At 42.8% G+C, this 144,179-nt stretch overlaps 3 protein-coding genes across 16 annotated transcripts in view; 2 read left to right on the forward strand and 1 right to left on the reverse strand.

Annotated features, from left to right (window-relative positions):
• Positions 1 to 31,058: 31,058 nt before the first annotated feature.
• TTC14 (tetratricopeptide repeat domain 14) lies at positions 31,059 to 47,383 on the forward strand. Of its 5 annotated transcripts, XM_083739432.1 has the most exons (12): positions 31,068 to 31,326; positions 34,667 to 34,791; positions 35,879 to 36,078; positions 37,034 to 37,118; positions 37,231 to 37,360; positions 38,291 to 38,443; positions 40,545 to 40,616; positions 41,244 to 41,363; positions 41,478 to 41,600; positions 42,444 to 42,561; positions 44,129 to 44,238; positions 46,091 to 47,383. In XM_083739432.1, the coding sequence occupies exons 1-12, from the start codon at positions 31,181 to 31,183 to the stop codon at positions 46,992 to 46,994; spliced, it is 2,286 nt and encodes a 761-aa protein (XP_083595558.1). In that variant the 5' UTR covers positions 31,068 to 31,180; the 3' UTR covers positions 46,995 to 47,383. The 5 variants fall into 5 exon arrangements, 4 of the variants coding, with proteins under 4 accessions (XP_083595559.1, XP_083595560.1, XP_083595558.1 ...); XM_083739433.1 differs by lacking the exon at positions 46,091 to 47,383 and having other exon boundaries at positions 31,059 to 31,326; positions 44,129 to 45,009; XR_014564336.1 differs by lacking the exon at positions 44,129 to 44,238 and having other exon boundaries at positions 31,061 to 31,326; positions 42,444 to 43,675; positions 46,091 to 46,187.
• Positions 47,384 to 47,539: 156 nt separating this feature from the next.
• On the reverse strand, positions 47,540 to 74,442 carry CCDC39 (coiled-coil domain 39 molecular ruler complex subunit). The gene is made up of 20 exons (XM_083739318.1): positions 74,113 to 74,442; positions 70,532 to 70,651; positions 69,224 to 69,370; positions 66,137 to 66,295; positions 65,587 to 65,679; positions 65,356 to 65,484; positions 64,574 to 64,765; positions 63,397 to 63,500; positions 62,576 to 62,708; positions 60,204 to 60,398; positions 58,978 to 59,142; positions 58,324 to 58,461; positions 57,918 to 58,126; positions 56,242 to 56,365; positions 54,235 to 54,394; positions 52,326 to 52,432; positions 50,602 to 50,742; positions 50,239 to 50,418; positions 49,989 to 50,062; positions 47,540 to 48,069 (listed from the first exon to the last, which is right to left on the reverse strand). The coding sequence occupies exons 1-20, from the start codon at positions 74,239 to 74,241 to the stop codon at positions 47,931 to 47,933; spliced, it is 2,838 nt and encodes a 945-aa protein (XP_083595444.1). The 5' UTR covers positions 74,242 to 74,442; the 3' UTR covers positions 47,540 to 47,930.
• Positions 74,443 to 135,028: 60,586 nt separating this feature from the next.
• Positions 135,029 to 144,179, forward strand: part of FXR1 (FMR1 autosomal homolog 1) — a 33,168-nt gene continuing 24,017 nt past the window's right edge. For 2 of the 10 annotated variants that reach the window (XR_014564356.1, XM_083739512.1), the window contains exon 1: positions 135,480 to 135,909. Coding sequence is in view for 7 of the 10 variants with exons in the window: in XM_083739512.1 (XP_083595638.1) it covers positions 135,859 to 135,909 (51 nt within the window). In the remaining 3 variants the exon portion in view is untranslated. Of the gene's footprint in view, positions 135,429 to 135,467; positions 135,910 to 142,712 lie in introns of those variants that run through there. The other 8 variants (XM_083739510.1, XM_083739514.1, XM_083739509.1 and 5 more) reach the window with 7 other exon arrangements.

A 144,179-nucleotide genomic window follows, 5' to 3' on the forward strand; every position in this document is an offset into this window, starting at 1 on the left:
CCTAAATAAATTCACACATGACTCAAATTTTTAGTTTAGGTTTTGGGCAGAATTTAGGCCACAACTTTACTCATTACAGAAAGTGACTGGTTACATCGGCTCTGGTTTGACTAGCTCCCTGCCATGCAGGTAGCGCTGACCCAGGGTTCCAGCATAGGCCAGCCAAGGGTGAACACCTGGATAAGTGGAAGGCTGGGAATGGGCTAACTCCGCCACCCAAATGTCCCCCTGGACTCAGGCATGGACACAACCCCCTCTCAGGGGTTGACCAAACCATTGAGTCTCTGGATTCCTTTAACAGAATACCCTTCACATAGGGATGGCGAGAGCGTTCTCCCATCCCTATCACCTGAACCAGAGCCTATCCACAACCTTACAAATTGTGATGATTTGCTATGCTGCAGGCGAAACCCAAATGGCAACAGCCAGTCGTCCAAGTGGGGGAAATTCCTGCCATGCCCCTGTCCCAACGACAGACACATGATGGCATAGCAAGGTCAAGCGCAAAGCCCTAAAAGTAGGGAAAGGTGGGCAGGTGTTCCGAATACATGCACCGAAAAAGGAAGCTCTGGGTCACGTGCATGGGCATAAATAGGTCCCATTGGCCAGATTGCACTCAGCTTCGAGGGACCTACCAATCGGGTGTTGTGGCTGTCCAAACATACCCACCCACAACACAGGGTGTTGGTTGTCCAGGTTTCACTGCAATACGTGCCCTCTTTAAGGGAGGACCCGATGTAGTAGAGCAAGATGCTTGGCAATGTAGAAGATGCCTAGTTAAATTCCTGGCATTCTCAAATGAAACAAGGAGAAATGTCTTTCTCTGCCCTGTGAGTTCCTGTGAGTAAGAGTAGCTGAGCAGTCAGTAAGAATGCTGGGTTAGATGGAGCAACAAACTTTGTCCTGCTTTAAGGTGGCTTTCTGCGTTTTAGCCTAGCATTGGGGTGAAAGCTGGTAGGTCCAACATTTGTCTGCAAGTGAAAGAAGAGGAACTTGCAATACAGTATACAGATTTCATCCCTATTATAAAGTTGGGCACTTACTAATAAAAACTTTTTTTTTTAGCCTTGGCAAAAGCAAAATGAAAGCAGACTAACTAATCAAAATAAGATTTTAGTGGCAACCTTTGTTTTATGCTGAGACCTTTGCTATGGATAAAGAATAAATCATACATAGCAAGAGTGCATCTCTGGAGAGCTGATCCACATAATATATTGATTCACACAATCCTGAATATTTCCTCTCTTCCTCTCTTTTCCAACACATGAAAGAAACAGGACACGAAATTAATTTTGCAGATTCCAAATTGCTCTTTAACACGGAACATCACCACAAGAGAATAATCATGGAAGCCATCGAGATAGAGAAACACCCTCACAACATGAACAAGCGTGACGACACATCCCGCTTGCCAGACATCTGGAAATTAGCCCTCCCCACAAAAACTGACACCAGATCCAGAGGCACACAGAACGCCAACACCAATCAACCACACCAGACCCAAACCCAGACCCTCTCCACAGATGAATTACTGACACCATCCAGTAGCCAATCCATGGTGGCACCTCCGGATGCTGCACCCCCCTGCAATCCCTACACAGATCTGGCTGACACAAGCCACAAAACCACAGCTCGCCCCTATACACGAAGCCAAGCCAAAGCACAACTAAGTGCAATACAGCCATCTTCTCAGGAAAACTCTTCACAAAGTTCAAGAGGTCAAGACACAAAGACTTTAGCAACTAATCCACACCTAATGACCCACCTAAGTGGTACTCAGGATATCACTCAAGAAATCACTCAAGGTATCTCTCAAGTAATTAAGGAACAAAAGAAGAAAAGGCACACTAGCCTGGGAACTTCCTCTCTGCCCAGAACATTGGAGGCTAGACACCACACCCCCTCTACAGTATTTATAGGAACTCAAACATTGAGATCCCGCTCTGTTCCAGTAACAAGAAGCCGAAAGCACCAGCCTGAAGATGACGAGTGAGACCTCGTCGAAACGTCGCCTAGACACCCCAACTTTTACACGGGAAGACACCCGAGGACACCAAAACCTGCATATATATATATATATATATATATATTTGCTTTCGTAGATATATATATATATATATATGAAATGTTTGTCTGCATCAACTGTGTCCAGAGCTTTTTCTTCCACTAAAGTTCCACTACCACTCATTCGGCATTAATTTCTTTTCCTTGGCTCCGGTTCCAAGGAGTGCAGTGAGACATTCTGTTGAAAAGCACTTTAATTAAATATTCCTTTGCATGGATGGTTACTGTAAAAGATTTGTAAGAGAAATCATCTCCTCGACCTGTGAGCTCATCCCATTTAATATTTTGACCAGTTATTATTCTTATATCTCATCCCTTTTCCAAGCAGGGTGACTTAAGACAATTCTGCAAAATCGTAGCTAGTTCCAGGGCAGCAACACACACATTTATAAGCATCATCATTGGCAGGAACAAATCCTAGGTTTGAAGGCGGCAGGATATGCTTTTGTATAAATCCATTCTAAGCTTCTTTGTTGCTTCTTTATAGGAATACTGGAGTGAATCCAAAGTCACTTTTTGGTACTGTGTTGTTGATCATAGGATGTAATGGATGTGTTGAGAATATGGGCTCATCTGATCTACTACAGTGGTATCTCGGGTTAAGTACTTAATTCGTTCCAGAGGTCCGTTCTTAACCTGAAACTGTGCTTAACCTGAGGTACCACTTTAGCTAATGGGGCCTCCCGCTGCCGCCGCCGCGCAATTTCTGTTCTCATCCTGAAGCAAAGTTCTTAACCCGAGGTAATATTTCTGTGTTAGCAGGGTCCGTAACCTGAAGCATATGTAACCTGAAACGTATGTAATCTGAGGTACCAGTGTAATGCCATTGTTACGTGGCACCCCAATCACTGAGTGGTGAAAGATTATTGCTTTACTGGTTTTATGTTGGTTTTTTTTTTATTATACTGTTTATTGTTTTTCAGTTTTTCACCACTTAGAGGTTTTTAAATACGAAGCCTTTTATAACTGATTTTCAATAAAATAAATAATATCATATGAAGCAGGGTCTCTGGTGGGAATTGTGGTGAGCAGACGGTCTCAGGCTTAAAGCTTTATGTGTAATAACCAGCATTTCAAATTCTGCCCAAAAATGAACTGGTAAGCAATGTGGGCCGAGCAATATCACAGTTATATGCTGCTGACATTTTCTGACACTTCATTATCACAGAAGCAAAAGGGATGGGAATGGAACCTGTAATTGAAGAAAAGAATCAGTGATGTGTGTAATTTCTACATTTCTCTTCCATACATTTTCAATTGCGCAAAGCTTTCAGATGAATACACAGTCGAGTAACAGAACCCCAACATTTTTCATCCATATTTTGTGCCAGCCTTTTTTGTTATAGTTGCTTTGCATAATGTTGAATATCAGATGTGTTGCTGTAGATAACTTCAGACAACCAGGGCACAATCTGTTTCCAAGCAGGCTTTGTTGTTGTTGTTGTTGTTTAGTCATTTAGTCATGTCCGACTCTTTGTGACCCCATGGACCAGAGCACGCCAGGCACTCCTGTCTTCCACTGCCACCCACAGTTTGGTCAAACTCATGCTGTTAGCTTCGAGAAGACTATCCAACCATCTTGTCCTCTGTCGTCCCCTTCTCCTTGTGCCCTCCATCTTTCCCAACATCAGGGTATTTTCCAGGGAGTCTTCTCTTCTCATGAGGTGGCCAAAGTATTGGAGTCTCAGCTTCAGGATCTGACCTTCCAGTGAGCACTCAGGGCTGATTTCCTTCGGAATGGATAGGTTTGATCTTCTTGCAGTCCATGGGACTCTCAAGAGTCTCCTCCAGCACCATAATTCAAAAGCATCAATTCTTCGGCGATCAGCCTTCTTTATGGTCCAGCTCTCACTTCCATACATCACTACTGGGAAAACCATAGCTTTAACTATACGGACCTTTGTTGGCAAGGTGATGTCTCTGCTTTTTAAGATGCTGTCTAGGTTTGTCATAGCTTTTCTCCCAAGAAGCAGGCGTCTTTTAATTTCATGGCTGCTGTCACCATCTGCAGTGATCATGGAGCCCAAGAAAGTAAAATCTCTCACTGCCTCCATTTCTTCCCCTTCTATTTCCCAGGAGGTGATGGGACCAGTGGCCATGATCTTCGTTTCCAAGCAGGCTTATGCAGCCCAAAACAAAGGTTGCATTCAACTAAGTTATACTCCAAGCAGACCCACTAAAATTACTGAACCTAAGTTAGAAAACAATCCTATGCACAAGAAAGTGGTGTAAAGTTACACCAGATCCAAACTCTGTTCATCTGCCCAAGCCTGGCAGAGGGAAAACAAGTATTTAAAATAGTGTTCTGTGTGAGGTTGCCAGCTCACGTAACCAAGTCCAATGGGTTTAGGATCCAGTCCCTGCTCTGGTTTTGCCCCTGCCACACCCCGGGAGCGCTCCTTTTTAGGATTTACACTGGCCTCCTCAGCTGAGACAACATATGTTTAGATGTGCCAAAGTTAGGGACTCACACAAGATGGGGATCAGCCAGCTGAGCCAAAGATCTACTGCATCTTAAGCTGTTCATTCCAGTAGATCTTGCCATAGCATTGCCCGTTTAGTTCTTTCCATTATTTTCAATGAGTCTACTCTGAGTAAGATTAACATTGGATAGAGCCCAAAGAGGGGTGTGAGTACAAAATTCTTCATTACAAAAGTAATTATCATACATACAAGCACTCCAATAATAAAACCTTGGTAAGTCAAATTTTATATAGTGCATTTCAGCGTAAGCCATTTGAAATAATTTGTTGTTGTACAATATAGCCATCAATACAAATGTTTCCAGGACAATTAACAAAACTTCCTCCATACACAGTTATTCATTTTCCTCCTCCAGCTTCAAAGCTTCTGGTGCATAGATATTTATGTTTTTGTGTGTGAAAAAGGGCTGTTTACAGTGGAGATTTGAAAAAGGATTGTTTTTCCTTTATAAAGTTTATATGCAAGAGTCAAATCCGATTGATTTTCGTGTTTGGCTTGTCTGATGTTTTATTAGACCACTGATGTAACTAAAGACATTTGGCTTACTTTCAAATGCTTTGAATAAGGCCCACAAAGGTTTTATTGGATTTTTGTATATATGGTAACTATAATTTTCTCCTCTCACCTGACATTTCTTCTTACGGTTACAGCCACCTACCTACTTGATGAAGCCCTTTCTGCTCACTTTGGAAAAGTTTATGGGGAGATTATTTATTAAATGGCAGCTATATTTTTGGCTCAGGTGTGATTTTGCTGTGTATCTGTAAACTCTGAGCTTTCGCGTTCATCACCACAAGACTTGTAGGGTTGCCATATTTTGGAGAGCAAAAAAGAGGACTCATTTGCTGACTTCTACTTTTAACTATGGATCGCTGTGATGATTCTCCTTTTACATGCCCATGAAGAAGAGGACATGTCCTGGAAAAAGAAGATATATGGCAACTCCACAAGGAGGTCAGAGTTCGGTAACGGTCTTAACATACGTGTACAACAAAGGGCACCCAAACAGAAGTTGCTTTCATGTTGAAGATTACCAATTTACTTAAGTACATTGAATGTGCAAATCACTTGGGGAATTTTCTATCCCAGCCCAAAATTATCCTGCAAAGATGGTCTATGTCTCTATCTTTGCACGTGCATCTCATTCAGATTTTGTTGTTGTTTAGTCGTTTAGTCGTGTCCAACTCTTCATGACCCCATGGACTAGAGCACGCCAGGCACTCCTGTCTTCCACTGCCTCCCGCAGTTTGGTCAAACTCATGCTGGTAACTTCGAGAACACTGTCCAACCATCTCGTCCTCTGTCGTCCCCTTCTCCTTGTGCCCTCCATCTTTCCCAACATCAGGGTCTTTTCCAGGGAGTCTTCTCTTCTCATGAGGTGGCCAAAGTATTGGAGTCTCAGCTTCAGGATCTGACCTTCCAGTGAGCACTCAGGGCTGATTTCCTTAAGAATGGAAAGGTTTGATCTTCTTGCAGTCCATGGGACTCTCAAGAGTCTCCTCCAGCACCAAAATTCAGAAGCATCAATTCTTCGGTGATCAGCCTTCTTTATGGTCCAGCTCTCACTTCCATACATCACTACTGGGAAAACCATAGCTTCAACTAAGGTGACGTCTCTGCTTTTTAAGATGCTGTCTAGGTTTGTCATTGCTTTTCTCCCAAGAAGTAGGCGTCTTTTAATTTCGTGGCTGCTGTAACCATCTGCAGTGATCATGGAGCCCAAGAAAGTAAAATCTCTCACTGCCTCCTTTTCTTCCCCTTCTATTTGCCAGGAGGTGATAAGATAACCATTCATTCAGATAAGCGAGCTTAATGTGTGGCAACCACCGGCATTCTTGTAACCTGCATCTCATTCCTCTTCAAAGCTACCCTGTGAGGTACATGCATGTTGCACTAGGAAGCAATTCCTGCCCTCAGGAGTTTATTTTGTAAGATCACAGGGAATTGCTGCTGGGAAACAAGACCTGCATATCACTTGATCCACCAGCTCTTCCCGGCATGGAGTTGAATTTTAATTAGTTGGAATGCCACACAGAGTGCTGGGCCTTGAGCTCCTGCATATAAATATTATTTATTTTTAAAAAGCTTGATTTTTCTTGAATGCAGATTGTAGCCGAATAGCTGCACATATAAAATTTGAATATAGATCTGTCACTGGCACAGTCATATTCTGTCTTGTATCACCATCTAGTCACACAGCACCTAGTTTTTACAAAGCAAAGATGCTGGCTCTGCCCTAAGGCTAACACTCAGATTCAGGCTATACCAGTGGTTCTCAAACTTTTTTTTATCTGGGCCACACTTTTAGAATATAAATTTTCTTGTGCTACACTGAATTTTTCACTGATAAGAAATACATTGGAAAACACAACTAGGGTGGTCCTCAGGATTGTCCCTGATGCTCTCATTCTGAAAATCCACGCTCTGCAAATAAAAAAAAATATTTAGATACTATACCATATGGCACTGAAATGTTTTGATGTTCCTTTGATTGTCCTTAAATCTTTCCGCCACTCTTGCCATCCTCTCTTGCCACAGTAGTGTGCTGTGTTGCACCCTTGGAGAACCACTGAGCTATATCGTTTCCTGGTATACAGTTGTTGTAAGTTGAACGGAATCCGTTCCGGAAGTCCATTCCACTTCCAAAACATTCTGAAACCAAGGTGCAGCTTCCAATTGGCTGCAGGAAGTTCCTGCAGCCAATTGGAAGCTGCAGAAGCCGCGTCAGACGTTCGGGTTCCAAAGAACATTCGCAAACCATAACGTTCACTTCTGGGTTTGTGGCATTTGGGAGCCAAAGCGTTCGAGTCGCAAGGCGTTTGTCAACCAAGGTACAACTGTACTGGAATCCATTACAGAAGGGATCGTGAACTTGTTGCCTTTGGATGTGGCCATTCATCATTCTATGTTGTCTGGCGTTGATGGGCGTTGGAGTCGAACAACATCTGGAAGGCCACCACAGGTTCCCCTTCTCTGAGTTACAGCTATCCATGACTCCACTTGCCCAATTTTAAAGCTGTGTTGGTTTTAATATTTTCCTTTCATATATAAGCGAATAATAAATTACTGTTTTCTTACAAAAATGACACCTCTACATACAAAATAGAAAATGTCACACAATAAGCACTGTCAAGTTATCGCGCAAGGAATCTTGGGAGTATCTTTGAAGCATTTAGAGAGTTTCTCCTACACATTCTGCCTCGTTTTCCCAGCCTCCTGATCTCTTGTATTTTCTCTTAATGGTCTCCTATAAATACAAATCATCTGATATAAGGCCTTGAGATCGCATCAGATCGCATTGTGCTTGTTCTGACAGCTTGCAATAAATGAAAGATTTTTTTTTAATGACTTTCTTCAGAGCGAGAACATGTGTTTTTTCCAGAAAAGGCCCCAAGGTCAATGTGCTAGTAAAATACAGGACAGCCCCTTGTCTAACATACGCCATTCATTTAAACCACATTTATACCATATTTATCCATTTATAGTGCCTGAGACCCTGAAGAACCACTGCCAGTCAGAGTAGACAATGCTGGCTGGCTGGGCAAAAACTTGGCCTGATATAAGGCAGCTTCCTCTAACACAGGGGGAAAGAACCACATAGAGTCAGAGGAGATGGAGTCCCCATTCAACACTAACCCCATTGCCACCTTTTGAGCCACTTAGAATTAATGTGCAGCTCATGCAACTTAAATACTAAAGAGCAGATGAGTTAGCAGAGAATATTTCAGCCGGTGTCAGTCGGAACCTTAAGAGCAGTGAAGGGCTCAGCTACAGGGCTGTATCAATTTAATTACCATTCATCTAAGGCTTTTATCACCCCATGCTTTTCAGACTAATTTTCATTCACATCGGCAACCAAGCCGAGAGGAAGAACGATTGAAAACCCAAAGCTGAACATTCACATATCGTCGTATCTTTGTTGAATGTGTGCTTCTTCTTTTCTTTTTTTTTAAGATACCAACTGACAGAATAGTTGTGATCTTTGTGGCACCAAAGCTTAAAAATAGGTTTAGGATGTATAAAGCATTCATGGCAGGGATGTAAATTAGAGGATTTATCCCTGCAATATAACTACTTGTATATTGTAGGGAAGGCGCTTTGGAGGAATATAATGGACTGTGGCGCCATCAACAAAATTTCGTGATCGGTTGGGCCTGGCATACACAACAGACTTCTACCTCTGCTATCTCTGTAGCACAGCTGGGCAACCTCTGGCCTAGAGACTGTGACCTCACTTTTTTTCAGCCCTTGCTGATGCCTTCTGAAGCCACCCCATTGTTCCACACTATCACGATTCTTTCCTTCCTAATCGCTTCCTTTTTATTTCCCCTTAGAGCTAAAAAGTGTTTTCTCCCCCCCTTTCCTTCCAAGCAGTATCAGAATAATTGGAAGAGATTTTGTGTGTGTGCCACCGGCCAGAGGGATGTGGGTGGCGCTGTGGGTTAAACCACAGAGCCTAGGACTTGCCGATCAGAAGGTCAGCGGTTCGAATCCCCGCAACGGGGTGAGCTCCCGTTGCTCGGTCCCTGCTCCTGCCAACCTAGCAGTTCGAAAGCACGTCAAAGTGCAAGTAGATAAATATGTACCACTCCGGCAGGAAGGTAAACGGCATTTCCATGCGCTGCTCTGGTTCGCCAGAAGCAGCTTAGTCATGCTGGCCACATGACCCGGAAGCTGTACGCCGGCTCCCTTGGCCAATAAAGCGAGATGAGCGCCGCAATCCCAGAGTTGGTCATGACTGGACCTAATGGTCAGGGGTCCCTTTACCTTTTAATGTGCTTTAAACATGAATTCAGTGTGCTTTAAATGTACGTTGGGTGTGGATATGGTCTGAAGGAACAGTTGGTTGCTGCTTCATGTATGGGAGAGAGAAGGGCATTCTATAGTACAGGGGCAACAGAAAAAATTGCCCATTTTGGGAGTCAACGCCCAATGATAATCTGTAGGGCATGAGGCATGTCAAAATTCTACAGGTATTCTAAATGATTTTATAGGTCTGTGTAGGAGTAGACAGTCTTTCAGGTTACTATGTCCTGATCTCCTTTTGCCATTAGAGATCCCTAATGGCGTCTCCATCCCTATCTTTCAGCTCCAAGGGCCTTCTGGCAGCTCCCTCCCTGCGAGAAGTGAGGTTACAGGGAACCAGGCAGAGGGCCTTCTCGGTAGTGGTGCCTTCCCTGTGGAATGTCCTCCCATCAGATGCCAAGGAAGCAAACAACTATCTGACTTTTAGAAGACATCTGAAGGCATCTGTTTAGGGAAGTTTTTAAGGTTTGATGTTTTGTTGGGAGCCGCCCAGAGTGGCTGGGGAGGCCCAGCCAGATGGGAAAGGTATAAGTAATAAATTATTATTATTATTATTATTATTATTATTATTATTATTATTACTATGGCAGCCCAACAATAAATGTGATAATGTGAACCCCTATAAATCCTTGGGTGTGCTTCTAATAGAGAAGTTAGGATAACCTGTAGCTTTATGAAACTGATGGTTTTGCAACTTGCCGCCCCCCATTGGGGCAGAAGTACAGCTAATATGTGAATCACAAAGCTACAGCTCATAAGCTAGAACATAAGTTGATACATGGTCAAATGGCTACGCGTAACACAGGTTCCCAACATGCCCACTAACACAATGTAACAGAAATTAGCATTTTAACAGAGCGGTGGGAATCAGAGCTGAATCAGCAGAAATTGCTAACGCTTATTGCGCATGTGTATTAAACATGAAATGAGGTAATGATGTACATGATGTACATGATTAGTGAAAATTGAAATCCTTTGTTTGAAATGTTATAAATGCCACCGCCCAGACCCTTGGGCGGGGTTGTGGTTTTGCAAAGCAATTTGAATGTAAACTATTGCCTTGCAATAAACAACAATGGACTCCTAACTCCTCTTGTCTCTTGAGTTTTATTGGCGTAAACTCAGAAGATAAGCCATTTTAGGCTTGTTGTTGTTGTTGTTTAGTCGTTTAGTCATGTCCGACTCTTTGTGACCCCATGGACCAGAGCATGCCAGGCACTCCTGTCTTCCACTGCCTCCCGCAGTTTGGTCACACGGTGTATGAGCACACAGGGCTGATTTCCTTAAGAATGGATGCATTTGATCTTCTTGCAGTCCATGGGACTCTCAAGAGCCTCCTCCAGCACCATAATTCAAAAGCATCAATTCTTTGGCAATCAGCCTTCTTTATGGTCCAGCTCTCACTTCCATACATCACTACTGGGGAAACCATAGCTTTAACTATATGGACCTTTGTTTTGGGCTTACATCATTATTATTGGCTGGGCCTTTTCACTTGCGACACCCAGGGTTGACAGTCAGTTCAGCATGCTGCCAGAATATTTTTTAAATGCTGCAAAGATAACAATAATAATAATAATAATAATAATAATAATAATAATAATAATTTATTATTTCATCAGATATAAATGTGCTTTTATACAGGAAGCCACACCACACCCCCACCCTTCCTCTTAGCTTTCTTTCTGGTGGACGATGCTGCCCTGTGTTTCTTTCCCATGATAAGGCAACCTGGCAGCTCAGAACTCTGTGATCTTTCCGGAGCAAGGTGGGGGGGGGCTCCCAAGCCAAGACCCAAGGTTAGTGGCGGGTTGCAGTGGCCCTGCTCCCAGACTCACAATCTAAACAAGACACAAGAGGAGAAAAGCATGGCCACTCTGGCTCACCATTGCAGAAAAATATATGGAAATGCTGTGGACACCCTCAAAGACAAACCTGCAAATGTACCAGCTGTTCTATTTAAAGACTCGGGGGCTGAGGAGGGGCACAACCTGATAAGGTAAGTTTGGTCATCCATTTTGCATTACTAAAATAATTGCTTGAACTTCCAACATAAGGTGACTAAAACGAGGACAAAAATTGACTTAGATGAAGCAGCGCTACTCCGGTTTGGTGGAATGAATCTGGAACACCTCTAATTGCTATAAATAGCCTATATGTCTGACGCATTTCAACATTTTATGGCCAAAAGATCACCACAGCATTAGGCAAAAAATCCCCTTCATGGATCACTGCCTTGCCGTGGCGAAGGGGCTTGAAGAACTCAGAGAAGCTATGAACTATGCCGAGCAGGGCACCCAAGATGAACAGGTCATAGTGGAGAGTTTTGACCAAATGTGATCCACCTGGAGGAGGAACCGGCAAGCCACTCCAGTATCCCTGCCAAGAAAACTCCATGGACAAAGACAACAGGCATATAAAAGATATGACGCTGGAAGATGAGCCCCTCAGGTCGGAAGGCGTCCAACATGCTACTGGGGAAGAGCGGAGGGCAAGTACAAGTAGATCCAGAGCTGATGAAGCGGCTGGGCCAAAGCCGAAAGGACGCTCAGTTGCGGATATGCCTGGAAGCGAAAGGAAAGTCCAATGCTGTAAAGAAAAATATTGCATAGGAACCTGGAATGTAAGAACCATGAACCTGGGTAAGTTGGAGGTGGTCAAAAATGAGATGGCAAGAATAAATATTGACATCCTGGGCATCAGTGAACTAAAATGGACGGGAATGGGTGAATTCAGTTCGGATGACCATCATATCTACTACTGTGGGCAAGAAACCCATAAAAGAAATGGAGTGGCCCTCATAGTCAACAAAAGAGTGGTGAAAGCTGTACTGGGATGCAATCTCAAAAATGATAGAATGATCTTGATACGAATCCAAGGCAGACCTTTTAACATCACAGTAATCCAAGTTTATGCACCAACTACTTGTGCTGAAGAAACTGAAATTGACCAATTCTATGAAGACTTACAAGACCTTATAGAAGTGACACCAAAGAAGGATGTTCTTCTCATTATAGGGGATTGGAATGCTAAAGTAGGGAGTCAAGAGATAAAAGGAACAACTGGCAAGTTTGGCCTTGGAGATCAAAACGAAGCAGGGCAAAGGCTAATAGAGTTCTGTCAAGAGAACAAGCTGGTCATCACAAACACGCTTTTCCAGCAACACAAGAGACGACTCTACACATGGACATCACCAGATGGGCAGCATCGAAATCAGATTGATTATATTCTCTGCAGCCAAAGATGGAGAAGCTCTATACAGTCAGCAAAAACAAGACCTGGAGCTGACTGTGGCTCAGATCATCAGCTTCTTATAGCAAAATTCAAGCTTAAACTGAAGAAAGTAGGAAAAACCACTGGGCCGGTAAGATACAATCTAAGTCAAATCCCTTATGAATACACAGTGGAAGTGAGGAACAGGTTTAAGGATTTAGATTTGGTGGACAGAATGCCTGAAGAACTATGGATGGAGGCTCGTAACATTATACAGGAGGCAGCAACGAAAACCATCCCAATGAAAAGGAAATGCAAGAAAGCAAAGTGGCTGTCCAATGAGGCCTTACAAATAGTGGGGGAGAGAAGGCAAGCAAAATGCGAGGGAGATGGTGAAAGATACAGGAAATTGAATGCAGATTTCCAAAGAATAGCAAGGAGAGACAAGAAGACCTTCTTAAACGAGCAATGCAAAGAAATAGAGGAAAGCAATAGAATGGGAAGAACCAGAGATCTGTTCAAGAAAATTGGAGATATGAAAGGAACATTTCGTACAAAGATTTCCACAATAAAGGACAAAAGTGGAAAGGACCTAACAGAAGCAGAAGACATCAAGAAGAGGTGGCAAGAATACACAGAGGAATTATACCAGAAAGAAATGGATGTCTCGTATACCCCAGGTAGTGTGGTTGCTGACCTTGAGCCAGACATCCTGGAAAGTGAAGTCAAATGGGCCTTAGAAAGCACTGCAAATAACAAGGCCAGTGGAAGTGATGGCATTCCAGCTGAACTATTTAAAATTTTAAAAGATGATGCTGTTAAGGTGCTACACTCAATATGCCAGCAAGTTTGGAAAACTCAGCAGTGGCCAGAGGATTGGAGAAGATCAGTCTACATCCCAATCCCAAAGAAGGGCAGTGCCAAAGAATGCTCCAACTACCGCACAATTGCACTCATTTCACACGCTAGCAAGGTTATGCTTAAAATTCTACAAGGAAGGCTCAAGCAGTATGTGGACCGAGAACTCCCAGAAGTGCAAGCTGGATTTAGAAGAGGCAGAGGAACCAGAGACCAAATTGCAAACATGCGCTGAATTATGGAGAAAGCTAGAGTGTTCCAGAAAGACATCTACTTCTGCTTCATTGACTATGCAAAAGCTTTTGACTGTGTCGACCACGGCAAACTATGGCAAGTTCTTAAAGAAATGGGAGTGCCAGATCACCTCATCTGTCTCCTGAGAAATCTCTATGTGGGACAAGAAGCTACAGTTAGAACTGGATATGGAACAACTGATTGGTTCAAAATTGGGAAAGGAGTACGACAAGGCTGTATTTTGTCTCCCTGCTTATTTAACTTATATGCAGAATTCATCATGCGAAAGGCTGGGCTGGATGAATCCCTAGCCGGAATTAAGATTGCCGGAAGAAATATCAACAACCTCAGATATGCAGATGACACAACCTTGATGGCAGAAAGTGAGGAGGAATTAAAGAACCTTTTAATGAGGGTGAAAGAGGAGAGCGCAAAATATGGCCTGAAGCTCAACATCAAAAAAACGAAGATCATGGCCACTGGTCCCATCACCTCCTGGCAAATAGAAGGGGAAGAAATGGAGGTAGTGAGAGATTTTACTTTCTTGGGCTCAATGATCACTGCAGATGGTGACAGCAGCCACGAAATTAAAAGACGCCTGCTTCTTGGGAGAAGGGCAATGACAGGCCTAGACAGCATCTTGAGAAGTAGAGACATCACCTTGCCAACAAAGGTTCGTATAGTTAAAGCTATGGTTTTCCCAGTAGTGATGTATGGAAGTGAGAGCTGGACCATAAAGAAGGCTGATCGCCGAAGAATTGATGCTTTTGAATTATGGTGCTGGAGGAGACTCTTGAGAGTCCCATGGACTGCAAGAAGATCAAACCTCTCCATACTGAAGGAAATCAACCCTGAGTGCTCACTGGAAGGACAGATTGTGAAGCTGAGGCTCCAGTACTTTGGCCACCTCATGAGAAGAGAAGACTCCCTGGAGAAGACCCTGATGTTGGGAAAGATGGAGGGCACAAGGAGAAGTGGACGGCAGAGGACGAGATGGTTGGATAGTGTTTTCGAGGTTACCAGCATGAGTTTGAGCAAACTGCGGGAGGCAGTGGAGGACAGAGGTGCCTGGCGTTCTCTGGTCCATGGGGTCACGAAGAGTCGGACACGACTAAACGACTAAACAACAACAACAACAAGGCAAAAAATCCCTGTTGCTGGAAATTGCAAATAATTAGGCTTATTTTTCCTAGAAACCACTAGCAGGATAAGAGATTTGTGAGCCACGCTAGCAGATCTTGCTTTGGTAGTTCCTATTGGCTAGATCTGCAGAGACCAAAAGGAAGTATAGGAGCCTTTTTGCTGCCACCTGCTGGAAGGAATACATAGTACAGTGGTGCCCCGCAAGATGAACGCCTCGCAAGGCGAAAAACCCGCTAGACGAAAGGGTTTTCCGTTTTGGAGGCGCTTCGCAAAACGAATTTCCCTATGGGCTTCCTTCGCAAGACGAAAGCCCATAGGGAAATCTCTGGGACAGCGGGGAAGCGCAGCGTGTCTTCCCCACTGTCCTCGGACCTCCTCCGAAGGCTGGCGGTGGGGCGGAGAGACCTTCTCCCCGTGCCAGCTTTGGGATGGCTGCTCCGAAGGCTGGCGGTGGGGCGGAGAGACCTCCTCCCGCCGCCAGCCTTGGGATGGCTGCTCCGAAGGCTGGCGGTGGGGCGGAGAGAACTTCTCCCTGCGCCAGCCTTCGGATGGCTGTCCTGAAGACTTCCCCTCTGTTCCCGTACCTGTCCTGAAGGCTTGCGGTGGGGAGAAAAGCCCTTCTCCGCACCGCCAGCCTGGCAAGCGGTCTCCATAGGAACGCATTAATTGATTTTCAATGCATTCCTATGGGAAACCGTGCTTCGCAAGACGAAAAACTCACTAGACGAAAAAACTCGTGGAACGAATTAATTTCGTCTTGCGAGGCACCACTGTATTTGCTACTTTCACCTGTTGGCTGAAATGTTTGCAATGCACCCAATTTGGTGCTACCGCCTACTGGAACAGTCTGTGTTGCAATGCTCTCAAATTTTGCCTCTTTGTGGAAAATGCAAGCAATCCCACCTCACTGGCTTGCATTCTTGAATTAGTTGTGAGTAATTCACAGCTGTGAGTTAAGCAAAAGAGCATAGACTTCCACACGCACATATAGACCTAGGAAGGAGGCAGGTAGCTTTGAACTAGGGTCAGTTTGTGGCTTTGTCTATGATGCTAGGTGATGTTGCTGTCATTTCATAAATAGTATTTATCGTATTTTGGGAAGGGAAGGGAGAAGATTGGGATCCCAGCTTTTCCAGGGTGGGAACTTGATCCAGTACTGAATATAAAAACGGTAAAGGACCCCTGACAGTTAAGTCCAGTCGCAGACGACTCTGGGGTTGTGGCGCTCATCTCACTTTACAGGCCGAGGGAGCTGGCGTTTGTCCATAGACAGTTTTTCCAGGTTATGTGGCCAGCATGACTAAGCCGCTTCTGGCGCAATGGAACACCGAAACCAGAGCAGTGCATGGAAACGTCATTTACCTTCCCACCGGAGTGGTACCTATTTATCGATTTGCACTTTTTTGGCGTGCTTTTGAACTGCTAGGTTGGGAGGAACTGGGACTGAGCAAAGGGAGCTCACCCCGTTGCAAGGATTTGAACCGCTAACCTTCTGATCGGCAAACACAAGAGGCTCAGTGGTTTAGACCACAGTGCCACCTGCGTCCCTAGTACAGTCATACCTCGAGTTACAGATGCTTCAGGTTGTGCATTTTGGGGCTGCGCATTGCACCGAACCCGGAAGCACCGGAACGGGTTACTTCCAGGTTTCAGCGCTCGTGCATGCGCAGAAATGCTAAATCGCGCTATGCGCATGCGCAGAAGCATTGACTCGCAACCCGCGCGTGCACAGACACGGCGCTGCGGGTTGCGAACATTGTGGGTTGTGAACGTGCCTCCCGCCTGGATCACGTTCGCAACCCGAGCATCCACTGTACTGAATATAAATGTTGCTTAATTAAATAAAAGAGGAAAGGCCAGAGGAGCTTACAATCTAAACTTCAGCATGAGGGAGACCTTACTTGGGTTGTATTCAGCATCGTGCTAGGGAGATTGTTCCATCAGTGCTACAATTTCTGCTTGCCCAGTGGAGTGATCTCTTCTCTCCTTCCCCCATGCTCTGTTCTGAGGCATCCCCGACCCTCCAAAGGAGATGAGAGGTATGGGGTGGGAGGAGAGGAAGCAAAGACCCATTGCACTAGTGCAGGCTTCCTCAAACTCGGCCCTCCAACTCCCATGATCCCTAGCTAGCAGGACCAGTGGTCAGGGATGGTGGGAATTGTAGTCTCAAAACATCTGGAAGGCTGAGTTTGAGGAAGCCTGCACTAGTGGGAATGCACAAGTATTTCCTTGAATATGGTGCCTTGTCTCAGAGTCAAAAATTAATCATTCACTGTAGCTAAATGCTTGGGATTTCAGACATTTGAGTTTAGGCTGTAAAAAAACCCCCAAAGCCTTGTTTTTTAGGATGCTTCCAGTTGGGTGTTTATTGTAGTTCAGTGGTCCTCATGCTTTTAAAAATTGTGGCTTTCCCCCCACAGCATCTGCATTTCATTGACATAGAAATGCCAACCTTTATCCCCTTTCCTACCGTATAATCTGGATTTCCTCTTTCTGGGAGAAATCTGATAAAGAAACACACATACACCATGTGATCTCTCATCGACCTGTTTGCAGATGAAGCCTCTGTCTGGAAGCAGCCTTAAACACATTTGGGAGCTACTAAAATGTTTATGAGTGCTCTTAACACAGAATAAGACAACTGAATGTTGGTTCCATTGTGCATGAAAATAACTTCAAAAGTAGACTGGCCATAGGTCAGGAAAATTCTTGACATGTCGTGGTGTTTGGGTGTAAAAATGGCCGAATTGGCAAAACGTCAGGGAAACCAAGCTGTCAACGTTTCCCTTTTTTAAAAGGAAATTCCCTTATTCTGAACAGGATTCCTCACAAGAAAAGGGAAAAGTTGACAGCTATGCAGGAAAACCTGGATGTATAGCAACATGATGGAAAAAGCAGCAGAAATATGGCAATCCTATTCAAAAGACACAATTTGGAAGGCAGGGAGAGGCCAATGAATATGCATGGAATTTGCTTGTTCTATTGGTTTGCTGTCAGATATTAGCTATCAAAGGGAATCTGTTTCAAAAGTTCTTGTGGGCAATTCTGGAAACGATTGAAGCAATCTGCTGATTTGAAAAGCTCTGGTTAAAAATGCAGCCAAAAATCAAATTCAGAAAGATCTAGATTGGATTAATATGGTGCACTAGGAGAAATCGGCACAAGGACTTCCACTAGAGCAAAGGGGCTTTCCCAGCCTCTCCTCCCCCCAGCACACCCCCACGCCTCCCCTCAAATCCAATCTGGATAGCCAGGAGAACCTGCAAAACATAACTGGGGAGGAAGAGAGCATGGATCATTCTGTCTGGCAAGGATTGTGGTGACAGAACAATCCAAATAATGCAGCGTTGAATTCCTCCCATAATTTTATTTATGCCATTTTTGCATTCAGCAAAATTCTCTTGGGGTAGCATGTGCCCTAGCTAGAGATTCTATGTTATTAGAAATTCAGTGGGCCCTAGAGTCACAGCCCCTTAATCGATTCTTTTGTGTGCCTTATGCACACAAATATGACATATATGACAATAAATCTTCCTCCTGTGAAGGGATGGGCAAATCTATCAGTGTTGGTTTCTCCCAGTTTCTTATTTTTCCAAATTTAAGTTCTCCACATTTCCACATCAGTATGCATTTTTTTAAAAAATAATCCTCATAAAAATTGTCAACAGCATTTTAGTGTGATTTTCTCCTTAGGTGTACATTTTTGTAGGCATCGCTTTTTGCATGTTATGTTCACAAATATGTGGTTTTCTTTTCACACTTTGCCAGAATATATGCATTTTTGTACACATTACTTGGCAGGAGACCTGCGCTGCAAAATTTGCAGAAGGGCACATTTCCAAGGATGGATGATGAAGAAGAAAAGTTTGGATTTGATATCCTGCCTTTCACTCCCCTTCAGGAGTCTCAAAGCAGCTAACATTCTCCTTTCCCTTCCTGCCCCACAACAAACACTCTGTGAGCTGAGTGGGGCTGAGAGACTTCAGAGAAGTGTGACTGGCCCAAGGTCACCCAGCAGCTGCATGTGGAGGAGCAGAGATGCGAACCCGGTTCCCCAGATTACGAGACTACCGCTCTTAACCACTACACCACACTGGCTCTCCAGTGTGTTTGTGTTTTATTTCAGAAAGTGTAGATTAGGAAGATTTGCCTTAAAATGTAAACTGGACTGAATTTTGTTTCGGCAAATAGATTCATGTTATACCAGAGATTATTCTGCACTCCTGAACTCTGGATCTTCCGAGATGCTCTGTTTTGTACCCCTACCTAGGACCCTCGTACCTACGGGGCCGTCTCTCCCGGTATGCCCCACGGAGAGCCTCAAGGTCCATAAATAGCAACACCCTAGTGGTCCCGGGCCTTAAGGAAGTTAGATTAGCTTCAACCAGAGCCAGGGCCTTCTCAACACTGGCTCCGGCCTGGTGGAACGCTCTGCCTCATGAGACCAGGGCCCTGCAGGATCTGATTTCTTTCCGCAGGGCCTGTAAGTCAGAGTTGTTCCACCTGGCCTTTGGCTTGGAGCCAATTTGATTCCCACCCTTCCCCCTCTTTCTTTTTCCTTTTTCCTTTCTCCTCCTGTGATGAGGCTGCATTTTAATATTTTAATGTTTCAATATTTTAATGTTGTATTTTAATCTTGTTTTTAAGTTGTATTCATTCAACTTGTTTTTATTATTGCTTGTTAGCCGCCCTGAGCCCGGCCTTGGCTGTGGAGGGTGGGGTATAAATAAAAATTATTATTATTATTATTACCTACAGCCCTGAAAGCTAAAGCTTTATGAGCCTATATTTTCTCCTACCAACATGGCACTGAATCGTGAAAATGGCTCAGAATGAAGCCCAGCACTGAAAAACCCAAGACTAATCCTCCCTTGAGTGTAGTATTCTACAGAATTGCACACTAATTTATTTATTTAGATTTTTTATTTTTAAAGAACTTGCCATTTGCTTTTCTGATGTTTCAGGAGAACATTTCTTTTCTCCCAGGGCTTGGCATGAAGTAATTAAGAAATAATGATCATACTGTGAAAAGTCTATCTACACATACAAAAATTGATTGCTGCTTGGGGGAGGGTTACCCTCTAATGTCAACAAGAAACTGAGTTAAAAACAGAACCAGGCATCAGTATAAATGTATGAGCAAAGGGTAACCCAGATACAGTAGATCCACATGTGTGCTTAAAAAAGAAAGAAAGCAGTAGCTGCTACTGATACAGTTTTTTTTTATAAAAAAAAAACCATCCCTTTAACTTTCCCTGATTCATCCAAATACAGTGATAAAGGTAAAGGTAAAGGGGACCCCTGACCATTAGGTCCAGTCATGACCGACTCTGGGGTTGCAGTGCTCATCTCGCTTTATTGGCCGAGGGAGCCGGAGTACAGCTTCAGGGTCATGTGGCCAGCATGACTAAGCCGCTTCTGGAGAACCAGAGCAGTGCACGGAAACGCCGTTTACCTTCCCGCCGGAGCGGTACCTATTTATCTACTTGCACTTTGATGCGCTTTCGAACTGCTAGGTTGGCAGGAGCAGGGACTGAGGAACAGGAGCTCACCCCGTCATGGGGATTCGAACTGCCGACCTTCTGATCGGCAAGTCCTAGGCTCTGTGATTTAACCCACAGCACCAGCTGCATAAGTAAACCCCCAACTACCTGCTTCTTCACTTTTTTCCTGCACTTTTTAGTGAAATTTCATTTCCCTTTCCCTACTATCGGCATTAGATCCATTTCAGTCCGGTTTCCGTCCTGGTTTTGGGACGGAGACGGCTCTGGTTGCCTTAACAGACGATCTCCGTAGACAACTGGATCGAGGCTGGTCAGGACTGCTGATCCTTTTAGATTTGTCAGCAGCCTTTGACATGGTCGATCATGATCTTCTGGACCACCGCCTCGCAGATGTGGGGATACAGGGCATAGCCCGTAACTGGTTGTGCTCTTTTATCTCTGGTCGGGGACAGAGGGTAGCACTAGGGAGGGAAATGTCGTCGCGCCACTCCTTGGTGTGTGGAGTGCCGCAGGGCGCAATTCTCTCCCCGATGCTTTTTAACAACTTTATGCGCCCCCTTGCCCAGATTATCCGGAGCTTTGGGCTGGGCTGTCACCAATACGCTGATGACACTCAGCTCTATCTGCTGATGGATGGCCACACCGACTCGGCCCCAAACACATTGACCAGATGCTTGGAAGCTGTGGCTGGATGGTTTCGTGGGAGCCGATTGAAACTAAATCCTTCGAAGACAGAGGTCCTATGGCTAGGTCGGGATGGCATGGGGATGAGGGACCAACTCCCTTCTCTTGCGGGGGCCCAATTAGTGCCATTGCCTTCCGTTAAGAGTTTGGGTGTAATCCTTGACGCCTCCCTTTCCATGGAGGCGCAGGTTACAGCAACAGCCAAGGTGACATTTTTCCACCTTCGCCGCATCAAGCAGTTGGTCCCTTACCTTTCCCGCCCTGACTTGGCCACAGTGATCCATGCGACGGTCATCTCCAGGCTTGACTACTGTAATTCGCTCTACGCGGGGCTGCCCTTGAAGCTGTCCCAGAAACTCCAGCGGGTACAGAATGCTGCAGCGAGGCTCCTCACGGGGTCTCTGCCATGGGAGCATATTCACCCAGTGCTTTTCAAGCTGCACTGGCTCCCAGTGGAGTACAGGGTCAGATTTAAGGTGCTGCTTTTGACCTTTAAAGCCCTTCACGGCCTAGGACCCTCGTACCTCCGGGACCGCCTCTCCTGGTATGCCCCACAGAGAGCCTCAAGGTCCATAAATAACAACACCCTAGTGGTCCCAGGCCCTAAGGAAGTTAGATTGGCTTCGACCAGAGCCAGGGCCTTTTCAACTCTGGCTCCGGCCTGGTGGAATGCTCTGCCTCATGAGACCAGGGCCCTGCAGGATCTGATTTCTTTCCGCAGGGCCTGTAAGACAGAGTTGTTCCGCCTGGCCTTTGGCTTGGAGCCAGTTTGATTCCCTCCCTCCCCCCCCCCTCTCTCTCTCTTTTCCCCTTCTTTTCCTTCTCCTCCTGCGATGAGGCTACATTTTAATATTTTAATGTTCCATTATTTTAATTGTTGTGTTTTATTTTTGTTTTTAAGTTTGTAATCATTCATCTTGTTTTTATTATTGCTTGTAAGCCGCTCTGAGCCCGGCCTTGGCTGGGGAGGGCGGGGTATAAATAAAAAATTATTATTATTATTATTATTATTATTATTATTATTATTATTACTATAAAAAAGTATTATTTGTTTTGAAAGCAGATTAGTTGCCCAGAAGCGCCAAATCGGCTCTAATTGCACAACCTGAATTGGGGGCCATCTGTTTGAATCCCTCCCACAAAACAGCAACAGTTCGCACACCAGAGATGAGGCACCTCCAGGCCTCCAGGTGTTGGGCTCCAATTCCCATCACCTCCATCCAGCATGACCAGCGGCCGTTCATGATGGGATTTGTAGTCTAGCAACATCTGCTGCTCCACAGATTCCCTATCTCTGCTGTGCACGAGCCATACAAGTTAAGAATGAATTTTGTGCAGTCCATACCATTGCCATGTTGCATGTTGAGTACTGCTCTTTTGCGACATTCCCTGCATGGGTGCTATACAATGCCCATACAATATGACAGAGCTCTGTTATTTCCTCTGCACACACATGTACATGAAGGAGAATAGGAAGTCTGTGCATATGTATATTACCCTTCACAATTTCTCCCTCCCTTCAGTCAGAGCTAAGAGCCTGTGCATGCTGCAGGGTGGGGACAGGAAAAATTGTCCCGATATGCCCCACTGGGGTTTTTCTTATGGGGTCCTACCCTGAGTGGCTGCCGTTACGGTTTCCCGAGAAAACACGATTGAGGTACACATGAGTCTCCCTATATATTTCACTTTTTATTCAAATTGATTCCAACAATCCTAAAAAAAAAATTACACACTCAACATCCTGCCCCCAAGAATATTTTTTTTTAATTAAAAAAAACTGCAAAAGCAAAAAAGAAGTGAAAGAGAAGCTAAAGAGTTTATCATTAAAAGCTTCCTCCATCTGCCCATTCAACCATCAGCCTCCTCAGTTCCTTTTTTGGCACACAAGCTGAGAGGCCTGGTGGGCAGAAGTGCTGCAGGGATTAATTAGCTGGTGTTTTCATTAATAATTAGTTCAAAAGTACACTGCAAAGGAGTGTAATTATTCCTTAGTGGATAGAGGGTTTTTTAAAAGGTAATGTTAAGAAAAATCAGGAGGGGAAACGTTCAGATGCTGTTGGGTTTCTTCTTCCCTCTCTCCCTTTTCTTCTTAGGAACATAAAAAGCTGTGCTATAACACTGGACTATCTAGCACACCGTTATCTAATCCTGTGGTGCCCTTCAGAGGTACATCGTACAACAACCTCCATCAGCTTCTAGGTAGCATAGCCAATCGTCAGGGATGAGGGGAGCAACATCTGGTGGAGACCACTACGTTGGCTTCTTCTTCTTTGGCGATCATTCGTAGCCGAGTAAGATTGTCTTCCATAAACACGGTTTTCACAATGAGTCCGTAAGTGACTGTGGAGGCCAATTCTGGACCCACATGTCTTTCCACAGTGGGGACATTGGTTCCCCGGCGGAAGTTGATCGCGGTGTGGATTTGCCAAGCGCGCCTTCCTCTTAGCATGTTTCTCCCTTGCGTTCTGAGTTCGAGTGTCTTCAAAGCCTATGACGCCTTTGGTAAAGGCTTTTCTCCAACTGGAGCGCTCGCAGGCCAGTGTTTCCCAGTTGTCGGTGTTTATACTACATTTTTTTAGATTTGCCTTGAGATAGTCTTTAAACCTCTTTTGTTGACCACCAGCATTACGCTTTCCATTTTTAAGTTCAGAATAGAGTAGTTGCTTTGGAAGACGATCATCAGGCTTCCGCACAACATGACCAGTCCAATGAAGTTGATGTTGAAGAATCATTGAATCAGTGGGGAAATTCCCCACTGGGGTAGAAATCATATATCAAACAGATGGAAAGCTCTTCAATCTGAGCAGGCTGAAAGCAAAGAGTAAGGTTGATCTCAACGTAGTGAGAGGATGACCTCCAAACCATCCTAAATATCTTCGCAGAAGCTTATGAAAAGCTTGGCTTGTCGCTCGCTCAACATCCAAAAAACCAAAGTGCTGCACCAACAAGTACAAAATAACCCCTCTGCAACACCACAAATCCAACTCAGTGGTGTAACGTTGGAAAATGTCAATCACTTCTCCTACCTAGGCAGTTATCTTTACCACGTTGGCTACCCTGGGACTGGCAGCAGCTGCTCTGAAATCACAGGTGGGGAGTATGCTGTTGCAATCTGGAGCTACTTGCAGGCTTCCCATAGGCATCTTGTTGGCCACTGTGAGAACAGGATGCCACACCTGATGGGAAGCTGGCTTAATCCAGCAGGTTCTTCTTCCATTCTTAGCCCCTGAATGGACGAAGCCATAAATTATGAGCGACTGACAACCCTACAGTGCTAAAGCAGCAGCGAGAGGAGCAAGGAAGATGTTGTAACACAAAACAATTCCAGCTGCTGGAGACTGATTCCTACAAATCCCAAAGGATGTGATTGTTGTCAATTTCTCCGTCGAAAATGTGCAATTTGTGTTTATCCTGGAGGTCTGCCATGCAGTTGGCATTAATCACTATGATGTGTCATGTGGATAAACTGTGCGACAGCACAGTGCACCGAGGGGGAAATTTTTGAACTGCTTATGCTGTATATTTTCCTCATCATAGAAAGCCACAATTGATTCCATAATGGTTTCCCTTTCTCCCGCTGAAACTGCCTGCAGAATTAAGTGGCTGAAAACTCCTGTCTCGAGGAAATACGGATCAAGGATTCTAGGAAAGAAGGTATGTTTCTCCGCCCAATGGATTGTCCGTTCCTTGCCTCCACTGTGCATTCTTTAGGAGTTAACTGTGTGGAGGGGAGGATGCAATCATATTTAGCTTTTCAAGAATAAGACTGCTGTGTCATTCTGTTGATGCCTCTATTTTCCCTTGCTCTAAGTAGCAGCATGTGTTCTGGAGCAGCTGCTAAACAGGAAACATGACAGTCAAGCCTAGCAGCTGTACTCTCTCCCCCACGACTTCTGGAATAGGAGAGTTATAGCAGACGTCAGGCCACAACAGGAAATCAACTGATGCCAGGGAAGTGTGCTTACAGCAAACTTTCCCTTGCTTCGTTAAAATTGCCCCTGCTTAAAGGTTTTGAAGAAAAGTAATGACAAACCTAGACAGCATCTTAAAAAGTAGAGACATCACCTTGCCAACAAAGGTCCATATAGTAAAAGCTATGGTTTTCCCAGTAGTGATGTATGGAAGTGAGAGCTGGACCATCAAGAAGGCTGATTGCCGAAGAATTGATGCTTTTGAATTATGGTGCTAGAGGAGACTCTTGAGAGTCCCATGGACTGCAAGAAGATCAAACCTCTCCATTCTTAAGGAAATCAGCCCTGAGTGCTCACTGGAAGGACAGATCCTGAAGCTGAGGCTCCAATACTTTGGCTACCTCATGAGAAGAGAAGACTCCCTGGAAAAGACCCTGATGTTGGGAAAGATGGAGGGCACAAGGAGAAGGGGACAACAGAGGACAAGATGGTTGGACGGTGTTCTCGAGGCTACCAGCATGAGTTTGACTAAACTGCGGGAGGCAGTGGAAGACAGAAGTGCCTAGCGTGCTCTGGTCCATGGGGTCACGAAGAGTCGGACACGACTAAACGACTAAACAACAACAAAAGGTTTTGATGGTATTGTTTTGTGTTTGTTTTTTGCTTTATCTAAAACACCTTTTCTTTCTGCTTGTGTTGCAGATCTCTCTGAAACCTTAGCTTTGATATGTGTCTTTTCCAAGCAGTGCCCCAGCTTCCATGGCCAATGGTTAGGGATGGCGGAAATTGTAGTCTAGCAAAATCTGGCAGACCACAGGTTCCCCATTCCTGGTGTAGACAACAATGAATGAGGTGGACCATCTCACTCAGTATAAGGCATGTTCCTATACTAATGCAATAAAACTGCATCATTGCCATTATAAGAGAACAAGGTGGTGTTCATGGTGAGTTCTGGCACCTCTTTTTCTAGAAAAATAGCACTGGGTTGAACCACATTTGGAATACTGACTACAGTTCTAGTCACCTAACCGCAAAAGGGATATAGTAGAGTTGGGAAAAGGTTCAGAAAAGGGCAACCAAAATGAACCCATTTGAAGAAAGGTTGCAGCATGTGGGATTTTTTGGTTTAGAGAAAAGGTAAGAGGCAACATCATTAGGGCTGCCATATTTCAAAAAGTTGAAATGAGGAGCTTTTTTTTTTTTAAGAAGACCTCAACAAACACCAAAAGGTTTCCCGCAGGTCTGATCCAGCAGGAAATTTTGGTTTACAAAGTTTTTCAACATCCACTATTGATTGCAGCACTAATAGAGAATCGTCCAGTGCCATGTGGACGCAACTTGACCCATTGAATTTAATTAGAACTGAACTCATCCATGAAAGATGATTATAATGGTACCAATAATATAATATCTAATGAAAGCAATGTTCAATTATTTTACAGATGTTTGAACTTTAGTATCACAGTCCGTAATTTTGGCAATTCATTTCTCTCTTACCTCATTAGTAACTTTTTTATATACTACACACTTGTGTTTATGTTTCTGGCATCTTAGCATAGCACTTTGTGCATGTTATGCTATAAAATTGTTAACTTTTAAGCACTGACAGAGGAAGAGGCGTGCGGGGGGAGCGCACTGCCCCCGGCAGCCCAATCCTGGTGGGGTGCCATCGTGGCTGCCCCCCGCCTGCGTTGGGCACCATGCCCCCAAGACGTGCACCACGTCCCTACAGGCGGCACACCACACCCCCAGGACGCACACCAGCCCCATCCCTGCCTGCTCTCCGCCCCCCGGTGCCAGAGCATGAAGCTCCGCCACTGCTTTTAAGGCTGTTTTTGCAGCAACATGAATTATTACCAGTCTGGAATTTGAAATATCAGTTAATTTGTGCCTCCTTCATTTCCTCCACAACTTAAATACTGCCTCTTGTTGATAGTTATTCAGACTAATCGTGTTCTCTAGATTTTTATTTTTATTTTTTTTGCTTTTGGATAATTTAAACCGCAATACCATTTAAAGCAAACAAGAATGGGGGCTGCTAATGACTTTGGGGCAAGATAGGAGCTTCTGCTTCATTAAATGTTCAATGGGCACTTGGATTTAATTGCTCTTTAGAGGCTACTGGTTATGCATGCTGTGAAAGTGGGGGTGTGAGTTAAACCAACACAGAGGCAGGGAGAAAAAATGCTAATTGCTCAAGGGTGAATGAACCCATAAACTACTTGGGGCTCTGAAATACTTAAAAACCTCTGCAGAAGGTTGCAGAGCTATCCTCAAGTGAATTAAGACCAGGATGGGCAAGGCATACTCAAAGGAGCAAGTCCCACTGTGTTCAATGGAGCTCACGTTCAGAAAAAGAGCCCTGCTAGATCAGATCAATGGTTCATTAATCCAGCATCCTATTCCCCACAGTGGCCAACCAGATGTCTCTGAAAGTTCACGAGCAGGACACAATAGCCCTTTACTGAGAACTTGGGTGATGCAGTGATTAAATGTTGAATCAGGGCTGGGGAGACCCAGGTTCCAACCCTGCTCAACCATGAAGCATACCAAGTGACCTTGACCCCAATCACTATCTCTACATTACAGTTATGAGGATAATGGGGGGGGGGGTGATGGAGGGAACCATGCATGCTACATTGAGCTCCTTGGAGGAATGGTAGGATATAAAAATTATTATTGACTGTGTATAGGATCTAAGGATCTCCAGAAGGCTATGAAGATCTGTTTCAGATGGCAATCTTTTTCAACTGTTTTTATAACTATTGATGTTATAGCAGTCACTGTTTTCATTGATAAATGGAACAGCATTAATTATGGGTGGATTGTAGTAGTTTTATCTTTATCTTTGTATTGTTGGTATCTTTATAGTATTATGTAAACCGTCTTGGAAGAGTTGCACTCAGAAAGGTGTCCTGTCTATATTTGTATTGATATTTAAGTCTGAGTCAGCCGTGTGAAAACATGACTAGAGAAGCAGGATTGCAACAATAACATACAGATTTGGCATCCATATTACAAACATTTGGTAGAAATCTATCTATCCAGTAGATAGAAACATATATGTACTGTATCTATCTGCACATACGAAGATACTGAACATACTTACAGACTATACATAGGTGCACACAAAAATAAGGGTATTTTTTTTATAAAAAATTAAGTCAGTTGGTTAGACTCACATGATCTTGTTTCACCCTCTAGTGGAATATCTGCACATTGCAGATTTTTCAAGAACCCTGAATGTCATTGTGTTTTAGGCTTCAATCCTATTCTGAAACCAAACCTTGCAGGAAGATAAAGTTTCCATTCTGGTTGTAAAGTTTGGTAAAATCCATTTAAGATCAAGTTTTATAAAATCAATTTTTCCTACCCATGGATTAAAAAGGCTACATATTTCTGGTGCATCGGGAGGAGGAGCACTGAGGAGCACTGGTGCACTGAGGAGGTCCGCAAGGTAAATGCCTGTCCCAGGCAACAGCTCAAGGCAGCAAATAATACTGACGCTGCGATTGCTTTTTCCTGTAAGACCTATTGCAGTCGTTAAGAGTCGTCAACAGGCTCATCACAGCTATCTGCCAATCACCCATTCCCACCACCCTTCTGAGTAATACCCCTCCCCACCTTCTCACTATATAGAAGGGTCTGGAAACTTCTGTTTCAGTGTATCTGAAGAAGTGTGCATGCACACGAAAGCTCATACCAAGAACTAACTTAGTTGGTCTTTAAGGTGCTACTGGAAGAATTTTTTTTTGTTTTGACTATGGCAGACCAACACGGCTACCTATCTGTAGCTTCGATTGAGGTCTCTTACCCCAGGACCATGCCTCCTTGGGATTACAATACTACAGAAGGGAGAGCAGCCTTAGAGACTTATCACTAAAATGTTTTAGAAGGCATGAGACGGGCAGCGAAAAGGCCTACAAATATGGCGAAGTTATCTGAGGTTTTAGAAATACGTAGCCATGGGTAGGAAAAATTGTTGCACCCGAGCAGAGACAAAAGGAGCCAAACGACACCAAGGGGTTAATCCAGAGAAAGAGCGTTTTATTCTGCCATGGGGGGGGGGGCAGAGGCACCTGTGTGATTCACAAAAGACAGGCCGCAGCAAAAAGCATCATTTTACATCAGGTTTTTATCCTGTTCTCCAAACCCCTTCTTCCCTCTCCCCCTTCACAGATTTCACATAGAAATGTTGCTTTTCGTTCTCTGGCTCTGTTCCCGGAAGTACAGTGGTGCCCCACAAGACGAATGCCTCGCAAGACGGAAAACTCGCTAGACGAAAGGGTTTTCCGTTTTTTGAGCTGCTTCGCAAGACGAATTTCCCTATGGGCTTGCTTCGCAAGACGAAAACGTCTTGCAAGTTTGTTTCCTTTTTCTTAACACCATTAATACAGTTGCGACTTGACTTTGAGGAGCAACTCATAGAACGCAGTGTACATAGTAGCCTTTTTTGAGGTTTTTAAAGACTTTGGTGATTTTTGAAGCTTTTCCAAAACTTCTTTTGCAGCCATTTGGTAAGTTAAGCTTTTAAAACTTTTTTTTTTGGGGGGGTTGGATTTTGGGTTGGAGTGTTTGGAATTCAAGGACTTGGTGTTGGGGAGGGGTTTGCAAAAATCTGGAAACGTGTGGTTTTTTTCCTGCATTTTTATGATTTTCTGTGACCATTGGGCCACTCTGCTGGTTTTTTAAAAAAAATTCTGGATTTGAATTTCTGTGTGCTGGGTGGCTGGGGGAACAGTTGGGGAGGGGTTTGCAAGAATCTGGAAGCTTGTGATTTTTTTCCTGCATTTTTATGATTTTCTGTGACCATTGGGCCACTCTGCTGTTTTTTTAAAAAAATTCTGGGTTTGAATTTTGAAATGCTCTTTACAGTATGTGTGACTTTAAAGAGCACTTAATAAACTCTTGTTGTACCAAATTTGGCTTTGTTTGGACTTTTTTTGACCATAGGAACGCATTAATTGATTTTCAATGCATTCCTATGGGATTTCGTGCTTCGCAAGACGAAAAATTCGCTAGACGAAAAAATTCGTGGAACGAATTAATTTCGTCTTGCGAGGCACCACTGTATGTTGCAAATCAATGTACCAGGACAAGGTTATCTTGGATCTGGGAAGCGAAAAGCTTTACTTTTCTCAGCTCTGGGTTTGTTACAGCGTTTTTGTTACAGAGAGGACTGCTTAGCTAACGCTTTTTGTCTTAGAGGAAAATGCAGTTTTTAAAATGCTTAAGGGGAGGCCTGGCTGGGGGGGGGGGAATTCACAACAGTTTTTTAGGGCTTTCTGGGGTAACCCTAACTGTACCCCTTCAATGGCAAAGACCCATTTAGGATACAACCTTAAGGCTAGAATAGATCCACCAGGATGAGCAGTTGGGATCCAGCAGATCTCCAGCTGAGCCTGGAGGTTTCTAATTTAGCATCTGCCCTGCCAAATCTTAAAACTGTCTTAAGTCCTGGAAAGGAGGGCATCCTCAAATTTGTGGCTAGATAGGAAGGGGCTTTAGGCTGAAATCACCCTGAACCAATTCAGCATTGTCTGACCTGTCTCAACTGAAGCCACCAAAAAGGATGTTATGAAACGAAACTCTATTTTAAAGACTCGTTTTCATGCTCCCGTTTAGGCCCCCTCCTCAATGGGAGTTTAGATCAGGAATTTCCACCTACCCCCCCCCCCAAAAAAAAATCTTATTCTATTGTGGTTTATCATCCTTAGGATTGCTCCCATGCCCAGCAGGGAAAGCCTATGGGGACTAAAAATGTCTTCAATTGTTTCTGGAAAGTGCAGAGTGCGCGCGCCTGTCGTATTTCATGCGTCTCTGAATGACATTAGGCTACTGCACGAAAGAAAGAAAGAAAGAAAGAAAGAAAGAAAGAAAGAAAGAAAGAAAGAAAGAAAGAAAGAAAGAAAGAAAGAAGCTTCACAAGGAAAAGAAAAATTCATTTTATTATATTTAAGGCCAACTCCGTTCTCCCCTCGCGAAGCCACAGAGAAACGCACTTCGCCTTTTACTGAGGCGCGATCACTTCGTGAGGTAAATAGAGCGAAGCAACGGCCTTTCCCGCCCTTTCCTGGCGAAGCTCCGCCTCCCCGCCCCCCTTCCTCGCGACTGGAGTTTAATGCTGACGAGCGGGGTTCCCCTCTGCGCCTGCGCCGAATTCGCCGCTTCAGCGCGGGGAGAAGGGCGTGAGGAAAAGTCTACGGAAAGGTTTCCCTTCCGGGTCGCGTAGATCGTTCTGCGTGAGGGGGAGGAGCAGGCGGGCCGACTGCGCGGGGGATGGAGCGGGACCTGCTCCGCCAGGCGCTCGGCTTTCACGGGCCGGCGCTGCTCCCCTTGCTCCGCACAGAGCAGCACGACAACCCCGACTTCCGAGGCCTCCTGCCGCCTGGCGGGCCTGGCCTGGAGGCGCTGCCGCCAGCCAGGTGAGCGGGCCCTGCCTTGGCTGGGGGGGGGAGAGGGGAAAGGGGCGGGGCTTCTCGTGGAGGGGGCTGGGGCCTCTGGTTGGGCGCGTGTTGCGTCATCTAGTCCAACCTCATTTCAGTGCAGGAATTCTTTTTGCCCCGCGTGCGATTCGAACCCGCGACCCTGAGATGAAGAATCTCGCCGACTGAACTCTTATTAGCTCTTACTATTATACTATATACTTACTATAATAGCTCTTACTATAATTATTATTATTATTATTTATTTATTTATGAAGAGTCTTGCCGACTGAACTCTCCTAGGGTTTGTTTTTATTTTGCAGCCCGCCCCTGAGGCTCTGTATTATCCCATGAAAGAGCACCTCTGAACATGTGCAGGTGCTTTCATAATAATAATAATAATTTATTTATACCCCGCCACTCTGGGCGGCTTCCAACAAAACACTAAAATACAATAACCTATTAAACATTAAATATATACCCCATATATACATAGATATATATAGATACACACACACACACATATATATATACCCTAAATATATCATAGCAGGTTTTGCTGGATAAGGTTTGAAAGCAGGCTGTAGCTGTAGGAAGTTGCCCTATTCTCTGGCAAGCTTGTTAGTGCATCTAGTTCAAAATGGGTGGCTCTCGACTGGCAGCGACCGAAGGGTTTCGGACAAGATTCTTTTCCAGACCTACCTGGGGATTTGAACTCTGTGATCAACGCACCTGCTCCATTGCTCAGCTTCTTTCTAGAAATTTGCCACTGGAGCACCCTCCCACTTTCCACAGCATAAACATGTCCCCCCCCCCCCACATGGCATTTTGTGTTGTATGATGTAAAGCCCCAATCCTCCTCCAGCACAGCAGTTATATGTTAGTACTTCGGTGCCATCCAGTTGTGCCCTCATATCCCAGCTTGATCACTTAAGATCATTGCAGGAATGGCACTGGTTTTATTCTGAGTTGGTGACAGTCATTTGACATTAACATGAAACAAAGCCTCTGGTGTCATTGGCCCAGACCTGTGGAATATTGGTGTCAATAGATTCAGCCGCCTTAAGCATGGTTTTAACTATGGAAAGGTGGCATACAAGTAAAATGTTGCTGGTAGTAATGATGAGAACTTGAGCAGGGACATCTATTTAAACTTTTAAATGACTGCTGAAAAACCTCTATTCTGCCAAGCTTATGCAGGCAATTAAGAACACATCTTTCCATAACACTTAACTGATGGTCTCTGGTTTAAATTTTTATGTGCTTTTATTATATAAAGATCCTATTGTAAGCTGTATTGATATTCTTATGATAAAGTGGCATAGGAATATTTTTATAAACAAATAACACACACGAGCATATATATATACGTGTGTGTGTGTGTGTGTGTGTGTACATATATAGCATTGGCAGTCACCAACCAGCTATGTCAGACTCCAGAACGTACTAGGGAAGCAGCGTCTTTAAATTTGATAGGACTTCTAAATAAACATACTGAGGACTGTACAGATCTCAGTTTAATGGCATCAAGAAAGAAACATATGTTTAATGATATGCTAAAGGCTGAAAGGGTAGCTGATTAAGAGCTAATGTGTTTTGAATGCAGAAGTGGCTCAAGGCAGAATTAGACAATCATGTTCCTAACCATATAATTACAAAGCATCAGCTGGAAGAGCAAAGTTGTGCACTTTACAGCAGACTTACTAGAATGAGATGGTGTGTTTTCTATCTACAATGCTGTTAGAGTAATCAAGTTGCCAAGTTCTCATTTGAAACAGTGTTCCTTTAGGGCAGGGGTAGGGAACCTTTTGAAATTTTGAGGAAATGCAAGCCTGCTACATCTCAAAGAGCAGGAAAAATATATAGGACCACAAAAGAGTGTGGATAGGCCCCTGTCATCACCTGCCTCGTCTGTGGGGAAAGCACTTGCATCAGCCACCTTGCAGTCAGAGAGAGAAACTCCTTGCACCTCTCCTCCATTCACAGCGGGGCAGGGGGGGTCTGACTTTCCAAACCTGCACGTTTTGAAGGGTGCATGCTGCATGTAGGAAAGGCTGAGTCAGTGCAGACAGGAATTGAGCAGTAAAAGCAGAGAGTTTGATTTGTTTTATTACATTTCTATGCTGCTTTTCATCCAAATGAATCCCAAAGCCGCTTATAAGCAGTAAATAATAACAACATGATAGAACATAATAGAACATCACCAATTTGCGTGGGGGTTGCATGCCTTGGCACTGCACGCTTACGTGAAATTGTGTATAATCGGAACACCCATTGCAAACCCTAACCCGACAAACACGCCATTCCTTCCCCACCCCCTTTTGTGACATTTTCAGGTCACTTCTGGGTTTGCTGTGATGTGCTTCGCGGTTGCACACATATCAGACGCACCGCAAAGTCACTGCCTGTATAGCATAAATCATACAGAACAATTAACAATCTTCAGTGAAACAATTACAATCTATAAAACACTGTTACCAAAACAATGACTAAAAAATAAGTTAAACATCACAGTTAAAGCAAAAGTCACATTGTATGCTTAACAAATCAATACAGCATTTATAACCTGTAAAACAATATTGACAACATTAATAAAATAGCAGCCATAAAATAAACTAAGCACTGTTAAGTTCATACAACACTCCCTCCACACACCCACGACTCATAATCTTTTACTCTATTCAGCTCATTAAAATACACATAATGCCGGTGGCAGCAACTCCCTTCTGAGGGTTCCTTGGCCTGGAGTGGGGCAGCACAGGTGAAACCCACCACCCCCTCTGTCCAACACAGGGTCTCTCTCCCCTCAGTTCTTTCTCTGCAATTGGCTCCCTTATGAAGGCTCCTGGGGCTGGAGAGTGGCTTTTTGAGGGAACATTTACTCAAGCCTATGTAAAGAAGGGACGAGGGTGGCGCTGTGGTCTAAAACTCAGAGCCTAGGGCTTGCCGATCGGAAGGTCAGTGGTTCGGATCCCCGCAACGGAGTGAGCTCCTGTTGTTTGGTCCCAGCTCCTGCCCACCTAGCAGTTCAGAAGCACGTCAATGTGCAAGTAGATAAATAGGTACCGCTCCAGCGGGAAGGTAAATGGCATTAGTTTGCTCTGGCTTAGTCATGCTGGCCACATGACCCGGAAGCTGTCTGTGGACAAACACCGGCTCCCTCGGCCTATAGAGCGAGATGAGTGCCGCAACCCCAGAGTCTTCCGCGACTGGACCTGTGAGAGGTACCTTTACCTTTATTGATGTAAAAAGACCTTTCTGTGGGTATCATGGGAGGTGTCACCCCAGGTTGGTGGGCCCTGATTTAGGAGGTGCTAATCTCTTTTCTTTGCTGTTTCAGGAAAGAGAGAGGACTTGAAAATATTGAGATACAGCATTTCATTGCAAAAAAAGCTGATCTACTTTTTTCTCATGCTTGGAAAACAAATGTGCCAACAACAACAGAAGCAAATGAAGAGAATGAAGGTAAGATTTCTACTAAGACAAGGCAAAAGTTGTAAGTCATATTGTGATTAGTGGTATGTGCTGATAAGTGCATCTCCTTAATGTTTTTTTCTTCTCTCACCCCATGGTCTAGAAAAGTTGAGGAAAACCTTCATATGAAATATTTTGCTCTTTTAAGTATTAGAAGTGAAATATTTATTAAAGCAGTTTTTGAAAACAGTAGTTATAATCCGTTCACATTACTTCTTGATTTAGAGTTCAAGCATTGTTAGTATTCCAGTCAACAGTAATATGCTAAGCAACATTTTTCAGATGTAGTTGGAATATTATTTGCAAATGTGGTTGAATACAGAATAGCTTCATAGTGCCAAAGCCTTTGCACAACACATCATTTGATGTCTGTTTCTTCTCACTTGCCTAGGATTCCTATATCAAGTAAAACAAATCAATAAATGTTTAAATATATGCATATATCATCAAAGAAACATACTAACAGGTGGACTTGGTTTTCAATGTGTGTAGATCTACTTTCTGAAGTTTGTGAAGCTTGAAAGTGGATGTTTTGAATTAAAAACTACAGAACCTTTTCAGACACCAATTTTCATTGGGGAAATAGTTGTATTAGTATTTTCTCTGTTATTCTGTGCTCTGTCCCACTATATAATAAATGTGATTTTAATATATGCACCAGAGCTGGGATCTCTTCTCTTTGGGGTCAAGTACCAGCTCTGGTGCAAGTAGACAAGTTCTTTAAATACTAATTTGGGCCAGGCGAGGAGTGTGCTAAGTGGCTTGTGTGCCAAAATTGTGAATAGCTGTAAGAAGCTATCGCTGCAATCCTAACCCCAATTGCCTGGGAGTGAGCCCCTCTGAATTCATTAGAACTTCCTTCTAAGTAGGCATTTTTAGGATTGTTCTGTAAGAGTGAAATCTTAAACCCACTTACCTGTGAGTTTTAGTCCCATTGAAGTAGGCATATGAAAGGTTACACTGTAAGGTGGCTGTTTTTTATTTTAAATGTTTTTATGTGATACAGTGGATAATATATTTTTAAAAACTGTTTATATAATATTTTATTTCAACATGACTCTTTTTATCCCAATTGAAGATTATTATGCTACTATGCCACCTTTGGAGCAGTTCATGGATGTTCCCAATGCAGAGAGGAGAGAGCTGTTTTTCCGTGATATTGAGCGTGGGGACATAGTGATCGGAAGGATTAGTTCCATTCGTGAATTTGGTTTTTTCATGGTGCTGTTCTGCCTTCGAAGTGGCGTCACTCGAGAGATAGCAGATCTAGAGATCGCTGTAAGTCTGATGATAACTATTCACATGTGAATTCTTGCGCTGGAGACACTTTCTGATAGATCATTTCATTTTGTGTTAGCTTTTTGTACAACAAATTGGGAGCTGCTTGCTCAGGAAAAGTAAATGTGTGCTGTGGGACAGTCAATAGTTTAAAGCTTTTACTGTAGTGCGGCCTTGAAAAGTGGTGAGCTAGAGGATGTTTCGCTACCTCAGCAAAACATTTCTCATTCTTTTTCTGTTTAAAGGTTATTTTGAGGACATAAAAGCCTTCAAGTGAACTCTGTTGCAGTTTTGATAGCATTTGTGTGGCTCTTTAAAATGGGAGACATCTCAAAATGACATTCTTGCAAGCATTTATGCATTTTGCTTTGCAAAAGCTGATTAGAATTTGTTTTCAAATGAATTCTGCTTCCTTTTTCTGTGCTCAAGGGTGTTATGCAAAAGTGTAAGTTGTATGTATCTTACTGGAAAATGTGCAAGAAGCATTTATGCTTGGAGAAGCACCTCTTCGTCTGGAGGAGAGGCCAAAGATTTTCATGAGGCCCTGTAAACATAAAAAGAAGGATCTGCAAGTGACTTCATGTTCACTGCCTTACCATAAGGCTCTCTGTCAGATCACGTTCTCATCTTACTGGGAGCTTCTCAGCTTTACAGCAATTCCTAACCTATGTGGGACACTGGGAGAATTACGGGGCTGGACCAGCAACAGCCGTGCTGGTGACCACTGCAAAAATAGGAAGAAAACACAAATCCACCTCTCTTACCATGTTTTCCCTTGCACATATTGTTCCCTCCTCTTGTGATTTGGAGCTAAAATGAACCCCTCCCTGCAATGAATATAGCTGGCCTGAGAATTCACTTATATAAGTTATATGTGTTCCCCTTGCCCCAGCAAGAACATTTACTGGTCTGGTAAAGGATGCTAAAGCTTTTGGTCATTTGGTTTCTATTTCAGGCTCTTTGTCCATTGAGGGATGTGCCTTCCCAGAGCAGCCATGGTGACCCTTTATCATACTATCAAACAGGTGACCTTATCCAAGGCAAGTTAATTTGACTTAGCCTCACAACTAGATTCCCCCTTCATATTTATTTTCAGGATATGTTGACAGGATATTCTGCTGCTTAAATCAAGCCTTTTTTGTGTTTTAATAGCTGCAATCAAGGATATTGATCGCTACCATGAAAAGCTCACAGTCTCACTGCACAGCTCTGCTCTATCACCCAGTCTAGCAAGTACCAAATTAGGAGTAATCAGCTCAGAAGATCTGCCTCTGCACTACAGGTACGAAACAGTAATATACTGCATCTGCTTTCTTTAGTGGCTCAATAAACTCTTTGGCACATACTGGGCTTTCTTTAATAGAATAAAATATTTAGCCACATTTGAACATAATGCTCAACCATAGTTTCACACTACATAAGTCATCCTAGTCTTCTGGGCTTGAACACTTTGTCCCTTTCCCTCTGCTCCTCCTGTGAGTTTAGAGGGAGGATTTCTGAAGCTTTCATTTCCTTTTAGTTAATGACACTTTGCCCTTTTGTCTAATCTAGATACTATAGTCATCACTATCATTAATTTAAACAAGCCAACTTCATAACCAGTGGCTTGAAGCTTGTGTAACTGGCCATTATTACCAGTCAGACAACAGGAACCCATGGTTATCTAAAAGCAAAGGTTTCTAAGGTTTTCCTTGACCTTGCAATAGGATTTGGGGATGGGGTACACACAAGTTCAGAAGCAGCTGGCAAAATATTTAATGTGGCACATTCTCATGCTTCATGCAGTGACTTCTTAGATACATCAGAGTGTTTCTAGCCCATTAATGAGTTTTATGTTCACATCATTGTGAAGAGGAGAAACATTTTGCATTCAGTCTCTAAATGCTAGATTGAGGCAGGCTGCCCTATCCAGTCAATGGAGACAGAGAAGTTGTGTTTGTTCCTCTCAGAAAACAAATGCAGGCATAGAGCGGGAAGTGCTACAAACATTTTATGACTAGCAACTCCTCACAAAGTAACTATTTTGTGGTTGTGCCAGTAGCCCTTGAGGAAGTGAGTGAGTTGGGCATATCCCATTGGCAACCTTTCCTTGTATCTTTAGGCTTGTCCCTCATCAGTTCTGTATTAGAAATAGAATGGGAAAGATGTCCCTGTCAAGGTTGAACCAAAGACAGAATGCTCATAATTGCTACCTCTCTTTTTCTTTCCCCAGGAAAAGTGTTGAAATAGCCAGCAGTTTGGAAACATATGATAAAGTTTTGCATCATTCCTTGGGCTTTGCCAATCCAGCTGTAGTTGAGTTTCTGGTAGGAAAACTAGGATTGAATGAATCCAGCCCACCATCCTTAATGAGAGGACTACAAAGGTATATAAGGCACCTCTTCACAGAAAGTGTTACAGTTCTTTTAAACCTTGGGCAGCTTCCAGGTTTACTTTATTTTGAGATTGCTCACTAAAGTGAAACTTCCATTACTTTAAAAAAAAACAACAAATAAAGAGTGCAGGAAAAGCTCTTTTTCCATTTGCAACTAAATTATTATTAAACTTCTTAAACAAACAAAGCAAATATTTTATATTGGGCAACAGGTTAATGTTCTGATCCATAACCAGATTTAAACTAATTCAGCCACCTAGTGTGGGATAGTGACTAAAGTGTTAGACTAGACAGGGGTCAGCAAACCTTTTCAGCAGGGGGGAGGTTCACTGTCCCTCAGACCTTGTGGGGGGCTGGACTATATTTGGGGGGTGAATGAATTCCTGTGCCCCACAAATAACCCAGAGATGCATTTTAAATAAAAGGACACATTCTACTCATGTAAAAATATGCTGATTCCCGGACCATCTGCAGTCTGGATTTAGAAGGTGATTGGGCCGGATTCGGTCCCTGGGCCTTAGTTTGCCTATCCATGGTCTAGGACTTGGGAGACCAGGGTTTAAATTCCCCCTCAGCCATAAAGCCTAACCTACCTCATAGGGTTATTGCAGGAATTAAATGAAGAGGTGGAAAACCATGTACATCACCTCCCCCCACCACACATTATCATCATCATTATTATTATACCCCACCCATCTGGCTAGTTTTCCCAGCCACTCTGGGCAGCTTACAGCATAAAATTAAAATAATTTTTTTATTTTCCAAAATAACAAAACTAATAAGAATTGGGTACAAGTCTAGTTACGTAATACTATATCCACTTAAAATTACGTTAATTGTATAGTATCATCTCAAACATATTCTTAATACATTAATGGTTAATATAGCCTCTCCATGGACAAATCTAGGTAGTTGGTGGGATGTCTTCTGCCCTTACATACAAAAAGAAAGGAGACAAAGGTTTCAATAAAGGTATCTCTTGGCAGTACATTTTGCTACCTTTCTGTGCCTGAGTAGTTGCTCTGAGACGGCCATCTCCCATATGTTGCTGAACCTTAGATTTCCAAAAGCGTACTATCACCAAGTGTGCGGCTGTCAATAAAAAGAACCCTAAATCTTTGTATCAGATAGTGAGGTCAGAATCCATTTTAGTGAAAGCCGAGCTAAAGCCAGATTTGGAAATAAAATTAGAAATAATATCAGAAACTGTGGTTCAGAACATGTGAGCAATTTTGCATTCCCACAGAACATGGAAATAGGATCCAAAACTACTACAGCCCCTCCAGCAGAGAGAGAATAAGGATTTATTGATTTTTGCTAAGTGAATCTTAGTCAAATGCCACCTGAGGACGACCTTCAGAGAAACTTATTGAAGGCAAGATAAAGAGGTTTTTAGGGGCAAGGTCCTCCTTTGCCTATTTTGGCCTCACATACTAAATGTTAACATTTTTGCATTTCCCATATAATATTCCACAAGCATACACTAACTCAATGAAGCAGTGAGACTTGGTACATATCAATTAAAATACCATCAGTCCTTTTGCTTTTCATTCTAAATGTTTTGCGGACAAACAAGACTGCAGCAGCTGGAGCCAGTTAGAGTGCCGGTTTTTTTAGATTTTCCTTTAGCCCTCCTTTAGTGATCAGTTTACTTTTGAGCAGTAGGTCCCATATCCTGTAAAGACCTCTGTTTCACCTACCACGCTTTATATTTCTGATACTTAACCTTTCTGCCTAAAGGCAGGGTGATCTAAAGAAGGAATTAATGGGGACAGCTCAGGGGCCAAAACTTAGCTTTGAGTCTTCCATGTAAAGATTACTGATTTTAAGAAGGGTGTTGTCGATTCAGGTTGCAAGAAAGGAAGAACTTTCTGACAGTCAGAGCTGTTGGACAGTGAGCCAGATTCCCACAAGAGGTAGTGGACTCTCCTTCCTTGGAGGTTTTGTAGCAAAAGTTGGATGGCCCCTGTCATGTATGATCTAGTTGGGATTCCTGCATTGCAGAGGGTTGGACTAGATGACCCTGGGAGGTACCTTCCAGCTCTTATGTGTCTATGATTTAAATGTTCCTTGATTTATTTTTCTCCCCTAGCAAAAATTTCAACGAAGAAGATTTTGCCATTGCTTTGAGGAAAAAACAATCAGCCTCCTGGGCCTTAAAATGGTATGCATGTCTTCATATTGATAGGCAAATGTTTTATGTAAGATTGGAAAGAACTATCATTTTCCTCCCAGGATCGTGATATTTGCTTGAAATGGACATTAGCTATTTGTCAAGTTCCTCTGGTTTATGATTGGGAACCATGCTGAGGTGCTTGTAAAGTGAGAACGTAGATATTTAAGGAAATACTTAAAAAAAAAATAAGTGTGATGATACTTAACTAGTTTTCCCATTTAGCCATATTTCTGGATCATGTACTTCTGGCTCACAAGACTGGAGTGAGCTTTCCTATCATTGCATTTGCTGTTTGTCTACATGTGGATAAAAGTGCTAAATGTTACTTTGTTCCCCATGGAGGATCAATGAGAGATAAGGTTAGTCCCCAAAGAATTCTGTCCTTCATGTAACTTGAGGAAACTCCACTGCATTTTAAAACTGATTTTTAAGGAATTTGGAGAAAATCTGCAATGATAATGAGAAAAAGTGCATTAGGCAGATTTAGGAGCTAAAGAAAATTAGGAATGTCACTAACCTTCACAGCTTATCAAGTTTGAACTACTGCAGCAAATTACCCAATTATTGATTTGCATATAGAAACCATAATATTCATAATGCTGCTTTTTTTTTTAGTGTCAAGATTGGTGTGGATTATTTCAAAGAAGGCCGCCATGTGGATGCTATGAATGAATACAACAAGGCGCTGGAAATAGATGTGCAAAATGTTGAAGCCTTAGTAGCCCGTGGAGCTCTGTAAGTGTCTGTTTGATTTGTAGCTGGAATGCAGAATTTTAAATAATTTAATGAGCAAATTTAAAACATTTGTACTTAACAAGGTTTCCCCCGGTTTCCCCCCTCCCCTTCTAGGTATGCAACAAAAGGAAGCTTAAATAAAGCAATTGATGATTTTCAGGTTGCTCTAGAAAACTGTCCAACACACAGAAATGCCAGGAAATACCTTTGCCAAACGCTTGTTGAACGGGGAGGACAGTAAGTGTTGCCTTGTGACTGGGCCAAACATATAAGCGTCTTTCATTTACCCCTACAGTACTGTACTTACAGGATCCTTAGCCAAAGCTGTCATGCTCAGGGAAGTCAGTGCTTTTTCCGACTCTCACACACATTATTATCTCAAAGACAAAGGAGAGGTGGGAAAAGTTATCGGTGTCAACAAAACTTGCTGTTTTAGAGGGCTGGGATTGAGGCATAGGCTCCTTTTGCTAATGTCACTATGTGGTTTGACAGGAAAACCTAGCTCCAATCATACCCATCCCACCATACCTTGGCATCTACTTTTTTGTTGCTGTCCTTCCTACTATATTGTAATACTATATACTATATTCCTACTAATATACTATATTCCTACTACTTTCTTGTTGTTAGCCCGGCTGAGCCCGGCTTCGGCTGGGGAGGGCGGGATATAAATAAAAATTATTATTGTTGTTGTTGTATGGGCATCTGCTGCATCTTGCATCCTAACCTTTGTTTTAAATGCAAGTTCTTTTTATCATGCAAAATGCTGAATTCAATTAGCAGAACTGTCATTTCACTGCCATCTCTTCCTAAGGATTTCTGAACTAAACCATACCTAGGAGATGCTTGATTATTTAGTGCAGTAACATGACGCACAATCACCTCTGCTATGAAATTTGTTATGCCTCGCTGTGCTCAGGTTCAACCCAATGGCATTTGCATGGCGTGTTCCTAGATTGTTATAATGCTGATGGATTGATCACAAAGCGTTTCTTAAGCATAAAGTGATCTCACTCTAAAAATGTAGCTGACGCTAATTGTGGTAGAATACTTCACATGTTGTATAAAATCATCTGCCAGGTTAGAAGAGGAAGATAAGCTGTTGAATGCTGAGAGTTACTACAAGAAGGCTTTAAACATAGATGAGACCTTTCAAGAAGCTGAGGATGCCTTGGTGAAACTTCGTAAGCAGATGCAGGTGATTCTTTACTTTCTCTTAGTTGACTGAGGTAAATGCATCAAGAGGCATGCATTATTTTTTGTTCTTGCAAGCTTCCATGGGTCATTTACTGGGAGCGTGGTTGCAGCTATCAAACTGGATGTGTGTGGAGTTTCTAAACTGCTGATAAGTCAGGGATGGGGGGTGATTTGAGAGAAGAGGTAGAATATAGCACTGAAGCTAGATTCAAGATGCCTCAATCAGATTAGCTCTGCCAACAGGACCTGCCTGTATTTAGTAGTTAAGTGAACTTTCAGAGCAGTTATTCAGAAATAAGTGTTGTCGGAATTAAGCTTGTTTCTGAAGCACGTGTATGCTTGGGATCAGATTGCAAGGTTGGCACAGGGAGGCTTACAAGAACTTTATTCCAGCGGAACCAAAATAAATCCTGCAAAAGAAAAGATTGCCTTTTCTTTTGGCACGGGTGCCAATAATTTGGGATACTGATCCAGCAACTAGATTCAGCTATCTTGATGTGCCATGAGCTTGCTGATTACCTACAACTGAATATAATTTTCAGAGATCCTTAACCTACAGGATTAGTTAGCATGCCCTCAAAGTTTGGTAATAAAAGTTTTCCAGATGAGATTTATTTATAGCGTGCATGTTTGAAACACATTGAGGGTCACTTTGTACGTGCCAGTATTGGGCTTTTCCCCTCTACATGCTGCCTCTCCTCCGTCACGCAGAGAAGAATACATGCAAAGCGGGATGCCATGTCTATTTTTACTGAGACATTTCCACATAACATGCCAGCAAAAACCAGCCTGTAAATGGAAGCTTGGTAAAAATAGACTCTGTGTCCCCCTTCGTATATGCACCTCTCTCCCTTTGGTGGGGAGCATCAGACAGTGAGGGGGGAAATCTAAACAAGCACATGCAAAGTTGACCTGAGTTACTGCTGAGACTTACTGCTGAGTTGCCCTCCTGTAATACTGATGATATGTTTTTCTTCAATGCATTTTCCTCTGAACTGGAACTGGAACTGGTGCTGCTGTGTCTGACCTCTGGTGCTGCTCATCAACAACCCATTGGAATATGATTACGTGTGTAAACCATGCATCAAACTGGGCTGTGATACGGTTGCCGTATGGTTTGTATTCATACATGGCCTCTTCCAATTATGTTTTAATTTGGATCACGTTTTACACAAAAATCCAAATATTATTTCCTTGATGCCTCTGTATTTGGTTAATTCTGTATGGCCGACCACTTTGCTATTTTTTCCATTTATGCCTTCTGAATTACTAATGTCATTGTATTGGGCAATGGATGCTAATTCCTATCTTGGTCCTTTTATTATTATTCTCTTTTAATGTATGGGTTTTAAACTGCAAATATGGTCCTTAATGCCTTACCTATTCATCTCAATGCTTAACATCCCATTTGAACACAATTATTTTGCCTTGAATACCTTTCTTTTTGGATCTGGTACCTTGGGGTTGGTGTAAACTTTGTGAATATTGGGTGGAATTTGGGGGGGGGGAAACCTTGGGTCAACACTGGCTTGTTAATGGAATATTTTCAATGTTGGGATTCAAAAAAGAAATCTCTGGAAATGAGAGAGAAACAAGCTGCAAAAGAAGAAAGACAAAAAGAGAAGAAAATAGAAACAAGTGCAGAAAAACTGCGTAAGCTCTTAAAAGAAGAAAAAAGGTAACCTCCATTATATTCAACCTTCTATAGAGTCTTGTTGGTACTGTAAGTATAGTAAGGCATTCGTGGTTATTGGTGAGCTGATTTTGTGGTGTGTGTGTCTTCCTTCTAGTGAAAAAAGCTAATGAGAACCTTCACAAGAGTTAATTCTTTTTTTAAAGTCTCAGGGAATAAATGAGGAAGATTAAAGCATAAAGTTCGTTTGTAATGACAGCTGAACTCTGAGGCATGGTTTTGAATGCCCTAAGCATTATTTAATTCACATTTCATAAGAGAACAGAATGGGTTGCTCTTAACCAGGTATTTAGCCATCTAGTCAGTCTGCATTGTAGGGTTACAGCAATCAGTACACTATGAACAAGCCTGGACTTACAGTGGCTTGTATGGAATGAAACTAACCATGAAATCTGGGGTCATTGGTTTCCTTCTAGTGGTACTGGGGAGCAGCGAAGTGAGTGCAAGCCATTCATGCATGGTAACCCATTATGGCTTACTGTGACATGAACATGGACATTAAGGAATCTTAACCACAGAGGGTGGGGGAAATGTGACCTCTTGTTATATACAAAATATCTGGTTATAAGCAAGTCTTGTACTCTTTTGCATTGATGATACAGGATAATATATATAAGACAATGGAAAAAAAATTCCTTTGGCCCTACTCCTCTTTTTGTACCATTCACCATATGCAACCTGTTGTTTCTTGGAGCATACAGTCCTTGGGAACCTGGCAGAAATTAAACAGAAGCAACCTGTGCAGTCATTACACTCATGTGAAGAAGCAAAACATACTTATCCCAATTTCAAATCTTTAGGCACCAGTATTGAATCACTCAATTTAGTCTTTCATAGGTAAAGCTGAATAACTGCCAAAATTGTTTCTACAGTACCATAAACATAGGTCAATACTCTTGTAAGGTTACAGTCTATAGTGTGACCCAGGTGAAGAAGGCAGAAAAGAGAAGGGGAAGAGAGAAAAATAGTACAGTGGTACCTCGCAAGACGAAATTAATTCGTTCTGCAAGTTTTTTCGTCTTGCGAATTTTTCGTCTTGCGAAGCACGGATTCCCATGGGAATGCAATGAAAATCAAACTTGCAAGACGTTTTCGTCTTGCGAAGCAAGCCCATAGGGAAATTCGTCTTGCAAAGCAACTCAAAAAACGAAAAACTCTTTCGTCTTGCGAGTTTTTCGTCTTACGAGGCATTCGTCTTGCGAGGTACCACTGTATGAGATGAATGTGAGGAAATAGAGTTTCACATATCAGAGCTTAAAGATTATGGGGTTGAGGCAAATCTTTATTGGAAAAATATTAGTTTTGAGGATGGGGGAACATAAGGCAAGGCAAGAAAGGAAGTGTATATGGCATTTCAGTTAGGAATCTAATGAGTGTTGGTAAGCAAAATCAGACACACTATCAACTGAACTTAATCCACTGTTTATTATTTTTTTAAGGGAGGGTAAAGCAATTCCTACAGCAGCTGCATGGTCTTCAAATACTGTTTTACATTTTAGTGCAGGCATCCCCAACCTTCAGCCCTCCAGATGTTTTGGACTACAATTCCCACCATCCCTGACCACTGGTCCTGTTAGCTAGGGATCATGAGAGTTGTAGGCCAAAACATCTGGAGGGCCACAGGTTGGTGATGCCTGTTTTAGTGTTGCTACGTGGTGGGTAATTTTGGTCATCTTGATGAGATAAGGAGTAATAGTCAAACTTCTGAACTTGACTACCAGGAAATTTTTAAACCATAAAATGTATATAGTTCAGCAGCTAAGTAGGAAATATTTGCCAAAAAATACTGCATTTTTAATGCTAACGGCATTACCTCATGGTTAATTAAAAATTTTAGGTTGAAGAAGAAAAAGAAAAGGTCAACTTCCTCTTCCTCCTGCAGTTCTTCATCAGATGAATCTCCTTCCTCCTCTTCCTCTTCTGATAACAAAAAGCGTAAGAAAAGGAGTCGGAACAGGTCCGAGTCCTCACACAGCTCTAAAAAGCACACGTCCAGGAGTTTCTTACATCAAAGTAGGAAAGAGGACTGCTACTCTCCTCCAGCCAATACCTCTGCTTCCTTCCTTAATCAAAAGCATGAAATGGAGAAACTGCTGGAGAGACAGGACAGGTTAATCTATCAAAAGACTGAGGTAAGAGAGAGAGATCATTCTCTATCAAGGACTTCTGCCGCTGAAGATATTTATGGAGGTAGGTCTGAAGATTCCAGAGAGTCCTACAGCAGTTCCAAGACTCAGGCAAATAGTAACACAACTGAAAAACAGGGTAAGTTAGATAGAGTTTCTTCTGATAGGAGGGATAGTACAGGTTCGTATCGTAGAAAGTCTGATGACAGGAACAAGATGAGATATTCAGGAAAATTAGAAAAAGAATCAAAGAAGGAGCATTATCAGAAGCACAGCCCAAGCCAAACAAAATACTCCACATCTCCAACAGGGTCCGATTACTCAACAAAATCAGTTGAACACTACAACCGATATACTAGCCAATGGATAAATGAGCCTAGTAGGTACAGTGCTGACAACAGACCTGAGTTGGCGTGGATTAAAGGTGAGAGAGAACCCAAGAGCAGGGAAAGGGAAACCACAAAAGCCAAGGAGCGAGATGAAGAAGCAACACTCAATGGTAAAGGACAGTCAGGAACTGGTGCTAAGAAACAACTGCCTCAGAATTTGGTCAACATATTTAATCAGATTGCTGAATTTGAGCGAGAAAAGGGAAGTAAACAGAAAAACCAGTGATTTTTTTTAAAGTGCAAGTATAGGTCAGCTTCTAATCACTTGATGAGTCTGTACTCTTAATGGGGGAAAAATGGGGTGTGTGTATTTCTGTTCCCTCTACTTGATATTGATTTAGGGAATGGTGAATATGCAAGAGTTTCTTCATATCTTTTTTTTTTTTAAAAAAAGATCTTTTGCTGTTTTGGATATTAATATGTGATAGCGTGATTGGCTGAGAAACTTTACTATTAAGACTGCCACCTGTGCTTAAATGGCATCTAAATTGCACTTTACAGAAGGAATATTTCCAAGGCATCGATGACTGTTAACTTTGTATTGTTAATAAAAACATAAATGTGCCATTAGAGTGTAAATAGCCTGTCTTGCCATTAAATTTTTTATAAAACTTCCTTGGTTTTCTTTAATGTCTGTGGATCATCCAGTGGCTTTTTCACTTGAATCATTTTTGGAGTTGGACCAAGAGGGGGCCTCTTAGGCAAGAAGACTTGGGGAAGTTTTCCTAACACTCTCAGAATCTTTAAGTGAAAGATGCTACTTAAGCCAAGTCATGAATAGAGGAAGTTTATTGAGATGGGTAGGGCAGGGGAGCACAGTTTGATATTGTTTTCTAAAGATTACCATTAGCTAAAGCTACAGAACCTTTAAAAAAAACCTGGAGAAATGTGAAACATTAAAGCCAGTCTTCTTAGGCTATTGAAATTATTAAATGACTTCATGTTCATTGAGGGTTTTATTTTAAAAATAAAACTTTTATTCTATTTTCCAGTAACTCAGCTTGTTTGATATAACCCAAAGTAAACAATGTTTAAATTACTTATCCACAAAGAAACTCTACTGCAGTTTAGCAAATTAGTATTTCTAAATAGGGGGATAAAACATTAAATCATTTATGTCTTAAAAAGCTCTGAGACATTCTCTGCAGTATAACACTGAAAGCTAATTGGGGCTTTTGCTACGAGAGGTTCCAGAAAAGCTGCTTTGGCTAGAAGGACGTGAAAGAGTTTCTGCATTGGGACTCAAAGTCAGAGATACAACTTTAAGCGGAGCACCAGATGAAGCTGAACTCTTGGGGGACCTAGAAGACAAAAGGAAAGATGTCACACTAGAAATATATCTTGAATATTGCAGAAAACAATACGATGTTGTAACATCCATATTAGCAGTGGAAAAAATCCTGTCCTTTTTTTTTGTAAAGAGAAGTCCCTGCCTTCGTCCCTCCACTGAATCTTACATGATTATCTTAAACAGTACAGGAAGATATTAATGAACCTCCCTGAGCACTTGTCCCAGCAGCAGAGTGGTAAATTTGGCATGGCCTCCTCCATAAAGTACTCTTGGTGCCGTTCCCTATCTTTGCTATACTTCTTGGCATGTGAGGTTCTTGCCTTTGCTACTGTCTGGTTCCAGTTGCGACCAGTGAGGCAGTGCTGTTCACTTTGCTTCCTAATCCTCTGCACTGCTACTTACTACCAAGAAGGAAGGGCATGGCAGTAGGGAGTGCACAGCGGCAGGGCCAATCTGACACTCCTGCCACTACACCCACACCAAGCCCCCTGCTACCTTTCTCCCTTTTCTCTTGGTAGCCAACAACCACGCATGGCAGGTGGCCAACGCTGCTCCACCGGCCCCTACTATCTGATTCCATAGTGTCTTCGATGGATCCCTTCTCAATACTTGCTGTGACTGTTGCGAGACCTTGCCCCAATCAGTCAAGATCCCCACCACCACCAAAAGATGACGACCTCAGCACATGCTAAGAAAGAGCTTATTGAAATGAGCTCAGGATGTTTAAATGCATGAAGCAACACTCCAAAAGCATTAGGCCAAGAAGTCCATTTTACCACATTCAAAAGGATCGTTGAAATAAGCTTATTTTTACTGCTATCAAATGCTTATCGCACCTGGACCACCGCTTCCCATATGAACCGACCCAGACCCTGCAATCATAATCGAGGTCCTTCTTTCTTCATGTGCCCCCTCCATGAGAGGTCTGGAGGGTGGAAACATAAGAGCAGGCCTTTTCGGCGGTGACTCCCTGTTTGTGGCACACTCTCCCCTCTTGTGGCGCCATCATTATATATCTTTAGGTGCCAGGTAAAAAACTTTATAACCAGGCCTTTGGCCTTTATCTGTGGCCTTTTAGAAGTGGGTGGGATGTTTTTAATGTCTGCTCCCCGCCCCTTGGTTTTAATGCATTTGGGGGTTGTTGGTTTGGTTTTAAGTCGCTTTGGGTTGCCTTGGGAAAAATTAAGTGACTAACAAATTTCAATAATAATGGGTCTTCTCTCTAGCACTGAATATTGCCCTGTTTTCCTTTCTGCTGCCTTTGAAGTCCACCCACGGGGGAAAGTGTGCCAGATATTAGATGCTGTTGAAGGCCTAATTCAGGCACAGGCAAACTCAGCCCTTCAGATGTTTTGGGACTACAATTCCCTGACCACTGGTCCTGTTAGCTAAGGAACATGGGAGTTGTAGTCCCAAAACATCTGGAGGGCCGAGTTTGCCTATGCCTGGCCTAATTATTTAATTAAATTTGTATACCGCCCTTCATCCAAAGATCTCGGGGGTTCACAGAATAAGTAAAGCTCCTTTCCTTGGTACTCCATGAGGGTGATTTAAGTGCCGTACTAGTGTGAATATGGTTGTATTTTGCTCTAGCTGAAAAAGTAAGCTCCATAAACAGTGAACGACTGTTCTTTGGTCAAAAGTCAGGACCAAAATTAAGTGGGGTTCCTTTTCCAGTAGATCATCAAGTTCTACGTGCTGTATTTAGTGACAGCTTGTGTGCAGAGTACCAGTAACAAATCAACTCTCCCCTTTATTCCCCACTGAAATTGTGAGTCACTGGTGCGTTTTCTTCCCAGCTCCTGCCAAGTGGTCAGTCAGGAAAGATTAGTTACCTTGCATACAGATCATTTCCCCCATCCTCTTTGGATAAATGTTGTGGTCACTATACAGTAACAAAGATTAAAACATTTTTATAATAGCACTTACATATTTGAAGAGGATGAGCTGTGAGGAGATGACCGAAAGCTAAGCCGAGAAGAAATCTGAAGCTGGAGGGAAGCCTAAAAAAAAAGTATTGTGGTATTAACCATTAGTGGATATAAACAAACATACCGAGTTCATATTAGGCTATTACTTTGAAATGGTCGTATTTTGTGGTGTGGTTTTAAGGTCTGCAAGTCTCTGAAGGTTTTTAGTGATGTTTTTTGGAAGCAGATTTATCAACACGAGAGAGTACCTGTTCGAAGTATCTCTGAAGTATTGTGTTCAAATCTGGATTTGATTCTGCAACTTCGTGCAACATTGTATCAATTGATCTGCTGAACTCTTTCAATGAACGAAGCTCAATATCCTGTTCTTCTTGTGTTTCTGATTGAGTCCTCTTTAATGCTCGGATCTCTCTAGTTACTCGGGCGACCTTTTTAGACAGAAAAGTATTACAAGTATTTTTTAATCGATGCTGCTATGGTAACAATTAGATTTCATGTTAACAGATTTTATATAGTAAATATTTTAGCAGTAACGGACAATGTTTATCTTTTTTTATTGAAATTGAAACAATTCATTTAATAATGATAATGCTATCTTCATTTAAACTAACCTGTTTTGTAGCTCTTTCTAGTTTTGGCTTCTGGTCATCTATGTCTTTACTTAACTGCAAAGCTTGTGCTTCTTTCTCTTGTATTTTTTCTCTGCAGAGAGCCTCCTCTTTCAAAAGAGTATCAAGATTACCCTGCATGGTCTGGAGAAATACAAGTTTGTACATAAACCTGTTTTGAAGCCATTTTAAAAATCCATAACAATAAATAAATGCTACACAATAAAATAAAATATACATTGGCACATTCTTTCTTGAGTTGTAATTCAGATCTGTAAAATGAGAACAACAGTATGTTATCAGACTTAGAAGAAAGCTCAAGGAACTAGTGATTTACTTGTTACTTCCTTTATATTCCACCCTTGCAAATTTCTGGGTCATATACCAGGTAAGACATACTCCATAATAAAAAAGTACAAAAGGTAAGGTAAAGGTACCCCTGCCCGTACGGGCCAGTCTTGACAGACTCTGGGGTTCTGCGCCCATCTCACTTAAGAGGCCAGGGGCCAGCGCTGTCCGGAGACACTTCCGGGTCACGTGGCCAGCGTGACATCGCTGCTCTGGCGAGCCAGAGCCGCACACGGAAACGCCGTTTACCTTCCCGCTGGTAAGCGGTCCCTATTTATCTACTTGCACCCGGAGGTGCTTTCAAACTGCTAGGTTGGCAGGCGCTGGGACCGAGCAGCGGGAGCGCACCCCACCGCAGGGATTCGAACCGCCGACCTTTCGATCGGCAAGTCCTAGGCGCTGAGGCTTTAACCCACAGCGCCACCTGCGTCCCCCCCAAAAAAAGTACAAAGGGTAACACAATTAGTAGGGGCTGTGTAGTTTGGAACAATATGCCTTCCTCCGACTTCTACTCTCAAATGGCGTTGCTACTTCTAATGTTTTCAGAGGAGCCTCTATCTGTGTAAGGGGCGCGGGTGGCGCTGTGGGTTAAACCACAGAGCCTAGGATTTGCCGATCAGAAGGTTGGCAGATCGAATCCCCACGACAGGGTGAGCTCCTGTTGCTCGGTCCCTGCTCCTGCCAACCTAGCAGTTCGAAAGCACATCAAAGTGCAAGTAGATAAATAGGTACCACTCCAGAGGGAAGGTAAACGGCGTTTCCATGTGCTGCTCTGGTTCACCAGAAGTGGCTTAGTCATGCTGGCCACATGATCCGGAAGCTGTATGCCGGCTCCCTCGGCCAATAAAGCGAGATGAGCGCCGCAACCCCAGAGTCAGCCACGACTGGACCTAATGGTCAGGGGTCCTATCTGTGTAATCAAATGCATAGATGCGGTTTTATCACCAATAGCATCACCAACACTGACTTGTAGAGGGCCTGGTCCCTGTGTTTTGTGACACCCAACGCGTGGGCTGGAGGAAGTGGGTGCCGTCCTAATTTTCTCCTGCCATAATATATAAAGCAATTTAAAATCTACACAACTTCAGAAGAACTGGTAAGAAAGACAGTGACAGTTGCAAAATCATTGAAAGCAAAAATACAGTGTATGAGGGGGTGAGGGATGGAATGAATAAATACTCTTCCTAGGATATTTGCACAGAATTTGCTTCATTCTATTCTTCCCTTTACACCTCTTCCTGTCCAATTACAAAGCAAAGGTGGCACTTCACATTGTGAGGAAGTGGATAGACATAAGAACAAAGTTGCTAGAAAAGTTTAAATTTGGATAAGGATTATAGAGTGGCTTAAAACTTAGCTTAAGACAGAAGTTTCTTTACCTGTATATCTTCCTGGATTTCCTTGATCTGTCTTCTCTTGTATCTGTATTTCTCATCCGCAGCTCTTTTCTCGTTTTCCAGTTTCAGCTTCTCTTGGTGCTCCTCACCTATTAAAAATACAATTATTTATTGAATTTATTGGTTGCCTTACCTCTAGGCAACATACAGGAAAAATTACTTTTAAAACATCCAGTCTAGTCCAATACAGCTATTAAATACAGGGAACCACTACAGTAAACTAAGCAAGAGTTTTTAAAAGTGGCAAAAGTCCACACTGCTACAGGCACAATCAACCATAAACATGATCAGAAACAGAAGTAGATGTTAAAGTCATGCCCTAATTTTAAAATGTTTAAATTATTAAAAGGTCTAGAACACTCATTTAATGCTGGACTGTGGACAGGATATGCGTTCCAGCAAAGGAGGCTGCATAAATTGCTTCCAGCATAACAAAACTGTTGCACTTCAAAACATTTAGTCTGCAATGAGACGTCAAAAGTGATCAGAACTACACAAATTCACTTTTACAGTACCTTATACTAGTCTGAATGACAATATTATGCAGTGTGCTTGACTGAAATGTTTGTGGGCTAATGCAGACCTAATGTGAGCCATTGCTTAACCCTGGTTCAGTGTTGATTGTCGTCATAAGCTGGTTCGCACAACATAGTAAGTGAAACTGACTTAGGGAGAATATGACTCAGTGTGAATATAATTCAGGGGGAATTTGCAGGCTCCCCAATAGGTGCTTGTTCTTGCTTTGCTCCCCACTGGTCCTTTCTAGGTTTGCTCTTGGTTGCAGCTTGTAATTAGTTAGGGGAGACCCTAACTGCAAATCAAAATTCAGATGACACACCATGTCTAAGGGTGGTAAAAGGGATTGGTGCAGAGCAAAGTATCTGTGAATTCCTGGGTCCCTGGGAGTCTGCATGTTTGGTCTTGCTAAATCATAGCTTGGCTTAACGTGTTGTGTGAACCAGCTCTATGGTCAACTCAAATACCATTTTAATGCCTTATCTAATAAATGCTAAAGAAGTTCCTCTCTTAAAATTGCCTAACATGGCAGTTTTTTCAAAAATCCTCACAACTTATTAATAAAGATGGCATAATAATTAAGTAATAGAGCCAGCAGAGGGAGCAAAAGTTAACTGCAAATGCTTTCTCTGTCATCAAAACACTATTTTAATATTCAGGTACAAATAAAAGGGGGAGATTTTAAAGTTCCAATTTAGTTTGTTTTCCAAACTAGTTCGTATTGTGGTATTATAGTCTGCTACATTTTCAGTGTAAGTAGCACAGCCTACTTCTGTTGTAATTAAACCTGGCTTTTATACAGTGGTACCTTGGGTTAAGAACTTAATTCGTTCTGGAGGTCCGTTCTTAACCTGAAACTGTTCTTAACCTGAAGCACCACTTTAGCTAATGGGGTCTCCCGCTGCTGCCACCACCGCACGATTTCTGTTCTCATCCTGAAGCAAAGTTCTTAACCCAAGGTAATATTTCTTGGTTAGTGGAGTCTGTAACCTGTGGAGTCTGTAACCCGACGTACCACTGTACTTAGGTAACGATTGCTTCTGAGAAAAAGGTACATCTGAAATCAATGGAAGGAACTATGTTGCTTAATGCAACTTGCATTTCAAGTCCCAATGATCCAACATCTTTTTAGGTGGCTCAAGCATTTCCAGCCCCAGGTGATGCAGCGAGGCTCATGGTTGTGCAAAGATTTGAACTCTGATCATCTTCATCCATAACTTCACTGCATTACATGTAAAAGATTGCATGTTCTGAGCCTAGAAGGACTAAAAAAGTAAATTACATTGCAGTGTTTGTGGCAGAGCAGTTAGTAAGCAGAGCCCTTTCCTGATCTCCCTTTGCTCTTGGACTTTAGCCTTTTACCCTACTTACTTACTTTTCTCTGTGACTGCCTTGAATGTGTCTCGATAGTTGCTGTTGCAGTTATTAAGCACATGCATAGTATTCTCTAGGGCAATACATTCTTTCTCAGCTAGCTGGATCTTTGCATCCAAATCGTCTCCTTCACGCTGAAGATCTTCCTTTTCCTGGGCAGCCTTGAAAGAAGAAAAATCACTATTAACAGAATTCAGAATCTTAAGATTAATACCCAGTCCCCATCTGCCTTACACTGCAGTATTACACTTGGGTATTTATTAAAGAATCCATACCCTCCATCATTTCTCCAATGAAAAGAGGGACGTCCTATTCAACAACAACAATTTTATTATTTATACCTCACCCATCTGACTGGATTGCTCCAGCAACTCTGCGCGACTTCCAACATATATAAAAACATAATAAAATGTTAAACATTTTTTAAAAAACCTATACAGGGCTGCCTTCATATGTCTTCTTAAGGTTGTATAGTTACTTATCTCCTTGGCTCGGGGGTCACATAACTCCATACCCTCCAACATTTCTCTGATGAAAATAGGGACGTAAGAAAAACAGGTACATTCTGGGATCAAATCAGAAACTGGGACAGCTTCTGTAAATCCAGGACTGTCCCTGGAAAATAGGGACACTTGGAGAGTTTGTGAATCCTCTATCAGAAAGGGGTAAGTAGTTAAACACGTGCATATTGTCTAATAACACCTCATAACATGCCTTGTTTTCCAGGGTGAAAATCTGGACGTATGCAAAGATTTCTAGGTTTGCGTGAATCAACAGCAAACATGCTGAATGTTTGATGGAACTGTGGGATACATGGCAACTCAACAGCAGGAAGGTTCTGTGAATCACCTGTGAAAATGTTTAACGGGGTCACCCAGCAACCCTGAGCTTTTCCACTAAAACTACTGCCTGTCACCCCAAAAGACTCATGAAACAGGGTAGGGTGGACATAGGTCACAGAACCTAAGGAGTGGGATAGGCTGCAGTTACTCAACCTTTAATAGATACTTTTATTTTTCAAACCTATTCCAAGCCTAAATAATAATAAGAGCAGCATGGGAACAAAGTGCAGCATACTTTCTTAAAAACAACTTTGCAGAAGGGCAGGCAAAAGTGGAGCTAAAACCCTATGAATAGTACCCAGCATGTTTTGAATGAGGTATGCAGGAAAAGTGTGTGAGGAAGCTATGAAAAAGCAGGGAGAGAGAATGTGCAACCTACTCAGTTCAAAAGAATGCCCCAAACAGCTGGATAAATCAGAGTTCAGTTAAATGGGGAAGGGGCTGCTAACAAGCCCTAACTAAGTGTAGGTTTATGGTTCAACAGTGCCCAATGAAGTCGTTTTATCTGACTCCGGTCTACCAACTTTGGATCAGGACCCAATGAAAAGGTTGATCCAAGTGGAGGGGAGGAGTGATGGAGATTTTGTTATGGTTCATAACTTCTGAAAACAAATAAACACGTTTAGTCATGTGTGTCCCCCCAAGCCTTTTTTGAGACACCATGCACATGGTCACATGAAACCTCTCTCAAGGTTTTGACCACAGACTCCTCTTATAAAGCAACACCCTTACTGTTAAATGGCACTGAAATTGTAATGTGCCCTGCCCACCAGTGGAAAGATTAGACTGAATGGCAACACACACTTCTGCTTCCTAGGCCAATGTCAAAAGTGCCACATTTTCCTTCTTCAATAATAAGTGTAGTCAGAAATACTACAAAAAAAAGTTGTTTGGCCCACCTCCCTGTCTATTACTTCTGATTTTGAAGATGGTTGTGGATATTTTCTCTCATTTACACTTGGGATGATTGCACAATCCCTTGAATTCATGAGATTACTTCAGTGATCTCTATGTTGAAGTGGCAGATCAGGAAGTTATGAACCGACCCATAGTCCAATCTCACACTGGATAGATGCAGGATACGCAGTAATGAAAACAGCAGAGATTGGAGATGAAGTATGGCTAATTTGACAAGCTCATGGGCAGCATCCGAGCTAGGAGGTTACCTTGATGACGTAATAAGTGTGAGTTTTCTCCTCTTCTCCTTCTGGGGGCATCATGACAACGGTAATGATTTCATATCTGCTCTTCAATTTCTCAATTTTACCCAGTCGCTCATGAAACTCAGAACTGATTTGAGAAGAATAGGAGAAAATGACTAACAAGTTTGAAAGAAAATCATTTAACTCTTGGTCATAAATATGTGAGATGACGTTTCCTAAGAAATCAGGTACACCTGTTGGCCTTTTGGGGGTACAGGGAATTGACTTGAAAGTATTTATTATTTTATTATGTTTTGCTTTTATTACTTGCTTTATACAAAAGAAAACTCAAAGCAACTTTACAGCAAAATAAAATACAAGCAAGTAAAAGCAATTAAAAAACAACAACATACAATACAAATCTAAATTGTTCAACCAACAGTAAGAAAAACAAGTCCTTCTATACCCCACTGAAAGATTAGCAGCACAGTAGAGGCTAACTTAAGCACCTAAAGCCTAGGTCAATAAAATTTTCTTAGCCTGACTATGATGGTACCAGGTGCATTTCCCTGAGGAGAGCATTCCACAAAGATCCTCCTTTCCAATCAGTAGAGGAAAAAGGCTATTAAACCTACAGGCCCATCCATGCCCATAGAACCTATGGGGAAAGCCTTCGTGCATCACTGAGATTGGGTTTTCCGGAAGTCCCTCCTACCTGGACCATGGAGCTTCCACAGACATATGTGATCCTTTTCTTTTACACAGTACTTAGGCTAGTGGTATACTCATCTATTCTAGTTGCTGCTGGTACCCAGTCCTCCCGACTCACATTTGTCTCAAATCCCCCCACACAGAAGGAGACAAATTCAACATTACATTGCAAATTCCTGCATCGTGGGGAGCCGCCATGCAAGGAACCTTACCCAAATATTTAAAGGTTTGGCATTTCACTCTTACAGCTGCAGAAGCTGCCCCCTGCTGATTGTATCTTAATATTGCCACTGCTCAGAGAGAATAAGCAACAGCAGGAAGCAACCCCAAATCAAATTATATGCAAGTGCCAATTAGTCATGTAATTATCACAGGAAAAACACACAGAGCCTGCCTGCTTGGCGAGGGGTTAAGCTCCAGTCACACTAAATCACTCTAATTTCCTATTGCGTGGGCTGTGGATGGAAGGAAGAGAATGGAAAAAAGGGCTGCCAAATCAGCTGGTTGAGTGTTCATTTCCCACTTGGCTTTAACCACCCGCTGCACAAAGATTCTTACTTCCCGATTTCTTAAAGCTGTAGAAAACAGGGCCTTGCAGCTCGTATACTGGTTTCTGTAACTGACTGTAGCTAGCCTTTATTGGGCCCTTTGCTGATTTACATTTTTATAGAAAGGTAGGGTACAAATGTGATAAACAAGCAAGCAAGCAGGCATAAAAGCAGGCTCCTAGTAACAGAACCCTGCCTGAGAATAAGTATTGAGTGTGTTTGCTTCTGTCTAGAGTTCTTGTACAAGGAAATTTAGAAGCAGAAAAGTAATAGCAATTCCTGACAACCAATCACACAGGTACATCAGTAATTAGCTAACTACCAAGGTTGAGAAAAGCAGCAAGTATAAAGTTGGGCTTCCAAAGCAATTCCTTCAATATCATATGTTTCCTTGAATAGAGAAATCCATTCCCACCTCCACGCAGTACATAGGGCAAATACCTCAAAGTCTGACGCTCCTGCTCTATTATCCTTATCTGTGTCTCAATCATTGCCTTATGAACTTTGATATCTGCAGTTCTTTCTTCCATTGCCGTTTGAAGTTGCTGCTTCCGTTTTTCCAGGGAAAGAACTTGCTCTGCCTTGTTGTACAGGGTATCTCTTACACGTTTCAGCTCCAGTTTCAGGAGGTTATCTTCAATCAACATATCCTTCAGTTGGCAAAAGAAAAAGAAAATTCAGCACTAAATCCAAAGCCTCCTGAGATGTAACTTTTTTTTTTAATAGTTTGGTTTCCAGACTGTGACACATCAATTTAGGTATGCCCAAGGGCCATGGACAGTCTATCAGCGCAAAGAATCCAAGCATTTGTGTGGGTTAGCATTATAATAATTATTTTTATTTATACCTGCTTATCTGCTCTGGCTTTTTTTAGTAGCTTCTCTGATTTTTCAGTGAAAAGATTTAGCTCATCTACTCTGGTTGTCAAACCAGCCATTTCTTCTCCAGTCTTAGTCATAGCCAACTTGATAAAATGGATGTCATTCTGAAAGAAAGAAAAAAAGAGTTGCTTTTAGTTTGGTCATAAATACTGTTTTGTTATCAGTAGACCCTTGCCACATCCCAGATCCTTACCTGAGCAAAATGTATTTAGGTCTCAGGCATCTGAGGTTACATTTAAACCCCTTCCTTCTTCCAAGAAGCTCAGAAACATGGGTGGCATCTATGATGTGCATTTGCTTGCGTAACAGAAACCCACTACCACAACAAGATTTCTAGTGTCTCTTTTCCCCACTCCAGCATTCCCCAATCACTCCCAAAATCTGCTTCAAATGGTCCCTGATCCTCTAGAGAAGAGGAAAGAGAAGTGTGCAAGGATGCCTGCTCATATTATATTAGATCTCCCCCTATAGAACCGGCATTCCCAACCACACCTCTGTCCTGATATTGGCTGAGGACAAATGTGCTTAGTTCCGAACAATGAGTTACATTAGACCGTTATGTGGGCTATAAATTAATCATTGCTGTAGGTGCAATCCCATGAGATGAAAAGCCATACTACCTGGAGTTTCTTCTGCTGTGCTTGTAGAGTATTGTATGCTTGTTTCTTTTCTTCTGCTATCTTCGAAAGTTCAGCAACTTTTGCTTCTAAAACTTGCTTCTCATCTGTATTAAGCTCCCCATGCAAGCGTGACAGCCTTCTCTCAACTTGCTGTATGTAAAAATCCTGTTAAAAATATTTTAGGCAAGAAATAAAATGAACAGAGAGGCTGAAAAGCAAACAATTAGAGTCATTTCTATACATGCTAAAACATCAACACAAAAAAATTAGCTGTAGGACAGGCACCTAATTAAGTAATTGTTCCTGTACAATTGTTTCAGGCCTATAGGCCTTCTCATTTGTAGACTGTCTTAAAATGGATGGTGTGCAATGCTGGCTCCCAAGTAATCTTCTAAAAATATAACAAAGAGTCCCCAACCCAGAGAGAGTCTGCTTTAGGGAGGCTTACAGCTGAGTAGCAATCTTACCACTACCAGTAGATGCTGATAAAAAGGGGTAAATTTTCAAAGTGCTGCATAGGAGTTATGCATACAAATCCCATTAACAAATAACAGGATTTGGGCATGTTCATCTCTTGTATCGCTTCAAAAATTTACCCTGAAGCAGCCATGGTTCAGAGGAGCCATAGCAAAAAGCTGATTTGGAAATCATACAATCCCATTCCAAACATATTTACTTGGAAGTAAATGGAATTAGTCTCCAAGTAAATGGATTTTTTTTTCCCTTTTAGAAATAGCTTCCTCTAATATCAATGACACTTACTATCAGATAAATATATTTTATAACTGAGGGGTAAAACAATAACTTTATTAACTCTGAACTCAAATAAATATTCTCTTACTTAATGCTGTATTTTGCAAACACTTCTGATTTAGATTTTGTCAGAACTACACAATGAAAATATACACGCAATTATATGTATGTCAGTGAAAGGCTTAAAATGATTTCTTGACCATTTTTGGCTTCTGCCATCATCAACAGCACAGCTAGATTTCAAATCACAAAGTCTAGGAGACTGTGCTAAGAAAGGAGAAATTTGTCAGGAAGGGGACACCTGTCAAAAGTGAATGTTTAAGAATTAGGAGTGCTCAGCCCATGGTCTTCTCCCAGTTCTTAAATGTCTACCTCTGCTTTCTTGTTCTTTTTAAAAACCCTCTCTTGCAGCAGATGTCCCTTTGCTGACACACACACACAGACAGACACACACAAAACTTGTTATCTCTTACCTGCTTATACATGAGTTCTTGTTGTTTGAGTGTCTCAGCATCCACCCGGCATAAGCGACTGTGTAGGTTTTTCAGCTGTCCTTTGCGTCCATCTATTTCAGCAGAGCAACACTTTTCCTTGTCTTTAAGTTTCTGCAGCTCCTTAATTCTTTTGAACTGTTTGTCTCGCAGATGTTGTTCCAGTGCCTCTCTCTCCTAATGGTGTTAAAAACGTTCAAAATGTGAATGCTGTACTATCTGTTGCTTTATCAATCTTTCCAATTCCAAGGTTGCTTCCAGGTGACCAATTTGTTTGTAGAATGTTTGCATGGAGGTTATATGACACTCGCTATTTATTAAGCATTCATTCTGAATCCTACCAGTGAAAACAGTGATAACCAGAAAGCACCCTAAGAATGTAAATGACTACACAAGGATGCACTTTTAAGTTTAACCAGAGTTAAGATTAGTTACCTTGGATGGGTCTGTCCCTAGCACCCAGGCCACCCCTTACCTGACACCTCCATCCTGCCTTTCTCTCTTCTTTCTAGAGATAGACCATTCCCACTCTCACTCCCACTCTAACTTCTTGCAAATTGTCACCTGAAAGACAACCACTCAGCCAATTCTATCTCTCTCATCTACCTAAAGGGCAGACCACTATGTCCCTAAGAAAATAAGTTTTAACTTATTCATCCACTGATCTACCAAACACCGTTAGCAATTACCCTAACTGAACACAAAAATATAATTCACTTTGACTGAAATTAGATCTCATTCTTTCTAAATGATTAAGATCTTAATTCAGATATTTTAATAACACATAGCGATCCTAAAACATACAGAGTGTTAAATAAGATTCAGTCCCAGGAACACCGCTTTACTACAAGGGAGACTGGGGGCAGCCACTGAGGAACAGAAGCTCAAATGGAAAGAAGGCAATTTTAAGTGCATTATTCCCTGCCCATATCTTTTCACCATGAATTAATAGATGTGGCAAATAGACAGGCATGGCTAATTTTGATGGAAAGCGTACCTGTGACTAACACATTACAGACATTGTTCATCCTAGTTAAACTATCACACCTCAGCTGTGGAACTGCTATGCTCTCAGGTTATCCACTTCCTGTGTAAGGAAAGAAGCACTGCACAAGGTTTAGCTGCCCTACTAAGAATATTATGGATAATCTCTTGCAGTCTGCAGTCAGGTTGTTTCATTTCAGTGCTTTCAGGTTCTCTGCCTTATTGTTATTTTAATTCAACTACTATTAATCCACATTTAGAAAATTCTAGACTTAAGTTCAAAGAAGAATTTAAAGTGCTTCTTGTTGAATTATGAAGTCACTTGAGGTCTAGTGTTATAGTATCATATGCCAAAAAATTAGCATTTAGAATAGGGCACAGTCCTCACAATCTGGGCAGTGTCACAAACCGGTCCATGTTGTCTCACCAATACTACAAGATCAGTACCATTATACAAAAATAGCCATTTTGGAAGACTGGCTGCTAAGCTTAAGGAGTGGAGACAACTGAGCTGTGTTCCCATCTTAAGTAATTTCAATAAAAAGTTTTGTCAGTGCTAGCAAGGGCACTAATCTACCTCTTGTGTCTATACAGATTGTTGATACTCAAGTTCTTTATGAAGATTCTGGGACAGCTCAGTCAGTAGCACATGAGACTCTTAATCTCAGGGTCGTTGAGTTTGAGCCCCACATTGGACTAAAAATTCCTGCATTGCAGGGGGTTGGATTGGATGACCCTTGTGGTCCCTTCCAACTCTATAATTGTATGATTTTATAACAGGCATTGATTGTGAGCCTCTTAGACCAGAAATAATGTCATCCAGAATGTTAAAGCTTTGCACAACTGAATAGTGATTAAAACACTGTTCATTTTTACCTTTCATGCTTCGTATGAACAGTTCCTGTAAGGATCATTATTATAGGTTTTCCTTAAATTACTTATTAAAAAAAATCCCATGTGGAAATAATGACCAGACTTTCCTTACATCCTCTGTGATTCATTGGGTGATTCAAGGATTTTTGCTTTTGTGGTGCTTGTTATAACATTTGAGTTCCTTCACCTTAGAACTGTTCTCTTTCCTCTGTGAATCTCATTCCCAATTCAGTCAAAACACATTTGTCTGGCATACACCTGATCTTACAGGTTTTCATCTCAAAATTTCTTATATGTTTATCTCGGTTCTTAATGGAAGTTCAAAGCATTGCGGAAATGATTAATCAGATACAGCTCACATGGACAACAAATATTTCTGTAAAGTAACATATAAAAACTGAAACCAAATTGTCAGAGGTATCCATGTCCAATGGCACTTTGACAAACTGCTGGTAACAGTGAAAGAAAGTATACTTTTTATTTATATTTGCTTTTACCTTGACACTTTTCTCTTTCTCTTTCAGGAGCTCTTCCATTCTGGCTGCTTTTTCTTCTAAAGTCAGTGCTTGGTTTGTCACATATTTCAGTTTACTCGCAAGACTGTCATTCTGGTCCTTTATCACGTTTAGCCTTAGCACAGATTTATGGGGTGAGAAGGAGAGTTACATATAATTTTCAAAAGAGAAAACTAGAGCTAATATCCCTAACCCTCAAATTAATATAAACTACATGTAACTCTAAGAAATGTAATTTGCTATTTAGGACCGCTAACAACTTACTTAGTAAGGAGCCCAAATTTCAGCCATTGTTTTGATATAGTTTTAAAGACAAAATAAATCAGGTAATTTCATCACACTTAATAGCTTATCACATATTAAGATATGAATCAGGAAACACCTTTAAAGCTTTATCAAAAATGGAATTGGGAATTTCCTGCTCAACTCTCATACTTTTCCAGAATGTAGAAGAGAATGGATGGAATACTGTACCATTCTGAGAGAATCTACAGATTGGTATGGAAAAGAGAAGACAAGATAATAAATTCTAGCTAGGGAGGTAGGGGAGACAACCTTTAGCATCCAGGTAATATGGCACCTTGCCCTAAATTATGCTCCAAGTCCCGAAGTTTCCATAAGTCTTAAAAAACAAACCCTAGCTAACAAAAAATGGTTCAGTAAATGTTAAATAGTCATATTTGTGCATCTGCCCATGCCGTGGCGCTTTTCATCATTGTCTAAAGTATCTATTCTTCTAGTACTTGTTACAAAAATATTTTTTAAATAACTATAGAAGTCATCTCACTATTTATAATGCTTACCTTAAAGTTTTCTCTTGGATTTCCTTTTTAAGGTTAGCTACATTGATCCTCATCGCTTCTAACTCAGAAGCAGTTCCATCCACAGTAGCTTTCAAGGTATCCAGCTAATGGTTAGGTTTCATGAATATTGAAAACGTAAGTGTTTATTCAGAGTACTCTGGTCATTTTAAAATCATAGCTGCCAGGCACCCCACCAACTTACCACATTTGTACTGTAACACAGATTTTGTATTTGTAACACAGATTTTATTTTTTATTACTAAGAGCTAACTATTACAAATATTACTCTGATAAAGAAAACCTGCATTTTTGTCATCCAAAAAATATAGGTGTGCACCCCTTGTTTCCATACCTTATTACTTTAAATTTTATGTATATTTCTCTGTGAACTTCCCATCAAAAACCTTATGGAAATGAAAGAGTGTATAGTATTGGCTTTTTCTCAGTTTATGCTACTTGATTGTGAAGTGCAGTTTGGCTGGAATAAACTACAAAGTCCACTCCAGTGAACTGAGTCCACAAAATTCACTTCACTAAGCCACAAATGTTCAAATAGATGCTGAGCCAGAAACTCACGTGGTTGCCAAGCCACAGTTTCCCATATTGAAAATAGAAAATATTGATGACGTTCAGCACAAGACTGAAGTACTGGCGGGAAATATAAAACTTTTACAGAATTGGGACTTCTAGAAATTAATAACAGTCATAATAAAAATGATAAGTTCTAAAATTTGGGGCTAGATTTTATAGCCATGTGGGATTTTAGTTACGTGCATAAAATTAAATTGAAAGGTGAAACGAGAGAATAAACCTACTACTTCAGTTGACAAAAGATGTAAGGTTGACAAAGCATCAGGGGAATTTTTACAGCTTTCCCAATTCAAATGCCAATGCCCAAAGTCTGAACCCCTGGACAAATGCCACATATGTATAAATATTCCTTACATGCACTGACCATAACAAGTTTTGATTATAACTTCTGATGAATCTGTTAGTAAACATCAGACATAATGGGACTATCAGTTCTAGAAAGGTGTGTTCATTTTGCTGCTCTTGAACTTTCTCAGGTTTACAGCATATTTCTGCTATGACAGCATGGGCAGACATTTTGTTCCAAAGTGACGTTCCAAACTGAAAAAGATTAAAGTCTCCATACTATATATGATGTTAAAATTACCTCATCCTGGAACTGATTTCGATTGGCCTCCTCTTTTTGGTAATCTAGCCTCAGTTTGGTAGCTAGCCGATCAGCCACGGCGATTCTCTTCTCGTACTCCATGTTATTACCGCTCTCATTTGCCAAAAACTGAACCTTGTCTTTAAGCAAACTTTCCTTTGAACGGATTGCCCGCCTTGCCTGTGCTAAAAGCTAGGCACAGAAAAATATACAAATCAGTTGTAACCATGCTGCTGGATCAACAAACCAAGAACCGCAAAGAAAAAAAAGTTAGTTAAATTTGTTGTTCAGGGGACTGTTTGTTTTGTTTTCTTGCTTTAACAGTTAATGGTGGGAAAACCCAATTATATACACTGTATTGGTACGAATATAGTCCGCATTTCCCCCCAAATCTGGCTTGTATAAAACCTGAGTACAGTCTTTAGTTGTGCACTTATAGGTAGAGAAGGTGTGATTTAGGATGAGGCCTCAGGAACCACAGAGATATTTTGTAATTTTAGTAAAAAGATCACCTGCCCTTCTCAATAGGTGGCACTGGTTGCCCAGTATTATTCTGTGTGAAAAGAGTTTAGAGGTTGCATGTGTTTTTAAAATTGTGCCAGAGATTTATGACATTTTTTTTCTTCCAAAGAGAACTCATTTTACGAGTGCGGTTTATATTTTGGGGTGGCTTATATTCAGACCAATATGATAAAACCCATATGACATTCAGCTCTTTAGGAAATGGAAGCCCAGATGAAATTACATATCTTAAGAGGTCAAAAAGCTAGAAAATAGTTTACCAAGGCACACTTATCTATTTCTTGATCTCTTTTCTGCATTTGTTCTATGGTGCTCTCCCACTGCCTGATAAGTTCTTGTCTTTCATGATGAACCCTGCGGAAATCTTCAGCTGTTTTATCCAGCTCTATCTGTAAAGAGAAGTGGAAACTAATAATAATGTATACCAGGTATAAGAAGTACTTGAAGTATTAATGCAAAACCCATTCTCCGGTGGACAACAGTGGACAAACCTGAGCAGCCAAGGTTTCTGTAAGCTCATTGTCAAGAATTCTGCGTCTGTTATTACATTGTACAGTCAGCATTTCGATCTGTAGAGTTAACATCTGAAAAGATAATGAAACGTACTTTTAAAAATACTGAACTCTAGTTATAAAATAGAAGCATTACCACTGCCATGTTTTCAGAAAACCTCAGGTCATAAAATCCTAAGGCTAGGAATGACTCAAAGATTATCTGGACCATCTACTTATAACTCCATGAAAGTAGCCAATGTGGCTGTTTGGCTCATGCAACAGAATACCACTTTGCACAACCAAACCTCTTCTCCTCCATTCTGCACCCACCCCTCATAATCCACTCCAGATTTTCACATTAAATATTGTCTTATTTTGTTGTAAAATGCCGTTAATAAAGAAATAAGAGTTGCAAACATCCATGTTTTGCATCTCATGTCTTAGTACGGCACTACACCTCTTTCCCATCCAACCAGATGCTGCAAGTAATGTGGACTTGCGGGGCTGGGGGTGTTACACGTGAACCTTAAATAAAATATATACATACTTGCAATTTGCCATCATCTTGCTGTGCATACTTCTGGATTGCAACTGCATCATTGTCTTTGCGTGCAGACTCTTCTAACCAAGCCTCCAAAGCTTGTTGGTCCCAGTTCATTTGGCATCTTAAGGCTTCCAGCTTCTGAGTCACTTTGAAAATATTGTTCTAAATATAGTAGGAAGGAAAAAGGGAAAAAAGGAGACGTAATAAAAAAATCATACAATATCATCTTTTTATTAGCCCAACAAACAACTAACTAACTACTGTAACTTGAGGCAAACAACTAAGCTAACTTGAGGCTGCTTACCTGTGGAAAATATTGAGTTTAAATACTGTCAGAATCTGTTTTGTGTATCTCTTGGTTCTCTGCCTTTCCCCCCTCCAGTAATCTGAAATCCTACTCTGAAGACTAGTCTGAAGACACTGAGTTCCAGTAGATGGGAGTGATGGGCCCAAATAAATAAAAACAGGTTGTACAGTGGTGCCCCGCAAAATGAACGGCTCGCAAGATGAAAAACCCGCTAGACGAAAGGGTTTTCCGTTTTGGAGGCGCTTCGCAAAACGAATTTCCCTATGGGCTTGCTTCGCAAGAAGGAAGCCCATAGGGAAATCTCCGGGGACCTCTTTTAAATGCTAGCGGTGGGGAGCAAAGCCTTTCCTCCCCCCTCCGGCCTTCAGAAGAGGTCCAGGAAGGGCAGCGGGGGCCGAAAGGCTTTGCTCCCCACCGCCAGCATTTTAAAAGCGGTCCGGGATAGCAGGGAAGCGCTTCCCGCTATCCCGGATGGCTTTTGAAGGCAGGCGGGGGGGAGCAAAGACTTTTGCCCCCCCCCGCCCGCCTTCAGAAGAGGTCCTGGACCTCTTCTGAAGGCCGGCAGGGGGCAAAAGTCTTTGCTCCCCCCTGCCTGCCTTCCCGGGGGCTTTTAAATCGCCCCGCCCGCCAGCATTTTAAGATCGCCCCGGACAGCGGGGCGATTTAAAAGCCCCCGGGAAGGCAGGCAGGGGGGACAAAGACTTTTGCCCCCCGCCAGCCTTCAGAAGAGGTCCTGGACCTCTTTTAAAATGCTGGAGGACGGCAGCGAAGGCTTCACTGCCACCCGCCAGCATTTTAAGATCACCCCGGGACAGCGGAGAAGTCTCTGCTGTCCCGGGAAGGCAGGCGGGGGGGAAGCAAAGACTTTCGCCCCCCGCTGGCCTTCAGAAGAGGTCGGGGGACAGACTGTCCCTGGACCTGGTCTGAAGGCGGTTTCCATAGGAACGCATTGATTGATTTTCAATGCATTCCTATGGGAAACCGTGCTTCGCAAGACGAAAAACTCGCAAGACGAAAAGACTTGCGGAACGAATTAATTTCGTCTTGCGAGGCACCACTGTATTTATAACAGAGGGCTATGACTAACTCATCACGTTGAAAGGACTTTAATTCACATGACTGCTTCCAAGAAAGGTAAGGGGACAGACTAGCAGCTTCCAAATCTTTCCTATATATGTGTATTTGTACCAGACATGACGGGACAGTCACATGTGTTTTAAGCATGTGTCTACCCTGTTCATATAAAAAACAGAACTGGCTCTACTACTTTACAGCAAAAGAGGTGAGTGGAGAAGGGGACAAAAAGCAATCCCCTTTTCCAACCTTACTTCTATATTGCTTTAAATATTTTTTCTTTCTACCCAGCTAGTTTCCGGCATTGGAGCTGGCTTGGGGAAATTGCATAAAAGCAGAGAAACACCTAGCACAGCTGACATGTCACTCTAGTTTGACCCTTTTGGAGGAGATAAAAATGATCATTATCATTGCTGGGATCCAAAGACTTCTTTTGACACTTCTTACTTCTTCTGCAAGTTCAGTGGAATTGTACACAGTGGATTCTCATGCCATATGTGAAAACATCAGTACAGCATACCAATAATATGCATAAAACCATCTGTTACTACAAATCCATGCCAAACACCAACTATTATTGAGGGAGCAATCCTATGCACAAGAAACTCACATAAAGCAAGCCTGGGAAAATAATGCAGCATAAAGTTACACCAGATCTAAAGCTCATCTGGCAGCAGGGCTGTTGCTGCTTTGCTTAAGCGTGGCAGAGGGAAAACAAGCCCTTAAAATAGTGTTCTGTGCTGGGTTGCCAAGGCATGTGACCAAGATGCATGGGTTTAGGATGCAGATGAAGTCCTCCCTCTCTGGTCCCACTTCTGCCACACCTCTAAACTGCCCCTTCTGAGGAATTTACACTGGCCTCCGGTTACCCAGCTTTGGCTCAGTTGGGATGAACATGTAGCTAAGCCTCTGAATTCATTGCTTGTGCTGCTGGAAAGGACAAGCCCCTTCTGGAATGTAAATACTGTGAACTCCCCCTCCATTGAAGGCTTCAGGTGTAAATATGTGTGAATAAACCATATTTCTAAGACGCACAAACTCTGCTGTGCCTCAATTTTTCCAATGAATCAAAAACCCTGGTTAAGTGCGAAGAACCCAGAATCTCTTGCTACTGCTCGGCAAAGATTAGGGTGGCCTGTAACAATATTTACTTACTTCATTTATGAGTTACACCTCATAAAACATCCCAAGGCGATTCAACAATAGCCCAATATGAGTGCCTCAATAAGAGACTGCTTCTTATTAAGTACAGTTTTGCCCCAAGTAAACAGTTCCTGGAAAATCAAGTGATAAGCAGGGACAGGCTGTAGATAAGCAATAGAGAACATGTTTTGCATGCCCAAGGTCCCAGATTCAATCCCAAACATCTCCTGCCATTCACTGTAAACAGAAGTGAGCTAGATGAACTAAATGTCTGACAGCTTTTTAAGTTTCTAATCAACCATGTTAAAGTGACCAAGTAAAGTAAACCAAGACAGTAGTTCAGATAACCATTTCCACATTGTACCCTAATCTTGCATTAAAAACCTTAAATACTTGGATCATTAAAATGCTTTAGGAGGGAATGCTGCAATGAAACAGTATGAATATCAAAACTGTTGCTGTGTGAAGTCCTTTGTTTGATGCAGCTGAGAAGCTCAGTGCAAGAATAGCAGCAGAGACTTTAGGAATATATTTTTCAGATATGTGATGAAATACTTGAAACATACTTCTTGACTATTTTTCTTCTCTCGTAATGAAACCATTTCATTCTCCAGTCTTTGAATCTCGCTTTTCAGTCGCCCCACTTCTCTCTCTGCGAGGGATTTAAAATGCTGCTCAGTTTCAATTTCATTCTGCCTGGCTCTGAAAAGAGACTAAAGAGAAAGGCAATTAATTATTTTTCAGGGTTAAAAAGCAGTGATGATTTAAAGGCACCTTTTGTGTTTGTTTCCTTTTTAAAAGAAATTGAAGTTTAAAATGGATGGAAATTTATAAAACATACAACTAAGGAGTTCCACTTAAGTAAATATCCAAGAACCTTTCTGATAGGTATTGAGACTTAGAAAGGTATGAGTTTTGTATAACAAAAGATCCAGCATTTTTTCTTGAAGCAGCTTCCTATGGTTAGCTATCCAAGTGATGCAAACATTTCAAATGAGATTTTGAATCCATTGTTTTATTTTTCTGTCGTCCAGAGCAGAACAAATGTAGTGTTAATTATATTCACGTGTGTTTCTCTACCAATTTGGAGTCTATTTCATTCAAAAAAAGTAACTGCAGAACATCTTAATATCAAGAGCTGCTATATGAATTAACTGACAGAAATTATTAACTGTCATGATTAATAATCATTTATTTTTCCAGATAAAATATTCTCTTACAAAGAAGTTCCGTAATCTTATCTAGAACCAGCATATTAAATATAACCAGTTATAAGTTCTCTCGTTTTTGCTAGAATCCCTTTGACTTATAAAAATCCATTAAATCTTTAAGTGCCCACACTATCAATGATATCATTTTGCTTATAACATTTCTTTTGTAAATATTATGAACCCGCTATGCATTGCCTACTGACAAAAGAGGAATACAACTCATTTAAAAATTATGTTTTCTGTTTCATGTACCCTGATCTTATGCATGTTTACTCAGAAGTGAACTCTACAGAGTTAAATGTGTCTTTTTTCCAAATAATTGCACACAGGATTACAGCTCTGCATAACAATCCTAAGCATATTTCCTTAGAAGTAAATTCCGTTAAGTTTTTTTATGCTTAATAAATGTGCATAGGATGGCAGGCCTGAAAGGCTGTAATACAGCAACATTTCTGGTTAGTGTCTGGATGGGAGATCACATGGAATCTTATGTTTACTACCTTGAAGGGAAGAGAGATGGGTATATTTAGCTAAAATTGAAATCCAGTGCCAATTTAGTTGGGAGTATGCCTCACTGAACACAGTGGGATTTACTTCAAAATAAACACGAACAGGACTACATTACACATGTATTTCACCAAAGAAGCGCTCTTAAGCATCTACCTGTGTCAAATTAAACTCCTGCCTGACGTTCTTCAAATGTGATGTCATTGCAGCAATACGGTCTTCAAAGTCAGTCAACTGATTTTGTAAGTTTGCCTTTTCTTTTTGCAATTTTTGCAGCTGTAAACAAAATTCAATATATTTTAGTGTTACAAAATATTAGAAGTATTAGAAGATCGGAAAATGGTCAGGTTTTTTAGATACTATTGCATTTAGGGGTGGGGGGAAAAAACCACAAAGACTACATACATGAACATATTTGGTGATTTGTTCAGAAATAAATTAGTGCATTCATATTTCACCACTAGCAGCCCAGCATGTTTCATAGTACTCCCCTTTCCCAGCTCTTTGTATCACCACATCTTCAATTCATCAGATATGTTTGTTTGTGTACACACCAAGGTATGTTGACAGGGTGGGGATGTCTTTACCCCATGCAAAGGTGTTTACACTTTGGTTAGAAATGAATTAGCAATTAAGAAAGGCTTAAGGATCCAATCAGTGTGAAGCTGTTTTAAGAAACAATACATCAAACAGTAGCATTTTACACCAAATTTCAGGATACATATGCATTAAACGCCCAGCACAGGAAACACACAGTAAATGGGAATGTCAGCACAGCCATCCATAAAATATATCCACTTTTAAAGGCAAGTTAACCCTACTTCCTTCCCTGTTTGCCATACTTTGCCACAGTTTAACCAATACACGCATCCTAACCCTGTGTAAAAATAGATTTAGGCTGGGTTGGATATAAAATTTGTTGAGTGCAGGAGACTGGATAAACTCCAACCATAATGCATATATAATGGAATTTACTGCCACATGGCATTTAGCCTAAATGGCCTTTTAAAATGATTACATAAATGCACTCTCTTAACACCTATTAGCTATTATAGCTAACTTGGAACCTTCATGTCCAAAGTCAATTCATCTCTGAATACCATATGCTGGGCACAAACAATAAAGGCCGCCTTTACACCCAGCTCATGTTCCTACCTCATCTGGTTAGCCAGTGTAAGGAAACAGAACGCTGAACTAAAATAAGCAGACGGACCTTTACTCTGATCCAGCAGTGCTCTCCTAAGCCAACTTTTCTGACCAATTACGGACAGCTCCAGAAATATAAATATAAAGAGCAGAACACAGCCCTACGAGGCACCATACTGCATCAGCACAATGTTTCCCAAACCCCAGGTGGTTGAGGCATGCTTTATTTTCTCCTCTGAATGTCAGGAACTCTTTTCTCTTGCCCTTGAAGAAAATTCCTATTTTGAACCGCCTCTGCTCTCCACTAGTCACTCTGCATTGGAAGGCAGCAAGCCCATAGATGTACTCATGCAGAGATGGAGCAGCAGCCTCGCAGGTCTATTAACAGCTCTTAGCCATGACAACTAAATGCGCTGAGGCAGTATATGCCTCTGAAAACCAGTTGCTGCTTGGAATCCAGTTTTAGATGGACCCCTAAGTGTGACGGAAGGCCTAGAAGCAAGGCTCTTCTTTAAAATCGCTTCCAGGGCCATGTTGCTGCATCTCTGTACCGGGGAAAGACTGAAATGTCCCCATCACACCCTATGCAAAGATGAGACACACATCTTCCACACACACAGAGCATCCTTGGAAGTAGAGTTTGACTGGAAGAATTTTTGCACCAGAGCATAATGCAATGAGAAAACAGGTGGACACTTTTGTGTGTGGGTTTTTTTTGGGGGGTAGGGGATTCTTCGGTTTCAATTCTTGTATCAGCAATGGTTGTGGCACACTAAGCACATAGTTGAGGAAATTCCTGCACTTGGTGGGGGGGCTGGTCGGCCAAAATCATCCAACCCACAACTCACTTTCCAGGAGATCCCACTCCTTCCCGCTCCAATAACATTTGGAGTGGGGAGCCTTTACAGCCCCACTCATTATTAATCGGCATCATAGACATGCAGACTTGGAAGGGACCCCGAGGATCATCTAGTCCAACCCCCCACAATGCAGGAATCTCAACCGAAGCACCCAGGGGACAGATGGCCATCCAACCTCTGCTTAAAAACCTCCAAGGAAGGGGAGTCTGCAGACCCCTCGAGCAGCTCTCACTGCCGGGAAGTCCTTCCTGCCATTTAGTTGGCAACTCCTTCCTCCTGGTAACTTGAATCCACTGGTTCGAGTCCTACCCTCCAGAGCAAGAGAAAACAAGCTGGCTCCCTCTTCTATGGGACACCCCTGAAGATATGTGAAAGGTGGATATACAGTGGTACCTTGGGTTAAGCACTTAATTCGTTCCGGAGGTCCGTTCTTAACCTGAAACTGTTCTTAACCTGAAGCACCACTTCAGCTAATGGGTCCTCCCGTTGCTGCCGTGCCACCACTGCGCGGTTTCTGTTCTCATCCTGAAGCAAAGTTCTTAACCGGAGGTAATATTTCTGGGTTAGCGGAGTCTGTAACCTGAAGCGTATGTAACCTAAAGCGTATGTAACCCGAGGTACCACTGTATTTTCTCTTTCCCAGGCTAAACATATGGCAATCCTTCAACTGTTCCTCATCAGGCCAGGCTTCCAGACCCTTCATCCTCTTGGTCTCTTGCCTCTGTTCCAGCTTGTCCATGTCCTTATTCAGTGATGGCGCCCCAAAACGGGACCCAGCGCTCCAGGTGCGGCCTGACCAAGGCAGACTCCGAGATGGAGCCAAGGGGGCTTGGAAGAGGAGGTCCCACCCCACCTGCCCTTGCCTCTCAAAAAATATTTATTGGTTTTCACAACATTATAAACAAACAAATGCATAAGACAAACAAACATAAATCAGAGCCTTATTAAAAATTACACTTATTAACATTGTTAAGTGACTTCCTCGCTTCCCCTTGGTTGAATTTCATTGCATGTCCTTTTTTTTTCTTCATTTAAAATATTTATTTATTTTAACAGAAAGAAAAAAAGGAAAAAACATCAGAAAAGTACAAAACTGCAAAAACAATCACAGACATGAATCAAAAAAAGAAAAAATAAGAATTAAGAATAAAAACTCCAATTTTTAAATTCATGTTTGCATAGCTTTCTTTCTTGACTTCCTCACACCTCCCTTTTTTGTGTTCCTCTTTGTCCAATCAAATACAGCAAATCCTTACCCTTCTTCAAAACTCATTTCTAGCTATTGTGGTCACTTCTATTATGTCTCCAATCTTTCCTCCTTATAATTAAACACTTTTATCATAATGTTTACTTTGACATAATATAACCTTATTTTTCCACCCTTTTTCTATTACATTTTTTGCATATTTTTTAACACTGTACCACTAATGCCATATTATTTCATATCCAACATCATTTTAGCATTCGTACACTTTACAGTGTTTCTGCAAATAATTCTTAAACTTCTTCCAATCCTCTTCCACTGCTTCTTCTCCCAGGTCTCGGATTCTGCCAGTCATTTCTGCCAATTCCATATAGTCCTCATTGCATGTCCTTTTAACGGTTTTCCAAATCACAGTTCTTATAAAATTTAACTTAAACATTAACATCCTTAGATCTTCACATTATGAAATTAAACATATTAACGCCCTGGCCTCTCTTACGCCACCCCACCCAGGTCCGCCAACTCGCCTCGTCCTCCAGAGCCTTGTTTTCCGCGTTGGCCACGGGGATGGCGAAGCCGTCGTCCCAGTCGAGCTCGGCCAGTATCGAAGCGGTGGAGTCGGCTCCGCCATGGCCGCGGTCGCCCAAGGCGTTCATGGCGCCCCTTCCTCAGCTCGGGGCTCCTGCCGCCGCCGCCGCCGCCGAGGAAAGCCAGACGCGCGCCGTTGGTTGCCTTGGCAACGGCCGGCGCGAGGCCTTGGCAACCGCCGCGCAGGCAGGCCTCATCCTGGGCCCGACGGGTTTATAAAGCCAAGAGCGGTGTTGTGGGGGCGGGATTCGGCAACACGAGGCGCCTCCAGACCAGTGTTTATAGTGCTCCAAGTGCGCACGAACATTTCGCAGCTTGCACGCCACGTCGGAGGCGTCAGAATAGGCTGATATCCCAGCCCCATTGAATCTGGGTTTAATTCCCACATATATAGATGAGATTCCCATATACATGAGAATATAAATTATATATATATATATTATACACATATTTCTATATATTTATATTTTATTATTATATATTATAAATTTTAATATATTTAAAAATATTTTTAACTCATATATTAAATTATATATATATTAAAATAAGAGCTAAGAGCGTTTCCAGGCTGTCGCAAATTGAGGTGGCGCCGTTGGGAGGTTTTTCAGGTTTCTTGCGGAAGGGATGCGCTGAAAGATTCATTGACTTTTGTCTGATGTCCCTGCAAACGAATCGGGATGAATGCTCCATAGGCAGGTCTTTTGGAAGTGCCCATTATTATATGGAATACTTCGCTATAAGTTCCTCGTTTATAACATGAGCCAGCGGTATGTGTTGTTGGAGAGCACAGTTTTAAAAGGGGGGGGGGGTCCTACATTATCTTTGGAAGGTTTTTATGCCTTTTTGAAATAATCCAGGTGCACATATGCACAGACAGTTTGAGAGGCAGACGTTCACAAACTATGCAGAATTTCTCTGCCTGTTAATTCATTTCTTAGATGCACAAGAGATATGGGGGTGTGGGGGTGGGCAAGGGACCAGCAACCCTTTGCTCGGCCCATACATGTGCAATTGAAGAGATTTCCTCCGCAAAAGAAAATGCCGGAAAAGGCTACGCTGATCATTACACTGTATGTGAAATTACACACACACTGTATTTGTTTCATGACACCCTCCCACCTTGTCATGTGAACCAATATTTATGACAATGTTCAATTACTTAAAATTTCATTATTCCAGTAGATGGTGCTGCATGTCTGTATATTTCAAGGGAATATTTTTTAAAAAATAAATAAATATGTATACCTCCTGTAGAATCCCTTTGCATTCAAAAGATAAGAATCCAAAAATTATCTAGTGGTTTAAACCCATGTTACGGAAACAAAACAAAAAATAATCCTTGGTCATCAAATGATAGTGAGCTGCAATCCTAACCACCTCGACTCAGAAAATAAGTACCATTGAATTTAGTTGGGCTTACTCCAAGGCAGTTGGGGTTAGGCGTACAGGTTTTGCCTCTGTCCGCAATGGATATGGGAAACAGAAAGGCAGGTGCCTTTGGCCAGTCACCACCTAACCTACCTCACAGGGTTGTTGTGAGAATGAAATGGAGAGGAGTAGAACGATGTACACCCCTTTGAGATCCTTGGAAGATAAAGGTGATATATCAATGTAATAAATAAACGATAAACAGCTTAGTGATGAGGAAATTTATCACGTGCTTCTCCTATGCACTGATAAGGAAATTTGTCTCCCTTTGCATTCCTCGTGACAGAGTAAGGGCTTAGCTGTAGAGCATCAATCCTTATAATAATAATATTATAATAATTTAGTATTTATACCCCGCTCATCTGGCTGGGTTTTCCCAGCTACTCTGGGCGGCTTCCAACTAAATATTAAAATACAATAGTCTGTTAAACATTAAAAGCTTCGCTAAACTGGGCTGCCTTCAGATGTCTCCTAATATTGCTGGAAGAGAATATTGTCTGAAATCCTGGAAACCCAGCACCAATCGGTGAAGGCAATTCTGAGCTAGATGGACCAATGTTTTGACACAATAAGAGGCAGCTTCCTATGTTCCTATGCAGGGAAACGAAGGGACAGGGAGTCCGGGAGCAGAGAAGCCAACAGACTTAAGAAAGGTGAGGCTGAAGGAAGGCGTAGGGTTCATCCACACTTCTGCTTGTCTCATGCCTAAAAAGTATGGATCCAAGAGATTTTCCGTTTGTCCCACTGCTTTCCCAAGTAAGCACACTGTTTACCTCTGAATCGGAACATCAAGCTGCAAAGAAACTGATTGGTGTTTATTCCAATTCAGTGGTAAATACTGAGTTTCCCTGCAGGAAAACAAGAGGGCAAGTGGCCATGTGGACAAGCCCTCAGTGGACTTTGAAGAAACACTGTCAAACTTAAAATGGAGTGACCCTACCTTTTATTTATTTTATTTTAATATTTATAAACCACCTGCTAATCAGAAATATGGTGGGGCCCAATAAAACAAAACAAATATTTTAAAATATAAAATATAGAGATATATTCTTTCCAACTTGTGTAAGGAGGATCCACTGTTCACCTGTGATTCTTTTTTTTCTCAATGCAATTTTTGGAATGTTTTGTGCTAATGTTTTGTTTTACATGCTTTTTCAACAACAACAACAATCATAATATGCATAGTAAATGTCCAAACCTGTATCAAATGAATTCTCTAAAAGCACTTGATGAAACCAAAAAACTTTCAGTATGTGCTTCCCAAAATGAGCAGGAGCCCACCCTGGGGGGCTGTGGAATTATGGCAGCAAGGAAACGCTGGTAACAGTGACTATCAGACATTGAAAAGCTGGTATCACTGGATCAAGTTAATAACTTTGGTTAAATTAATTAAATTAAGGGCATTGAATTTTTGATCAATGTACAATTAATTTTTACTGTTTTGAATTTTATTGTGTCATTATCTAACTTAGTAGGTTGTGGAAACTGCTACTCTGAATAATGCTCTTTATACGTAGGGTAGGGTAGTGGACACTGGGGATGGGTTTATGGAGCCAAGGGGACAATCACCCAAAAAGTTTGGAACTACTGTGCTATGGAATCAAATCTAGAATTTAACTAAGGCATCTGCTGCAGGGAGGGGGACACCTGAATGTCTCCAAACACATATCTAATATGTGCTCAATCTTTGCCCGTCATTCAACATCCAGTGAGAGACTAAGGAATTGTTCTTCAAGGTCTGGTTTACTTCCTTATTCTCCTTCAAGGAAAACTTCAGCTCCCAGAAAAGGGAGGGAAGTGTCCACTTGACAGAGTGCTAGGAGGATCTCACCTGAGGGCTCTGCTCTGGAAGCCACAGTTCAAGAAGGAAGTTAAGTTGGAAAGGCTTCAGAAGAAAGCTATGAGAACAATAAAGAGTTTTTAAGAAAATAGCAACGTGAGGAAAAGGGTGAAGGAGCATGGCGGAAAGATTAAGTGGAAGAATATTCAGATATTCAGTGGAATGTGGGAAGAAGAGGGAAACAATTGGCTAAGGAGAAGACAAGGAGCAGTGGGGTTCTACAAGAAAGCAATAAAGACCACCACAGCTAAAAAAAATAAAAAAGATAAGATGATGAAGCATCTGTTAGTGTGGCTCAGCCTTTGCCAGCTTGGCTCCTTCCAGATGTTTTGAACTACAACTCCCATCAGCTGCAGCCTGAGTATTCTCAGGCCCGAGAATTGAATGCAACCTCCCAGCCCCTTCTATTTGGCTCTTGGGATTTCCCCCAGGCCACACTCCCTCTCCCTCAAAGGTTCTGCTCTTCACCCTCCTTGTTTCTGCCTGGCTGGGATGCATCCTTGAACACTGATAATGCCTCTTGTTTGCCCGGATAGAAGACAGAGGGGGAGTGTGTAGTGTGTAGAAACCACCCTACTATAATACAGAACTCACATTCATTGTTCCGCACATTTTTGCCTTTGGCCCCACCCACCACTGAGATGTGGCCCCCAGAAGGTTGCCCAGGAGATAATGTGGCCCTTGGGTTGAAAAGGTTTCCTCATTCCTGCTTTAAGCCAGTCTCTGGCTGGCTGCTTCAGTCTGGATCAACCTCAAGAGAAGACCCAGGTTTCTAATCTATACTAAGTTTAGCACATTCTGTTAATAGCAGGAGATTAGTTCATTATTATTGCAAGACACTGGCTATACATGCAGATGTATCCCATGATAGCAGAGGTATCCCATGATAGCCTTTAGATGACATTTAAGGTGCATGTCAGAAGTCCCAGCAGTAATTTCTTGTTTAGGAAATGGCTCCCATCTCATAAAAACACATTTTGATTTTTATTAATAACCTCCTAACAGCCGCAATCTGTCTTCATCCTCCTCCCACTCTTGAATTCTTATAATGCCTTTTTCAGTTCTCATAGCACACAGCATGAAGCCTTGGAGCTGCATTCATCAGTGATTCACACCCTTGCTTAGGGTCGAGTTTTCATGGTAGCTATATGGGGGAAAGCTTGAAAAGTTCCTCTCCCATGCAGTGCGCAAGACAAAAATCCGTATTCATTACTACTCCAAAAGACTTGATGCCCTTTGGAGATGTTCAGCCATTAGGAGCGTGCGTGTGTGGAGAACTTAGTCACCTTTCCGTTCTTAAAAAAATAAAATAAAAAAGTAAAAGGAATCATTATTATAGATACTGGTCAGAAAGATGACTGAAGATCTGGTTCAGTACACAACGGACAGTAGCCGTACAGAGAAGCAAGGGTTTGATCTGGTTCAGATTAGAAATACATGTGCTGAACTCACAAGCAAACTCCTTGTTAAAACTCTTCCTTTCATTCGGGTTGGAATCAGAGTCTTCTCACAAGTTTTAGAACGGGAAGAAAACTTTGGCTTGTAGGCAACTGAATTCTTAATAATCATTCCTGAGGCATCGTGGGGGAACTTGCTACTTTTGCTAAAAACAAAAAAAGATGCATTAGAGCCAGCAGCAAAACGGAGCTCATCACAGAAACGAGAAAGAAGGGACAGGCTTGCAAATACTTTTGACTGAACAAGGAAGGGAAAGGATCAGTATCTTGTTTTATTTCAAGCCACTGAAACTTACACTGCATTCACATGAATGAGCACAAGCAGCCTTCCTGAAGGATCGCATAACTCACTATTGTACAGTTCACCAGGAGAATCATGTTGGGTGAAGTCATATGAAACTGTCGTATAGTTCTGCTTTGCAGACGGGACGCAATTAGTCCCTACACAGTAGAAAGAGGAATTGTAGGAAGAGGGTCTTGTAACATTCAACATGAACCCAGAAAAATGAAATGTCTCCTGCAAGATCCTGATGTCTCTATGCAGCCCCCTTTCTGGGTCTAGGACCCATCATGAAAAGGAACATGGAGTGACCTAAACCAATGTTTCCCAAACCTGGGTCTCCAGCTGCTTTTGGACTACAACTCCCATCATCCCTGGTCCTGGGAGCTAGGGATGGTGGGAGTTGTAGTCCAAAAACAGCTGGAGACCCAAGTTTGGGAAAAGCTGGTCTAAACATTCTAGCATTCAAATAAACAGATATGTGAGGCAGTGGCGTAGCGTGGGTTGTCAGCACCTGGGGCAAGGCAAGTAATTTGCACCCCCTAACCCGTGGATTTGTGCCCCCTAACCCGTGGATTTGCGCCCCCTAACCCCCAGATGTTGCGCCCGGTGCGGCCGGGCCCCCCCTGCACCCCCCACACTACGCCACTGATGTGAGGTGTACACACTCCCCCTTCCCCTAACATGGTATCCCTTATGTTTATGTATGCATTCACTGAGCACCTGACAAGAGCAGGAATGAGAGCAGGACAGGCCTCTCTAAAGGTAAAGGTACCCCTGACCGTTAGGTCCAGTCGCAGACGACTCTGGGGTTGTGCGCTCATCTCGCTCTATAGGCAGAGGGAGCCTTCATTTGTCTGCAGACAGCTTCCAGGTCATGTGGTCAGCATGACTAAGCCACTTCTGGCAAACCAGAGCAGCACACGTTTACCTTCCCGCCAGAGCAGTACCTATTTATCTACTTGCACTTTGACGTGCTTTCGAACTGCTAGGTGGGCAGGAGCTGGGACTGAGCAACAGGAGCTCACCCCGTTGCGGGGATTCGAACCGCTGACCTTCTGATCGGCAAACCCTAGGCTCAGTGGCTTAGACCACAGTGCCACCCACGTATGCATTCACTGAGCACCTGACAAGAGCAGGAATGAGAGCAGGACAGGCCTCTCTACAGGTGCATAAATCCTAATGCTGATGGGAGCTCAACAACATCTGAAGGTTCACCTGTTCCCTATCTCTGCAGTTATAAAGTGTGTTTTGTTTTTAGAGGCTATCTATAGCTCAGTGCTCACAGTCAAAAGCAGAACCTTATTTTGAGTGTCACTTGTTAGAAAGAAAGGCATTTTGATGATAATGCAGCCCTGTGCAAATGCACTGTGTGCACATTTTGGCATCTAGCAAGTGAACAGATTTATAAAGAGAAAAGCTAATGGACGTACAAGGAGGAATATACATGAAGGTTAAGAACTTTGCCTCTAACAAAGACATTCCTCCTCCGTACACTAGGTGCACTCTAGACAAGCTGGCTTGCTTTATCTCATAATAAAACAGCATATATATTTGTTACAATGCATTATTTGCACAGATGCAAATAATATTCCATCTGCTGTTTTCTCCTCTCCCCTCCCCTCTGCCTTCCCACTTGCTTTTGCTCCTCTGCAGTAAAATCATATTTCTCTGTACTGAAGTGCTCTTGTTGATGAGGAGTGAAGGGCAGGACAATAGGCATGAATCCATTATCAAACAAATACAGCAAAGTGAGTTTTCTATGTAAAAAAAAAAGTCATCACAAGGGAGTGCTGCTTTTTTCTCTGCCCTTAAGCCAGCTAATTTGCATGCTTACGCAAACAAGACTTGGATGTTGTTTTCAGTATACTATGCTCAAAATGATGCTTTGTCAAATGCCTGCTTATTCCCAGTTTTGTTTGACAATGGCTTTGTGGCTAAAGAGGCAGTGAGCCAATTACTGGAGAATGTTAATTCTGCCAGAAGTGGAACCTTCCAAGTCACCAGCCATAGTCTTGCTTCCCATCATTCTAGGGGGTTGGAGGAGATTGCTACCATGCCTGTTGAGAGGCATCTTGTTCTTGTAGCTTAGTGAAATGTTTTGGTAAAGGTACTTCCCCAGCTCTGTATAGGATGTTACTGTGCATGGGAAATTTCATTGGTTCTCAGCATATTTGGACATTGAAGGGTGATCTAGTTTAGGGGGAGGTCATGTGGCCTTATTTACTTATTTATTTTGTGTGCTCATCACCTCATACCAGTCACTCTCTTGGAGATCTACAACAAATAATAAACATAATTTAAAACACACAGAGAGAGAGAGAGAGAGAGAGAGAGAGCGAGCGCAATAGTACAACTGTGGTGGATTTTATTCTGCTTCAGTTTGTTACATGATACTTCCTGAATTTTTGCTGTTTGGAGAAGCTATAGCACAAAAAAAGGACAAAACCAGAACCAAAACAGTTGCAGTATAAAAAGTTATGGGATTTCAGCAGGAAGTTATGGGATATGTAACTGGTTGGAAATGAAGCAGTGTGACAGCTCCAAAAATGTTGCAGCCAGAACCAGTATGGAAAGCAAAATCATGTATGACCACCCCAATAGCATCGTGAGTACAAATCATCAAGAATGTGCAGTTTTAAAAAGGTCATAAATAATAACACACAACAAAAACCAACACAAAGCAATCTGTAAACGGGAATATGTTATTATTGATAGTCTTGTTAATTGTAAAATTAAACAATATTAATATGAACAGCAACTTTAAAAAAAACCACCAACTCAACATATAAGCCATAGTATCTAGCTCCTCGTATTCCATCAGATGTCAGGCCTTGGGGAATTAAGTTCCTCCAGTGGCAATGCTCTTCTTAGTTGGGGTGGGGTAAGACTTGTCCTTACAGTATTAATATGTTATTGAGTAAGCATTTTATGTATTTTGTATAGTTCACTTTTAAATAAAAATCTGGTTTTAAATTGCTTTAATTTATTGTATTTTTTTTCTTGCTAATAAACTATCTACTTATGCATAAAGCAACTAACCAATGAATAATAATAATAATAATAATAATAATAAATCAAACTGAAAGTTATTTTAATCTCAGCCATTAGACAACTCAGAGAGCATACACAGTACTAAAGAAAGATAAGCAACAGCAGGACCCAATGGAAGTTGGAGAGCAGCTGGTTCCTAATGAGGGGGTTATTTAGCTATTACTTATTAATTACTGCAGTTCATTAACTGGAAGGCTATGCCTTTTGTCTTTTGCTTTGCCTTTTTGTTTAAGTTTTAACATGGGCGGATTCTAGTTGATAACTTTGCTTGTGTTCCCCTGTATGTTAAATGCCTGTTACTTGCAAATTTATTTCTAAATATTTAGAAACTTGAAGTTATTGATGTGTCGATGTACTCGTGCTTAATCCCTGTATCTTTCCAGAGTTCGTAAGAAGACTGAAAATATGAGGGGTAGGAGAGGGAATCCTAGCTTCTTCCTTCCCAAAATGTCAGGAGGACCCATGTTTTATCTAGGGTTGACATATTTCAAAAAGTAAAAACCAGGACACCCAAAAGCTGTTGAGCTTTCCTTTACGAAAGCGCAAAAAGGGCGATTTTTTGATTGACTTGCCTAAGATCCAGGACAAAGCTTTGCCTTTTGGAAATTCCCCACATACATCAATTCCACCTTTGAAATCCCAGTAATGTCCAGGAAAATCTGGATGTATGGGAGCCCATGTGTTATGCAAGATATATTGACATTATTTTCAGCTCTCCTAACCCACTAAAGCTTATTCTGTGAACCAGTCTTGCCCATGTAAGCATAACAATCACTTAATTTTGAGCCTTGTGATATTAAAACTTGGTATTCAGAGGGATGTTCCCATAAAGCAGGCTTCCTCAGCCTCGGCCCTCCAGATGTTTTGAGACTACAATTCCCATCATCCCTGACCACTGGTCCTGCTAGCTAGGGATCATGAGAGTTGTAGGTCAAAAACATCTGGAGGGCTGAGGTTGAGGAAGCCTGACATAAAGCAACCATTAGGTGTTCATAAGGGGGAAGTGGCTTAAATTCCAGCTCTTCCTATATGTAGCACCAGCCCTGTCATTAGAAAAAGTGAGGCAGCCACCTCAGGTGGCACGGCAGGTGCTAAGTGCTTTGGGGAGTGGTGGTGAAGCGCTGGGGACAGGTCCGTATTTGAAGGTGCCCTCCATGCTGCCTTGACCAAGTTTGGTTTAAAGATAAAGAACGTTAAGAAAGAGGTGTTGCCCATCACTGCCATCGCTGTAGCATAACAGCAGGGGCAGCGATAAGGCAACACCAAGGTCAGCAGGGTGCGAACATGCCAGCCAGCATACTGGATTGGCACTGGCAATGTGGTTGCGGCATGCCAACCTTGCTGCTGCCTCACCCTTTACTTTCCTGGTATACGACAGCCATGGCAGTGATGGGAGGACAGTTGTTGCTGTTGTTTAGTCGTTTAGTCGTGTCCAACTCTTCGTGACACGATGGACCAGAGCACGCCAGGCACTCCTGTCTTCCACTGCCTCCCACAGTTTGGTCAAACTCATGCTGGTGGCTTCGAGAACACTGTCCAACCATCTCATCCTCTGTCGTCCCCTTCTCCTTGTGCCCTCCATCTTTCCCAACATCAGGGTCTTTTCCAGGGAGTCTTCTCTTCTCATGAGGTGGCCAAAGTATTGGAGCCTCAGCTTCAGGATCTGTCCTTCTCAGGGCTGATTTCCTTAAGAATTGATAGGTTTGATCTTCTTGCAGTCCATGGGACTCTCAAGAGTCTCCTCCAGCACCATAATTCAAAAGAATCAACTCTTTGGCCATCACCCTTCTTGATGGTCCAGCTTTCACTTCCATACATCACTACTGGGAAAACCATAGCTTGAACTATACGGACCTTTGTTGGCAAGGTGATGTCTCTGCTTTTTAAGATGCTGTCTAGGTTTGTCATTGCTTTTCTCCCAAGAAGCAGGCGTCTTTTAATTTTGTGACTGCCGTCACCATCTGCAGTGAGGGAGGTCAGCAATTATTTCTAAATCTGCATCAATGCACACAAATTAGCTTTTGCAGAACCATGACCCCTTTTGTCTTATTTTTGGGCAAGGTGCAAGTGGTCACCTTTTCTGTTGCCATTGCTTCGAACTTCAAGAAAATGAGGTGTTTCTGCACAGAATCAACAAGGACTCCATGGACACAGGTCAAAGAGGGAGAAAATGAAAATGAGTAACATTGCAGTTTGCAATTATCCTGCCCACCAAATGGACATATCTCAAGTACCTGAAACCCTTGAATGCAAGTGGTGGGTTTTTGGGGGACAATGAATAACACTCTTCCTCTGGCCCAGTTATGGGGTGGTTGTGAGTCTTATCCCTGAGTCGCTCTTTCTCACCAGGCTCCCTGCTACTACAGCCAAGTCACGAGAACAGAATTAGCCCCTGCCCTTTCTTCTCATCAGATCCCTGAGTGAAACCACAAGGGGTTGTATTCAGTGCAGAATAGACTATTTAAATTAATGGACCTAAGTCAATCATGCCTAATATTTTAATGAATCTACTCTGAGTAAGACCAGTGCCGGATTTACGTATAAGCTAAACAAGCTTTAGCTTAGGGCCCCACTCTCTTGGGGGGTCCCCAAAAAATTCTGAGTCTTTGTAAATTGTGTTTCTAAAGGAACATTGCCAAATGCCAATGTGTTTGCATTTTTAAGTTCGTTATGAATAAAAAAATCATTTTAAGTTAGAGCTTAGTACATATTTCACTATTAATATACTTCTTCTTAATTGTACTTCACTGTTATTATACTTCTTAATTGCATTTCAGTTCAACAATTACTTTGATAAAATGCATATTTTGTTATGTGATAATGGATTTAGATACCTGTTAGGTCCATAAATTACCATATAGCATATATTCAACACAAAAAAACAGTGACAATTTGCTGTTGACAAAGAACAGCTGGACATATAAAGGGTCCCATTACCTTCAGTAGCTTAGGACCTCATCAGACCTAAATCCAGCCCTGAGTAATACTAATGTTGGCTACAACCCAATGTTTCTGACTATTAGATTATCAGCTTCCGCTGTACAAAGGCTTAATCCACAGTGCAAACGTATGGTCTACTAATGGATTGTAATGGATTATTGAATATTTATTTATTTTATTTATTGAATTTATATACCGCCCTATACCTGGAGGTCTCAGGGTGGTTCACAGAACAAATATTGCTTTATTTGATATAAGTTGCTTTATTTGATATAAGTTGTTTACTTTAAAGTTATTGTGACTTTTTATATTGGATCAGATTGTTACTATTAATGTTTGATGTTTTATTATTATTTTTGTGTGTGTTGGAAGCTGCCCAGATTTGCTGGGGCAGCCCAGCCAGATGGGTGGGGTTGAATAAAAAATTATTATTATTATTATTATTATTATTATTCAGAAGTAAGCCCCACTAAGTCCAATGGGACTTACTCCTAGGTAAATGGATAGAGGACTGCAGCTTCAATTTATTTAATTTTCTTTACCCTTTATTATTATGTATCTCCTAGAATACTTGGAAATTCTCTATATGTGTGTGCATATGTATGTGTGTTTGTATGCGTTTGAAATGTGTTTGTGTGTGAAAAGATAGTATAAAATGAAATAATGCTGCAAGCAGCATTAAAAAGAGTGCAATTTGAGAGGCTAATGGGATTGCCACTGTTGCTCAAACCCATCACACGAAAGTTTTATCCTAAAAAGAGCAAAATAATATCATTAACAGAAATTAAAGTTAAAGTCACCGTGAACTATGGACTTGAAAGACCTGCGAGGAAACGAAAGCCCATTGTCTGTTTGTAAAGCCAAGGGGTCATATAGTCGCAGACCGGCCCAAAGCTGTACCAATTGCTTGAAATGTACAGTGCTTCAAAATCCAATTAACTGTTTCAAGGAGAAAGTCCTCATTTTTCTCTTTCATCAGGAAGGGAAATTTGCAATCATATATTCCAATGAAAGTTAAGTTGTTTTTGATCTGATAATTGTCAGATGCATTTATCTTAATTTGTAAGGTTTCTCATGCTAAAGCTCCAAACTGCGGAGATATAACAGAAGTGCCGGGAAATGAGGTACAAAAAAAATATATGGCTGGAATTCAAATTAACCAATAAATATATTTTAATATATATCAGCAGGACTCTAGAGGATTCCATTAATGTTGAAAAATAGAAAGGATTTAGGTTAATTTGGTAAGAAGGCAGGTCAGAACGTTTACAACAGTGGCAGAGAATTGTATAGAGATGCAAAAATTTTCAAGAGAGGAGAGGGGTTTTTTTTTTCAAAAACGCTGACTCTAGCTGTCACAGTCCTGCCTTGGTTAAATCCAGTAGAGAGATATGCCGACTTTCTAATTTGCTTTCCCTCTATTTTAATAATAGCTGTGCATAAGTAATTTATGAAAGGCCAACCAGGCAGTGGGCAACAGAAAATTAAACTCATTTTATCGGAAAGCAGGTGGATTTCTATATATCATTAGCATGCATTGAATTCTCACAATGTTATTCCTCACACTGATGGAATGTAACCAAATAATATATGAGTTTTTTGCTTATGCACAAGTGAAATTTTTAGATAAAAGTGCCGGCCCCCATGGCAATTTTCTGCAGAACGAAAACTAATTCTGCGAAGCTTCTTATTACTGGGAAGACTCATTTAGCTTGCATTAGAGACTGACATAAGTGACTTTCGGATTTTGCTAACAGATTAGATGAGATGGGACCCACAAGCTGTAATGTCATTAGAGGATGTCGCAGCAGCCGGAGAAGAGTTTTGTGACACTTAAGGAGACAGTCCCGAGTAAATTGTTTTCCATTTCCGACACGCTTTGGATTATTCTTTTTCGCCCTGATGAAAAAATGATTTTAAAAAAACCAAAACAACCCTCCCTATTTTCTGCCCTTCTCTCCCCTGTCCTTTCAACTCATGTAGAAACTTGCGTGCAACGTAAGCCTTTAAGGTAGTCTTTCTTCTGCTTCTGATCTTCAGGTTGTGTCGATCGTTATGTAGCCAAAATGGCATTACCCACACACAGAAGGGAGTATCAGCAGACTTGCAACCCTTCACAACACCCCAAAACAGTCCAGTAAGTATTGGACTTTTCCAGTTGGCACAGAATACTGACTAAGGCTGTGTGCGCAACATAAATTTAAAGCACACATACACACCACCACCAAGAAACCTGGGAACCCTAGTTGGTTAAGGGTTCTGGGAATTATAGCTTGGGGGGGGTAAACTCCAGTTCCTCAGGAGTCGTGTGTGTGTGTGTGTGTTAAATGTATGGTGTGCGTGCAGACACATCACTGGAGTTTGAAATGAAAAATAGGAGGGTATATGGAATAGCGTGTCTGGAATCCTGTACAGCCAGACTCCACAACACAATGTTTTGTTGCAGCCACACACAAACACACACCTCCCCACATTTTGCCTTATTCCAAAAACTGTTATCTGGGCCTTGATTCACCTAGACAGATTAACAATGTGCATTAAGAAAACATAGCACTGACTGTATTACTTCTGCAAACAGAAGGGGCCATTCTGTTTTGGAGCATTTGGCAGAAAACCAAGATGGTGTCCTCATAAGCCAAAAATATAATAATAAAAACAAAAAAAAAATTCCTTCCAGTAGCACCTTAAAGACCAACTAAGTTAGTTCTGAAGAAGTGTGCATGCACAAGAAAGCTCATACCAAGAACTAACTTAGTTGGTCTTTAAGGTGCTACTGGAAGGAAAAAAAAATTTGTTTTGACTATGGCAGACCAACACAGCTACCTATCTGTAACTATAATAATAAAGTAAGCAAATGACCATTTGCTGCCCTCCAGTGGTACCCTGAGGGATGTGGGTGGCGCTGTGGGTTAAACCACAGAACCTAGGACTTGCCGATCAGAAGGTCAGCGGTTCGAAGCCCCGTGACGGGGTGAGCTCCCATTGCTCGGTCCCTGCTCCTGCCAACCTAGCAGTTTGAAAGCATGTCAAAGCGCAAGTAGATAAATAGGTACTGCTCCGGCGGGAAGGTAAACGCGTTTCCGTGCGCTGCTCTGGTTCGCCAGAAGCGGCTTAGTCATGCTGGCCACATGACCCGGAAGCTGTACGTCGGCTCCCTCGGCCAATAAAGCGAGATGAGCGCCGCAACCCCAGAGTCAGCCACAACTGGACCTAATGGTCAGGGGACCCTCTACCTTTACCTTTAGTGGTACCCTGATATCTGCCTGCTCTTCTACCCAGTGGTAGAGCCAGCCTTGTATATAACAATGCTTTCAGCAACCTGTTATCATTATTTAGTTAGCTTCTAGATATCAGGTAGAAGCAGAAAAATATTCGGATAATGTCTTTTCTAAAGGAAGACATGTTAAATAAATGGTATTGGGGGTGGGGAGAAGGGGGTGATATCTGTGGTTACTTCCTCCCCAACTGTAGCCCCATAGCTTCCATCTCCTGTTACATTGTATTTAACAAAAATTGATACATGTCACACTGCATTTATCCCTGAAGGAAGTAGAGTGAAAGAACATGATAGTGCTCATTTCTATAATGAATAGTTCAGAGCAGTCAAAGGAATTTATTAGAATGCAAGCTTGCCTCCAGCATCTTTTCCTCTCCCCCCACCCCCCCCACCCTGGGAAAATACTTATGTATCTAGGATGCGTCTGTCCTGAGCACCTCCTGCGATGGTCACAACCTGCCTCAAAGACCACACAGTCAACCTTGCTGGCTTTTCATCTTTAACACCCTCAATGTCTTTGAGACCAAATAACGGAAAGGACTGCCTTTTCCCATATGTATTTGCTCCCTCTCTGAGATGACCTTTTCCTCATACCCTGCTGCAGCTGGTGGTAACACCAGGCCTGTGGTTTCCCCCCACCCCTCAGTGGTGGTACCCAATAGGTTATCTCTCTTCTTTGCTGATGTCCATTTGAATTTAGTTTTTGCTCTTGTTTTCTTTTTGCCCCAGAAGCTTTTATATCCATCAGAGGCTGGAGCTGGAATAGCAAAGAGGAGGAAGAAACCCCACGTCTAGAAGCTGGTAGGGCTTGGGGTGAGGGGGTCTTACCCATAGAGGCTAGTGGTGTGGGGCGCCGGGGCGCCAAGTTCTGGAGAGCACCAGGGAAGAGGCGGAGGCTGGACGCGGCGCCTCTTGGCATCAACTTGCCGCCCTCGCCTGCCTAGGTAAAGGTAAAGGTACCCCTGCCCGTACGGGCCAGTCTTGACAGACTCTAGGGTTGTGCGCCCATCTCACTTAAGAGGCCGGGGGCCAGCGCTGTCCGGAGACACTTCCGGGTCATGTGGCCAGCGTGACAAAGCTGCATCTGGCAAGCCAGCGCAGCACTCGGAAACGCCGTTTACCTTCCCGCCAGTAAGCGGTCCCTATTTATCTACTTGCACCCGGGGGTGCTTTCGAACTGCTAGGTTGGCAGGCGCTGGGACCGAATGACGGGAGCGCACCCTGCCGTGGGGATTCGAACCACCGACCTTTCGATCGGCCAGCCCTAGGCGCTGAGGCTTTTACCCACAGTGCCACCCGCCTGCCTCCGCCATGCCAAATCAAAGCAGCGTCGTGCCCGGAGCCTCCGTCTACCGTGGCCACCGCGGCACAAAGCGGCCAGCTGAGCCGGGAGGCACTGCGTCCAACCTCTGCCTCTTCACCATCAGAGGAGCCGCCCTCCAGCTGCTGCCTGCCTCCTCCAGCCCCACCAGTGGCGCCGTAGTCCCTAAAAAAACTCTGGGAAATGGGGGTGCTGGAAGGAGCTTTGCACCATAGTGCTGGATATGCTTAAGACAGCCCTGGGTACAGCCAGCAGATTGCCCCTCTCCACCCCCTTGTTAGATTTGCTCTGCCCTTCTACATGTATCTGCTACGCGTGGGTGTATACATACATACACAGACCAGATTCAGGTGCTCCTGGAGGAAACTGCTTTTCTAGATCCATTTCAATTGGCGCCTTCATTAGGCACCAGGTGACAACATTTCCCCATAACCAGGCCTTTGGCTGACTAACAACAACTGAGTTTATCTCAGTGCTGATTTCATATGCTGATTTTCCAGGGACATTCCCAGAATTACAAAAGCCATCCTGGCGTCTGATTTGATCTTGGAAAGTCCCTATTCCTCCTCCTGCCCACTGCCAGACTTGAGGAGGATGAGGATGCAGTGCTTGCCCTGAGTGGTGGTGGTGGTGGTGGAAGTGGTGGCTGCGAGGAGCATCCCATTGCCTCTCCCCTCTGTCTGCCTCCTGCTTTGGGCAGCTTGTAGCAGCTGCTGGAGAGGCTGCCACCATGAGGCCCAGCCTTGTGTGATGCACCAGCTCTGAGTTGCAGGCAAAGGGGAAGGCCATCCTGCGTGTGAAGAAAGAAGGAGTGAAGAGGAGAAGAAGTTGTCTTGGGGTGGTTGTTGTTGTTTAAAAAATTACTTTGTGCTTTCATGTCTAATCTTGCCCCTTTCTAAAATTTATTTATTGGTGTGTTGTTGTTTTTTTGTAAATCTACCAAATGATAAAATACAGTGGTACCTCGGGTTACATATGCTTCAGGTTACATACGCTTCAGGTTACACACTCCACTAACTCAGAAATAGTGCTTCAGGTTAAGAACTTTGCTTCAGGATAAGAAGAGAACTCGTGCTCTTCTTATATTCATAACAAACCCCTGAATAGAAGGAAAGACCCTGCCATTGTGCCAAATGACCTCTCTGGGATCATGTACAGTGGTAGCTCGGGTTAAGTACTTAATTCGTTCCGGAGGTCCGTACTTAACCTGAAACTGTTTTTAACCTGAAGCACCACTTTAGTTAATGGGGCCTCCTGCTGCCGCTGCGCCGCCGGAGCACAATTTCTGTTCTCATCCTGAAGCAAAGTGCTTAACCTGAAGCACTATTTCTCGGTTAGCAGAGTCTGTAACTTGAAGCGTATGTAACCTGAAGCGTATGTAACCCAAGGTACCACTGTAGTCTTCAGATAGACTTCAGCAGTCTAATGAAGGTAACTTTCCTTCTTTGCAATGATCCCATTATCAGCCACTTACACTACTTTCCAGAGCAATTAACACCTAAACTGCAGCTTCATTTTCTCCAGATTAAATGAGGGGATTATCAAGGAAGAGAAGGGGTTTTGCAAACAATTACTGACTCAACAGAAGTGCATAGCATGTAATCAAGTAGCAGCAAGGCAGCAATCCTGGCACATTTACCTGGGAGCAAGCTGTGTTAAGCCTAAACCCCACATCTAGATTTACTTCCAAGTAAAAGTGGATAGGATCGGGCTGCATAGTTTCACAGAGTTTGTTTTTTGAAGCTGCCAACAGGTGGGGCTATTGCTTTGTCTAACTAGACTTTAGAATACTCTGGTTGAAGGAATGTCAAAATCGCCTTCTGTATCCTCTAACCAGACTTCTACAGCTGTGGTTCCTGACTATTGCCTGGATCTGACTGGCATTTATACCAGGAAGGCAAACCAGTTCCAAGAAGTCGGAGAAGGTGCTCAGAGGTGATCGTGTCAACAGCCCAAGTCATCAAGATGTTCCAAAAGTTAGCAAGGACTTTGACAGGAGCGCCAGTCGTATTAGCCAGAAAGATTCCCTAGAGCCATCCAGAAACCCATTGGCTCCATCAGCCTCCGTGGGTGGATCATCCTAATAGGGTGAATCATCTACAGCAGGGGTCCCCAAACTAAGGCCCGTGGGCCAGATAAGGCCCGAGGGACTCGTCTATCTTGCTCGCGGCAACACCCGCTGCCACCGCCTGCTCTTAACGGTACTGCGCTGCGCAGCTGCCCATTTCTGGGTCGGAGGAGCACCGGAAATAGCTTGTGTGCATGCGCAAGTGTTATTTATGCATGCACAAGCGTTATTTCCCGTGCACATCTCGGTCGGAGGAGGCCCGTGCACATGCACACAAGCTATTTCTGGTGCTCCTCCGACCCGGAAGTGCGCCAGAAATAGTGTGTGCACACTAGTATGGGCACGCGCTCCCCCACCCTCCAGCCCGCCATACGATCGATCGGCACTGGAGACACCGGCCTGAGGCATGGTAAGTTTGATGACCCCTGATCTACAGAGTGGGAAAACTGCTGAAAGCCTGGAACAGGAGCAATCTGACCATGACGAGGGACTGATGTCAACACCACCTTCTTCCTACCCAGCCGAGAAAAACAAGGTTCAGAGAGATGGCCTGCCACATGCTTTGGGCTAGTGACATGGTTGTCATGGGACAAGTTGGGACAGCCTCCTGGTTGTCATGGCAGCTATGACAACCATCAGATGGTTTCAGTGACTGAGGCGGAAGATAAGGAATCAGACCTCAGCTGACATTCTGCACAAAATGTGGTGGAGGGTCAGAAGCATGTTTTTTTGGGGGGTGTGGCAGTCTTACTCCCCTCTCCATATTGGGTGGGTGGCTGTCTCTTCTGTTAAGCTGAATACTGGAAAGTCCTTCATAACATGAGGAAACTGCTCCACAGCAAAGGCTCTAATACCAAACCATACATACTTAGGTTGCATTGAGGTTATGTCCTAATGTCTTAACTGGCACTTACTCAAAGTAAGAGGGCAGGTTTATGACATGTTATTTATTTATTTTCATGAAATCTTCTTTCTGAATATTTGGTCAATCGCCGGGGTTCTGAGAAGCAGCTCAAGGGGCTGTGACCCCTTCCTAACAGAAAAATCCGAAGAAAAGGTTTTAAGGCAGTAAAATGCCATATTCAAGCACTTCACTTTCCGTTTATTTTTTTAATTCAGAACTTTAGTAATTCGTTCAAGGCAACACGGGTATCAACAGATACCTCCAGAAAGGACTTTCCTCCTTCACACTTCACCCATGAGGAAGACTTCCGGAAGAAAAATTCAGCTGTATTTTGTCTTGGTGCTGGGACTTTATAATTGTGGCCTTATTTGTTGAGTGATGCATACCCACTAGGAAGATGATGGTTGTGGGGATTTCTTCTATATAAAAATAAATAAGAGCCTCCTGTTTCAGAGGCTTGAATCTTTGCAAGCTATCTCACCCACCGAGCTGCTTCTATTTTAATAAATTAGCTTCATTACTTTAACTGTTGCGCTGTGTCTCCGTTAGTGATTAATTACAGCTCTGCTTCACTCCTTTCCTGATAATGCAGATGCCGCCTTTATTTATTTTATTCCATTCATAGCCCAGTCTTAACCCGCAGGCTCAGGGCAGGTATCACTATTTTGCTGTGCCACCAATTCCACAGCGGCGCAGATTAATCCTGCATTTTGTCTTGCGTCTGGCCACCAAGAGCCAATGTGAATAAAATTTACCGACGCTTCTACCAGGAGGCACCTAAGCGCTGTAGATGCAGTAAATACACATTCTGCATAGAGCAAGGACAGCAGGGGAAGTCCATTACTTCCACATGCTCAGTGACCCCAGATTTGGTCCACTCGTAAGGAGCCGGTGAGAGGTCAACATAATACTACCTGCAGAAGAGGAGACATCCATGGAATGTATCAAGCAGTAATAATGAGACCAGCAATGGCGTAACAAACAGGAATTTGTTAGTGCTTAGAAGTTGCACCAAGTGAAGAAGAAGTTAGCTGACAGCTGTCCCTAAATCACCTCAAGCTTTGCACCATGAGAGTTGTTTTAATATTAGAGCAACCTCTTAATTTAGGGCCAAATTGTATACGATGTTAGGTGTGGTTTTGCATCTTACATGCAGGTTTGTACACACCATACGTTTACAGCACCCCTCTCAAAAAAAAAGAGCCATGGGAACTGTAGTTTGCCCCTTAGTTGCAGTTCCAGGCACCCTTAAATTACAGTTCCCACAGTTATTGACAGTGCCGGGATGTGTGTGCGCGCGCTTTAAATGTATGTTGTGCACTATCTAGCCTTTGCTTTGAATGCAAATTATATCTGCAGAGAAGCAGCTGGGGTGGAGGCTTTTAACTGTTTCCTTTCCTACTACCATCCTGATGAAAACCCCTCCTTCGACTCTAATGTTTGTATTTGGTGGTAAACTCCCATTGGTGCTGATGGGGAATATTTTCCCATTGCAAATGCTAGCTTTGGTGGGTTTTCTCGGACTTTAGCAGGGGAGGAATCCAAGGAAAGGGTGGAATTTTATCTCCTTGCTGCTCTGATCCCATTAATTATCAGCCTTTCTGATGCATTTTGCATTTTTTCAAAACCCTATACATGCAAAGGGACACTGAATCTTATTGGGAGTTTAGCTGCTAGTATTTCAACAGAGAATGCAAGGAGGGTTCTGCTTTTCTGGTCACCACAGTGCTGAAATCGGAGGGAAAGACACACCTGTTGAAATCCTCTCTTCTAAAAATGGCAGTACGCAGAAATGAGCGAGTGAACGTTTCATTCACTCATGATATTTCATGTCTAACTTTATGGTAAGTAAAATATGTTTAGAGAACAGATGGAGCACGAGGCTACAGACCTACAGAGTCTCAGACAAAGGTCTACATTTCTTTTATCACACCATTTATCTATTTCTGAGATTGTGCCAATGTCTTACAAAAAAATTTAACCCCACCAAAAAATAACATACAAAAGAATTTTTATGAAATTCGTAAACAGGTAAGAAGTTGGTCATGCGAACTTTAAACCCTAAACAGATCCGCTCATCAGACTGGTATCAGTAATAACAATAACTCCAGTTTATCGGTCAAAAGTAGGGCTGGATTGAGAGGTGGGCAACCCAGGCAAGTTCTAGGACTATTAGGCTTGGGGCACCTGTCATGGGCTCAACTATCCACTCCTCAGGTGAAACAAATAGTACAGACAATTCATCTCCATTTGGAAAGCTGGCAACACTGAAATATATGGCCTGTGTTGCCAGGATTGTGTGTATTTCTGAAAATAAGACAGATCGCTGCAAGAAATGATGTTCGTATATAATAGTAATCAGGTTCATGTGGGCAAATTGATGGTCACATATTGCAAGGCAAATCGTGCATCAAAGTCATGAAATAGGCTATATATAGAATAATAGAATCAGAGAATTGGAGAGTTGGCAGGGACCCTAAGAGTGATTTAGTCTAGTGCAACCCTATGCAATGCAGAAATTTCAGCTGACACATCTGAGACTTAAAAAAAAAAAGACATATTCAAAAGCTGAGCAGATGGAACAGGGACCAGTAACTGTCTTGACAGTCGACATGTAAGTAGTTATCGGTTCACAATGGCTGCTAGTCATGATGGCTATATGCTGCATCCAATAACATGTGTGCCTCTGAATACCAAATGCTGGGGCACATAAGCAGAAAAATGCTATTGCACATACTGTATGTGCTATTGAGCATCCCATAGACATCTGTTTGGCCACCATAGGAACAAAATGCTGAAGGACCTTTGGTATGATCCTGCAGGGCTCATCTTATGTTCAGTCTAGTAGTGTTGTATGGAAGTGAGAGCTGGACCACAAAGAAGGCTGATTGCCAAAGGATTGATGCTTTTGAATTATGGTGCTGGAGGAGACTCTTGAGAGTCCCATGGACTGCAAGAAGATCAAACGTATCCATTCTGAAGGAAATCAGCCCTGAGTGCTTACTGGAAGGACAGATCACAAAGCTGAGGCTCCAATACTTTGGCCACCTCATGAGAAGAGAAGACTCCCTGGAAAAGACCCTGATGTTGGCAGTGGCGTAGCGTGGGTTGTCAGCACCCGGGGCAAGGCAAGTAATTTGTGCCCCCTAACCCGTGGATTTGCGCCCCCTAACCCTAGCCCCCAGATGTTGCGCCCGGTGCGGCCGGCCCCCCCCTGCACCCCCACGCTATGCCACTGGATGTTGGGAAAGATGGAGGGCACCAGGAGAAAGGGACGACAGAGGCGAGGTGGTTGGACAGTGTTCTCGAAGCTACAAACATGAGTTTGACCAAACTGCGGGGGGCAGTGGAAGACAGGAGTGCCTGGCATGCTCTGGTCCATGGGGTCACGAAAAGTTGGACACGACTAAACAACAACAACAACAACAACAACAGAAAGAAGAATTCTATAGCCTTCTTTACATGGTACAATGAACACAAGCTATCTCTTCACACGTACAATTGTTTTGCTGCATTCAGATGGAACTTCATTTCGTTTCCCCAACATCTTCTTATCTGATAATTTTCACATCCTATGTGATTTTTCACATGACATGAAAGCTACTTCTGGAAATGGAGGAGAATCTAGCACAGGGTTTCCCCAGCTTGGGTCTCCAACCTGTTTTTCAGATTACAATTCCCATCATCCCTGACAACCAGTCTTGTTAGCTAGGCATGATAGGAGTTGTAGTCCAAATACAGCTGGAGACCCAAGTTTGGGAAACAATGGTTTAATGGCAGAGGTTTAGTGCTAATGTTCATGCTGATTGCTTTCAGAATTTGCCATCTCAGTAATCTAGAAAAATCATTGGACGATATTGAGGGGGAACAGAAGCTTGAGGTCTTCTCTGATGTCATCTGCCATGGTGTCATACCACACCCACTGGTGTGAATGGAACTCAGTGTGACATGGCAGTATATTGATGAAAAAGCCACAGTTCTGTTACACGACAGAAAATACACTGTGAAAGCAACATTAGAAACCAGGTCAAAAGCAGCAGCATTATAACACAGAAAACTCATGCAATAATCATTGTGTCTGAACGCACCCATTATATGAAAGAATGTACACTTCAACCAAACCAATCAATCATTTTATTTGTATGACGCCTTTCTGACGTTAAAACCAGGATCAAGGCGTCTTGCAACATATAAAAAATGACATACATTTGTAACTATTTGTAACAAAAGTAGTCCTAAACGATAAAGCATCAGAAAGTGCACTACCAAATTGAACGATTTCCACATTAATAATAGGAAGATCCAAAATAAAGATACAAAAAATTATTATCAATAACAGCAACAACCCCCTAAATACCCCATCCCAGCTTTTGTAGCTGGAGTCCATCAGGGCTCTGCCCTCCCAGGCCAGATGGGAAAAGGCCTGCAAGGCAGGGAGCAGGTCTTCCAGGACTCACAGCCAAGATGGTAAAGGTAAAGGGAGCCCTGACCTTTAGGTCCAGTCGTGACCGACTCTGGGGTTGCGGCGCTCATCTCGCTTTATTGGCCAAGGGAGCTGGCGTACAGCTTCAGGGTCATGTGGCCAGCTTGACTAAGCCACTTCTGGTGAACCACACAGCTAAGATATTGGATGTACAGGTACACAGACTATACACTCCTTGTACACGTAAATATATTTATGAGTGTACATCTTGACTTTTAGTGTACACAGGTACACAAATTGTAAACCTATTGAATGTAATGTGTTGGATTCAGTCTAGATCAATCAGTGCTATTCAGTATGCTTAGCATTTTAGGGTATAAGTCTAGGAGGTACAGTGGTACCTTGGTTTGCATACGTCTTGGTTTGCATACGTTTTGGATTACAAACATGTCAAACTGGGAAATGCGTGCCCGGGTTTGCAACCTTTTTTAATTACAACCCATTTTTTTGGGATTACGAACAAATATTTTTGGAGGCCCCATTGGCGAAAGCGCGCCTTGGGTTACAACCTGTTTTGGTTTACAAACAGACCTCCGGAACTGTACTGTACTGTACTGTTAATGCTACTATTCGCTTATATTTTGGGGTGGTACAATGTACAATGATGTAACATGAATATAGTACTTTTCATGTGGTGCTTTATGTTATAAAGTAACAATAAGGGGGGGGGGGACTGGTCTCTGCTGCAAGGCATTTAAACCGTCTTAGTTTCAGTGACCTCTCCCTATATAATGCCTGGACAGTTTGCAAACTGTATTAGTCTTCTGTTTCTAAAACGTAATTTAACTTGCAAACAGAGTCCCAATTACCTTTCTATAATTTTTCTAGAAGGAAAGAAACTTTCATCTCGCTGTTTTGTTGCCATTCTGATTTCTGTTTTTTTTTAATAAATAAAAATAAAATGGAGGGGGGGGTTGCTAATATTGTCGCCCCGGAAAGCCATAATAGCCTCTGATTTCCAATATTGGGGGAAAGCGCAAATATATAAAATATACTTGAAGCTCAGCCATAAGTAGATTATAAACATTTAATATAGAATGTTATCATAATATTCAGAGCACCAAATTGCAGACTTCTGTCACCCACTTTCAAGCATGCTTCTGAAGATCATAGTTAATTCTGCTGATTTATGGTAATGCTGAAACCCTATCATATACAGCATCAGAAACCACTAACAAGCTTAGTATAAGCTTGGACTGAAATGGCTTGAGGTTTAAATTTCTGTAACGATTATAAACTAGAAGGAGTAAAATCCCACTTCAGCAAAAAAGAAAAAAAAGAAAGAAAAAAAAGAAAGAAAGTGGCTTGTTACAATTCAGTATTGCCTCTCTGATTCTTCCCCTCCCTCCCTCTCCGTTTCATGTCGCCATATTTTATTTTATTTTTAGTGGGAGAGGAGGAAGTCATCTGAAACTGAGGTGGGCGTCTTATTCGAAACATTAAAAAATTAATCCTTTTGTATGGTAATTGCGCTTCATAATTAGGAGGCACAACTTCTTAGTTTGTCTTAAAATACTTAGTAGCAAAGTATTAAAATAATCTGCAGGAGTTGCAGAATGGGGGGGGGGGGGTAGAGAGAATCTGCCCAGTGCTTTCAAAGTAATAACCACTTCACAGAATGGGAACAGATGTTAAGGGTTCTTTGAGCCTAACAGCCCCAATTCATGCCTCTATCTGCAACTGGAGTTGCTAGCTGCCAAAATGGAAACAGAATCTGCTGTGGTGGTATAATGGTCTCCCACTGCCTCAGGATAGGAATCACAGTAAGAGCATACATAAAGGTAAAGGTTAAAGGGACCCCTGACCATTAGGTCCAGTTGTGGCCAACTCTGGGGTTGCAGCACTCATCTCGCTTTATTGGCTGAGGGAGCCGGCATTCAGCTTCCAGGTCATGTGGCCAGCATGACTAAGCCGCTTTTGGTAAACCAGAGCAGCTCACAGAAACGCCGTTTACCTTCCCACCGGAGTGGTACCTATTTATCTACTTGTACTTTAATGTGCTTTCGAACTGCTAGGTTGGCAGGAGCTGGGACTGAGCAACGGGAGCTCACCCCGTCGCGGGGATTCGAACCGCCAACCTTCTGATCAGCAAGTCCTAGGCTCTGTGGTTTAACCCACAGCGCCACATACTTAGTTATTTATTAGATTCGTATACTACCCTTCATCGTAAGATCTCAGGGCACTTCACAGAATAAAATACAGGATAAAAACAAGTAATTAAGTGGGGGGGAAACAGCAAAACAATAACCCCCTTCCCACAAACACATTTAAAAGGCTGTAGAATATTAATCAGCCATGTACATATACTATGTACGTTCACACATACATAATTTTATTTGTATGCCACCTTTCCATTATTAAAACCTGAGGCTTACAACATGATTTGTTTAACTTATTTTCATGTTTCTATCTTGAATTTTATTCTGTGAACTGCCCTGAGATCTTATGATGAAATACATTACATAAATCTGATCAATAACAACAACAACCACCGTAACAAAAGTAGTCATACACAATGAAGAAAGATTTGAAAAATACACAACCAAATTGAACCATTTCCACATAAATCACAATAAGATCTAAAATATAAAGACACATGGAAATTAATAGCAGTAACAGCAACACACCACAAACTCCCTCAGCCCAAGAGTTTGTTTGGCAGCCTCTGCTTTTGTAGTTGGAGTCAGTCCGGGCCACTCCCTCCTAGGCCAGGTGGGGAAAGGCCTGCAAGGCCAAGGAGCAGGTCTTCCAAGACTCACAGCCAAGATGGTCTCTGGCCTCTTCTGCAGCCTCAGGTTTTGAACTGCCCTGCTGGATCAGGCCACAGGCCCAACTAGTCCAGCATCCTTTTCTCACAGTGACCAGCCAGACACCTCTGGAAATGCCGCAAGCAGGACCCGATCTCCCCACCCATGAACCCAAGTGGCATTCAGAGACATGGTGTTGCTGACGGTGGATCTAGAACATAGCTAGCAGTCCTTTATTAGGCATAGCAAACCACACATTATCAAACAGACGCTGTATACAAATTGTGCAAAATATGAGCTCAACATAACAGGGTTTGTCCCAGTCAGATCTTTAACTCCAGAGAGAATCAATTTGCATAAATAATACAATACACCACCACCACATCACTGATCAATTAAGAACGACTAAATCTCTTTAGAATGGCCCAGTCTTTCTACATGGACAGCACTCAAAAATTCAGCCACAATTCAAGTAATTTGATCATTCCTGTCTGACAGCAGGTCCTGAACCGTTGGTGGTATAGAATTGAGCCTATTGTGTTGTAAGGCCTCTAATAATTGTCTTCTGGCAAAAATGCCAAAATCACAAGAAAAGAAAATATGCTCCAAAGTATCAGGTTCCTGTTTACTACATTTGCAGAGACTCTGATTCTGGGAGAGCTAACTATCTTCCTCTTACTATCATTGAGGGAAACATTACATCTGGCTAACATAAACAGCCTGCACAATTCATGATTCTTCAGATTTGTCATGTATCCCTTTTGAAAATCTCTACACAAAGGGAGATTTAAATGGAGAGGAGAGCAAGTGCTGTATAGGTAACAGTCCTTGATAGCCTTATCCTCCAACTTTTGACGTTGGTGGCCCTATGGCCATCTCTGCACCTTTTGGTTTCGTTATAACCATGCAAAGAAGCCCTCATTTTTGTCCAGAATGCTTTGCCGCCCAGAAGCTCTTCAAGCAACCACTGTTATCTCTGGATCTAGAAGGGGGAAAGTTTTCCATAATGGAACGAGGCTCTGGAATGCCTGCGTGTGGATGTTAGTGAAATGTAGGCGGGTTCCCACGAGGCAAGACAGTGATAACAGCAAAAACTTTTATTGAACTACAGAACTGAACAACAGGGGCAAAGCAACTGCTTATATACATTCCTGAAGGCCTAGGTCATTTCCACTCCCAACATTATTGGCTGTCTAAACTTCTGACTCAGAGTTTAAGGGCAAATGGCAGAGGCACAAATCCTGAAATGTTCTGTGATTGGATATCATGTATCAAATCAGAACACAAGGACTTAGATTCCTTAGTCCAAACTCAAGCTCAGGTAAACACAGGCCACTGGATACATAACAGTTAGCCCACTCTACTCTTTAAAGGCAGAAATAAGAAATCAGACTCCACTACTAACAGGCATCCCTGTTCTGTCCAACTGATCAACTACCGGTAGTTAGAGGGAGGCACTCTCTGAAGGAGGAACTTTCAAGTGTCAAGAGAACTGATTCATTGCAGAATATCAGATAGGCAGAAACCCAAAATTTGGGTCACTTTTAAGGGGCAATACTGTTGCTTTTTTATTCTTTTTTTGCAATGCTGTGCCATTCCCACCAACATTCCCCTGGTGAAAACTGGGGTGCACTTTTTTGGAACCGAAAGATGCATGGCACCACTGCAAGCGCCAGTGCCGGCTCACATCCAGGACATTCTAGGATCAAAACAGAAGCTGGGATGGAAATGTCCCAGGAGTATAGGGGCAGTTGGAGGATATGCTGTGCTCAAATTTGTGCGGTGTATCAAGGTTGCCCTATAGAACATTACTGCCACTGCTTTTTTTCTGGGGGGATGCAGGGGTATGCATACCCCAAACATTTTGTGAATCTTTGTACTTTTGTCCATTTACTGTGCAGTCATACGTCATGTTACGTTTGCTTCATGTTACGTTTTTTTCAGGTTGCGTCCTGCGGCGACCCGGAAGTACCGGAAAGGGTTACTTCTGGGTTTCGCCACTCGCGCATGCACAGTAGCGTTAAATCATGCTGCGCACCTGCGCAGATACAGCGCTTCAGGTTGCAGGCTTTTCAGGTTGCGAACAGGCCTCCGGAGCAGATCCCATTCGCAACCAGAGGTACCACTGTATTTTGTCCGATTTGAACTATAAAATGGTGATTTTCTTGAGTCAAAATGAGAGTACCCCTATACCATTGGAGGGGGGTAGCACTGATTTTACTACATTGCTGAAATTAAAAGCGCTCTCAAATCCAGTCAAACACAAAAAAGAAAAAAGAAAAGAAATCTAGTCAAACTGCAAAAAGCAATGAAAATGATGGCTTTTTTGTTTCATTAAAAAACAACAACACCACAGTGTCTAGTTAACTCACAGCTGGCACACAAAAACAGAGGCTGAGTTTGCCTATCCTCTCAAATATCAGATCCTGCACTGTTTCTAAATTTTAACCAAAGGCAGTTCTGAAGGGATCCCAAGCCTTAATACCAAATAGGGTTGCCTGTGAAATCAGAACGATCAATATGTTTGTGCAAAGAAAACAAAATGGAATTTATCAGGAAATGTAAATTGAACACCCAAAACCTTCCGTGTCTCTAAATACAGCAGCCTGATAATTGCGGGAGAGGAGTTAATCCTTATGCAAAGATTACCAGCTAAATGCAAACAAGGCTAGCAAGCTCCATAGATTTTGCTGAATAAGTGTTAGCTGGGCAAGAAGTGCTAAGCAACACAGCTTTCCCTTTAAGAGGGTTGCAAAGAGATCCTAGGCATGTTTTCTGGGAGGTAAATTCAATTCAATTTCGCATTTAAAGGTGCGCCTACCTAATCCCCACTTTGTGCAACCTGAAGCACAAGAGAATCGTCTCTGGATCTTGCAACGCAGGTCTCCATCCAAGTAAAGCAGACAAAAGTACTGTACTGGGGTAAAGCATGCATAAAAATGCATGTATTCATGAAAATAACATATAAAATGCATTGCATTAGCAAAAAATTGCTTTGCAAAACTGAGTACATTAGGGGAAATAGCATACAAACATCTCTACATTCGGATAAATTTGACACGGAATTCATGTCAGTTTGCATTTCTTAGTACAGAAAGTATTGATCTGATGTGTAGAGACCTTTCCTATTCTACTTAATTCAAGCGGGTTCTGGAAGCTACAGTATGTACTGATAGGTCACTACAATACTGATCGGGAGATCGTTTTGGGTTTTGCAGAGGCAGAAGAGAGAGAGAGAGAGAGTCCCATGGCTCAGTAGGAAGGGTACATATAGTTTGTTGGATACAATCCATATTTTATTGCATACGGTGGTGGGGTGTTGTTGTTTATTACTATGGTGTGTATTTTTGTGTTGTTGTTTTTTGTAAACCGCCCTGTGATCTTTACCACCTCCATTCGTTGGTGCAATTTCAAATGTAGGTTCTAATCCATGGGTTGGCAAACTAAGGCCCACAGACCGGATCGGGCCCAATTGCCTTCTGGATCTGGCCTGCGGACGGTCTGGGAATCACTGCATGGATTGCGAGCATGCACATTCTTTCCCTCTCCCTCCCATGGCAGCAGCGCCTCCTCCCTCCCTCCTCCTGGCTTCTCCCAGCCCTGCCTAGAGGAGGAAGGGGGCTGGACTTTGTTGGTGCCAGCAGGAGCAGCAGCAGCACTCAAGCGACTGCCATTTTAAGCAGCCCCTCTCCAGAGCCCTTTCTCGTGCCACTCATCGTCCCGCTACCGCTGCCGCCAGCCCCTGCTGCTTGCAAGACACAGGTAAGCAGCCACCGGGGCTCGTCGGGTGGTGTGGAGAAGAGAGGGGAGTCATAGGGGTGGGGATGGCTTATAGTCCAGCCCTCCACAAGGTCTGAGGGACGGTGGACCGGCCCCCTGCTGAAAAAGTTTGCTGACCCCTGCTCTAATCTCTTTCCGCTGTTAGATAGCTGTTGCTCTGCCTGCATTCCTACCCTGGAAATCATTTGTTTCACTAAATATCCACCTTGTTTTCCCATGCAAAATATTGGAAGCAGCTTACAAGACAACCGCAACGTAACAGAAGCGTGGCCAGGTAAAAATAACCAGCATATTGAAAGGCAGATAAGCAATAATATGAAAAAGCATCATCATCATCATCATAAGCATCAGGTGACAAAATCCTATATGAAGTAGCCAATCAGAAGCCAAACGCCTGATGGGATCTTAACTCCCTAGCTGCAATGGAGTCAGCTTGGGAGAGTGCCTAGTTTGTTGTTTAGTTGTGTCCGACTCTTCGTGACCCCCTGGACCAGAGCATGCCAAGCACTCCTGTCTTCCACTGCCTCCCGCAGTTTGGTCAAACTCATGCTGGTAGCTTCGAGAACACTGTCCAACCATCTCGTCCTCTGTCGCCCCCTTCTCCTTGTGCCCTCCATCTTTCCCAACATCAGGGCCTTTTCCAGGGAGTCTTCTCTTCTCATGAGGTGGCCAAAGTATTGGAGCCTATTTACTTATTTTTAATTAGTTTATTCAAAGCTTAGGTTGTGTGTGAGGGGGAAATCTCTAAGAAGTGCCCCCCTTCGTTTCAGTCAGTCAGTCAGTTTTATTGCACATAGCCAAAGGCTGCCGCAATGTACACAGGATCATTCAACAATTAAAAGAAAGTATGCTGGATTAATACAAAAAACTTAAAACATTTATATTATCAAGACATTACCTACTCTAAACAGAGCTATAAAATTACCTTAATATACAGGTTAAGACATTCAACAATAAAATTTATGGGCTAAAATCACCACAAGGCCACTAATATATTTTAATTAAAAAATAATGTTAATACATACAATGTGCAATTATATTCAGAGTTTGCTGATAAAGATAGAATATAGCTTGATGTAGATAGGGTCAAATAAATTAATCTCCTTCATTTCTCTGTAACATCTGAGTGGCTGAGCGACAGAACTGAGTTTAAACCTCGGCACGTTGGAGGCCTTGTGGACAAGTGGTTCCTGTGTTTGTCAATTGAGGCATAGGTGTTCTCGGTCGGCCCACAAAGACAGCTGTTCACCCACAAAGACAGCATGGGTGCCATGGTCCTACAACTGCAGTGTTAAGTTGTGGGTTGACATAGTAGACGACACAGCGACTTCTCCAAGTAGCTCTTTATTTTGTAAGCTGGAATAGAACTGACTGCAAACAGCTCAGCCGGCCTGCTTTTATAGGCAGCCGGCTGTCAACATTGTAGCAACAACAGCCCAGAGTTCCCGCCTAAAATAACTGACGTGGACCTGAGTGAAAACTATCTACAGACCTGAGTGAAAACTATATACAGTATCCCCCTGCTGGCCAAGGGTGAAACTTCACTACATAACACGCAGTCCCTCCAAGTATCCATATTTTCCAGGGACGTCTCTGATTTAGAGACGCCATCCCAGTTTCTGATTTGATCCCAGAATGTCCCGCTTTTCCTTAGGACCTCCCTATTTTCATTGGAGAAATATTGGAGGGTATGGCGTTATTTGACCTCCAAGTCAATGAGATAAGTAACTATGCAACCCTTAGAAGACATCTGAAGGCAGCCTTGTATAGGGAAGTTTTTTTAATGTTTAATGTTTTATTATGTTTTTTTATATGTTGGAAGCCACCCGGAGTGGCTGGGGCAACCCAGTCAGATGAGCAGGGTATAAATAATAACATTAATAATAATAATAATATTATGGAATAGGATGTCCCTGTTTTCACTGGAGAAAGGTTGAAAGGTAGGTACTGTGTGTGTGTTTTTTATACATTTTAGATGCTTTTAAATTGTCTTAAATGTTTTTACCTTCTTTTTAATTATCACTGATGTCTTTGCCACTCTGGGCTCCTTTAGGATATAAATGTAATAAAATAAAATAAATAGATGAATTATGGAGCAGGGGCATACACCCAGATCTCTGTATCGTTAAGTTTTTAGTGTTTGATGTTTTATTATGTTTTTATATACTGGAAGCCACCGAGAATGGCTGGGGAGGCCTGGCCAGATCGGTGGGGCATTATTATTATTATTATTATTATTATTATTATTATTATTATTATTATTTGTAGGCCTCTGTCTGAGAGATCCACACACCTTTCTTCCCCACTTCAGTGCTTCAATATTCAGAGCGGCTCTCTAGCTGGAAATCTCACAAGGGTATGTTTCCTAAAAAGATTAGAAACCAGAACCCTAGTTAGCTTTTGTTTAGCTGTTTTGCTGAGGGTGTTCTCCTAAGAGCATGCCAGCGGTGAATGATCCACGCTGAAAACCTTGACGACTCTTTAAAAGCCTTATTTTCATTTTTCAAAAATATGACAGCAAGAATTAGTACTGGCTCTTCTGTTTCAATAATGGCAGAGATGTTGAAACGACAACAAACACCATTACATTTGCATGTACATTTCTGGAGACAAAAATTGTCATTACTAATTTGGGTGGAACGTTTTATCATCTGCCCTCCAAACAAACAAAATCAGTATAAGCTGTTTTTAGCCGTCAGCTGCAAATCAATGCGAGAAACTTATAGACAGACTCTCTGGCACTCATCAGAAAAGGGGGGGGGGGATCTTGTTTATTTTTTTTAAGCTGAAGATTCCTCCCCTCTTTTCCATTTTTTTTTAAAAAAACAGCTTTCAACACCATAATGAAACTACTTCATTTCAGGCAACAAATATGTGAGGATGCAAAAGTAAAGCACTTTATGCTTTGGCAATGTACTTGCAAATGTGGGACAGCAACATAATGCGTAAGTTGTTGGACTCCAACTCCCATCAGCCCCAGCCAGCATGGCCAAAGGATTATGGAGTTGTAGGCACCTGAAGGTCACCGTATTGGCTACCCATGGTCTAGTGCAGGCATCCCCAAACTCAGCCCTCCAGATGTTTTCGGACTACAACTCTCATCATCCCTAGCTAACAGGACCAGTGGTCAGAGATTATGGGAACTGTAGTCCCAAAACATCTGGAGGGCCAAGTTTGGGGATGCCTGGTCTAGTGGCTAAATGCTACGTAATCCAATCCCACGAATCTCTAATTAAAAGCACATTTGTGGCCTATGATTACCCCCAAAGAGCTCTTGGAACTGTAGTTTATTAAGCTGCTGGGAAGTAAGCTCTGTGATTACTACAATTCCCATGATTCTCTGGGGGAAGCCATGCTGGTTAAAGTGGTATAAATATGCTTTAAATGTATGGCATGGGTGTAACCCCTGTTGGGTGGCATTTCTGCAGAAGACCAGTGGGTGCCGGAGAGTGTGGGTGCTCACATGACTGAATGCTCCTGATACAATTTCCTTTATCCCAATAGAGAAAACTAAATATCATACAGTAGGATTCTAGCTTAAGGTTACCAGACAGTGGCGGTGTTATGTATTGAAGTTCTCACCCAGGCCACCAGGAGTATTGTGTATGTAGTTTTCACTCAGGTCCACGTCAGTTATTTTAGGCGGGAAACCCTGGGTTGTTCTTGCAACAATGTTGACAGCCAGCTGCCTATAAAAGCAGGCTGGCTGAGCTGTTTGCTGTTCAGTTTCTATTCCAGCTTACAAAATAAAGAGCTGCTTGGAGAAATCGCTGTGTCGTCTGTCATGTCTACCCACTATTCAACACTGGCGACGAGGATGGGATCGATGGACATCAGAGCACAGCCAGACGCGGCCACCCTCTGAGATGAGCTGAATCACGGAGCTGAAACACTGAGCGAAATCACGGAGCAGAACCAATACAGAGCTGACTGTTCTGGCTAGAGCACAGTGTACCATCCATCGCCTCCACATCGGCATCGGAACCATGGCTTCACTCGTGCCTCTACCGCCGTTTGCCCCAGCCTCTGAATCCTGGGACTCCTACCTCACTCGGTTTGACTGCTACCTCCAAGCAAATGAGCTGACAAGAGGGTCTGTAGAGCAGAAGCGGGGCCTCTCCTCAGCCTTTGTGGCCCCGAAGTGTTTGCGACGGCCCGAGCATTGGTTGTGCCTCTAGCAGTCCAGGCAGCACCTTGAGACACGATTCAAGAGAAGCTCCGTAACCACTACACCCCAAAGCCGTCCAAGATTGCTGCCCACAATGCGTTCTACCACCGGAACCAGGCAGAGGGGGAGTCAATCAACAACTACACCACCACCCTCCGACAGGCTGCAATGCACTGCGAGTTCCGAGACTTAGATGATGCCCTGATGGATCAAATCATCTGTGGGGTCCGGGACATCCGTCTGCAACGGCATCTTCTCGCCAAGCCAGACCTCACGCTGCAGAAAGCCACTGAGGAGGCCGTGGCCTCAGAAGCTGTTGTACTCTCCGCCCAGGAAATCCACAAGGCCAGTAGACCGTATTTAAAGGACTATGTTGTTGGACATGTAACACTGTTGGTCTAATGGAAGTAATGTGAAATGTAACCGATATGCTTTGTGCCTAATTGAACCATTACGTGTAGTGCTGTATATAAGGAAACCATTACGATTGTAACTAACGCCTTATCTCGGTGGGGAGGGGTGTTATGTATTGAAGTTCTCACCCAGGCCACCAGGAGTATTGTGTATGTGGTTTTCACTCAGGTCCACGTCAGTTATTTTAGGCGGGAAACCCTGGGTTGTTCTTGCTACAATGTTGACAGCCAGCTGCCTATAAAAGCAGGCCGGCTGAGCTGTTTGCTGTTCAGTTTCTATTCCAGCTTACAAAATAAAGAGCTGCTTGGAGAAATCGCTGTGTCGTCTGTCATGTCTACCCACTATTCAACAGGCGTAGCGTGGGTTGTCAGCACCCAGGTCAAGGCAAGTAATTTGCACCCCGTAACCCATGGATTTGCGGCCCCTAACCCATGGATTTGCGCCCCCTAACCCTAACCCCCAGATGTTGCACCCGGTGCGGCCGGGCCCCCCCTGCACCCCCCACACTACGCCACTGTTACCAGACGTCCCTGTTTCCCGGGGACAGTCCCTGGATTTACAGCTTTCTCAGCATTCACATGTATGTAGCAAACAGTAAGTGTCCCCAGTAACCTTATTCTAGCATATACTTTTCCCTGAGAAGCTACCGTAGTTTTTATCTCTCTCTCTCTCTTTCTTCTTCTTCTTCTTCCTCCTCCTCCTCTTCCTCTTCCTCACTGACATTACTCGTAGCTGAGTAAGATTGTCTTCCATGAACACGGTATGAACAATGAGTCCGTAAGTGACTGTGGAGGCCAATTCTGGACCCACACGTCCTTCCACAGTGGGGACATTGGAGATATGGAAGGATTTTCTTTTAAGGAAAGTCATGTGATCTACCATCTTAAATGGTACGTCCCAGACCTAGCTTCACCACCTCACAGAGAAATAGGATCTAGGGAGATAACGTTCTTTCAAAGGGTAGAAATGCTGTGTCGAAATAAATGCCCCTTCATTTAAATTTGGATAATTAATTAATTAATTAAATGCCCCCTTTTCCCCCTTGGAGGGACTCAAGGCACCAATACCCCTGCAGGATGAAAGGGGCTTTCATTTTCATGGTGGGCTCACCTGGCAGGTAACCACAGTCCTCTTCAACCTTTTCAGACCTGTTGACTCACTCTTAACCTAAATATGCATTTCTAGACCTGTTTCTTAACTTTGACCATAGATTTGCATGGTGGTAGTGCTGCCCTTGCAACCGTCCTTAATCAGGCTGGATCCTGGCCCACCAACCAGGGATCTAGTGTGACTGTCCTTAAGTTAGGGATGTCATATGTGTGTGTGCAAAAATTACATGCATTCTTTTTTTTTATAAAAATATTTATTAAGTTTTTGTTTACACAATTAAAAACATACATAATAACATAGTATTTTCCAATATCCACATTTCATTCTCATCTTTGGACTTCCTCACATCTCTTGTTCCTGCATCCTAAACTCATAAATTTTACTAGCAAATTATTAACTTGTTTCAATTCATATAATATATTTTTCCAATATTAAGTCTCAGATTTTAGAATTTAAATCACTCTTTTGCAGACTTAGTTATAACAATTTATCCAAAATTTGTCTTTTCTTTCTATTACAATTAGATTTGTATTCCTTGTAGCTAATTTGTTGGAGCCATTCTATTGCTAATCTTACATCTTTCTTAACATTCATACAATTTACAATATTTTTGTAGATAGTCCTTAAATTTCTTCCATTCCTCCTCCACCAGTTCTTCTCCCAGATCTCGGATTCTGCTAGTCATCTCCGCCAGTTCCATATAGTCCATCAGTTGCATGCATTCATTTGCTCTTCTTAGAAGAGTCTTTGCTCACTCATGCACAGGGAACTCTCAGTGTAATCGGAATTGTTATGTAGTGAAGTTTCACCCTGGGCCAGCAGGGAGATACTGTATATAGTTTTCACTCAGGTCTGTAGATAGTTTTCACTCAGGTCCACGTCAGTTATTTTAGGCGGGAACTCTGGGCTGTTGTTGCTACAATGTTGACAGCCGGCTGCCTATAAAAGCAGGCCGGCTGAGCTGTTTGCAGTCAGTTCTATTCCAGCTTACAAAATAAAGAGCTACTTGGAGAAGTTGCTGTGTCGTCTACTATGTCAACCCACAACTTAACAGGAATCTCTGTTTTATATATATATGTAATGTTCTAAATTGTGCAGAGAAGTCCCCAGTCACCTGTGCATATAGCCACGTCAAGGTGGAGACAGAAACCACGATCCCAGGTCTCCCATCAAACACATTCATTCTGCACAAATAAAGGACTAGCTGAACGTCCTTTTTAAAGGGCAAGATTTCTCTGTGTTGTATTTCAACAGAGTGCTCTCAGATGAATGGTCTGCATCGCCCACACAAAACTGACTGACCATGAAGATCATTCACTCAGGCCTGGCCAGCAAAATATTAGGCAGGTGTTCTAGGCTAAAGGCATTATTGGCAGAGATTCCCAGTTTATAGGATGCTAGGCCCGAGAATCCACAATGGATCTTTCCATTTTAAAATGTTGACTCTTAAAACCAGGGCTCTTTTTTCTGGGGATATGCATCCCCCAAAACATTTGCTGAATCTTTGTACTTTTGTCCATTTACTGTATTTATTTCCCCCGATTTGAACTATAAAATTATGATTTTCATGAGACAAAATGAGAGTCCCCCTAAACATTTTTTTTTAAAGAAAAAAAAAGCACTGCTTAAAACATTTGACTTTACCGACAGCCGGACAATGTTCCTTCGCTACTTTTGCAGATAGGAGTGTTACCTGCTCTGTCATTTCAGGACTTGTGTGTTTTGTGTATATATTCTATATTTTCTAAATGATGAAGAAAGTGCTGTTGCCCACCTTAGAACAGAAAACATTGGCGCCCACCTGAGAGGTGCTGGAACTGAGTTCTGGCTGGGGAAAAAAGCCCTGCTCACAGCATACATTGTCAACACATCTGCTCCTGAATATGATGGAGGGGGGAGGTTTATTGGTTTGTGTTTTTTGTTCTTGTTTTTATCATGTATTTTGTGTTTTTTATATTGTATTTTTATGTTGCGAACAGCCCTGAGATCTACAGAGGAAGGGAGGTATACACGTTTAATAAACAAATAAAGGGCAAAACACCCAGAAGTGCCATTGACAAGTTGCTGCCACTTATAAAAACGGCAGCTTTAAGAGCTTGGCCTTGCTTTTCCCTCCTCCCTCCTCTTCCTTTTTCCTCGTGTGCCATGTCTCTTTAGCTTGTAAGCCACTGTGATCCACGCGACGGTCACCTCCAGACTGGATTATTGTAACTTGCTCTACGTGGGGCTGCCCTTGAGACTGACCCAGAAACTCCAGCGGGTGCAGAATGCTGCAGCGAGACTCCTTACGGGGTCCTCGCTGCGAGATCACATTCACCCGGTGCTATACCAGCTGCACTGGCTCCCGGTGGAGTACAGGATCAGGTTTAAGGTGCGGGTTTTAACCTTTAAAGCCCTATACGGCCTAGGACCCTCGTACCTACGAGACCGCCTCTCCTGCTATGCCCCACAGAGAAACTTATGGTCTTCAAATAAAAACATCTTGAAGGTCCCAGGCCACAGAGAAGTTAGGCTGGCCTCAACTAGAGCCAGGGCTTTTTCGGCTGCGGCTCCGACCTGGTGGAACACTCTGTTACAAGAGACTAGGGCCCTGCGGGACTTGACATCTTTCCGCAGGGCCTGCAAGACAGAGCTGTTCCGCCAGGCCTTTGGCCAGGGCACAGCCTGACTCCCTCCTTCGGCAATCTTAGCAGAGCTCTGGCCCAATGGTGGCCAGTGGCTTGAATTTAATTAATTTTATAATGAATGATTTTAGAGTGTTGTTTGTGCTGTACTTTTGTACTGTTTTATTGTTGTTAGCCGCCCTGAGCCCGGCTTCGGCTGGGGAGGGCGGGATATAAATAAAATTTATTATTTATTATTATTATTAAAGGCAGGGACCATCTCAGTACTGCTTTTAGAACTCCCAGAGCCTCTTTGGTTAAAGGGCAGGGCATGAATGAATCTCTGAAGGATGATCCCCTGCATCCACCCACGATAATTGAGAAAGATGTGCTCCATACGGTGCGATTTGGGATGGCTCATCAGCTGGTACTGGAAAATAGATCTTGCATGCACTGGCTTTCTTTTTGGGGTGGGGAAATGCTGCTCTCCCACCTTCACTCTCCCCGCCAAACAAACAGAGAAATCTACAACCATTCTCCCCCTGCACTCCATTTTCTTCCAATCTGAGAACCATTTGTGTGTATAATTGAAAATTAGCAGTGCAGCTGTTTGAAGAGAGTAATTTATCACGGCACATTGTTCGCTCCTGACACTTTAGACCTGGCTCTAACAAGGCAGTGGTTGCCGGGGGTTGAGCTGCAGAAAGTGATTCGGCTGCAATGCCCCGTTTCCCCTGCTTTGTTGCTAATTGTAGCCTCTTTTTCTCCATTGAATTGGGAGTTGAGTAAAAGAGCTTGTTTGCTCTGCGCAAGGAGGCTGCCAGGGCCGCTTGGGCTATTATCACAAGATACTCTTGATCTTTTGAAAAGCAGGAAATAGAATTTTTCTCCAACAGGGAAAGTAATTTGCGATGCGTCCATTAGTTCTTCATTAAAGCAAGATTAAATTGCACGGCAAATCACATCTGTGTTTGGATGATTAAAGGGTGGCATTTTAGAGGCCAAAACTAATTACTAGCCAAAATGAATGGGAGTGAAAAAACAGTCATGTTTTTACATTAGATAGTGTGGTTTGTAATTAGATTCAAGCTAATTCCACTATTTCTTCTCATTTAATGAGATGAGCCTGTCCTCATCTTTTTCTAGGCCATGCTAACAGCCCCAAATGTATAATTTTGATAATACTGAGAGTTTACTTTATTGAAATTTCTTTCCTACCTGCCACAAGTGATTCTTCGGTCTATAGTACTTGATTTTGCAGAAACCCCCCAAGTGAACACATGAGCTGCCTCCATCATCAAGGGAAGGAGAGTGTCTTCTCATGCCCTCTTGCAAGGGTACAACCAGTCATATACATTTGTGAACAAGTGGCAAAGAAACCTACCCTGGGGCAACTCCAATAAGGTTTCACAGACAGTTCAAATACATACAAGGGTCCAAGACTGACCCTTGTTTGCCAAATATTTCATCAAGATTTCCAAGGGGAAAAACTGTGTGGAATGGTCAATTGAGCATCCCCTCCTAGCATCAGTCATCTACCATTCACAGATCACATTTCAATAATACAAACCAAGAGATCATCGTGATTCTTGACTGCTAGTTTAACTGGCATGGCTTCTTCCAAGGAGCCCATTGGGTAAAGCATTGTGCAGCTGCTGAGATTTCCCTATTGGAGATGTCTGGTTGCTAAAATGACAATTCCCAGAATTCTTTGGGGGAAATTATGGTGGTTAAACCATTTTAGATTTGCAGTGTATCGACCCCTTTGTTCCCTTGGTTAAGTTAGAGCAGCTAAAATGCAGATTCTACAGAGACATGATCTCCAACTATAGCAAAGCACTAGTATATAGTAGATACAAAATCATTTGTCAAATTGTGTACAGCACCCTAAACAGTTCTGCTGTCCAGGCACCGCAGTGATACCACTTCACTTACTTCCTTAAAATCTCTTCTCAAACCCTACTTTTTCTATGTCTTGGGCTTAACCTATAGACTCCCATACTTGACTGTCAAGACCATATAACACCAGTCCTGAAAGACCTACATTGGCTCCCAGTACATTTCGGAGCACAATTCAAAGTCTGGGTGCTGACCTTCAAAGCCCTAAACAGCCTTGGCCCAGTATACCTGAAGGAGTGTCTCAACCTCCATCATTCAGCCCAGACACTGAGGTCCAGCTCCGAGGGCCTTCTGGTGGTTCCCTTCCTGCGAGAAGTGAGGTTACAGGGAACCAGGCAGAGGGCCTTCTAGGTAGTGGCGCCCGCCTGTGGAAGGCCCTCCCATCAGATGTCAAGAAAACAAACAACTATCTGACTTTTAGAAAACATCTGAAAGCAACCCTGTTTAGGGAAATTTTTAATGTTTGATGTTTCATTGTGTTTTTAATATCTGTTGGGAGCCGCCCAGAGTGGCTGGGAGTATAAATAATAAATTATTATTATTATATTTAACTCAGTGTCTGTAACAGAAATAAATGCATATACTTCCCCCATTAGCCCCGCCTCCATTCCATTCCCCTTCTCTGGTGTCTCCTCTGTGTTGAATTTTAGATTGTGAGCTTCTTGGCCTTTTATATTTTGTAACGTGTCTTACGCTTTGTTGGCGCTCCATAAATATCACCTCACAACTGTCATTATTAGTGACATAGGCACCCGTGGTGGTTCTTACTCACTTGCCTTTTCTGGAGCTTGAGCCAAACATGTTTACTCAAACCAGGGCCAACCCAAGCTATTTTGGCCCCTGAGGCAAACCACAAAATGATGCCCCCTTCCTGCCAGGGAAGAAAGGGTGAGTGAAGATCTACATCAGGAACAAGGGGTGGGGAATAAATAACTACATTGGGATCTGCTTCCCCTGTGGATCTTGCCACCTGAGGCAGTCACCTCACCTCATCTTGCCTCATGAGTGGGCTGGCCCTGCTCAGACCTGCATTCTGTGAGACTTACATTGAAATGCATAGGACAGTGGTGGCCAAACTCAGCCCTCCAGAGGTTTTAGGAGTACAACTCCCATCATCCCTAGCCAACAGAACCAGTGGTCAGGGATTATGGGAGTTGTAGTCCCAAAACATCTGGAGGGCCATGTTTGGCCACCACTGGCATAGGTAAACATTCCTCAGAAGACTAGCCTTATAGCGATATAGATCAGTGCATGGAGCGTACATTTTGAAAAGGAATTTGTTTCAGTTCAAGTTCACAGCCTCTAAAAATGAACTAACGCCACTCCAGTTCAATTCACAGTTCAATTCGCAATTCATTCACATGGTCTTCAGCATCCCCCCCCCCCCCCCGGCCTTCGGAATTTTACAAGATGCTCTGCTAAAGTATAAAATACTCTTATGAAGACTAAGAAAACATCAAAACACACGCACATTGTAAGGTGAACAATTGCTTTATTTATTCCCCCCCCCAGCAATTATCATATTTAAATCTCAAACAGCAGCATCACGTTTCAGATAGCTAGAACTGGGAAATGCAAGCACAGAGTTAAATGCATTTAAATTATTAGATTAAAACGGAGCTAAATTGAGGTGAATTAAAATCGCCTCAACTCAACTTCGCAAGAAACATAATTCATGTTCATTTCACTCTGAAATTATAAGAGCTACTTTCAGGTGTAATTCGGGGATTTTGGAATTAATTTGGTGCATTAATTAACCTGAAGGAGTTCATTCACTGATATTGACTGACTGCAATGGCAAAGAATTGGGGAAAAGAATTCCTATGCATAAGAAGCTAACGTAAAGCAAGCTGGCATAAATTAAGCTGGCATGAAGTTACCCCAGATCCAAACTCTGTTCAGCAGTGGGGCTGCTAACTCCCCCTGCATAAGCCTGGCAGAGAGAAAACGAGTCTTTAAAAATAGTGTTCGAGTGACACCATCCTGTTTGATGGCTTAATTTATGCAGGATTGCCAGGTCACGTGACCATCTCTAGTCCTGCCCTACCACGCCCCCTTTCCAGCACTTACATGAGTTTAAGATCTGTGGGGCTTGGCTTAGCTGGCTGGGGGCCCTGGCTGAGCTGGGATGAGGGAGTTACACCAGCAAATATCCTACTGAGCTGAGCATCAGGGAGTTAAGATGGCTTAGGCCAGCTGTGCCAGGAAGCTCCCAAGTCCCAGCAGATCTTGTTATAGAATCACTCGGTTAGTTATATATGGGGAGGTGAGGGTTGTTTTTGTTTTAAAAAAGTTTATTGAAGACGTATGACACAATATAATTAGAGATGGTGATGAGGTTCTCAAGTAGCAAAAGGAAGTGAAATCCAGGTCAGACGTCCCTTTTACTTTTGAAGTTTTAATGGCCACTCCAGTTTTACAACGGCCACTCACTGACGTTTGAAGCAAGCATGTGTTAAAAGTCGGAATGATTTCCATTTGTCTCTAGCCACTCTTAAAGCTTCTGAGAGTTCTGAGCTCATCAAGCAGACAGGACTAAAGGACTTCTGCAGGCATTTGATTCAGAGACTGATGCCATTTAGCTGCTTTAAGATATCCCTGTGCACTGTTTCTAATACAATATTTGTACCTTTTAAATACACACCCAATTACAAAGGCGACCGTGGAGCTAAAATCAGGCCTGTATTTGAAGGATAAATTTTAAAATAAAGGATTATTTGGAGAAATATTACAATATGAAGAATCTGCAACCAGGTTTCGAACTAAGCAACAGAAATAATTTGAGACTATTGTGTTACGACTATGTTAAAAAAAAAGATTGGAGATAGGTTTCAGCAAAGGGGAGATAAGAATAGCATCCAGGAAAATGGGTTGGGAAATAGAAAATAGAAAAGAATTCTTTTATAATATGTACTGGAATTTTATGTGTACTTTTTTTGGAAAACTTAATAAAAATATTATCAAAGTATTATTTTTCAAAGTATTATTTTTCAAAGTTGTATAAATCACAAGTGATATACTACATCCAAAGGTAATTTTAACATTGCCATCTGGCTCCATGCAAACAGCCCATGGCACCTGTAGTTTGGTCCTTGCTTGCTTTTGGTGAAGGAATGTAGTTGCCATCTGGGTATTCACTAGTGATTATATATTTGTTTAATTTATTAATTACATTTGTATACCGCTGTTCACCTGAAGATTACAGGGTGGTTCACAATGGATGGATCGACACACAGGGGACGTGATGCTATGAATAAGTCAGAAATTAAATCATTCTAACAAAAGAAAGAAAACCTTATGTAAAAATGCTACAGAAATGTTTTGTGCTCTCTGGCACCACCTGGTGTTGTATGTTAATAACACATTAAAATCACTGGGTTTTTTAAAACTAATGTAGCTGAATCCAACATAAAATATAACATTAAAACGCAAAATGCATAATGAAACAAAAACAAAAGGAAAACAAACCAATATCCCCCATTCCATAAAATGTTAATCAGCTAAATGCCTGGCTGAAGAGAAAAGTTTTTGCCTGGCACCTAAAGATATGTAACGAAGGCACCAGGCGAGCCTCCTTGCAGAGAGCATTCCACAAACAGGGAGCCACTGCAAAAAAGGACTCGTTTTTGTGTTGCCACCCTCTGGACTTCTCATGGAAGGGGCCACACGAAGAAGGGCATCAGGTGATTATTGCAGGGTCTGGGTCGGTTCATATGGGGAAGGTGGTCCTTGAGTTAATACGGTCCTGAGTGATTACCACTCTCCCCCCCCCCAAAAAAAAATCCCTCTAAGGATGAGGTTATTTGATATAGTACAATGATGGGGATCTTGTGGTCTTCAAAATGTTCTTAGACGGTAATTCCCATCATCCCTGATATTTCGGTGTATATTTTATTAACTTGTTATTATGCTGCCCTGGGAACCTTCAGCTTGCAGGGTGGGTTATAAATATTCCTACAGCACAACTGGATCAACACAGCTATCTGAATTTTTGGACTCTCCAGGGGGGTGGTCATATTTATGGACCCTCCTGGGGAGCTCATTATGAACTTCTAAGTTTACTACTTCAGCGTTTCAATGAGTGCAAAACCACTGGGATGGTTTAAAAAGCACCTCCCAATGTGTGGTAAAACCGAGGGGACACTTATACATGTTTGCTGGACCTGTGAAAAAATCAAAAGCTTCTGGAATATAGTATTATGATGAGCTAAAAAAAATGTTTAAGTATAACTTTATGAAAAATACAGAAGCTTTTCTACTAGGGATAACGAACACAGGTATAGCAAGAGAAGATCAGAAAATATTCCTCTATGCCACAGGAGCGGCAAGGATCCTAATTGCTAAAAACTGGGAAAAAGAAATTGTGCCAACAAAAAAGGAATGGTGAGACAAACTGTCAGAGTATATTGAACTGGCTAGATTAACAGAGGCAATTAGAGACCACACTAGACAAGAGTTTCAAAAAGCATGGGGAAAATGCAGAGAATACTTCACAAAACAGTGCCCTAAAATACATACCTGGACTTGTTTTGATTAATGTCTGCAGGAGACTTTGTGGATATTTAGGTTATAATTAGAAAAATCTTAATAATTATTCATAAAGGAAACAGCTTATAAGAAGTCATTAAGGAGGCCAGATACAGGATAAAGGAAGTCTTTTATTTGGTTGTTTGTATTGTTGTATGCTATGTTTATTGTATTTCTGTATTGGGGTTTATGTTATGTTGTAAATAAAATTTCCAATAAAAATTTTAAAAATAAAAATAAAAAGCACCTCCCACTGATCTAATTCATTATTTGGCCACGGATGAGACATATGATGGATTCTGGTCTGTTTAGATTAGCCAAATCTGTGTCTTACGCATCTTCTACCCTGGAACTTGGAAGCCTCACAGCCCCCCAGTTGCAATTGCTCAGCAGTGTGAGAAAAATCACTCTGCACATGCTTGGAGACGCTTGCTGTTTCATCAGTATCTCACTTGGATTATTCCAGGGATAAATCCTGGTTTTAAAAATGTTTCAGAACGGAGGCCTGATGAAGTCTGAGCAGAGCCGTCTTTCCCATTGGTCTTAGTGGTTCACTGCGCCAGGGTGCCATCCTCTCAGGGGCGCGGCTTTGCCAGCAGCCTCCCCTTTCCTTGCACACCTGCCAGCTGTGCCCTGCCAACTATATAGCTGGCAGCTTCCTTCCCAATCTTCCACAGGAGGAGAGCAATCCCCGCAGAGGCTCTGCATCTGCTAAAGACAGGATCGTTGTCAGTGTGGTATAGTGTTTAAGAGCGGTAGACTTGTATTCTGGTGAACTGGGTTCGCTTCCCCGCTCCTCCACATGCAGCTGCTGGGTAACCTTGGGCTAGTCACACTTCTTTGAAGTCTCTCAGCCTCACTCACTTCACAGAGTGTTTGTTGTGGGGGAGGAAGGGAAAGAAGAATGTTAGCCGCTTTGAGACTCCTTCGGGTAGTGATAAAGCAGGATATCAAATCCAAACTCTTCTTCTTCCTCCTGCTTCCTGGCAAAAGGTGGTGCACAGCCTTCCCTGGCTGCCTTCCCTGGCGCCCCGACGCCAGAGAGCATGTCCGCCAGCACGTTTTCCTGCTTGATTGCCGCCATCACGCTGGGGATCGGGGCGGTGGGGGAGGCAGAGGACATTTTCCACCGACGGCCCTGAGTCTGCGGGTGGCATAAGACTAGAAAAGAAGGAGGGGAATCAAAGGGATCTGAAGTTGTCTCTAGTCCATTAAAACTTATGTCATAAAAAAGTGTTGGTCTTTAAGATGCCACAGGGCTCTTTGTTGTTGATCTAAAGGGCCTCAGTCCAGTATATCTGAAGGAGCGTCTCCACCCCCATCATTCTACCCGGACACTGAGGTCCAGCACCGAGGGCCTTCTGGCGGTTCCCTCACTGCGAGAAGCGAAGTTACAGGGAACCAGGCGGAGGGCCTTCTCGGTAGTGGCGCCCTCCCTGTGGACCGCCCTCCCACCAGATGTCAAAGACTTTTAGAAGACATCTGAAAGCAGCCCTGTTTAGGGAAGCTTTTAATGTTTGATGTATTACAGTATTTTAATATTTTTTTGGGGGAAGCCCAGCCAGATGGGCGGGGTATAAATAATAAATTATTATTATTATTATTATTATTAAGCAACTTGTTGCCTTCGAGCTCTTTGGTTGAAGGGTAATGCATTCGCACAAATGCATAAAAATAAATACCGCAATGCTACTGCTGGAAGATATGGTGGGTGAGAGAGAGTGGAGGTGGGAAGAGAGAGGTGAGTGGAACCACAGAATTGTAGAGTTGGAAGGGACCACGAGAGTTATCTAGCCCAACCCCCTCCAGTGCAGGAATATTTTGCCCAATGTGGGGCTTGAACCCACAAGCCTGAGAATAAGAGTCTTGTGCTCTACCAACTGAGATACCCCGTTGGCAATCAATAGACTTGTATATCTGACTGGGCATTTATTTATTAGTTCACATCCACACCATACATTCAAAGCACATGGCTTCCCGCAAAGAATACTGGGAACTGTAGTATGTTGAGGGTGTTGGGAACTATAGTTTACCGCTTACAGAGCTGCCATTTAAAGTTGAGCCACCTGGATAGCTCAGTTGGTTTTAGAGCATGGTGCTGATAATGGCAAGGTTGCAGGTTCGATCCCCATATAAGACAGCTGCATATTCCTGAACTGCAGGGTGTTGAACTAGATCAGGGGTCAGCAACCTTTTTCAGCTGTGGGCCGGTCCACCGTCCCTCAGACCATGTGGTGGTACGGACTATATTTTTTTGGGGGGGGGGGAATGAACGAATTCCCCACAAATAACCCAGAGATGCATTTTAAATAAAAGCACACATTCTACTCATGTAAAAACACGCTGATTCCCGGACCACCCCAGGGCCGGATTGAGAAGGTGATTGGGCTGCATCTGGCCCCCGGGCCTTAGGTTGACTACCCCTGGACTAGATCCTCAGGGTTTTTTCCAACTCTACAAGTCTATGATTCTTTGATGGAGTTCCCAGGATCCTTTGCGGGGGAGACATGAGCTTTAAATGTATGCAGCTCAAAGTTGGTATCTGAGGGAAAGGACGTTCTCCTTATTCCTTTTATAACCAATCCTCCCCATCCGTCAGCAAAAATAAACTTAAGTCAATTAATATATGAATATGGAGGCAGCAGTGGCGTAGCGTGGGTTGTCAGCACCCGGGGCAAGGCAAGTAATTTGCACCCCCTAACCCGTGGATTTGCGCCCCCTAACCCTAACCCCCAGATGTTGCGCCCGGTGCGGCCGGCCCCCCTGCACCCCCCACGCTACTCCACTGGGAGGCAGAATCCCCTAAGAGCGAAGCCTCAGTTCTTTTTGCCCTGTTGTGTCACACTGCCACTTGAAATAAGCACATTGAAATACCTGGTGACAAAGCTTCTTTGACTCTAGGCATGAAACGTTAGTTCTGTTCTCTTGCTGGGCTATGAGCCTATGGAGCAAGGTTTGTAGGAGACCTTCTTTGAGGAAGAATAAGCCAGCAGTGAGAAGGAAGCCGTTTGGATCACACCCTACAGGGTCTGGGAGAGCTCCAAAGTTCCATTTGCAAGGAATTCATGGCAAGAGAATGGATTATATTCTGTTAAGCATGTGTGGGCTGAAGTATTAAGGGCAGTGGTTCCCAATTAGCTAAGTATTGAGGACCTCCTTGATTTTCAAAACCAAGCCATGGACCCCCTACATTTTGAAAAGCGATTATGTTATGTGAATGGTGCCATGGACTCTCTGGATTATGTAGACACCCCCCCCCCCAGGTCCACTGACTGCCAACTGGGAGCAACTGGCCTAGAGGCTTTGGTGTGGCGGGGAGGGGCTGTTGATATTATTTTTTTGTATCTTTATTTTAGATCTTATTGTGATTTATGTGAAAATTGTTCGGTTTGGTTGTGTATTTTTTTAATGTTGTATCTATTGTTTATGAATGCTTTTGTTATGTTGTAGCTATATATTTTTTCATGTTGTAAGCAGCCTTGAGCATGGTTTTAACTATGGAAAGGTGGAATACTAATAACATTATGTATGTATGTATGTTCCTCTCCACGGAAATATTTAGTGAAAGGTGAAAGATTTATATGATCTGAAGAGAAACCCGGGTATGTATGTATGTATGTATGTATGTATGCTTGTGAAATATTGCAGATCGTGAGAACTTTTAAACTTTGATTTTATTGTGGAAGCTTTATTTATGTTGTGCTTAATATATATTTTATCCCAGTTTGCAGCTGCAAATTGTCTTGTAAACATAATACATTGCTGAACATGCCCTAGGTGGCAGCAGCAGAATGAAATATTAGTGGGGAAGGGAGAAATGTTTCCCCGATTAATTCAAATGCCCATTAATAAAATAAAAAGTGTGTGTGTGAGTGATAGATACACACACACACACACACACACACACACACACACACGGGAGGTGTTTTGAGCTCCATAAGAGATTGTTTTAAACTGGCCAGCATTTAACCCTATGCTTGCTAATATTCAATTTTTAATGTTGATGCATTTTTGGTCAAAATCTGGAATAACAGGAAAAAAATGCTTTGTCCTCAGATTGGTTTTAAATTCTGTGGCTCAGTTCTGGAGCATCTGAACAACGATAAAGTGGGAGAGGAAGTGTCCATGGGGCCAGGGGCTGCCAGTTGAGTCAGCTCTATAGTTATGTATATAAAACATTTTTACCTTGCCATTCATTGCCAAAGGAACTTCCAGTTCAGGTTACTAGTTAAAGCATAAATAAAATATATAAACAGCCACTTAAAGCAGGCAGATCACGACCAGAGTGCTCCAGTTGGACAGTAAACTCCAGGAAAAGCCTCAACAAATAATCAGGTCTTTAACTGGTACTAGAAATTCAGCAGCATCAGGCCTTCTCAGTATTGGCACCCGCCCTGAGGAACGCCTTCCCATCCTATGCCAAACAGATAAAACACGTATTTGAGTTTTAGAAGACATCTGAAGGCAGCACTGTTCAGGGAAGTCATTAATGGTTGATGTTTTCTTGCGTTTTTAATACTTTGCTGGGAGCTGCCCAGAGTGGCTGGGTGGCATATAAATAATAAATTTATTCTTGCTATTATTGGCACCAGTTGTATCGCAAAGGGGAAGGAGTTCCAAAGCTGGGGAGTCCCATCTGAGGAGGTTCTCGTCTGTGTGGCTTCAGAAAAAGGTTGAACTTCAGGAAAAGGTTGCACTGCTGAGATCTCCTGGCTGATCTGTTTGTGCAGGCTCCTTTATAGGGGAGCAGGCATTCTCGCAGGTAACCAGGCCCCATGTTGTTTAGGACTTCCAGCTAGTACAAGAATGGGCTCTGTAGCATTTTGACAGCCTGTGCAATTCTTTCACAACTGGTGTTACATGTGTACAAACAGGCCGTCTCCATCTGGGATGTAGCTGCAGCATTCTCCAATTACCGTCAGATTTCAGCCCCATGTGGAGTGCATTATAGTAATCCAATCCATGGGTCGTGAGACAGAGCAATCCTGAGGCGGAGTGAGTTAGCCACCTCAGACATCTTTTTTGGAGGGACAGAGCTGTGTGGGCTGCAAAGCCTGCCCAGGCCATAGCTAGGCTGCTTCCCTCAGGTGCAGTGGAGGTTGTTGTCTCATTGCCAGGGTTGAAGTAAGAGTCAGCTGTCATCCTGGTTCACTTCTATGCAAGGGGTGGTGTCTTTTGTCTGTTTCTGATCTGGCCCTGATGGTCTCTCCATGACCCAACTTGCTGTAGTTGATCAGGATTCCAGGCAAAAGGGCCAAGAATGGAAGGAAAAGGAGACAGGAGAGACTGTAGCATTGGGAGACTTCACAGAAAATTTATTTTTTTATTTGGCTTTGAACTTGGCACCCTTATTGGGAATATGCAGGGTGTCGTTCTCTTACATCTGAGTTACCTGCAGCTGCCCTGACAAGACGAGAAATGAGGGACCGTGAGGGAAAGGCATGGTTGACCCTGTGTGCACTAAAAACACAGCTCAGAACACTCTGCATCCACATTGCAGAAGATTCTGTGGCCATGTGTTGAGCTTGCATGGGGAATCAAGAATGCAGGAATCTGCATGAGATGCTGTTATGTACTGAGCTGAATAGGATCCAAAATGCAGCAGTCTGATTGGTCCTAGAACAATAGGATCCAAAATGCAGCAGTCTGATTGGTCCTAGAACAATAGGATTCAGAATGCAGCAGCCTGATTGGTCCTAGAACAATGCAGCAGTATGATTGGTCTGCAGGAGCCACCCAATCCAGCTCCAGGTGGAAGTGAATCCACAACCTGATTGGCCTACAGGAGAATTCCGGAATTAGCCAATCATGTGCAGCCCATTGTGTAAATAATGTATATAAAGCAGATACTTTTTTGGGGGGGGGACTTTCATTCCACCTCACCACTATGAGCTGAATAAAGAGCATGAAATCCACTCTCGACTCTGAGTATATTTCAGATGCCATACATGCTTCTGGCACGACAGGAACCCTCTGAATAGTATTGGCAGAGGCACCCACCAAGCCTCAGTTTCCTGTATGATAGAACAAATTCCTTGTGGCATGTGGAATGTGGCGTATTCATTGCTTGCCCTGGCCCAGGAGAATGGTGTTGTTCTGTTGTCAATGCAAGACTTAGTAGTCCTCTTTCTCCTCTGGGATGTGTACACACTCAACTGTGTAGCACAAAAATGTAGCTAAAAATCCTTCATCCTCATGGCGCTGCTTTCGGTCTTGATTTCTAGATCCTGGGTGCACTTGGAAACTCCCCTTGATTAGGTTATCCATGCCTTTTCCTCCCTGCACATGCCTCAGCTGAATGAAGAAGGAAGTAGCAATTCCAATATTGAAATACGCCCACTTACGTCATTGGGTAAGGTAAAGGTAAAGGTACCCCTACCCGTACGGGCCAGGCATGTCCAACTCTAGGGTTGTGCGCCCATCTCACTTAAGAGGCCGGGAGCCAGCGCTGTCCGAAGACACTTCCGGGTCACGTGGCCAGCGTGACAAAGCTGCTCTGGTGAGCCAGCACCAGCGCAGCACACGGAAACGCCGTTTACCTTCCCGCTATAAAGCGATACCTATTTATCTACTTGCACTTAGGGGTGCTTTCGAACTGCTAGGTGGGCAGGAGCTGGGACCGAAAGACGGGAGCTCACCCCGCCGCAGGGATTCAAACCGCCGACCATACGATCGGCAAGTCCTAGGCACTGAGGTTTTACCCACAGCGCCACCCGCGTCCCCACGTCAATGCGTAGGTGTAGATAAATCCCTCATTGCTGGGTCCACCTACATATGTTTTCAAAAGGACACACAGCAGGGTAATGCAGACTCAATCTGCAATGCACTTTTATTTTCAGAATGAAACCAGTTTCTCAAGAGATGTTTTTCACTGGCAAAAGAGATGCTGTAAATCTTGATTTCATGTTGACTACTTAAAAAAAATCCCCCGAAGTACTCAGTCTGTCTTGATTTTAAAATAAAATGTTGTATGTATGCAACCTTGTTTACTTCTTCCGATCTTTGTGGATGCCATTCTGCCCTTCCCAGTATTATGGAATTAGGGAGAAGTGAAACTTCCTGGAAGGAGGAGAAAGACACACACACACACACACACACACACACACACACACAGTGAGAGCATTATACAAAGCTTAAAAACAGTAAAGCAAGAATGACAGGATTTTCATGCCACTGAAAGATTATCTTCTTTACATTTATAACTCTCATCATGAGTAGATTGTTGGATTGTATGTTCCAGCCTTTTTTCAAGAGACATTTAGAACTTCAAATGCTGCAACAAATTAATTTGCAAGATAGAGACAATAATGAGGGATTCCATTTCAAGACACGTCTGTGAAACGTTATGAAAGCTTAAAAAGGAAAAGAAGACGCGTGAACTGGCAGTCATCATTTACTAATATAAGGGAAAGCTACTGAAGAAGATGCAAAAGCAACAGCAGTTGAAGCTTCTTCTTCTTCTTAATCCGAAGAGGAAACCAAACTGAGAAAGCATAATTAGATGCTACCCTCTTAACAATGTTCTAGGCAACAGAACAAGTTTTATAGAAGGGAAACAGGACAAACAAAACTTGGGACTTCAAATGTAATGGAATTATTTTAAGGATTTTTTCGAAAACATTTTTGTACAGGAGACATGTAAAATGCTTTTGATATTTTCTCAACTATATTCATTGAGTTTGAAATTTCAGGGTTAACATAGCATAAACTCAGGATCATGCAGGAATTAAGGGGTTATCAACACTGTGATCCTGGTGATTATGAACAAAATGTTTATTGCTTCTAACTATTGCCATTGCTTACTATAGCTGTTATAGATATGTCTTCAGACCTTCGTTCTGCTTTTGCTTTGATAACGCCTTTTTATAATAAGCTCTTTCTAGGATATATCTATACTGGTTGACAAGCCTATCATTTAAATTGGGAAGGGAGCCCATCTAGGAGAAAGAAAACTCTGATCCAAAACCTCCGCTGACTTGCAAGATATCCTCGGCAGAAGAAGTGGCTAAGGAGAAAATCGTACAAATCCAGAGTGGAATCCCTAAAGCAGTTGGATGGTGCCTTGTACGTCTCCTTCTGCCAACTCATGCAGCCAAGCTGGAGCCAGTGGAGCGTGGTGCCCAGCGTGGGGGGGGGCAGGTGCGATGGCACCCCACCGGGATTGCGCTGCCGGGGGCGATGCACTCCCCCTGCACTCCTCTTCCTCCGCCAGTGGCTGGAGCCAAATGTATTGCTCTGCTCTCCTTTGGACCTCATCAGCGATGCCAAAAGGGGAGTCTTGTTGACTGGGCAGCTTAGTACCTTCATACACATTGCCTGGGGAGGGTGTGTGTGTAACTTCGGTACTGCTAAAAACAATGCAGAAAGCAGCAGTAAAGAGTCACCAAGTCTATGCAGCTGCAGTGGGTGCTGTGATTCTTCCACCCCCGGAAGTACACTCCATTGTCTCTCGAGACAGATGTCAACAACAACATCCCTATTTAGCTGGAACAACCATTATTTTTAAAGTTCTGTCCCCCCAAAAAAACCCAGTGACCCAGGGGTCAAATCACGCAGGCTTCCATTACATAGTTTATTAAATGTATGATGTGGATCAGAGTGTAAGGTACCCTCCACCAGTGTGGTGTAGTGGTTAAGAGCGGTAGACTCGTAATCTGGTGAACCGGGTTTGCGTCTCCGCTCCTCCACATGCAGCTGCTGGGTGACCTTGGGCTAGTCACACTTCTTTGAAGTCTTTCAGCCTCACTCACCTCACAGAGTGTTTGTTGTGGGGGAGGAAGGGAAAGGAGAATGTTAGCCGCTTTGAGACTCCTTCGGGTAGTGATAAAGCGGGATATCAAATCCAAACTCTTCTTCTTCTAATCACCTGATGCCCTTCTTTGTGTGGTTCCTACATGAGAAGTCCAGAGGGTGGCAACACAAAAACGAGTCCTTTTTTGCAGTGGCTCCCTGCTTGTGGCTCTGCAAGGAGGCTCACCTGGTGCCTTCGTTACATATCTTTAGGTGCCAGGCAAAAACCTTTCTCTTCAGCCAGGCACCACCCCAATCTCCAAGCAGTATGAGATTCCAGGGGTACCAGGCGTGTGTGCCAGGGTCTGTGTTTCCTTTCAGAACAAAGAGGCACAGCAGAGATGGTGGTGTCCTTGTGATATACGGTTTAATTACACATGTACACAACCTGAACGTAGGTGGAGGGAGAGCAGAGCATTCACATCCCAAGAGAGACCAGTTCCTTCCATTGCTGCAGCCTCAGATTCCAAGAGACCCCAAGCGTTGTGTCTGACCCTCTCTGTAGCCTACAGCAGACTGCTCTGCTCTGCCTATCCCCCCAGCTTGAAAAACTGACACTTTTTCCTGTTTGCTTACCTCAATGCCCACTGCAATTCTGCCCCTCCCTCCTCAAACTCTGGCTTTTTGTTTCTGCTACATGTCACATTAGGGAAAGGCTTTCCTCATTTTCCCTTGAGGGGGTGGGCCTGAGAGTCTCTGTTCAGGGCTCGGAAATTATTAGCTTTGTTCCTCCCACACTCAGCAAACTATGCCAGGCTGGGCTGGCTTCTTAGGATAAGCCGAATCATAGAATTGGAAGGAAACCCAATGGTCATCTAGTCCTACCCTCTGCAATGCAAGAATCTCACTAAAGCAGGCAAAGGCAAACTCGGCCCTCCAGATGTTTTGGGACTACAACTCCCATCATCCATAGCTAACAGGACCAGTGGCCAGGGATGATGGGAATTGTAGTCTCAAACCTGAGGGCTGAGTTTGCCTATGCCTGCACTAAAGCATCCATGACAGATGGCCATCCAACCTCTGCTTGAAACCTCCAAGGAAGGAGTGTCCACAACCTCCTGAGGGAGACTGTTCCACTGTCAAACAGCTCTTCTTGTCAGAAATCCAGCAGAGTTTGGCACAGTTTAACCAAACCTTGATTATTTCTAACTTTTACTAAATCCAGGAATTATGTGGAGGATTTGGCACCCAATAATTTATGGGATCCTTCTTCTTGTTGTTTAGTTGTTTAATCGTGTCCGACTCTTCGTGACCCCATGGACCAAAGCACGCCAGGCACTCCTGTCTTCCACTGCCTCCTGCAGTTTGGTCAAACTCATGTTTGTAGCTTCGAGAACACTGTCCAACCATCTGGTCCTCTCTCGTCCCCTTCTCCTTGTGTCCTCCATCTTCCCCAGCATCAGGGTCTTTTCCAAGGAGTCTTCTCTTCTCATGAGGTGGCCAAAGTATTGGAGCCTCAGCTTTAGGATCCGTCCTTCCAGTGAACACTCAGGACTGATTTCCTTCTAAGTAGATAGGTTTGATCTTCTTGCAGTCCATGGGACTCTCAAGAGTCTCCTCCAGCTTTAACTATACAGACCTTTGTCGGCAAGGTGCTGTCTCTGCTTTTTAAGATGCTGTCTAGGTTTGTCATTGCTTTTCTCCCAAGAAGCGGGTGTCTTTTAATTTCTTGACTGCTGTCACCATCTGCAGTGATCATGGAACCCAAGAAAGTAAAATCTCTCACTGCCCCCATTTCTTCCCCTTCCATTTGCCAGGAGGAGATGGGACCAGTGGCCATGATCTTAGTTTTTTTGATGTTGTGCTTCAGACCGTATCTTGCGCTCTCCCCTTTCACTTTCATTAAAAGGTTCTTTAATTCCTCCTCACTTTCTGCCATCAAGGTAGTGTCATCTGAATATCTGAGGTTGTTGATATTTCTTCCGGCAATCTTAATTCTGGTTTGGGATTCATCCACTGCCCCCCTCCAATTTATAGCAATATGTTCCAGGTTTTTATTTTTTTAAATGTAGTCTCAGAAGCCTGCAATTTTGAGCGGAACATCATATTTTGTTTATCCAAAAGGGTAGTGACACGCACCTCTCCACTGTGGGGCAACTTGGGGCAGGTGTGGTTTTGAAAGGGGGAATATGGCTGCTGAGAAAAGGGTTAAGCACTTCCTCCCTTGCAACTGCTCTGTCCTGTCCAAAATGTCAGCTTTCTAATTCTTTTTCATTTAACCCCCCCCCACAACCTCACAAAACAGGCATGTAACATATAGTTTCCCTCCAAGTTCTAAGGTACACATTTTTTCTACAGTTAAAGGAACGCAGAGCCCTTACTGTAAGTGAGTTGGCAGATTTTTCAGCTCAGATTACAGGCGGACTGTGTGTGAGAGAGGATCAGCAGTGAAAGTCCACAAGACTTTATCCTAATTTTATCAGATTACTTCCCCTGAAACTCTTCTTTTGAAGTGCTCTTCAACAGAAGAACAAATGGGGAAGACATCAATGCTTCATAATGCTGAAAGCTTCTCCCTGGGGTAATTGAAATATTTCTTATCAAAGGATTGATAAGATCAGGTTGCAGCTGTAACAAAGAAGAAACAGATAAAGCCAAGTGGAAATCGGTAAGACAGCGCTGGTGGTACAAGCCTATTGAAGATGGTCGAGCTAATTAGAATCTATAACTCAGGACATTCCATTACATGCTGGGCAAATGACCCTGTAAGTTTCAAGTCTATCTGCTACATTAAAAAAAAAAAGTTCAGATGTAGAAATAATAATGTGGCTGATGGATTCTGTATCCTTGAATGAGCATCACCAACCAGAGGTCTGGGTATCTGGCAAATTTCTTTTAAAATAAGGTCCTTTGAGTTCAATATATGCATCTATCTTCACCAATGTTTAAAAACCTTCTAAAAATTTCACACAGAGCTTTCTGAGAACCAATGTTCAAAAGAAGGGGGGCAATGAAACATAATAAAGTTTTACCAAAAAAAAAAAAAGGAAGTTGGGGGAAAATTCCCATTAAAGGCTGAGGTAGTTTAAATTGGGTAAAAGAAGCAGAATTGATCTAACAAAAATACAGGGTTTTAAATATATATATATAAAGCAGAGACTGACTTAGGGAACATTTTAAATTACAGCAGGACGTGGCCCTTGCTGCACCTGTAATTCAGACTTAAACATGTGTGGAGATTTCCAAATTGCTTCTCAACAGGTATATTTGTAGGGTTCTTGAGGATTATTATGAAGCCCTAGATATGGATACATTATCTTGACTTTTGTTTGTCAAAGTTATCCTTTGTCCTCAGTTTATATTGGTGTGGTCCAGAGGACACATTATTGGATACAGTATAATAATAATAGATTAGTTATACTCCACCCATCTGACTGTGTTGTTCCAATCACCCTGGGAAGCCTGCAACATGAGATATCAAAAATTAAAAGCTTCCCAATATCAGATGTCTTTGGAAAGTTATATAGTTGTTTATCTGTTTGAAATCTGATGGGAGGGTGTTCCACAGGGTCGGTGCCACTACCAAGAAGGCCTTCTGTCTGGTTCCTTGTAACTTTACTTCTCACGGTGAAGGAGGAAGAAGAAGAAGAAGAAGAAGAGGAGGAGGAGGAGGAGTTTGGATTTGATATCCCGCTTTATCACTACCCTAGGAGTCTCAAAGCGGCTAACAATCTCCTTTCCCTTCCTCGCCCACAACAAGCACTCTGTGAGGTGAGTGAGGCTGAGAAATGTTCAAGAAGTGTGACTAGCCCAAGGTCACCCAGCAGCTGCATGTGGAGGAGCAGGGAATCAAACCCGGTTCACCAGATTACGAGTCTACCGCTCTTAACCACTACACCACACTGGCTCTGGGAACCTCCAGAAGGCCCTCAGAGGTGAACCTCTGTGTCTGGATGGCTGAACGATGGCAAAACTCTCATTTGTATGGTCTTCCTTGGTAGCTTTGAACGAGTCATCCACTCTTTCAGCCTCAGTTCTTCATCTGCTAAATATGAAGTGTAGGAGGTAATCTCACAAAATATTACTTGGTGCCCAAGACTGTGTACACATTACCCTTTACTCCAGCTCCAAATGCTTGAAAGGTAAGGGGTGGGCAAGCCTCCATTGCCCTGTGGTAATTCAATTTTGGGGGAAGGATAGGCTAGAACTGTCTTCCATGATAGTTATCTATGCAGAGGGATTATTTGGGATTATTATTTTTAGGAGGAATATTAAGTCATGTGAACTCCCATCATTTGATGTAGTGCAGCTGATGCACAGGTCCACCATATCAGGTTGAAAACATGCCATACATTTAAAGACTTTTGTAAAGTAATTTCCCCCAAAGGATCATAGGAAGTGTAAAGGTACGTTAAGGGTGCTGAAAATTATAGCTCTGTGAGGTGTAAACTATAGTTCTCCGGATTCTTTTGGGGTGGGGTGCTTTAAATGTATGTTCCAAAAACGTGGAATATGAATCAGCAAATTTTACAAAACAGTGACTGCTCTCTAAAGAAGCAGACATGTGGGGAGAAACATAATTGCTTTTGTCCTTCTCTGGACAAAGGAGACCCTCATACATCATTTTATGCTCCATCATTTGTTTATTTATATACTGCTCTTTAAAAAAATTAACAAATCCCAGGGTAGTTGTCATAACAATGCCTATTGTATTACTAAAATTACTCCAATGTGAATGGTCACTCTCCAACTGCAAAGTATGGTGCCTTATCTTTATGGTCTGCTGTAGAAACCAACACGGGAACAGCCCTATGAAGTCCACCTCTACACTTCATATTTTACAGTTGGGAAACTGAGCCTGAAATGCATCTTTCCTGATGGTAAAATTTCCTTACCGCCCACCAGTGCTCAATGGAAGGATTCAGCTTGTGCCGTAGAACCCCCTACCGCCCACCTAGAATCCTGAAACACCCACTAGTGAGCAGTAGGGACCAGGCTGACAACCCCTGATCTAGTGTCACATTGTATATTGCACTTCAAACGTTTCATTTGCAGCTGTATAGCTGAGTCTTTATACCACTTTAACAGCCATAGTCCCCCCCCCCCCCGCACCCAAGAATCCTGGGAACGATAGCGTGTTAAGGGTGCTAGGAATTATAGCTTTGTGAGTGGCAGTTCCTAACCACTCTCAGCACTACAGTTCCCAGGATTCCTTGGGGAAAGTAGTGCTTTAAATACATACTACGGATGTGGCCGTGGAAGTTCACAGAAATTGTAAGATTTGCCCCTAAAGTTCCTAGGCCTCTGGATCATGCTGACCTTTCTCAAAGGGAAGATTGTCACATATATAACATGCACACAGAAATATATTTTCAGCTCTTTTTTCTCTTGCACTGCCCTGTATTCTCTTTTGTCCTTTCTATTATTCATTGTCCATCTCATTTCTGCCTTCTCATGTCTCTTTTCTCCCTCCTCTCATTAGTCTCCTACTAGCCCAGTTTTATTAATAACGTTTTAATGTATTCAGCATCTAACACTCGGCCATTTCTCTCCTACAGTCTTCACTAACATTTCCCATGCTGGAAAAAGACTTTTGCTTGGAAGTACCAATTCTACCCAGCAGGGGGAGGGGAAATCCCAGTGTTTCGGAGAAAGGCTGAAAACCCAGTTAGCTAGGATTATTATGGAATGTGGTACAAATTGCAGTTTGGAGCAGACTCTAACCTCAGAAACCTCAGAGCTCAAAGGATGCAAAAGAAACCCAGTGGAATTGGAGAATACAATTTATAACTTTGTTGGCAGATGACCTGGGGCAAATTCAGTTTAGTTTATAAACTGACAGCAGGGCAAATTCAGTTTAGTTTATAAACAGAGCAGTCTTGGTGCTTAATTTTTATTGCGGCTATAACACCACGATCACTAATGCATTTTCTGCTCCTTATTCTGTGATTAAGGATGCAGATGATTAGAGTTGTTGTTTTTTTACTAGTGCTTCACATTACTGGAGATTAGAAATCATGAAATATTTGTGCATGTGTGAACCAGGTCCAAACATTGAATAACCCATAGATATCCAGACATGTACAAGCGTATGTGCACCATTGGCCATTTTAGGTATATTACTGCCCCGTGTTGCTTCTCAGTCCCACAAATGGCTGTTGACTGGTTGTCAACAATAATGCCGCTTTAAAATTATTTCATCCCACTGAAACCAATCTATGGGTTCCAAGAAGCATTCCAGATGCATGCTGAAACAATCCTTTCCCTACCAGCCTGCTTAAATCTATGGAAATTCTTTGGAAAGGGGTAGGCCTTGCTCCTTTTAGGCAGAACATGGGTGAGAGCATGTCTGAGAACCCTGAGAATCAGGCTGCTTGTTGACTTAAATCCTATTATTTCAGGCAAAGAGTGTTGTGCATCAGTCTACTGAGTCACATTCAGTCACATGTACATTAATCATGTAAACTTAAAAAGGATTTGGTATAATCAACATTTCAAGCTTCAATTGTTCTGTGTTGCTCCTTCCTTAGCCCAGTCCCCTCAAAATGTTTTAATTTTTTCCCTGCAGCAGTAACTGGCCCTCCACATCAGCCTGTGAAATACACCTTGCCTCCTAAACACTCCGGCATTTATATTTCCAGCACAAACAACTTTAATCAGGCAAATTCACATGTAGATTGCAGCACGCCAAGGTAAGCCTTATCATTATCGGTCCAGAAGCATGAATAATATTCCAAATATAGCCTTGTGGGTGCTTCTGGTGGCTCTGTCAATTTCTTTTTAAATTAGCAGAATCTTAGCAATTTTCAAATCTTATGGCTTTTGTATTTTCAAAGGAAGAGTAGCTTTTCTGTTGTACTGTATGTCTAGGTGCAACCTGTATGCATTTCCACTGGGGACAATCTACCATAGTTTGCAAAGAACTACCTGCAACATAGTCCCCCACCTTTAAATTAAGCATTAAGTTACCTAATTAGTTTTTCATTGTCCCTGATAATAGCATTATAGGCCTGTTTTTATCTAGATTCTTTTTAAGAATCTCTTATGGGTGGTCTAGAAAGAAGACAAATAAATGTTTTGGTTCACTTTTAACACACTTCAAAAATATTTCTTGTGCCCACCATTGCATCATAGTGAACGGCAGGGAAGAAAACCAGTACGAAAGTAACAGTGGGCCTTACTGCAGCAAATATTCTTCTATTTTTTATTATAATGTTGGCCTTTCCCACTACTACTGCACCAGGAACAACTCTACTGTGTGGTTAAAAAAAGCAGCACGTACTCCGTGGGGTTCAATGCCACTCTCCCTCAATGCTTTTCTTCTCTCAAGCTTTTCAGTTTTACTTGAATTATTCTGATGGCATTTTGGTTTATGTCGGTTTAATTATTTGCAGGTTTTAGATTATTTCTGCGTGCACATTAGTATGGCCAGGCAGAGTGATCTCCGCAAAAGGCTGCCAAGATGCTTCCGAGAGCCTCTTATTAAAGAAGTTTCAGAGTTTCGTGGCAGAGTATGGAGTACAACGCCCCCCTTGCAGTCGCAAAGTGCATGTATGCAAACATTGCGATGGATTTGGTCGCTGATCTCAGGTGCGTTCAGCGAAAACAAACAAGGGAACACTATCATTGAAAAGCAAGTCAGCTGGATCCGGACCCCGCCCCGCTTTCCCCCCTGGCTTTACACCCAGATTACATTCAGGTTTGGGGCTCTTGCCTCCATGTCCGGTTGGTGAACCTCTGGTCTCTGTGCGCGGGGAAACACGGGACTGGCCTAGAGACCTTTGCAGGTGGCCAACGACTCTTTAATCTTGCGTGTCTAGGGCGACTCTGCCCTCAGCTTGGCGTGTTTGCGCGCTCGCGCTTTCTCGCTGCGGCCGGCGGCAACTCCCACGGCCCACCAGCGCGCGGGGACAGGTAGCACCTCTGCCTGCACGTCTGAACGCAGCTTATCTCCCGTCACGGGGCCAGCGAATGCGCCGAGGTCTCGCCTCTATAGATGTGGGCGCGCGGATCCCACCCTTGTTCCCCCCTTCGGATTTGATTCAAGGCGCCTTTAAACAGCGTTTTTTTTCCCCCCACACGCCGCCCCCGCCTGCGAGGGCTTTCCTGGAGCAAACCGTTCGCGTGAGGCGGCGTTTCTCCCGCGCGTGTGCGCGAAGAAGCGGGACAAGGACGTCGTGAGAAGGAGGAGGACGAGGCGGTGCAACCCCCGCTTAATAGGAAAGGTAGCATAAAATAAAAACGAAACGCCCGTCTCCCGCCTCTCCAAGGGAGCAAGGAAAACGAGCCCTCGTCCCCCATCTTGTTTCTCCCGTTTCGCGGCCTGAGGAGGCGTCGCCCGCCCTTGAGGCGCGCGCGAGGCGGCGGAGGTGGGGGCGTTGAGGCCTGAGGGAGCGGAGATCCCTCCGCCTCCGTGAGTCGCCGGCGGCTGAGACTCGAGGGCGGCGCCGCCCGCCCCTTGCCCTCCTCCTCCTCCCGCCTGCTCCGCTCCTCCCTCGGCCCTGGGCCTGCGTCGGGTGTGAGGAAGGGGGGAAAGCCCCGAGGGCGCCCCGTCCCTCCTTCTTTCCCCTCCCTCCAGTCTCTCGCCCTCTCTCTCTCCCCCTCAGGTGGAGATAGTTTCTAGAAGCCCGTCCCGGCGTCCTTTGCGGCCCCAACATGGAGGAGCTGACGGTGGAAGTGCGCGGCTCCAACGGGGCCTTTTACAAGGTACGCCTCGCCCTCTCGCCGCCGGGAGCCCGGGGAGGAGCGGCCTCGGCGGGGGGACGGGGGACGGCCCGTTACTGCGGGGTTGGGGCCGGAGGGGTGGGCGGAAGGGCGGCCCTCGGCAGCCACCCTCGGAGCGGGGGAGCCTTTGGCCCAGGCCGGAGCGGGCAGACAGTGGAAGGTTGAGCGGTTTCTTTTTTTGGGTGGGCGGGTGGGGAGGATAAAAGGTGTGTGAGGCGAGGGGTGCGGGGCGGTGTGGTGTGTGGCTTTTGGGGAGGGGCTTGTGGGTGGGACACGGGTGAGGGGAGAGGTCGTGGGGAGAGCCCAAGTTCTGGGTGCGTTCCGTGTTCCCGCAGTGTTGAGGTAACGCTTTTTGGTTTTGGACACTCCTGGAAAGCGGTGTAACGTGCGGAAGGGGCTTCCCTTCGTTTCCCGGGACAGGGCAGGCCAGGGCTGACTTTGTGAAGCACCTTGAGAAACCTCTTTTAGAGGGTTTTGTGTTGGAAGGCCCTTTTTTTGTTTTTGGCCTTGTTACCTTGATAAAAGGGGGTGGGAAAGGGAGCTTCTGAATTTTATTTGACAGTGGTGTGTTCAGTGCCCCAAGTAGGTCACGGGTGGGGTGGGGTTGGGGTGTTATGAGTCACTTGTGAAGGGTGTGGGGGTGCCCTCTGCTCTGAGTCAAAATACATTTTATATCCCTTTACTAATATTAGATTCAGGTCAGGGAGCATGGAGTCACACCTCTGGTGATAAGTAGACCCACTGCTGTGGTTTGGGTTTTAGAGAACATTTGTGCAAGCTAGAGGTAGGTTGAAAGGTGTGGGATTCTTCACCCAAAATGCAGGTTACTCTGTTTTAAATAAGCTACTCCTTCATAAAGTTAGGAATGCTCGACAACCGTAATACTTTTACAGACTCTTGAGTTTATTTATGTCACCAGAAAGCTTTCTTCACTGCCACCCTCTCTGGTATGCCAGGATGTTACAGGATCAATACAGGATACTCTCAGCTGTTGCTGTCAGTCTTTCTCCCTAAGCCAAGCCTTGGATGCTTGAAAATCCTAGACCTTTTTATGGCGTGAGGCCTCTGTTCCTCTACAGGAGCACTGATAGGAGCCAGCATTGTGAATTAGTTTTATCTGTGCACTGTGAAAGTTTTATTTATACTCAATCATAAATGTATGCTATTTACAGCAAAACTATTCACTATGTCTGTGTTTTGGGTGGGTGTTGTGGCAAGTATAACTCATGTAAATGTGATGGGAATTTAAAGTTTGTTGCTAGTTGACATTCCATGCAATACCAATGGCAATTTTGTAAAACTTAAGGTGAGGGGGACTCCCTTGTAATAAAGTTTTGAAACTAATTACACCACATTTGTATTTTGTACTTGAATTCATATACTTATGAACATGGATCCTACTCTTCATCTGTGGAATAAAGAAATTTAAAGTCTTGTATAAGCTTTACAAATATATCAGAATATAGGCAGTTCATTTGTTCTAAAATTTATATATTTTCTCAGTAGGGCCTTTTTACTGGTTAGTGGTGTCAGGAATTTCTGAGAAGTATTTTGCCTGCCATTTTATTTCTTTACGACCTTGTGCAACATACCTGTGCCATACTTTAGTTTTGTGACTCCAGGAGTGTTGAAAGCCATATCTTAAGATATCTTCAAATGCAAAGTCATAGTAAAAATTTGGAATTTGTTTTTGTGATACGTGGATGACTTTTCAAAGACAGCAATTGCAGGCTTGATGAGAGATGTGATTTGACAACATTAGTTTATATGTAAGAAGGTTAAAATGTTCAAGTTTAGTGCCATGTTAAGTGAAAGTTTTTCATTCAGCATTTTGAAAATTTTGTTCAACTTCAGTATGTACATGTGATGAAATTATGTTTATACTTTGCTGAATCCGTTTGGCCTTGAAGCTTCCTTGCTCAGCTAGCACAAGCGTTTATTTTTGAAGAAGTCAGTTTTCTATTCTGCTTTTTCATGTGTGCAGATGGAAGGAGGAGGAAAATGTTGTTTTCAGAATGGTAAGTCTGTGATTTAAATAAAACCAACCTACTGGCAATAATAGTTGGAACTCGTTGGTGGTAAAAGTAATACAAGGTCTCACTGAGACTGAATTTAATCAGTGATAATTGCTTCAGGCAGTCACATACCAGGCATATATGGTTATTATCATGGATCACAGCACCATTTTAAAATTGAACATTGCTTGGGCCTAGTTGCTGCTAATGTAAAGCCAGGATTTCCAGGGCATTTAAGACATCGCATTTTAGCATTTGTGGAGTTGTTAGCTACTGTTGTAAGTAGCCCTTTGCCTATAGGTGGGCCTGGGATCCAAGTTGAAAAGGTTCCGGATATTGATAGGCTGTGTAAGAATTGGAGAGCTTACAATTTTGATAGTTGGCAAATCTGGAAATGTTTAACTTACTCTTGGATTACTTTTTTGTGATTTACCGTATATTGGCTAGTGACTATATATATATATAGAGAGAGAGAGAGAGAGAGTGACTGACACAAAAATAATTCCAAATCCTCCATTTGAATGCAGGCCATCCTGTTTTAATTTCCTGAATAACTCGGGGAGGATATATTGACAGAATGCAAAATCCATGTGACTATACTTGCTTTTAGATTCTTGTTTCAAAATTATGGCTAGTTAAGATTCCCTCACCCAGCATGCTTATCTACAACAGGGATGGGCAACTTGTAGCTCTTTAAATATTGTTAGATTCCTGACTCCCATCAGCCCTAGTCAGTGTGCCAGTAATTGGAGACAATGAGATTTGTAGTCCAACAATACCTGTTGGACAATAATTGCTTCAGAGCGCTCAGATGGATGATTTTTAAAAAATATATCCGTTATTAGTAAGCTGCCATATGGGGCTTGATTTGTTCATGACCTAATACATGGCTGTGAAACCTGTGGCTATTCAGGTGTTACTGGACCACATCCCCCATCATCCCTGACCTTTGGTCATGCTGGCTGGAGTGATGAGAATTGGGGGATCTGACAACATCTGATACTTCATATCACAAGTTTCCCACTTGTTATAACAATGAATAAATAACCAGAAATATAGTTTATGGATATGGAAGCTATCAACAGTTATTTATTTCCAGTTAAAGATGGTTGCTATTTATTTATTTTTAATCTGGTGTGGACTGGTCTCCAGTTATTAAAAAAAAGCTGACTTTTTCAGTTGATGCAGGTACTTTTGATTTCAAATTGAAGCTAGCTTTAGAAACCCTTTAGCAATAACTTGGCACCAGCATTCGAAACTCACCAGGTGCCAGACGCATTTTGCACCTGCTATCAACCACTTGCAACCAAGTGAAGATGCCAGGATGGCGCCTGACGTCTCCACCATCTGGAGGTGCATGCCTGGGGGATCCTCGGATCTGGACTGCTTCCATACACTAGGAAAACGTCCTGTAGAATTCTGTCAGTTATAGTTTATCTCAGATTTCCTCAACCTCGGCCCTCCAGATGTTTTTGGCGTACAACTCCCATGATCCCTAGCTAGCAGGAGCAATGGTCAGGGATGATGGGAATTGTAGTCTCAAAAACATCTGGAGGGCCGGGGTTGAGGAAGCCTGTTTTATCTTCACAGTCAGAATGAGCTTTAGGAACCAAAAAGTCGTATTGCAAAATATGACTTTTGAGCTGTCTGCTCCAAAAATGGCAACTAGGCAATCCTTGTTGGCAACTTTAACCCTAGTTTAAGGAGCCATTTGGTGCCTAGCTTATATATATGAGTTTCTGACACTGCCATTGGTACTTTCATGAATTAGTATGCCTGCACACTGAAATCTCTGTGGTGCTACTATTGTTAAAATTGACTGGAAACACTAGCATCAACTTCAATTTAAGAAGGATTTAAAATGGGACTGGCCAAATTCTAGTGAGGTTAAGCCTTTCAGTGACTACTAGTTATGTCTGTATACTGCCTCCAGTATACCAGTTGCTGTTGAACAATTGCAATAGCGGGCTGTTGCCCTCAACATCCATCTTGTGGACTTTCCATAGGCATTTGGTTGATCATTGTGGGAAGCAGCGCTGGACTAGAAAGGCCTCTGATATAATCCAGCAAGGCTTTTCTTATGTACCCTTCCAAAGTCAGATTGAATATCAGCACTTTTCAGGTTTTTCCTCTGTGTACAGTGGTCAGTTTATAATCATTTACAAGCTACTGAGATCCTTGGGGAATATTTTACTCTGTTTCCAGAAAATTACATTTAGTAGTGTTTTTATATTGGCACATTATTTAGCAATTCTTGCCTTTCTTAGTGTGGCAAGCATCACAAGATGTAATTTTGAAGGCATGAAGACAGCCTTTGGACCAACAGGCAGGAAAACTGCACCGCTGAAAACCTTGTTGGGAGATAAAGTGATGGGCAGAGCACTATTAAGAACTGTACTCCCAGGAAAACATGGTTTCCAACAAAGCAATTGATAGCATCCAGACTCTGCCTTTCTTGGAAGAGCTGGATTTCCCTCCCTCCCTGGTTGAACTGAAGAACCCCATCAACTCTTAGGCATGTGGTAAAGCCCCAGGACAGAAATGCTGAAAGCCAGTATTAATTCCTTAATTCCTCTCTCATGAGTACCTTCTCTGCATTACAAAGAGGTCTGCAAACTTGAATCCCTTGCAGAAGACCACAGTGACTGGAGGCGAACAGTCAGGTTGTATACCACAGTAGTGACCAAAGGAGGAATGACTGCAGGGAGGAGTGCAGAGGGAAGACATACCATGGTGTGCCTGTAGCAGCACAATCAGATGCCTTCATCTACCCCAGCTGCAGTAAAATATGTCTCTGCCATATCATTCTCAACAGCCACAGCAGGTGGTGTAAATCTCTCAACAGTTTGAGTTTACACCTTTTTCCATTGTATCCCGAGATAGACAGATGCCAACAACAAAGGACTGACTATTTTTGTCAAGAATTGTGAAATCAGAGTTTTAGAACAAGCTTTTGCCAAAAATGTTATGGGAAATCCAGTGTTAATATTGGATGATGTTTACAATTTCAGAAGAACTTTGCAATGAAATAGCTTGCATTGCACTAGCCATTGTTAAATTAGTGCAGGGTAGAAACTGGACAGTGTCATAATGGAAGAAGGCACAATTTTTTTGTCAAGTTCAAATGATACATAGATTTTTGCAATTTTGGAACTATGCTTTAATATCTGCTTCCAGTGGTTACTTTGAGCTGTATTTGTTCTTTACCAGTACTTTTTACTTTCTGCTGCCCATGAGTCATATCTCTTTTGGATTGAGCTTTACTTGGCTATCTCATAGTCACTGGCAAGTTGCATAGCTGTAAGCTTATTTTAGGTTATCTGGTTTTGATAGTAGAGGCTCTTGAGAAAATAGGAAGTTAAATATTTTATTTCGTGTTATGCCCCTGTACAACACTATTTTTTTCCTTTGGGTGTATTATGATTTTGAAAAATCAGTTTGAAATCCCAGTGTACAAAGTAGCATAATAAGAATAGTTTTCTGGACAACTAACATATTCAGAGAAATGGAGAGGTTTTCAAAATAATGGTCGCAATATATCTATGATTTTTTTCAAAGGACTTTGTGATGTGACATTGACTTCTGATAAAATGAACCTGCTAAACCAGGGATCAGGAACCTGTGGCCCTATAGATGATGTTGGACTACAACTCCTATTATCCATGACTATTGACCAAAGTCCGTTTTGGAGGCCTAATCCGGCCCGCTGTTCAATCCGGCTCCTGTGGCAGTTTATTTCGTGGGCTAAAAATCCTTAAAAAACCTCAACAACCTCAGTCCTAAGAAAATCTCAACAACTTTGGGGTAAAAATAATAAAAAAACCTCAACAACTTCAATCCTTAAAAAAGGTCACCAACTTTGGTTGGCCCTTTGGTCAGCCCTCATGGCCTTTTACTTCATCAAATTTGGCCCTCTTTGAAAAAAGTTTGGACAACACTGATCTAGCTAAGGGTGATGGGAAGAGGAATCCAACAACATCTGAAGGGCAAAGCCTTTCCATTCCTGAAATAAACTATCAAATTCTTCGTTGTTCAGATCATTAAAGCTTTTATGTTGATTGAACTCCTGCCAAGTACAACATAGTACAAATTTCATTCTATACTGATTCTTGATCAGTATAGAATTCATACACTTGTTTTTATTTGAGAAACTTGGCATGCTTCATGTTTCATCATAAAGTGATCAGATGTGCATAAATGAGATAGTATAGTTCTTATGTGGAAATTACAGTATCATATGAGGAGCCTGTTTCAGGGCACACTTGCGTGAATAGATCAAAACCCTTTTTTATGGCATGCTCATTGCAGGAGTGTTTTCAAACTAGCAATGTGAAGCATGATGAACAGTTCTATAGCTATAACTTCCCAGTTATGCATGTTTGAATTTATTCTGGGTCTTGAAGGACACAGTTTCCCCTGACACCCCCCCTCCCATTTGCTCAGTATTGATCCAGTATTCCCCCCGCCCCGCATTTGCTCAGTTATGATCCAGCATTTCCTCTGATACACCAATATACCAGTGACACAAACAAACATTGAGAGTCGTCGTTGGAGATTTGATTTAGATTCTAAAGTTTACTGATGTGTGCACAACAAGGTCATAGAATCAAATTACAAATAACTAAGTTGAAGTAAGTTTATTATAACTTTATTTATTACATTTATATTTCACCTTTCCCCACGGAGCTCAAGGTCCTGTGCATTGTTTTCCCCATCTCATTTTATCTTCACAACAACCCTGTGAGGTAGGTTAGGCTGAGAGGCAGTGACTGGTGACCTTCATATGTGAGTGAAGATTTGAATCCTGATTTCCCAGCTCCTAGTCCAACACTCTTAATCACCATACCACAAAGGAACACAGGAAACTGCCTTATACCGAGTCTAGCCATTGGTCTGTCTAGCTCAGTATGCTGTCACTAACTTGATAGCAGCTCTGAAGGGTTTTAGACAGGAGTCTTAACCAGGCTGGCAGTTGAACCTGATACATGTTCCTCCCATTCAGTCCCCCCCTCCAGAATTTATAAAGCAAACGGAAACATCAGCCCAGGGAACACTAGTGGTTTGGTTAAAGGTAGAAAAAGCTCTAAACATGTAATGTAGCAAGAAATGAGAAAGCAAAGTTATTTTCAGCCTGTGATTTTGACTGTGATTTTGAAATCCCTCCAAACCCCTGAATTCTAAGTTTAATTGCTCTGTTCTTAACAAGGTCTTGTTGAATCTCAGTACACCGGGGTTGTCAAACTGGCATCTACAAATGTTGGCTGGGCTTACTAGTCGGTCGTTATTTGTGGTTGTCCTCCATCCATTTAGCATGAGCAGAGGGCTTTAGAGGGGCTATTTTTTAATTTGCCCTGATTATGTGGAATATCTTACATTCCATAGCTTCAAACTACAGTGGGTAGTGGGTTGCATACACTTCAGGTTACATACGCTTCAGGTTACAGACTCTGCTAACCCAGAAATATTACCTCGGGTTAAGAACTTTGCTTCAGGATGAGAACAGAAATCATGCTCCAGCAGCAACAGGAGGCCCCATTAGCTAAAGTGGTGCTTCAGGTTAAGAACAGTTTCAGGTTAAGAACGGACCTCCGGAACGAATTAAGTTCTTAACCCGAGGTACCACTGCATAGGGCATATGAGGGCTGCATTTGTGACTATCCTTTTTGCTCTTGTTGAATGGATATGTAAGATGCTCGAATTTTGGCATTGGGATTTTTGTTGATGTTGACAAACTGAATAATTTGCCAAGGAGAGAGGTGTGAGAGGCAGGGTGATAATGGGGTAGTTAGACCAGAAACAAAGGTGAATGTTTAAGAGCTGTATGAACATCATAAATGTTGTCTAGCACAGGGGTAGGCAACCTAAGGCCCGGGGGCCGGATACGGCCCAGTCGCCTTCTCAATCCGGCCCGTGGACGGTCCGGGAATCAGCGTGTTTTTACATGAGTAGAATGTGTCCTTTTATTTAAAATGCATCTCTGGGTTTTTTGTGGGGCATAGGAATTTGTTCATTCCCCCCCCCCCAATATAGTCCGGCCTCCCACAAGGTCTGAGGGACAGTGGACCAGACCACGGCTGGAAAAGGTTGCTGACCCCTTATCTACCATTTTGTCTTCCAGCAGTGGCTACCTGGATTGTCCTTGGAAGTTCACAAGCTGATCAAAGCTCCATTCATTGAAATCTCATAGGTTTCAGTGGAACTTTAGCACATGCAACTAGATTAAAGTTGGCAACTTGT

Source organism: Podarcis gaigeae (assembly GCF_964106915.1).
Source record: "Podarcis gaigeae genome assembly, chromosome: 5".
Classification (NCBI taxonomy): Eukaryota; Metazoa; Chordata; class Lepidosauria; order Squamata; family Lacertidae; genus Podarcis; species Podarcis gaigeae.

What these genes read in the sequence shown, in the direction of transcription:
- CCDC39 (XM_083739318.1), bottom strand. Translation starts at nt 74,241, where the DNA reads ATGAACGCCTTGGGCGACCGCGGCCATGGCGGAGCCGACTCCACCGCT. An exon ending in AGGAGTTTAATTTGACACAG is followed by an intron (nt 69,371 to 70,531) that starts GTAGATGCTTAA and finishes CTTTCTCTTTAG; the next exon opens with TCTCTTTTCAGAGCCAGGCA. An exon ending in AGAAAGAGAAAAGTGTCAAG is followed by an intron (nt 60,399 to 62,575) that starts GTAAAAGCAAAT and finishes TAACACCATTAG; the next exon opens with GAGAGAGAGGCACTGGAACA.
- TTC14 (XM_083739432.1), top strand. Translation starts at nt 31,181, where the DNA reads ATGGAGCGGGACCTGCTCCGCCAGGCGCTCGGCTTTCACGGGCCGGCG. An exon ending in GCCTCCTGGGCCTTAAAATG is followed by an intron (nt 40,617 to 41,243) that starts GTATGCATGTCT and finishes TTTTTTTTTTAG; the next exon opens with TGTCAAGATTGGTGTGGATT. An exon ending in CTTGTTGAACGGGGAGGACA is followed by an intron (nt 41,601 to 42,443) that starts GTAAGTGTTGCC and finishes ATCATCTGCCAG; the next exon opens with GTTAGAAGAGGAAGATAAGC.